At 36.4% G+C, this 144,179-nt stretch overlaps 7 protein-coding genes, 4 non-coding genes and 1 pseudogene across 16 annotated transcripts in view; 4 read left to right on the top strand and 8 right to left on the bottom strand.

Moving 5' to 3' along the window:
* LOC122023420 (serine/threonine-protein kinase EDR1-like) overlaps positions 1-10,122 on the bottom strand; it is a 41,993-nt gene extending 31,871 nt beyond the window's left edge. For 3 of the 5 annotated variants that reach the window (XR_006123119.1, XM_042581513.1, XM_042581516.1), the window contains exon 1: positions 9,856-10,122. The gene's annotated coding sequence lies outside the window, so the exon portion shown is untranslated. The remainder of the gene's footprint in view (positions 1-9,855) is intronic. The other 2 variants (XM_042581515.1, XM_042581514.1) reach the window with 2 other exon arrangements.
* A 2,350-nt stretch (positions 10,123-12,472) lies between these two features.
* On the top strand, positions 12,473-16,790 carry LOC122023575 (tyrosine-protein phosphatase non-receptor type 23-like). The gene is made up of 3 exons (XM_042581749.1): positions 12,473-12,842; positions 13,486-13,761; positions 15,462-16,790. The coding sequence occupies exons 1-3, from the start codon at positions 12,699-12,701 to the stop codon at positions 16,584-16,586; spliced, it is 1,545 nt and encodes a 514-aa protein (XP_042437683.1). The 5' UTR covers positions 12,473-12,698; the 3' UTR covers positions 16,587-16,790.
* Positions 16,791-21,114: 4,324 nt separating this feature from the next.
* On the bottom strand, positions 21,115-21,894 carry LOC122025616 (60S acidic ribosomal protein P2B-like). The gene is made up of 3 exons (XM_042584452.1): positions 21,734-21,894; positions 21,424-21,653; positions 21,115-21,293 (listed from the first exon to the last, which is right to left on the bottom strand). Exons 1-3 carry the CDS (start codon positions 21,819-21,821, stop codon positions 21,267-21,269), a joined length of 345 nt encoding a protein of 114 aa, XP_042440386.1. The 5' UTR covers positions 21,822-21,894; the 3' UTR covers positions 21,115-21,266.
* Positions 21,895-29,348: 7,454 nt separating this feature from the next.
* LOC122023329 lies at positions 29,349-29,987 on the top strand. The gene has a single exon (XM_042581383.1). It carries the CDS (start codon positions 29,349-29,351, stop codon positions 29,985-29,987), a length of 639 nt encoding a protein of 212 aa, XP_042437317.1.
* Positions 29,988-39,711: 9,724 nt separating this feature from the next.
* LOC122023328 (protein JINGUBANG-like) lies at positions 39,712-41,079 on the bottom strand. The gene has a single exon (XM_042581381.1). It carries the CDS (start codon positions 41,077-41,079, stop codon positions 39,712-39,714), a length of 1,368 nt encoding a protein of 455 aa, XP_042437315.1.
* Positions 41,080-43,369: 2,290 nt separating this feature from the next.
* LOC122023568 (probable vacuolar amino acid transporter YPQ1) lies at positions 43,370-53,773 on the top strand. 2 transcript variants are annotated; one of them, XM_042581732.1, is made up of 12 exons: positions 43,370-43,684; positions 43,834-43,876; positions 43,968-43,994; positions 44,063-44,161; positions 44,421-44,503; positions 44,580-44,739; positions 52,840-52,914; positions 53,025-53,129; positions 53,221-53,241; positions 53,308-53,366; positions 53,455-53,545; positions 53,639-53,773. In XM_042581732.1, exons 1-12 carry the CDS (start codon positions 43,455-43,457, stop codon positions 53,714-53,716), a joined length of 1,071 nt encoding a protein of 356 aa, XP_042437666.1. In that variant the 5' UTR covers positions 43,370-43,454; the 3' UTR covers positions 53,717-53,773. The 2 variants fall into 2 exon arrangements, with proteins under 2 accessions (XP_042437666.1, XP_042437667.1); XM_042581733.1 differs by lacking the exon at positions 53,221-53,241.
* A 118-nt stretch (positions 53,774-53,891) lies between these two features.
* Positions 53,892-61,519, bottom strand: LOC122023567 (probable ethylene response sensor 1). Its single transcript, XM_042581731.1, has 6 exons — positions 61,292-61,519; positions 59,892-60,837; positions 54,974-55,342; positions 54,642-54,908; positions 54,403-54,530; positions 53,892-54,282 (listed from the first exon to the last, which is right to left on the bottom strand). Exons 2-6 carry the CDS (start codon positions 60,795-60,797, stop codon positions 54,147-54,149), a joined length of 1,806 nt encoding a protein of 601 aa, XP_042437665.1. The 5' UTR covers positions 60,798-60,837; positions 61,292-61,519; the 3' UTR covers positions 53,892-54,146.
* Positions 61,520-62,432: 913 nt separating this feature from the next.
* TRNAP-CGG lies at positions 62,433-62,504 on the bottom strand. The gene has a single exon. It is a non-coding gene; the product is annotated as a tRNA-Pro (tRNA).
* A 626-nt stretch (positions 62,505-63,130) lies between these two features.
* LOC122025928 lies at positions 63,131-63,305 on the bottom strand (annotated as a pseudogene).
* A 28,078-nt stretch (positions 63,306-91,383) lies between these two features.
* On the top strand, positions 91,384-91,455 carry TRNAP-UGG. The gene has a single exon. It is a non-coding gene; the product is annotated as a tRNA-Pro (tRNA).
* A 27,204-nt stretch (positions 91,456-118,659) lies between these two features.
* TRNAP-UGG lies at positions 118,660-118,731 on the bottom strand. The gene has a single exon. It is a non-coding gene; the product is annotated as a tRNA-Pro (tRNA).
* Positions 118,732-122,268: 3,537 nt separating this feature from the next.
* Positions 122,269-122,340, bottom strand: TRNAP-UGG. The gene has a single exon. It is a non-coding gene; the product is annotated as a tRNA-Pro (tRNA).
* Positions 122,341-144,179: the final 21,839 nt, after the last annotated feature.

Below are 144,179 nucleotides of genomic sequence, written 5' to 3'. Positions count from 1 at the left end.
AGCACCTACAAAAACAGGTCCAACCTTTGCAACGTGGGATGCAAAGAATTCCATGGTAATGGCTTGGTTGGTCAATTCTATGGAGGAAAACATTAGTGCCAACTACATGTGCTACCTCACTGCCAACGAGTTTTAGGACAATATTTGTAAGATGTATTCTAATCTTGGCAACAAGTCACAAGTTAATGAGTTGCAATTGCATCTTGGAGAGATTCGATAAGGGGGAGATAGTGTTATGAGATACTTCAACATCCTGAAAGGCCTATGGCAGGACTTAGATATGTTTATTGATGATTATGAATGGAAAAGTATTGAAGATTACATTCAATATCGGAAGATGGTGGAGAATAACAAGATTTATAAATTTTTGGTAGGATTGAATATTGAATTTGATGAAGGGGTAGAATAATTGGCAAACAAGCCCTTCCATCCATTGGAGGGGTATTTTCTGAACTACGGTGCAAGGAAAGTTGTCAAAATGTCATGCTGGGCAAAAAGGGGATTGGTGGATCCCTTGAAAGCTCAGCATTAACGGTTGTTGATGCTAACATTGCTCGGTCAAACGGTAATCAGTGGAAAACTGAAGGAAAACTTCAAGTTTGGTGTGATTACTGTAATAAACCACACCATACTCGAAATACTTGCCGGAAACTTCATGGGAAACCAGTAAATTTGAAAGGCATCAAACCTGGTAACAAAAACAACTCTAGGACTCCTTTAGCAAATGAAGTCGAGGCCAGTTTCTTCACAAAGAGTAGGTGGATCAACTCTTGAAGCTGCTTAAGTCTAATCCGACATCTGGTATTCCTAGTGGTTCTCTTGCACAATCAGGTAATATTTCTAAAGCCCTATCCAGCACCTTAAATTCCACACCTTAGAACATTGACTCGGGTGCATCAGATCATATGACAAATCTACCCGATTTATTTGAATCTTATTTTCCTTGCTCTGGCCATAGAAAAGTTAGAATTGCATATGAGAGTTTTTCACCTATTGCAGGGACAGGTTCAGTCAAAATTTCAGAAAAAATTGAATTGAATTTCATTCTTCATGTTCCTAAACTTTCTTCCAATCTTTTATCTGTTAGTAAGTTATCGAAAGATTTTAATTGTCGTGTCGTATTCTTTGACTCCCACTGTGAATTTTTGAACCAAAATTCTGGGATGATGATTGGCAGTGCTAGGATGTTAGAAGGTCTTTACTATTTTGATGACAACTCTTCCTGCGATAAACAAGCTCATGACTTAAGTGGTTGTTCTAATTCTACCTCTATTTGTGAAAAAATTATGCTTTGGCAATTTATTTAAGAAGTTGGATTGCAATTCCTTTAATTGTGATGTTTGTCATTTATCAAAAAGTCATTGAGTTTCATATAAGTCAAGGCCTTAACGTGCATCAAGACCATTTTATTTGATTCACAATGATATTTGGGGTCCCTCAAAAATTACAACTTCAACCGGAAAAAATGGTTTGTTACTTTTGTTGACGATCATACTCAACTTTGTTGGATTTATTTGATGAGTGAAAAATCTGAAATTGAAAAGTTATTCAAAGATTTCCACACTATGGTAAAAAATCAGTTTCAAACCAAAATAAACATTCTTCAAAGGTACTGAATACTTTAACGAATGTTTGGGGGTGTTTTTAAAAGGGAAAGGCATTGAACACCAATCCACTTGTTGTGTTACTTCTCAACAAAATGAACTAGCTAGAAGAAAAACCGACATTTACTTGAAGTTGCCCGAGCATTAATGTTTTCTATGCATGTTCCAAAGTATTTATGAGGATGCAATTCTAACAGCAAGTTATCTTATTAATAGAATGACAACACGCATCTTAAATTATATAACACCTTTGCAGAGTCTGAAAAATATTTTTCCTGAAAATAAAATCATTTCTGATTTGCAATTAAAGGTATTTCATTGTGCTGTTTTTGTCCATATACCAAATCAATTGTGTTCAAAGCTTGATCTAAGGGTTGATAAGTAGATTTTTCTTGGCTATGCTCCTAATAAAAAAGGATACAAATGTTTGAATCCAAAGACAAAAAAAATTTAGTTAGTATGGATGTCATTTTTTTGGGGGAAAAAGAACCCTTCTTTAAACAAAATGATCTTCCGAGGGAGATAGAAAAGAGTGAAGATCAATTTTGGCATACATCTGTACCTATGCCGAATGTGTTTTTTCCATAATTCAACCAAAATTCTGAAATAAACCAACAGACACGAGTTTTAACTAATGAAAATAAAGAAAACCCTAGTTTATTGGTGTCAAGTGTAGATGATTTTCGGAAGGGGGGGAAAATACTACCAGAGCTTCCTAATCCTTTGCCTGAGTTTCATGTTTTTAGCAGGAACATTTTCATCAAAAGGGTGATGATCATACAACTATCCCTTGGCAAGTTCAATCATCACTTCCGGAGTCGAGCCAATTAGACACTCAAAATTCTATAAGAAATTCTCCTGTTCCAGCAACCATGCTTCCTATTGATAATAATATACATATTGCCATTAGGAAAGGTGTTCGAACTTGTACTAATCATCCTATTGCTAAATATGTGTCGTATCATAAGCTTTCCAACAATTATAGGGCCTTTACCTCAAATATTACTCACCTGTTTGTGCCAAGAAACATCCAAGAAACTCTAGATCACCAGGATTGGAAGTTAGGAGTTCTAGAAGAGATGAATGCTCTTCAAAGAAATGATACTTGGGAGGTTGTTGACTTACCCGTTGGAAAGAAAATAGTGGGCTGCAAATGAGTGTTTACCATTAAGTGCAAAGTTGATGGTAGTATAGAAAGGTACAAAGCTAGACTTGTAGCTAAGGGATTTACATAGACATATGGAATTAATTATCAAACTTTTGCGTCAGTTGCAAAAATAACTTCAATCTGAGTTCTGATCTCTCTGGTAGTACATTTTGATTGGTTTTTATACCAATTAGATGTGAAGAATGTCTTCCTAAATGGAGACTTAGATGAGGAAGTGTTCATGGAGTTGCCACCGAGATTCAAGGAAACATATGGCAGAAATAAAGTATGTTTCTTAAAGAAATCTCTTTATGAAGTATGAACTTAAGCAATCACCAAGAGCTTGGTTTGAGCGATTTAGGAAAACTGTTAAAAGTCAGGGGTATTGCCAAAGTGAAGCAGATCACACCATGTTTTTCAAATGCTCTAAAGGAGGGAAGATTACCATCCTGATCATCTACTTGGATGACATAATCTTAATTGGAGATGATCATGTTGAACTTAAAAGATTGAAAGAAGTGCTTGCCAATGAATTTGAGATCAAGGAACTAGGAGTATTGAAATACTTCCTTGGTATGGAGTTCGCACGATCCAAAGAGGGTATATTTGTTACACAAAGGAAATATGTTCTAGACCTTCTCAAGGAAACATGTCTACTAGGTTGCATGGAAGATGAGACACCCATGGAGTCTACTATTGAGCTCCAACCAGCCAAACCTGAAGAAGTTTGTGGAAGAGATTGGTACCAACGACTAGTTGGGAGGCTTATCTACCTTTCGCATACTTGCCCTGATATAGCTTTTGCAGTTAGCATTGTAAGTCAGTTTATGCACTCTCTAGTCCAACACACTTCGATGCAGCCTACAGAATTTTAAGATATTTAAAGGGAACTCCAAGAAAAGGTCCATTGTTTAGAAAACATGGACATCTTCAAGTCGAAGCTTACACCGATGCAGATTGGGCTGGAAGTGTCACTGATAGAAGATCAACTCCAGTTATTGTACATTTGTTGGGGGTAATTTGGTTACATGGCATAACAAGAAGCAACCTATGGTGGCTAGAAGTAGTGTTGAAGCTAAGTTTCGAGCTCTTGCTCTTGGTGTTTGTGAGACAATATGGATCAAGAGATTATTGGAAGAATTGAGAGTCTTATATTCATTGCCTATGAGAGTATATTGTGACAATAAAGCAGCCATCTCCATTGCACACAATCCAGTTCTTTATGACGGAACAAAGCATGTTGAGATTAATAAGCACTTCATCAAGGAAAAACCGGATAATGGTCTGATTTGTATGCCCTACATTCCAACTACCGAACAAGTTGTAGATATCCTCACTAAAGGATTGTCATAGAAATAATTCGAGTATTTGATTGGCAAGCTGACTATGGAAGATATCTTCAAACCAACTTGAGGGGGAGTGTTAGAAAGTGTTGAAAATAAAATAAATCTGTCAAGATATTGGCATGATCTTAGGAACATTCAAACTGTACAAATCTGTAGTTTTTAGGAAATTTAATTAATTGTAATTAGCTATTCCTTTTTTAGTTCCTTTGTATATCTTTAAATACAGGGCATGTAAACTGATTTGAAATTGAATAAATTGATACAACGATCTTTTAAATAGTAGGAGAGAAGAATTAAAACTAGAAGAAGAAGAAGAAGAAAACAAGAGTATTAAAACAAAAAGGAAAAAAAAAAAAAGAGAGAGAGAGAAAGGCAAAGACGAAGTCACGAAAGAATAGAGAAAAGAAATAGAAGAGAGAATGGCGTTTTTTTTTTTTTTGCTTTGGTGGCTCAAAGGAGAAGAATAAAAAGGAAAAGAAAGACGATAGGAGAGCAAGGCATGGAAAGGAGGAGGAGAAAGAAGGCACCGCGAGGAGGAGCTTCAACGAGTGGCTTGTGGCGGCCGTAAAATCTCTATTGCTTGTTAGAAATAAAGGACGAAGCTATGAGAAGGGGAAGGCCTGTTGTTGTTGCTTCGCACCACATGGATGCTTGTGGTGGGGGAGTTGTCACAATGGAGGATTTGGCTAATGGAAGAAGTTGGAAGTAAAGAAAACAAGAATAAAAAGGGAATCAATAAGAGAACAGCAAGGGAGGAGGTGACAGCGGATTTTTTTTTAAAAAAAGGAAAGTACGTAAGAAAGAGAAGAAAAACATAATGAGAGAGAGAGAGAGAGAGAATTAAAATAACGTCGGAAGAAGGCAGAAAGGAGGTGGTGGCATTGAAGCAGATAAAACTCTTCAAAAAGGCTGAAGAAATTTAAGGAGAAAGAATAAGAGTAAAGAGAAACATGGCTCTTATACCATGTTGATTGTTGAAGAAATGAGGTCAAAGTTGATAAAGGATGCTAAAACTTTAGTTCTTATTATTTAAGTAGATATATTTATCAATCTATTTCTACATTAAAATGAGAATCATAGAAGAAGATGAAGTGGTCCCTGATCATGATAACGTGGCTTGTACGCTCATGACATTTAATTCTTTTTATTAATCATACAAGAGGAAATGAATCATGGGAAATTTGATCAGCAATAAAAAAACAAGCTTTTCAAAATAAAACAATTAGATATAGTTCAAAGTTTTTTATTTTTTGTATCAACTTTTATATATTAATTTATACAGAATGTAAAAAAAATAAGCTGTACTTTAAAGTTTTCCCAAAACAAATTATAATTTGAATGTATCAAATATATTTTCATTTTGTATAAATAGTTCAGTTAATACTTTATATTCTTTTTTAACTTTTTAGAATAAGTGTTGTTTTCAGAACCCATGAGACAGTGCAATAAGACCAAAAAGAGACGTACTGGTATTGATTCATTCATATCTAGTTTTTGCTTCCGGCTTGTACAAATACAAACTAATGGGTGGTCTACAGTAATAATAAGATAAACAATTCATTAGATTATCTTTTATCTTCTTTTTAACATCATTGTTGAATGATATAAGTTGGTTTATTGGTAACAACTGGATAGAACGCCTAGCATTAGTCAGATATTAAACAATTATTGATTTCTTTTTATAAAACTTGTTCTTTCTTTAACGTGGAACTCTTAACTGCAGGGATTTCCTATCAACCCATATTAAGTATTCCTTCACTTATTTTCTCATCGTTGAAATTATGTTCCAAATATTCAATTTTAATGTTACTTAATTGAAACATTAGGTTCTAAAATTTCTCTTCGAGATTCAAGATTCAAGTTTATATTATTCACATTCTCATTAGTTATGCAATGTATCGAAAAATATTATACACCAAGGACGCTTATCTAGAACACAACTAGTAAGTTTATTTAGTATCAATAAGATAAAAGCTTAGAATGGGTCATTCATGTGAACTTATATATTGTATTTACTTGGACTAAAGAAGGGTAGAAAAGAAAAGAAAATTCATTAATTTCTCTTGCTTATTAAGAAGGAAATAAAGAGTAAAAAGAATCTAATTCTGACCAATTCCACTATTTTATTTCCACCCAAATTGAGTGACAGTGGAAGGAAACAAAACCTAATCAATAAACGTAAATAAATTATCAATATTATTTCTTGATTTTGATTCCATCCAAATAAACAAGAATGAATAGTGGAAATAAAATATAACATCCTTCTTGTGTTTTTTTCTTCACTTTAACTATTTCATTCATCTCATACTTATTGTCTTCCTAGAGAACACATAATTAGTTACAAGAAAAACAATTGTTATAATAGCTTTAACACTAATAATTACATTATTATGCGTGTCCTTTTTATCACATTTACATAATTAGTAGATATTATTTTTCTCTCAAAATCTGACAAACTAAGGGTGTGTTTGGTTTACGCATTTTTCATTTTCATTTTTTGGAAAATGTACATTTTCTATAAAATAGAAAATGACTTTTAGACATTCTCTATTTTTCTAGAAAATGTTATCTATTTTTTTAGAAAACAGACATGAAAAATGCAAACCAAACACCATTTTTCAAAAACGCGCGTTTTTCAGAAAATGAAAAATGGAAAACGCACAAACCAAACACACCCTAATTGTTTAAAAACTGATATTTTTTCTAAATCATTGAAAAAATTAAAACTCATTTTTCTCTACATTTCTATATTAACAGCCTTGTAAAATATATAAGATATATAGTTGTCCTTTCAAGTATAAACCAAAATTAATTTCAAATTTTTGTTTATAATGTTCTCTAATCAATATTCCTATGATATAACTCATCAACTTAAACCCTTTAGAATTAGAACATTATATAATCTTTAGTCTGCAAATTGGTATTTAGAAGGTTTCAAAAAGCATATAAAGGTATTATGCAGTGGACCCACTGCAAATATCTGGTATGTGGGGGCATATGTGATTATATTTAAAAATATTTGTGTTAATAAAATTGATTAACACACATTAACACATTTAATTAAGTTTATTGACAGAACCAAATCATATATGATAAAAAAAATTGTTGATCATACAATTCAAAGCACATAAACATATAATCAATATTAATGAACAATGATAATAGATCCAAATAAGGTCGTATTTTTTAATTGCTCATGCAGACCCATACATCATATGCTGACATAAGTCACTTGTATACAATCCGCTTTGAGATTTGCCTAGGCAACCATATATATGGTCTAAGCAAGGACATTTTAAAACCATGGCTACCAATACTTAAGGTTCAAATGGTTATGCAAACCTGCATAGCCTAACTCAAAATATATAGTATTAATTAGCATTGATGAATATTAACATGTGATACAAATTGGCATATGTTTGACTGTGTCATCCTAGATATATTTTTTTCCACCAATTTTATATGAGCAGAAGATGAGAATTGCAGAGATGAGGATGTTAAGATGGTTATGTGAACATACGATGATGGACAAAATAAAAAATGAGAGAAAGTCAGAGTTGTATCTGTTGAGGGAAAACTCCAAGAGACACGTTTAAAATGGTATGGATATGTACTTAGACTGTCAATAAATGCTCTAGTTAGGCGTGAAACTATGACAAATACACACATCAGTGAGGAAAAGGAAACCAAAAAAGACTTGATTAGCAACAATAAAACAAGATAAAATTTATTTAAGTATAGATAATGATATAGTAGGAGATAGAACCCAATGACGTAAAAGGATCCATATAGCCGATCCCACTTAGTGGGATAAAACTTGGTTGTTGGTTGGTTCACATCTTCCATTTCCTTGAATATTGAATCTAAATAACTATTTGAGAATTTTTTACTAGGAAGATTGAATTTTGAAACTTAAAAGTGTAAGATTATGTTATGTTCTAGGTCATACTTTGTCAAACTTACAGAATAAGTTATATATGTAATCAATTATGGGGCAATTAGACTATTTTACTTATAGTTTTATTCTACTTTACCATCAATGTTTTATGAATCTTAGGTTACAGTTATATGATAGTTTTAAATTTTGTATTATATCTGAATTGTTGTTATCGTGCAACATACCACCTCTATCGAGTTTATTCCTTGTATCGAGCTATGTGTTGTCTTATTGCAACATATTGTGAGACAGGAAATAATGTAATGTTACCCTTATGTCTCAAGCATGACAAATTGTCAGAATGATACATCTCACCCATATCACCGCACAAGATTTAGATTTATTACTTAACATTGTTGGTGTAAAGTTATGAACAACTCTATGATTCCTACATTTTATCTTAACTCACAATTAGTAAGGATAATTTCCCTTTTCATTAATTACTTTATCATCAAAAAAAAAAATGATCTTCATCTTATAAACAAATAAAATTACCTAAATCTTAACTTTTGATGGCGATAGGAGATGGTGGGGCAGCCTACTGCCTCAGCAGTTGAATATTTTTACTATTTATTCATTATTCTTTATAATATTTACTTTTAAAAAATATTAATTAAAAATTATATATATATATATAATGGGTAATTTTATTAGATTTTAATTTAAGTATATTTAAATTATCTCAATCATAGCTATCAGTTGATTAAAATTATTAACCTAAAGTTATTTAATTAAACTTTAACTTACAACTTACCCGCATACCCTATTTCAGTAGGGCGACGAGTCCGACGCATCACCGAGACCGTGCGACGAGTTTGGACTCGTTGTCGAGACTGCGCGACGTGTCTGGGCCCGGGAGACGCGTCTGGGCCGTTGCTAGGCACAAGCAACACCTCTAGGCCTGTCACAGGGCTTGGGTGACACGTCTGAGCTCGTTGTCGGGGCATGGGTGACACCTCTGGGCTCATCGCCATGCTACGACGGCACATCTGGGCTTATCGTCGGGCTCGGACGACGCATCCGAACTCGTCATCGGGCTTGGGCGACGGGGTTGAGCCCATCGCCAAGCTCGGGCGACACTTCTGGTCCGTCGCCAAGCTCATATGATACTTCTAGCTTGTCGCCGGGCTTGCCGCCATTTAGAACACTGCTTTTTTCCTTGCTTTAGCAATCCAATATATATCATTTTCCTCATTCTTAGTCACCGGAAATAGTAGCACAATATAATAGCAGATGGACTTCTCACAAAATTATATCCTGTGATATGAAGTAGTATGTTCACATATTTGGTTGAGGACCACTTGCAATGGGGCACTGGTTTAATTGAGTTAATTCAAAGGTTAATAATAAATAAGCTTGCTCATAAACACAATTTTAGCAAATTGATCTGATTGTTTTATTGTTCCATCGAAGCAATTAGAGATCGAGCCTAAAAATATATATGAGGTTTAGCTTATACATTGAACCGAATTTGAACCAACGCCTGTAGCTTGTTTGGAACCATAGAATTTTGTAAATGGTAATCGATTTCTAAATTCTTGTCTGTCAGATTCATGTGTTTGGGCAACAAAAAAAATGTATCTTGTCTGTGTTTAATATTTTTCGTTGCAAATCACGAATCCAAGGGTTTCTATGTTGGTCATGCATCACTAGGATACATGGAATCGGCCAAATCCCGTCTTCTCTACATGACTACATCGGTTCCATCGAAACAACAAAAATCCGGAAGAATAAAATGCTCGCAACGCAAATCCGCAGGGCAATCAACACCAACAGAACCATGAAATTCAAAATAAAACAAAGGAGATGCGAATGCTCTACCTACACGATCCAACTGCTGTACACTCTGATCTGATTGACGAAGGACCGGAAAAGGATCCTTACCCGCCGCGCGACCCTCCACCGGGCGCTGCTTCCTGCCGCTCGACCGCGGACGCCGCCCAACGCCGTTCCTCGATCTCTCCAATTCCGATTTCCTTCCTCACTCGGACACGAAAGCCGAGATCACGATAGAACAGTGTCGAGTCGGCCCTTCTCCTTTCCTACGCGAACTGTTGACCCTCCAGATTTTAAATCCATTGACCTAAACTCCACAAGCCCACACGCCTTTATAAGCCGAAGCCCATCTTCTAGCTCTTTCTTAGTAAAAAGAAAACGATTTCCAATTTCTGATTTTTTTCTATTTTTGTAAAATTTATATGTTTAACCGTAAATAGAAATTTGTTTTATAGAATATAATTGAAAAAGATTCATCAATTTTGGCTTTTTTATTTAATTAATTGTAATAAAATAACTATCAACCAAATTGATAGAAATAATATAAATATAAAATTAAATTTCACTTTTTTTATTTAATTAAGCATAATATAATAAATTTCTATTTGATAAATTTGCAAAGCAAAATTTAATTTTTTTAAAATTTAAAATTTTTAAGGTTTATACTTCTTCCGGATTTTTTTTTATAAAAATGATAGCATTTCAGTAACTAATATAGTCTTCTCTGTCTACTTTAAAAGCAAAAAAGAAAAATTTTAAAAAAAACATGGAGAATGAAAAAAAAAACAAACCTATAAATTTACTGAACAGGTGGATTTTTAAATTTGTAAGACACTGCAATATGATGCCAGTGATTATGGGATATTAACTGAATTTAAATTGCACTGAATTAAATTCAATTTATAGAATATAATTGAAAAAGATTCATCAATTTTGGCTTTTTTATTTAATTAATTATAATAAAATAACTATCAACCAAATTGATAGAAATAATATAAATATAAAATTAAATTTCACTTTTTTATTTAATTAAACATAATATAATAAATATCTATTTGATAAATTTGCAAAGCAAAATTTAATTTTTTAAATTTTAAAATTTTTAAGGTTTATATTTCTTCCGGATTTTTTTTTTTATAAAAATGATAGAATTTCAGTAACTAATATAGTTTTCTCTGTCTACTTTAAAAGCAAAAAGAAGAATTAAAAAAAACATGGAGAATGAAAAAAAAAAAACCTAAAAGAGAGTTGAGGAGAAATAGACTACCACCATTACTCGGGGTGAATAAAAAATCGAATAAATTTACTGAACAGGTGGATTTTTAAATTTGGTTCAATTTATTTAGAATTTTTATTTTTTAAAATAAATGATTAATTCAGTTTGAATTCAGATTTTAATTTTTATTTATTCGATTAAACTAAATACATTGAATAAATTAAATTTTTAGATTAATATAAAATTTTTAGACCTTATTTTTAACAAAAATCAAATTTATTAAATAAAATTGTCTAATTATAAAATTTTTGTTAATTTAATTTTTTTTTTCTAAATTAACAGATATTTTATTAGTTCAAATTATTTTTTATTTTAAAAAATTCAGTTGGATTATTGAAAAAACAGTTCAATTTAATTAAGCTAATTCAATTCAATTTTAATTAAATACTCACTTCTAATCATCATGAGCTTTTGATCATGCTGTAACGATTAACTTTTAGCTCTATCAAACCATAATTGTAAGCCCTTAGCTAAGTTGTTACCACGAGTTCTCAATTTGGGTCGCGACTATAGTTTATAGGATCATGGTCCTTTGCATGATCGATTTAGGATCGATGCGGATATGTGAAATTAGATCTTTAGGGTTTAGGATTTTGGAAAAAAAAAATTACAAGATAATACCAATTTAAAGGTTAATAAAGCAATTCTAATAAAAAAAAGAGCTATGATATTCATCTAGAAAATTCTTACGGATAGACACATAAATGATGTATTACGGTAAAATATTTAGATTGTCATTCATGTATTCACGATTTGAATTCCAATTACGATATATTTATAGAAATTTACTGATCACTATATATATTGTCTGATTTATCTTAATGATCGATGGATATTTCAAAAGATACAAAAATGATCAGATTCAACCAATCACGTCCATAAGTTTGCAACCGTTACAGTCCCGATCAATCCAGATAATCAGAAGGAAAAAAACAATCTCCTTTAAGGATAAGAGCTCAGTGGGAAAACTCCTATTAATTTTAAATAAAAAAATAGTTAAAAAAATCAATTCATGGATTAAGAATTTATTGTTTTCTCTAAGAACAAGAAATACAAAGAGTCATATATTTGTGTGAAAAAAATATAAAAATTAATATCAGTAGATATGTATAAATTATTTTCTGAATTTATTTAATAGATGAATATTAATATTAAAAAAATAGAAGGGATATTCGAGTCGATCCATTTATGACTTGTCTTAGTTTGCGTCGGCTCGACATGGTATGAAATGGCTAAGCCATGTTTTGGGTTGAGCTTAATCTAATTTGTCAGTCGGTTGAATGTGACTCGATCCGCATGACAAGCTCGGCCTACAAATTTTAAAATATAAAACATACTAAATAAATTTAGTGTGAAATTGAAGATCACATATTGTAGGCTCAAAGCTCGAGCCGAGCTCAAGGCTCGAGCCAAGCTCAGGCTCACGGCTTCACGCCTTCTTCTTCCTTGACAGCTCCTATAAACCTACCACCGCCTGTCGCTTCAGCTCCGCCTCTTCACGGTCTCCGTCTGCTGTCTCGCATCAACCCACGCCGTCGCCGTCGGTCTCTTGTAATCTTACCGTCGCCTGAGGAAAGCAACCGCCTTTCTCAAACTTACCATCTCCGTTCCCATGGCGTCGGGTGGATCCTCCGAGAGGGCAACTGCCTCGAGCTCCAGATCGTTTGATTTCGGCTCCGACGATATCCTTCTCTCCTACGACGATGCCTCAGCTCAGGAACCATCAAAAGGAAGGCGATCGGATCCACCCGGGAAGGTTAACCTTGTTTTTGTTTCTTCCTTTTGTTTGATTTCACGTCTCGTTGGATTTTCGGGTTGAGTATTTTGAGTCTCTAAATGGATAGGGGTTCTTGTTGACATGAAGTTTGGATTTTTATGTAGATTTAGTGCCTTCATGCATTCAGTTCTGAGGAAGAAAAATTAGGGTATTGTTTTTTTCCATTCAAGTTTGATCTGGTTTCAGTCTGATGATTTGCTGTTGGGTATTACCTTTGTTTGGTACCCTGCATCTTGTAATAATTTCGCTACGTACAGTCTGAAGATATTGCCTCCATATCTTAGTAACCATTCTAGGTTGTCTGATTGAGATGGTAATCCTACTATTTAGCTTGGGCATGAATAATAGATATCTCAAACTCAAACAATGAAAGTGAAAAGTGAACCCATAGTTTCTGGTAAGATGAATGCATTAATAAGGCAAAAGATTCAGTCTTTCTATTGTTTCTCTATTCGTTCCGGTAATGCTTAGATGCTATCCTCTATGTTTGATTTATTTTGATGGCTTGTCTTGTTATGTTTGATTCTTGTTATGGTCCATCAAGTGACAAAAGAAGTCATCACACCTAACTATTCTTCCCACTCCTTGATCTTTCTTTGTATTCATTATCTTCATTGAACAGGATCTCCATGACAACAGAATGGGGAAATCGTTGGTTAGAGTCTATGAGCGAGAAGATTATTCCATGGAGGGTGTATTATCTTCTGTCGAGAAGTGCATGAAGAAATATGTTGATAATCTACATCGATCTCTTGATGGTGTAAGTGGTCGTTTGACGCAGTTGGAGTTAGTTTGCTTCAAACTTGAAAGGACTGTTGGGGAACTGCATGCAGATTTCATTCAAAATCAGGGTGAAAAAGATATGAAGTTCAAATCTTTCGAGAAGCATCTTCAAGAAGTAAGTTTGTGCTAATATTCATGAATTGAGATTATGAACTATTCATGTCACTGGTCTTTCGAGTAGCATCTTCAGATTTTTATTTTTCGAATTACTAGTCTTCTTATGCCTCTCTTTAATGTCATTTTCAATTGGTGGAACTAAAGTGTGTATTGCTGATAGAACATCTCTATTCTCTGACATATATTCTCACTTCATTCTCTGTTGAGGCTTGCTCAACTGAATTGTCCACTAATTGCAACATTTTGGTTTAATGCTTCAAATCATACACTAACTATGAGGTATGCTGTTGGTCCATACAAGTTTTTCATTAAGATTCCATTTATAAATTTTCTTAAATTGTCCTATTTGATCACTGTAAGTTTGTAGAATTGATTGGAACAATTGCATTTTCTATAAAATTGTATGTATATTTTAATTTTCTCCTCTTTCTTTTCCCTTGTCCTCTCTCTCTCTCTCTCTTTTCTTCCTTCCCTTCACATTGTTGCCACGGCCCAATCAGAGGCAACTCTACCAGGTGAAGCTTGAAGATTGTGGTCGCAGCATAGCTCCTTTTTTTTTTGTCCTTTTCCTTCTCTCTTCTTCCTCTCCTTTTTCTTCTTCTTTTGATCCTTCTATAATTGTTTCTATAACAGTCCTGCCCACCTCGAAGCTTAGTGATGCAGGCAATGGTGGAGGAGGATAAAGAAAGAAAGAAGGAAAAAAGAAAATAACAGGAGCTCTACCTCCATCTGTGCCATTATTTTGTCATCGTCTTATAGTTGGAGCTTTGCCTTAGGGAGCATTACCTCCGTAGTAGTACCTTCCAGCCTAATGTGATGGCAACAACAGGCAAAAGATGGGGAGGAGGAAAAAAAAATACAAAGGGAAAAGGGAAGAGGAAAAAAGGAAACTTTTGAAGATGGTAAATGACTTTAATTTAAAAGTGTCAATTGGGTGCTTCAATGAATTTTTGTTACCCTCTTGTTACTAAAAATATCCTTAAAAGAAGATAAATAGATTGTGATTTTGTCGTCTTTTCTCATAAATATAAGAAGATAAGTAGACTGATTTTATTGTCACTGACCTTTGTTGCTTTTGTCTGGTACAAAGTTCGGAAATAGAGGAATGGGATGGATACAAATAGGTTGCCTTTTCTCATAAACATCAGTAGGGTTGTTTTACTGATAATATGATTAGTTAGGACAAGTATAAAATGGCAATAGCACTCAGTCTGTGCTCCATAAACCATCAAAAAGGTTTAAATAGATGCTTCATTGGAGCAAAAGGTGAATTCGTCATCTTTGCGGCTCCTCCAAGGCGGTCCCATAGTCTCTAGAGGGGGGTAAATCGTGGAGGGCATTTGCCCGAGCACAACGGCCCTTTGCATGGTCAAGCATTTTAAATAAATGCTTCATGGCAGATAACTTGATGGCCAAAATGCAGAATTTGTCATATGAGATGTCTTAATTTTCTTTGTACAATAGCAAGTGATTATGATGGATATGCATTTATTCTCCTTTGATTATCTTGTAACTCATCATCCATCCATGCTGTTAATGCTGTGATGACAATGATGTTTGATTTTCTGCACCTGTTTTATCCATTTTTTTAATGCTTAGTATAGAACTCTGCAGTACGTGCAGTGCTCATTGTTCTTCCTTCTGCTCCATTTCTGTAGGAGTGAGCAGTTCTGATTTGTTTTGAGCTTGTTTTATCAGGTACATAGATCTGTTCAAATTCTTAGAGACAAGCAAGAACTTGCTGAAACTCAAAAGGAACTAGCCAAGCTTCAGTTAGCGCAAAAAGATTCTGCAGATGCTATTACACAAGCTGTTTCAGAGCCAAATAGCGTAAAAGAGAAACCGGACACTGCCAACCAACAGTTGGTGCTTGCTCTACCTCGTCAAATTGCTCCCACAGTTATTCCGGTTGGTACTTCTCAGCAAGTTCAACTGTACAAAGAACTGCCTTTGTCTCAGCAAGCACCTGTTCCATCTAACATTCAACAAGACCACACTATAACAAACCAAGCTGGCAATTACTATATTCAGCAGTCAACATTGCCGCGAGACCAACATAGCCAATCTGCACGACATGAGCTGCACTACATCCATTCAAGACCTCAGCTTCAGGATAGACCAATCCAGGCAATGCCACAACAACAACCGTCGGTAAACCGGAATCAGCATCTGCAATTTCCACAATACCAGCAGCAACTGCCACCACAGCACAATCAGCAATTGCCGCAACAACCTGCTTCACAGGCTCAAATCAGATCTCAACCACCACCGGTGTATGCCCCATATCAATCTCCATCTCCCGTGGCTTCTGGTCCTGAAACCTTTCTTAGCAGCATGCCTATGCAGGGTCCTAATCCAACAATTACACAGGCTGGAGGGATTCGTTCTGAAGCTTTTCCATATCGTTATGGAGGAACAAACATGTCAGTGCTACCGCCTCACTTGCAAAATAACATGCAGCCCCCAGTCAGCCAGGGTTCCTTCGCACCGCAGCCAGGCAATGGTGGCTACAGCAGCACTGCATCGCCACCACCATATTCCATGCAAGGCTACAATGCTGCTGCCTACAGCTATCCACCAAGCAACCTTCCGGCTGCCAGGAACCAGCAAATACCTCCTCTAGCTCATCACTATGATTCTCAACCCATTCGCAATCACCCTTACGGAGAGATGATTGAGAAAGCTGTTAGTATGGGGTTTGACAGGAATCAGGTTACAAATGTTGTCCAGAGGATGGGCGAGAGTGGTCAACCAGTGGATTTTAATTCTCTGCTCAATAGATTGAATGGACATGCTGGTGGACCATCCACTCGAGCATGGTGAAACTCAACTCGGTGCATACAGGGCAGTCTTTAGATTCCTCCCCTGTACAATATGCAACAATGTAGACTGATACACATACTGTTTTGTATTCATGATGTTTGGATCTGTCTTAAAGTTGGCTTAGACGAATTGCTCTCAAGGAAGAACTTATCCCTTGTTTGAATAAGAATAAGTGGTGATACAATAAAACAAAAATCTGAGTCATGTTGGTTCGGGTCATTTGAATCGATATAAAGTTTCGTCAAGTTTTTATTATAAAATTTATTTCTTTAAAGAGACGTATCTGCCTTGAAGCTCTTTCATATGGCTATCCTTCAAGTTTGTACTACAACTATTTTGTCTCTCTGTATGAGGAACTACATAAAACTACAATATACTTTCATGTAACTGCAGGTCTGCCTTGTTTCACAGAAAAGGTTGCACACTATGACAAAGCTTCCGAAAAGAGAGCTGGATTTGAAATGATCATGGCGGGAAGAAGTCGCCATTGGTGCTTGTTTCTACCAAATGCTTACCTAGTCACCGAGTACTGAGACAGTCCTGAGTTGATGCTGAGTGCAGCTGAGTCGAGAATAGAGCCAATGATACAACGGTCGTGATTGCCTCTAAACACTGGTGGATGGAGATCTAGTCTCCTTATATAGAAGCATCTCCCCTTTCAGAGTGTTAAATAGCCGATTAGAGAGTCTGTTCTCATATATTTGTTCTAATATAAACTAATCAACTAGGCTTGAAACTTTCAATATGGACTAAAGTCTCCATACTATATGAAGTTATTTCCATCCACCTCTTAATTTTCATTCACAATTCTAACATGAACTTAGTAAACTTTCTTTGAATTGATTTGCAGGAAAGTGGGGACTTCACTGGAGATTCTGATGACTTTGGTATGAAAGCAATTGTCTGAAAAATTATATCTGTTCGTTCAGAATCAGAGACGAGCCAATAGATCCGAACTGACGGAGAACAAGTTGCGGCTGATGAAATGCCTGGCAACCACCTCATTGAAGCCTATTCACTACTGAGCCAACGCTCTCCCAATCATTTCATATGTTATTCAGAACTACACACAGGGACCGATCCATAACCAGATAGGGAGGATTAGCAATTAGAGTTGGGGGGTTTCAAACTTATGTTACGTTTGGTTAGGTGTAATGTAATCTAGCTTGTAATGTAATCAAATTTGTAATGTAACGTAATGTAATCTTTAAAGACGAAAGTAATGAAATTTATGAAACCATTTGTTCTAAAATTAATGATTTTGGCTTTCAAATTTTATACCTAGATACTCCAGCATATCAGTAGAATTCTATCTAATTTATTTTCATATTCGAATTTAAAAATTTTCATACCCAATTATTTAATTGGATTACTACATTTTGTAATCCAGATTACATTACATTACAAGTTTAAAAGTGAAACAAACAAAATAATCTACCTTATAATGTAATCAGGATTACATTACAAGGCAGATTACACCCTACCAAACGCCGCCTTAATGTTAAAACTAATGTCTTATCTGTTAAAGGCGAAAGTAATGAAATTTATGAAACCATTTGTTCTAAAATTAATGATTTTGGCTTTCAAATTTTATACCTAGATACTCCAGCATATCAGTAGAATTCTATCTAATTTATTTTCATATTCGAATTTAAAAATTTTCATACCCAATTATTTAATTGGATTAAAAAAAATTCTCTAGCTCCGATCATACTATGCTATGATATGTTGTTAAGGCTTCAAATGCTCTTTCTATTATTATTTTTTTTAATTGAAATGGGATATTTATACATATTTAATTATTTGAACAGACTAATTACTGATTCAGTTATAAAAAAGAATTTTATCAATAGTCAGAATAAATCAAAAATACTCATGATAGTTCGCTACCCGTTAGAGATTAAAAAAAAATTATAATTTCCCACAGCCGAGCGAGTCTGGCGGAGCGGTGGCCGGAATTAGTCGGCTCGCTAGCGTTGTCCTCGTCGGTGTTTGTCATGACGGAGTTGATCAGCTCAGAGATGAAGCAGCGGCTGGGCATGTCATCGTGGCCGGAGTTCCTCCTGCCGGCGTCGGAGAAGGGGCTCGAGGCCATGCTCTCAATCTCAATTTACAGGAAGCTCTGGTTCCCTCGCTTCCTTTACAGAGACTTCCTAGACAACTTAATCTAAATTATTATATAAAAAATATTATTATTTTATTAAATTCATCAAAATTAGTTGAATTGATCAGCTATTTATGGCTACTATTTAAAATAATTATTATTTTTGACTAAATTAGAATAATTTTATTTTATATCATAGAAAATTTAAAAATAAGTTTACGATTGTATGAGGATGCCTTTCCCTAAGCTTTATCCACTAATCTTATTTAAATATTAAAAAAATATAATCTAGGCACAAACATTATTACGATAATTAGGAATTAATTATCGTGGATTTTGATTCAGGCAATGTTCAAGAATTCAAAGAAGAAGGTGGAATTGCTAGAAGCAATGGTGGTCAGTCAAAGGGAGGATGATAAGCCCCCTTCTTTGCCTAAGGTTGGCTCTATATACTATCAATTTTTTCACTCTCTAAATTTCAGAATCGAACCAGCCACAAATTTTATTGGAGGGTTTTAGACGAGTCCAGCTAACTCACTTGTTTAATGTTTGAAATATTTACATTTTAAAATGAGCTTGTTTATTTATTTGTTTTGATAGTTTATTTATTTATTTATAAGTTTGATAAAAAAAACTATTGATAAATATAATTCACAAATTAATTTATAATTTACCTACTAAACAAAATGGGTTCAAACGTATTTATTTACTTCAATAAGTTATTAATTTAATTGACCTTAGAGTACTTTTTTTGATTTGTTGCAGCGTGTACTAGTGTTGTATGGGGAGAATGACAACATATTCCACCTCAAACTTGCCCACGACATGAAAGAGTATGTTTTAGGACACACACACTCTGCGTGTAATTTACCTTTTTGCCACCAATGTTTTAGGACAAACACTATGCGTCGCCCTTTTTGCATACATATCGTAATGCTTGCGCTTACAAAAGTAGGAAACATGGAGAATCGATTGTCGTGAAGACCATCGAAAAAGCAGGGCATCTCCTTCAGTTGGAGAGGCCTTTTGTGTTCAACAAGCACCTCAAAGAGCTTCTAGGGGTTGCGCATGCTCAGGAGTCTAGTGACATCTGATCAAGCATTAATCCAAATGTTCATTTGCTACTCACTACGATAGGAGTCAATCGACAAAGCCATATCTATCTGTCAGCATTGTGGGTTATTACCTCTACATATAAGATGTGTTTGGAAACATATGATTCAGTGCTTTGGCAATAGGATTGATTATGTAAGCAATACCAAGTATGAGGGGGTAAATCTAGGCTCTAAGATCGCTAAACAACAATGTACAAAGAATGTTAATAACTAAAGACATTGGGTAAAAACCCTAAACAACAATCAACAAGATTGTTAAAACATCTATCTTAAGTCGCTTCCATCACTCGACTTGGCCAAGAGGCCCCCCACAGCTCATTGCTTCCTTCACTCACCTACCCTATCTAATATTGTGCTACTCACTTGCCTCGCTCACAAAAGCCATTGACTATCACTTACCCATGAAACACCAAGCTTTCCACGTTCCTTTAGGATTCAAATCTAGATCCTCTTATTACTCCTCTGAGTACTTTACTTAACCACTGCACCACACGCCTGGAGGCACATTCTAATTCGACGAGTAAGTGGACACAATTAGCCTTAGAAGAGATGGATTGGCATTAGAGATCAAAAGACCTAATACAATCACAGCCTGACTCGTAATAGAAAATTATGCTCAACAAAAGCAAACATGACATTAGAAGTTCATGAATAAGATGAGTCAACCATAGTCCAGGGTAACACTACAGACTACGGAGAAGAAGGAAGGGAAAGTGATCAAGTAAACTTATAGAGTTTGCTCAGTTTTGCTGTCGACAACAAAAGAGTAGATCCATTTACCTCAACACGACCAATCTCTGATAGAAGAGCAAGTTCTTGCAAAAGATAATTCGTGGCATCCTTAATGAACTGATATCTATCATTCTATAAGATCACCAAATATCAGACTTAAATACTTCAATCGCGATCTACATTCAAAAAGCCATCCACTTAATTTAGATGTTGTCTACATCTAAACCATGCCATACTAGTTGGTCTTTCCAATTGTTGTAGTGCAAATTATCTCTACCCAATAGAAGAAACTACTCGCATTGATGCTCAAGCCAAACATGTGGTTGCAACCCAGCTTAAATATCAACTCTATCGTTTTTTTTCCATTTGTCTACATGGCTTTCACTTTTTATAACAAAATACACTTTCTTATTCTGATCCTAGCAAGTTAATAAACCTAATATTGAGATATTGTGCAACATTCCTTGAATCATGTATTCAATTGATAAACTAAACACTGTTATTTCACCATAAACTCCTCATAAAAAAGTATAACAGACATCTAAAAGAAGAAAGTAGAAAAAGCAATCACACGAAATGAAATCCAAACAACCATTAACAGTTGATTCAAAGAGAACAGAACTGAGAGCAAACTAGTTTGACTTTCATTGTCTAACTTCAAAAGCAAAACAATAAATGAACTCAAAATAACTGACATAGAACAAGGATAGAACACTATAACCTTGTCATTTAATCGAACAAGCTAAAGCCCATATCCTGCAATGAAAAGGACCAAAACGAAGTCAATAACCATAATGATTGAAAAAAAAGGTTTTTCCCAGCATTAAACCAAGAAAAAACCCAAATTCATGTTGGTGATGTAAATTATCAAGAAGGAGAGGCTCACATCGTCAGATTCCTCTTTCTCTTCCACCTTCTCTTCCTTCTTAGGTTCCTCCGCCGCAGGAGCAGCTCCCGCGCCACCTCCAGAGGCGGCAACCGCGACGGCGGCCACTGCGCCGCCGGTAGGAACAGAGGCGAACTTCTCCCGCCCGGCGGCGATCAACTCCGTGATGTCCTTGCCCTTGACTTCCGCGAGGAAATGGTTGATCCTCTTATCGTCCGATTCCGCTCCGACTGAAAACCAGAAACACGGATCAAGATCAACTAAACCAAGACAAATAAGAGAGCGATTAGGAGACCAAATAAAGTTGGACCTGAGTCGAGGATGGATCTGATATCACCGGCGGAGGGATTGGAGTTTCCGCCGAGGACGGCGAGGAGATAAGCTGCCACCACCTTCATTTCTGCTTCGAGGTTACCGACGCCGCCGCAACCGTGGTGAGGCCTCAGGAGTTTGGGTGTGTAGAAGCGAGAAAGGAAAAGGCTTTGTGTGAATATATATAGACCGAGCGAACTGCAAACCCTAGAATTGCGTCATCTGTGACCGCGGAATAGTTTTCACTAAAGATGCTCCAACCTGAGCTGAGTTATGACCCGATTCACCGCATCAAATGCAGGCCCTGCTTGACTCGAAAAAGGAAGCCGATGGATTGTTAAATGAAAATAGAAGCCCATCCACTGCCGGGGCTAATCCTCTCGTCCAGAGAAAATGAATTACTTGTAATTATGATTAGATTATAATTATGATTTGATAGTAATATAAATTATAATTAGTTGTGATCTTTTTTTTTTTTTATTCACTATTCTCCTAGGTTATAATTTAACCCAAAACACCTCAACCCGAACCCGAACCCGACCAACCCGATCAACCCGAACCCGACCCATATAACCCGAAAATCCGATTCAAAACGACTTTTTTGGGCTATTTTCCCTATAATTCTTCACTTTTATCTCAATATTCCATCATTATCATACAAACATGATATTAATATACATAAAAACATCTAAATTTTTAAAATAAAAGTTCATTTTTGACACCCCTAATAGTGGACAAGTGGTCAGGCAGTCTGACACCGATTGAGGGGTCTTTTGTTCGGCCACCCACCCTAACTCAAACTATAACCTGAGGGACAATGAACCCAGGAAGAGATCACAACTAATTACAGTCATATCGTGACCACGATCCAGTTGCAATTACAAGTGGTCCAATCTGTGTTCCACTTTTTTTGTAGACTAAGAGATCTGGGCTCCATCCACTTGCACTTATTGTAGCATCATCCATATTCATTGCAACCCACATGAGTTGGCATAGTTGGTAATTATATGGATACTCCAATAGATTTTAGGATCAATTTTAAGTGAGTATAAAATGAATCCAGATTCTCTAATCCGTAATTTCTGATCCCTTTCATAATTTACACATTGAATCATAGTTGAAATCCGGGCAAAATTGATTGCGATGTCCCCTGGGTTTACCTTCACATCTAAGTTATGGTCTAGCCAGGTGGTCGAAGGCCGCTAGTTATGGGCGGATTGTATGGTGTTGAGAAGGGAGCAGCCCGCTCATCGTCGGCGACCTCCGGTCGTATGACTCGACTCAAAACTATAACCTAGATAGAAAAGTGAACCCAAGAGAGATCGCAGTCAATTTTAGCCGGATTCCGATCACGATCCGACGTGCAAATTATTGAAAGAACCAAGAAGGGACTAGGGATTATTGACCAGAGGATCTGGTCTGGTACAAAATATCTTGTTGGATGTCTAACCTCCCCCATACAAAGAATTATTATGCTAGAACAAAATATTCCTCGTAATTTATCTACATGTATCTAATCAGAAGGCCAACGATACTAGGCCGCTTGGTTGAGTATTTTTCACATTTTGCTCCAATTTATATTCATTGTGGCATTGGGGTTACCGTGTAGTAGTTAGGTCTTCTAAGTGGTTAATCAGGGTTTAGGGGATCTAATATTAGAATCAGAATGTGGTGTACTGCAATGATTTTCCTCTAGTGGGATTACAACCCTAAGAGCATTGGCTATTTGGATTAGCTTTCGTGAGCGCTTCCCAATTTATCCTAGTGGTTGTTGGAAAATTTATGTGGGGCTCCAAGATTAATCGGTTCAAAGAGCTGAATATCTAAATTACCAAAAATAAAATCTATATTTATTACGACGGCCACATAACTCGTATGCTCCGACTCATAATTATAGTCAAGGAACCAATAGAGATGTACCAATAAAGTAAAAGATGATTTCATTCACCCCGAGCATTCCTCATTATCGGTCTCATATGAAGGGAAGTAAATCACATATTGAGCGACTTCCTAGGTAGGAGGATATTTAATCCTCATAGGAATGAACCATGCGGGAATTGACCATTGGCCGATAAAATAATTTTATCAACCGAATATCAACTCGACTATATCAAGAAGACTCAACAAAAATATATCAATTATAGTTTAAAAAGGTGATTACGCTCATCCTAAGCACCATTCATAGCCTGTCTCTAGGTTATATGAAGAGAAATAAATTACGGGGTTAGTTTTTACCCTACTTGTTGGAGTGTATACTAAAAGCCTAGCTTTTGTATAAACATTTATAAGAATCACATTAGTCAAGTGTCTACATTTATATATACCAAATGTAGATGTTCTTAATCTTTTTAGTTAATACAGGCACATAACAACAATCGTCTAACTCTAGTACAAGCCTAGAGGGCAGAGATAGAAAGTAAGTCCCTACAGCAACAGCAGCAACCCGTGCTCCATTGCCTACTCGTAGGTCCACCTCGCCCTTTGTCAATGCCCTGCTATTTCTCAGCGCCTGCACATCAGTACAAATGTGAGAAGCACATCTAGTATCTAATACCCATGATGTAGAAATAGATAGATTGACTTCTATAACATATATACCTGAAGTGGAAGTCTCACTTCGCTTCTTCTTAAGATCCTCCAAGTATATCTTGCAGTTCCTCTTCCAGTGCCCGGTCTGACCGCAGTGGAAGCAGGTAGCATCCTTGGCAACCCCTCCTTTAGGCTTCAGTGCCTTGCCTTTGCCCTTGACTTGGGACTTTCCCTTGCCTTTGGGCTTGCCCTTGCCTTATGTTTCTGAACCATCAGAACAATGTTGGGCTTAGCCTTCTTAAGATTTAGCTCAGCAGTTCTCAACATGCTAAGCAGCTCGGGCAGTGGCTTGTCAATCTCGTTCATATTGTAGTTTATAACGAATTGACTGTAGCTATCCGGCAAGGATTGCAAGATCAGGTCAGTAGCCAGCTCTTGGCAAAGAGGGAACCCCAACCTTTTTAGGTTCTCAATGTACCCAATCATTTTGAGTACATATGGGCCTACAGGGGCCCCGTCTGACATCTTGCACTGAAACAGTGCCCTTGAGATCTCAAATCTCTCATGCCTCGCTTGACCTTGATACAGTTGACGAAGATGTTCAACCATATCGTAAGCGCTCATTAACTCATGTTGCTTCTGAAGCTCAGAGTTCATGGTCGCGAGCATTAGACATGACACATCTAATGCGTCATCTTGATGCTTCTTGTAAGCATCTTTGTCAGCTCGCGGGGCATTGGCAGGAGGAGCCTCCGGAATAGGCTGCTCCAGAACGTACAGTTTACATTCTTGGTGTACCAGTTCAGGAAGTTTGCTCCGTTGAGCTTGTCCTTCTCAAGGACAGATCGCAGAGAGAAGGTGTTCGTATTCGACGTCATGGTAATCTACAACAGAAATAAAAGCAGAAATAAATACCATATTCTAAATCATTTAATTAGGCCTTTAAGTAAATGATGCTCCCACTGAATTCTATAATTCATGTGGGACAAGATCCATATCATACTAACCCTTGAGTTGGCTTTGGCTAATATGCCCAAGACTTAGTATGATCGGTAGGTAACGATTACCAATTACATCTCTATGCAACTCTTGTTTATAGGATAAAATCCGCATTTATATTAAAACTCGAGTTAGCTTTGGCTAATAAGCCCGAGAATCAATATAAACGTGATTTTGTCCTACCTTTCCAACCATTGGAAGAATGCCTATAGTTGTACTCGATCCAACCGAGTAAACTAGGAATACTCAATCTAATTGAGTTTGTATTCACACATGCGTTGATAGGCAGGACCAAGATTGTCCCTCCGTACCCTACCAAGATAGTATGTGTTGCTCTGCTTTGGCAGATTCAACAATAGCATGCGATCGAGGTAGTGGTAGGTATCACGGCATGGTAGGCATTAGAGTTGACGTAATTTAGATCTAATTTAAACGTCGATGTGTATCAAATACACGATAGATCTAATCTATTCGATAGAGTGCATCTTGTACACGATGTAGATCTAATATAATCGTAAGGGTGCATCTTGTGCACGATTTAGATCTAATATAATCGTAAGGCACTAATTAATTACTAAATTATGCATCACATACACAAAATCAATTAATTAAACAATTTTTTGTGATTTAGTCATGGCCCTACTACGATCTTCTCAAGCCAATGAGAAGATCGGATGGTCAACCTAGGGTCAACAGCTTCTTAAGCGCTTTCCTTTTGACCACCTTGTGTTGCTCGCGCCCTCCTTGTAACTCCGTCTCGAGTGGACCTTCCACCGCTCCAATTTTGTACATTACAATTTTTGAAACTCGAGTTACATTCGAGTCTAAATCTAATTTACAACAAGAATATATAAAAGAGAGGCACGACGCGCAGGTCGCGAATGATATACAACACACGCAAACACAAATGACGGCGCGCAGGCCATATTATGAATTACAACACATTTCCAAATCTAATTTGGGTCGTTTGGGCCATGACAATCATAAAATTAATATATAATTCAAAATTATATATTTCTGTAATTTTTCATAATTTTACAGATTTTATGAGTAAATTTTTCCCGGCGGTCCCGATTAGCGATTTCGGGCGCAATCGCGGAGCAAATCCCCTTGCGGGGTTAGGGGCAGTACCCCTACCCGCGATCTAACCATCGCGAGTTGCTCCTAAGCGATCCAAGAGCGCCTTATCCCGCTGTCCCAAAAAGATTTGGGTCGAAACGATGCCATTTCGGGAAAAACTTCTCGGTAGTCGAAGCCTACAAGTGTATAAACACTTGTACTTCGCTTCTACGAGAAAAATTACTCTTAAAACTATAAAACCCATAAATTTACAGAAATGTACAGAAGCTTTAATTTTTTATAAAAATCAAATTAAACTCGTACAAGCTTCGCACGTGGCTCTGATACCACTGTTGGATTTTTCGGTTTTCGCGTCGCGAAAACCTCGAATCACCCTAGCCAACGGATCTCGTGCGAAGAAAAATTTGAAAACATACGAGTACGAGTTACAAAACTTCTAGATCTACATGATGAAGATCTTTACCCTTGTTGCGTGCCCTTTTGCGTATCTCGCTCGTCCTCGGTACGTCGGATCTCGAAGTTGTCAATGTAGACAACTCTCTACACGTATCCACACGAACACACTAGGTGGAGGTGACCAAAAACCAAGGTGTGCTAGCACCTATGTGGTTCGGCCAAGGAAGGAGGAGAGGGAGAGCTTGAGAGGAAGAAGATGTAAAATTCCACACTTGAATGAATAATCAAAATCAATTCACACCCCATTCAAAATGTGGCCAGCCACCTTTCTCATGTGTAACTCCCCTCATTAATGCATTAAGTTGTCATCAAGGAGAGAATGTAACCTCCATGAGGTGGCACTCACTAGTAACTCCCATGAGGTGGCAACCATGATGATGTGGAGTAACATCATTAGTCCACATCAATGCCGACTCACCAATGAGGTGGCATAAAGACAAGTCAAACTAGACTTTTAATCTTCCTCTCAAGTCAAGTCAAACTTGACCAAATCTCTTCCATGGTTGATATAATCTAACCATTTGATTCAAGCCAATTTAATATATAATGAATCTAATTCATTAAATTAAATTGATTCAATGAGTCATAATCTAAATTAGACTCATTGAACACATGAATCAACTTGAGTCCAACTCAAGTTAGCCCAATTAGGATTACTCTTAATCCAATTTGATTCATCAAATGAATCTAATCCTCTTGGTTCATCATATGAACCTAATCTCCATCTAATTGCCCTTAGTGTGTGACCCTATAGGTTCTTGTAACGTTGGCAATGCCCTAAACCCATTTAGGAGCATAAGTAATGAGCGGTATCTAGCAACACATCATTACTACCCAAGTTACAAGAATGTCGAGATCCGACATCACCTTGTGACTACTAATTGTGACTCCTCACAAAATATGACAAGTGTCCTTCTATCCTAGACATCTCGATTGATCAATGTGAGGCATAGACCGTGTCATCATCTGACCAATCTAAATCTTGAACTCCAAGTAGACTCACTAAATCAAATGAGCTCAATATCCTATATTGACTCATTTGGGCATGGTCATGCACTTCGTGGTCTCACTCTATCAAGAATACTGATGTCTCTCCCGTCATATAGGAGGGATAGATCCCATCTATATCACTCACATCCCTCTGCATAATTTGATATATACCCAGTAATCGTCTTTATAGTCCACCCAGTTACGGGTGACGTTTGACGAAACCAAAGTACATAACTCCTTATGTAGGGATATATGGTGACTTCAGGTCTAAGGACTAGTAGTCATACTAATAGCCACATGAGAAAGTATATGACACTCATATAACGATCCATGATACTTTCTCATGGCGGGTCATTCAGTATACATTCTCTAATGTATACCCATGTGTCAACTTGATATCTCTATATCCATGACTTGTGAGATCAAGTCATCGAGTTGACCTACATGCTAGTCTTATTGCATTAACATTGTCCCTGAATGTTAATACTCGACTAGGAATGATTAAGAGTAGTGTTCCCTATATCATCTCACTATCGGTTCAATTAACCGATTGATATAGGTGAGAACTATCTACTCAAGGACATTATTATACTTAGTTTATTTGGCACCAATACAAGTAAGTATAATAACCAAAATCCAAATGTCTTTATTTATATAGAATATGATACAATAAGTCCAAAAATACAATCATCAAATGATTGGCTCTAGGGCTCTAGCTAACACGAACATCACTAGTAATTCAAGCATCACAAGCATTCGAGAATGCCTTGCATGATAATCAAATCCTCGTTGCATGGGTTACTTGCTTTTTGCTTACCATCGCATCATTCTTGGGGGCACGCATGATGTTTTTTTAATCGAGGTATTCAACTCTTTGAACTAATTAATTCTGGAGATGATCGACTTTGTCCAACCTCATGAAATTTTTTCATCAGTCACTAGGTAAATTTAAAAGCGCTCATGCTCACGAAATCTCATCTAAGCGGTCAACTTTCTTAAGTGCACGACAACACAATTGGAATTCAAATCTTAGATGTCTGATTAACCACTTAAAGGTCTAATCGCTATATCATAACTCGAGGGCATGTATGACGTATTTTTTTTTTATAATTCAAGTATCTAGCTTTTCGAATCGATTAATTCAGGAGATGATCGTCTAATCTCATAAAAAAAATTTATCGATCATCAGGATAAATCGAAAAATATTAATGAAAAATATTAATGGAGAGATATGATGCATTTTATATCTAGATGTCAATAACATAAGTCGGGAATTTCAAAGACAGACAATATTAATCAAAGGTTGTGCGTTCATCGCGGATGCAGAACCCATATGCTCCTACCCACAATTCTCTGTGGAGGAACTAATAAAACCGTATCAAGATCCCCATTTAGCAAAGTTAACTCACCATAGATAGTTTTCTCAATCTCCTTATCGAAATCTAACTGATCTCCGATCCTCTCGCTCCATCTCTCGTAAAAAATAGTAGAAGAAGACATGGAAGAAGAAGAAGAAGGAAGACGACAGGCAAAAGAGGAGAGGGAGAAGAAGATGCTCCATGGAATACGCCACTTTCAGAGATCTTGAAGGAGATCACTTCGCCTTCGGATCCCATTTCGATTCCCCCAAGAGCATCTCCGCCGCCCCTCGCCCTCTCCCGGCTCTGTCCCCATGCAATGGCAGCTGCGGCGGCGACGACGACGGTGAGGAGGAGGAGGAGGTGTACATCGACGCGGACTTCCAGTTCGACCTCCTGCTCACCGATCTAGAGGACGACGGCCGGCTCATCCCCGCCGACAAGATCTTCTTCCAGGGCCGCATCCGCCCGCTCTACCCTTCCTTCGACGACGACGACGAAGACGACGACGCAGCGTCGAACGAAGAAGAGGTCAATGGAAGTCCGGTCGAGGCGGACGGAGCTCTGCGGCAGGGCTTCAAGGGGATTCCGCCGGAGAGCTACTGCATTCGGCCTCCGAGGTCAGAGAAGCTGGTCCACGGCCAGCACAAGAAATGGCCCTCCATGGGCTTCCTGCACCGGTGGCAGCTCGGCGACTTGATCTTCAAGCGGCACCGTAACGATCGGAAGGAGAAGCAGGAGCTGGCGGCGGTGGCGGCGGCTCCTCATGAGGCGGTGAAGAAGGCGGGGAAGAAGAAGAAGGCGGTGGACAAGACGAAAGACAAGAAGAGGAGGCCATAGCAATTTGCCATTGCATTAATCAAGACTTCTAAATCTTATTAATTATTAAGTTTAAGAAAAAAAAAGAAAGATTGATGATGATGATTATTATGAGTTGAATTTTTAGAGTTTAGCTTTGTTTGTTTATGTTTATTTTACTTATTGAGGTTATTCGAACTTGTTCATTAAAAATCTGATGGAGTTTGAGCGGCTCAAGTAAATTTACTAATGTTTAAGTTTATTTATTTTATATTATTCATTTATTATATTTGATGCGATGATAAAGAGAGGTCCACCTTGGGAAAGGTCGTCGCCACAAGGGGGCAAAGTCAAGGCGGTCAACACCCCTATCACTGGCCGGGCGGGCGAGTGATTTGCCCGACCGAAATATGAAAGACTCGATCTGACATCATCACTAGTTCGACCACCAGCTGAGCTAAGACGCTCAAGACAGGAATGAACATCAAAGTGTCTGCAGATGCAGACCGAGCGGCTACCCCGCTACATTAATACTCAGATTAGTGAAGTAGAGTCACGATCGAGCAAACCACACGCGGACAACACTACTACTGCCGAGCGGCTATCCCGCTCGGTCAAGATACATGTACAGCAACTAGACAGTGGAAGTATTGGCCGAACGACTACCCCGTTCGGTAAAGTAGTCGATCCATCAACTAGACAACGGAGACTCCAACCGAGCGACCATCTTGCTCGGCCCCGCAATGAGCGACACTGGGACAAGGAACTTTCATCCGAGCGGCCACTCCGTTCGGCTGAGCAACAGGCAGCAGGATATCCTTCGACATCCTTTTGAGAGTTAGTGTTGTCGACGGGTGGCGGGGTCAAACAAAAGATCGTACGATGGAAGTTTTCACTGTCACTTCAAAGATATGCTCGGCTCATTAAGGTACTGCGTCAGGGACACTTTACTGACATGTTTCTTCAGAGAAAGCTTGAGATTGCGTGCCTGCTTTAAGAAGCGTGCATACACGCTATAGGAGCCCTATATAAAGGGGGTCCAAACATCGATGGAGGTATGCTTTTCTCACGATTTCTACAGTTGCACTACAGTTTCCCTTGCTTCTCACTTCGCCGAAGATTGACTTGAACGTTGGAGGGTCATCGTCAGGGATCCCTTCCCTAACTCGGCACTGACACTGCTTGTGTTAATGACGGAAGCAAAGTCCCTCAAAGGTCAGCAAGAGCGCCACGTCCTCAATATCCACCTCCTCAATTTTCGGACAAGATGAATATTATTATAATAAAAAAAATGATTATATTCATCCTAAATTTTCTTTACCATCTTTCTAATCGTCCCTAGATGATCAAAATTTCAATCGCTAATTCGTTCAAGTATGCATGGCTCCGACGAGCATGTGCCTCTAGCTTACTCAATTGGAGTGGATTTGATCCCCGACCTACGCTGAGTTCATGTGATTTTACATGAAATTCCTTTCATAAACTAAATATTCGTGTTCGATCGATTGTCAAGCTTTTACTTTGACTTTGTCATGAAATTGTCAGAAAGACAAACAAAATTTAACACAATTCAACAAACAACAGCTTCAACTTAAGACCTTTAATTAGAAATTGACCGTCTAATTCCCACAATGGCACGTTCCTTTGATTAGCTGACCGTGTACCATAACGAATTTTTATTAGTCAACACCAACTAAGGGAGGTCAAAAATATTAAAATTTCTTAGAATCTTTCATCATGACAAAAGATGAATACGATTCATCAACATCCTCATCAACCTATTCTAAAGCCAACTAATATAGAGGAAGTAAATCATGAATAACTATTAACCTGACTAGCACATAACCCTATGTTTGGGAAGAGGTGAGTAAAAGGGAGGGAAGGGTAAACATGAGGAAAAAGAATTTTTATACTTGTTTCGGAGAGAGTGAGTCATGGAGGGGAAGGAGAGAGAAGGGTAAAGCTTCCCCTTGCATGCTCGGGAATCAGCGAAATTTCTTACACCCTAATTTGGGGTGTAAGGAAGGGGAAGAAGAAATTATTCTAATTTTATTTTTTTTTATTTTTTCACATGCAGATTTATTAAAAAAATAAGAGGATATTTTTTGTAAATTTGTATATTTAACCATCATTTCCATCCCTTTCCTTTCAAATGAACTTTCCCTCCCTTCCAAATAAGGGTAAGATAGATATATTACTTTCCCTTCCTTCCCCTCCCTTCCCCTTCCATTAATGAACTTTGCCTCACTCCATCCAAACAGAGGCTAAGAGAGATATTTATCTCGATTTTATCAAAATTTAAACCCTAAATTTTATAGTAGAAATATCTCACTAATCACTGGACTATTCCGAAAGAACTTTTTAAAATCTTTCACTAAGAGGTGACAATTGGATAGGATCGTTTTCTACTTAAGATCATTCGTGACCCGATTTGATTCGCCCTCGTGCCTAGCATTGACTTGAACTTCAATCGATCTATACCAAACTTAAATCGGATGAATTAAAATATATGATTTAGAATTTAGGATTTTTAACACCCCTTATAAAAAGTCATTGACTTCAACTTCACATGAGCCATTAGAATCGTCCACCTCCTTTCCTCCCCTTTTCTATATAAACACCACCCCCATCCTACCTTTCTCATCTCCCTCCTTCCTTATTCGCCTAGCCATTATGTCAAACTTTACTGACATGTTGATCGGGGAGCTAGAGAAGCTACGCAAGAATAAGGGTGAGGTGGTTCTCTCAGAGAAGGTGAGACCGAGGGCAGAGATCGACAAACAGAAGGAGCTCTCCCTCGATTGCTCGGCCGAGCTAACTCGGGCCTCGGCTACCAACAGTTCCTCCAAGGATCGGTCCGGTTCGATTTGGTTCTTGAACTTTGCAGTGTAAATATAGACGGGCATGGTATTGTATGGTACAGATTTTATAGTGATTTTCTCCAAATATTTTTGCTATTAATTAAGCGATACGATTTAATAATCTTTGGTGCAGTTAATGTTTGAATATGTTTAAATACGACTAAAACAGCTTAACAACGTCGTTGGGCTCCAACGACGTCCTCATCACGTAGCTTATAATCGTGCTTCATCTCTTTGATATTATTTTATAATTTCATATATTTTTATTTATTTATTTACTTTCTCGACGATATTACTTGTAGCCGTGTCAACCGTTAAAAGCGATCTAGATCACTCATTTAATTGAAACTTGTTTAAAATTAACTAATTATATAACAGTAGATTGTATGGGTAGGAATACAATCAAAATTTAATATCAGAAATTCATTAAAAAAAAAATTATGAATTTAAAAGCGGAAGATATATATCTCTATTAGTATATAATTTTTTTATAGAACTTAAAGAATAAATCTATGCGACTTTAAATCTAATATGAATAATCTCATATTATTAGAAATACTTAAATTTTTTTGTCCTAATAAACAGTAAATTATTTTGGAGGACTTACATCAAAAGGAGCAAAAGTCTAGAGCTGCAAAGATGTCTTTAAAAGAGCCCATAGTATTACTCGACCATCCTACTATGAAGGAAACAACTTCACATATTGGAAGAGTTGCATGGAGAACTACCTTATGATTGGAATCGTAACTAGTTCTTTGTGACCGAGGGCTTCATTGTGCCAACTTCGGAAGATGGAAAAAAATTCTAGAATCCTCTCAATGGTCTGCTTCACAAAAGTAAAAGTCACAAGCAAATGCTAAGGCTATCGTAACCATTTAAGGTGGACTGAGTTCAGAGTAACTAAACAAAGTTGGTCAATTCAAGAGTGTCAAGGAATTGTGAAACAAGCTCATTGAGTTAGTGAAGGCACTAAGGACTCAAGAATTGCAATAAAGGCCCTTCTAATAAACCAAATGCAGAATTTTATAATGAAGAAAGGAGAAACTGTAAGCCAACTACATGAGAGGTTCAATGAACTTCTAAATAGTCTCCATTTGATTGAGAAAGTGTGGAGAATTGACACCTTATCATGTAAGCACTTAAGTCCCTCCCAAGAAACTCACTATGATCATCAATAGTTGATGTCTATAAAGTTTTAAGGGACTTGTCAATTGTTAAGCTAGATGAATTATTTTGTGAACTAGAATTGCATCAACAAGCTAATATAAGTCATAAGGAGAAAGGTATATGTTAGGACACTTAAGAGATAGAGGGGATGAATACTTTCTTTCGCTTCTTCTTATTGACGTTTGCAACAGAAGACTTGAAGTAATGCTAACATCTTCGTTTTACTTGGTTTCCATCTTCTTGAGGTGACTAATCTAAGTATCCACACTATACACATACTCCACTATGAATACACTCATTCTCAAAAATAATCTGCAGGCAGAGAAGCCTCACACAAGCTCAAATACTAGAAATGTAATAAGAAATGCAAACTATATTACAAAAGAAATCGAAAATGATTACGACAAGGAACCTTGCTTTGCTTACTCTTTTCTTGCTTTGATTTAGCCTCTTATTGACTAAGCAATGCAGTAACACTTCACTTTGAATCGTCTAAGAATTGGCGACGAATACCCTAGATGAACTTCCCTTTATATCGAAGTTGTTTGAACCATTTTTTCCTCCAAATCGATTCGCTTTTTTTCCCAATCGATTGTCACGTCATTATTCAGCCATTCAACCTATAAAATGACTTTTTTTTTAATATCAAATTGATTGGAGAGTCATACAATAGGGACAATAGTAAGTCGACCTCGGAGTTTTGTGTTTACTTTAGGAAGTAAAGTCATAACTATGGAGGAGTGTTAAAGCATTGGTTTTTTTTTTAGACTCCACTATGGAAGCTAAGAATATGGCAGCCTCTGAGGCAGCCATAGAAGTTATATGACTCAGAAACTTCATGATGGACTTAGACATGATTTCTGGTTTGCCCAAAAATTATTACAATTTATTGTAATAATAGTGATGCAGTCGCAAACTCGAAGAAACCATAAGTCCATAACACAAGTAAACACAATAGAGAGCAAGTACCACCCAATACGAGACATCGTATAACGAGAAAAAGTTGTTGTCGCCTATATTGCATCAAATGTTAACCTGGATCTTTTCACTAAGGCCCTTAAGGCAAGAGCTTTTGATGGACATATTGAAGGGTTAGAAATCAGATGTATGACAGGGTATATGGCAGTATAGTCTTTTAGTATAAGTGAAAGATTGTTGGAATGTATACTAAAAGCCTAGCTTTTGTATATACATTTATTTAAAAATAAAGAATCACATTAGTCAAATGTCTACATACTAAATGTAGTTGTTCAATTAATTTATATTATAGATAACATGATGTGTGGTGTCACACACATAAGATCATGTTATCAGTTCCTTATAAATTATAAACAGTAGCTCACAACTAAGATGGATAGGAACAAACCATTGGAATAAGTCGTAGTGTAATTAGATATTAGTTTATCTTGACTAATAGATTACACTAGTACACTCTGAGTGTATTGAGCAAGACCATTTAAGGTAAATTCCTTTTATACTGACTTAATAAAAGAATAAGACCTTAGTTATTATGGAAGTGTGTGCTTTTAATCCTAATATAATAACAAGCACATATATTTAGTATTTATTTCTTTGACTTATCAAAGGGTGAGATTTAGCTCGATATATCAAAAGGCCCGATAAGTTGGGAAATGATATTACTTATAGTGTGTGTTATTGATTATAGAAGGAAATTGTGTCCTAGTAATCTAGGTTGAAAATGTCCCCAAGATGAGCTCATAAGGATTGTCATGTTAAACCCTGCAGGTGGACTTAGTCCGACACGACAATAAGGTTGAGTGGTACTACTCTTGGACTAAGATATTAATTAAAGTGAGTTGTCAGTAATTTAATTAATTAGTGGACATCTGACATCTTAAACACATGGAGATTAACACACTCATGATAAGAATGAGCCCAAAATATAATTTGGGATTGGTGCGATAGTTCAATAATAATTCTTTAGTGGAATGAATTATTATTGATGAAATTAAGTTGGGTGTTCGGGGCGAACACGGGAAGCTTAATTTCATCAGGAGACCAAAACCAATTCCTCCTCTCGATCCCTATCGTAGCCTCTTATATATAGAGAATTATACCCACCTATACCCACTTCCTTACCCAACCTAAAGGGGTCGGCCAAGCAAGCTTGGAGTCCAAGCTTAGGCCGGCCAAGACCAATAGGATGAGACAAGTAGATGGCTGGCCAATGCTTGGAGCACAAGCATAAGTGGCCGACCCTAATCAAATTAAAAGGGTTTTAATTTTTAAAATTTTTCTTATGTGGATTCCATGGTTTTAAAAGAGAGTTTAAAATTTAAATCTTTCCTTTTTATAGCTTTTCTACAAAAGATTAAAAAAAGATATAATATCTTTCTTTATTTGTAGATTGAAAGGAAGATTTTATTTTTGAGAAAACTTTCCTTTTTTTAACTATGTTCATGATTTAAAAAAGAGTTTTAAAATTATAAATTTTTTCCTTTTATAAGTTTCTACAAAGGATTAAGAAAAGATTTGATATCTTTCCTTACTTGCAGATTGAAAGGAGATTTTAATTTTAGAGATAACTTTCCTTTTTGTAAATCATCCACATGTTTAAAAGAAAGATTTTAATTTATAAAAATTCCTTTTATAACCAACCATGAAGGAAAAAATTAATAGAGAAATTTTTATTTAAAATTTCCGGAAATAAATTAGGAAGTTTTAATTCTTGTGTTGTTAAAACTTTCCTTGTTTGGAGCTTTAAGGTGGCCGACCATATGATTTAAGAAAAGGAATTTGATTTTAATTAATTAAAATTTTCTTTTCATGACTGATCCTGTCTGAGAAGCTGAACACGACGGAGATTCGGAAGAAAGAAAACCCACCGCGATGATGAAGAATGATGTCCGCAGAATGCCGATCCGAGAAATCCAAAGCGGATCGGGAAAGATGGAGTTACCGAGAGTCCTCCTCGCACGAAGACCCGATGACGAAGAAGAAATCCCAATCTGTAGAGGAAAAACCCAGATCCGAAGCTTCCAAGACTTCCTGCGCACAAGAGATCAACCAACACTATTGTCAGTGACCTAAGACCGGGGTGAGAATCCCTAGCTAGGCCCTCCGACGCTCAAGTCAGTGATCTCTCTTGGTGTGGAAGAAAGAAGAAGATGATGAACAGTAGCCAGAAATCAAGATTATGAATGTGTGCAATGATGTGAGCTTGTGAACTCCATCTTTCCCGATCCGCTTTGGATTTCTCAGATCGGTATTCTGCGGACATCATTCTTCATCATCGTGGTGGGTTTTCTTTCTTCCGGATCTCCGTCGTGTTCAGCTTCTCAGACAGGATCAATGGCAAAGATAATAAGGAAGATTTTATTTAATTTTTCCTTATTTCCCAAGACCAAGGATTATAAAAGAGGGGGTAGAGGTGTCTTTATGGCTAACAACTCTATTCTATTTTCCTCCCTCTCTTCCTTAGTGGTGGCCGGCCCTAGAGCTTCTTCTTCTCCTCTTCTCTTCTTCTTTAGTGGCCGGTTTCATCCCTCTCTTGGAGCTCTTGTTGGTGGCCGGTTCTAACTAGGAGAAGAAGGAGAGATAGGAGACTTTGTTTCTTGCATCCCTTGGAGCTTGGTGGTGGTGGCCGAACCTCTACTTCCTTGGAGGAGTCTTGGTGACCGAAACTTGGTGAGGAAGAAGAAGGGCTTGGGTGGTTCTCATCTCGGTAGATCGTTGCCCACACAACGTCCGAGATAAGAAGAGGAATACGGTAGAAGATCAAGAGGTCGTTGCATACAAAGAAAGGTATAACTAGTAATTATTTTTCGCATCATGCTAGTTTTTTCTTTGTATGAATTCTAAACATTAGAGGCATATGATTCTAGAGTTTCGAATTTGTGATTCGAGTTTGTGTTTTTTTTTTTTTTTTTTCAAATTTGTGATTCAATTGTTCATTTTGGTTAAACCTAGTGTTATATAAGGAAATTAAATATTAGATTTCTTTAAAATGCTTTATCTAGGCGATGGTGGATGATCTCATACCCAAGAAGGACTAGTGTCTCGCCATGCAGTCCTAGAAGCCGATTTTGGAAATTAATATTTAATTGAATTTATAACATAGGTGGATTTGGATCAATAATGTTAAGCATCGTTTACGATCCAAATCTAAACCATTAAGAACAGTTAAGTTAAATTTGGAATCAATAATGTTAAGTTCCGTTTGCGATTCTTAATTTAATTTCTAAAGAACACAATATGTTGTTTAGGAAAGGTTCGACACTTGTACAAAATTTTTGTATAGTGGAACCGGTACGATCTTCTTAGGACCAACCAACAACGAGAACCTATTGGGTCATACACAAAGAACAAGTTGATTTGGAGATGAGTTCATATGATCGATTATTGGATTAAATCTAATCCGAATTAGACTCATTGAGTGAGACTCAATTAAATCCAATTATTGGATTGAGTCTAATTCGAATTAGATTCATGGAACCAATTTGGATTAATATGGTTCAATGAATTAGACTCATTAGGTGATGGTTCCAAGAGTTAGACTCATTGGGTGAACTTGAATTCAACTAGAAAGATAAATGGTCAATTTTGAACCATTGGATTGAATGATTAATTTTGAACCATTAGATTGGAAGACTAAAGGGTAAAACCCTTTAGTATTCATGAGATGAATATATATGATTTATGAAATTTTACTTAGGACACATTATTTTTGAGGAGTTAAAATTACTTGTAACATTGGGTTATCCATCAAGATATACCTGTACCTCCTAATTTATCCTAATAGTTGATGAGAAATTTCTGTAAACCTAGGTTAGTCATCTCAAAGATTGGTTAGATAGCAAGAGTTAAATACTTGGATTAAAAAAAAAAGTGAGTCATTCTAGTCTTCCGGACCGCAATAACAAAGCCCTAGTAAATTACCAACACAATCAAGGTTTGAAACTAAAGACCAATAAGGAATTTAGCATCGCATTCGAAAATTGGGCCATGTGGGCTACTGGGCCACTAACTGTTCATATTTTCTGATTTACCTAATGGGAGTACCAAGGGGAATGCCATCCATCTCAAAATTAATCAGATACCTAGGCTATCGAAAAATTATAATTAGTGAGTCATTCTAAGGGGATGAGTCCATAAGAAGAGTCATTCTAAAATGGATAAATCGATAATTCAAAAGAAATGTTATTCATATTATATTGATGTCCTACTGGTTTGTCGTCGACTTGTTGAGCTGATTGATCCAATTCTAATATGTTGGATCAATATCATGAGAACTTCCAACAACAAAACTTAGTGTTGATATTAAAATTTGGAAAACTCTAGAGAATTAATTTCAAATTGTAAACTAGCTAGTATTTATATTCACTACGAATGTTAGACTTACTTGAAAATCATATCAATTATGATAGCAAATCATCGAACTATTAACCTAGTTTTTATTATAATTCAAGTATTTGACTCTTCGGACTATTAATCCTAAAAAATGGGGAGGGAGCGAAACAACAAAGATGAAAAATATATTATATAAAAGGGGGAAAACAAGACATTACAAAGAGATTTGTAAAAATCAAAGTCCTAAAAAAAAATATATAATTTGTGGTGTTCTTTGGGTTGAAACAGGCATAAAGGAGGTCAAAATTGAAGGTAGTTGACCCGTGATCTAATGGTGTAGCGTTGACTGTCCTCAATATGAAAGCGTTGACCCAAGGAGATTGACTGATGGATGGAAAAGACAGGAGCTTTAGGATCTCAAGATGTCGTCAGTGGTGGCCCACCGCATCGTCCATGTCGGTCGGCACGTTCATTGGGCCCCTCAGCAGCGCCTCCGGCGGCTGCTCCGACACTCGCCACACCTTGACTGACTTGTCCAGACTCCCGCTGTACACGATCCAACTTCCCGCGCCGGCACCGCCTTCCTCTCGCTCTTCCTCCGCCACCATGGCGAGGCACTTCACCGGTCCCGTGTGGCCGCTCAGCACCGAGAGGCAGCTGTGCACGGCGCCGTCCCGCCGCCACACGCAGATGTTTTTGTCGGCGGAGCCGCTGACCAGGAGGCCCCCGGCCGCGACGAGGCAGAGCACCGCCATCTTGTGGCCACGGAGCACCCCTCCGTGCGCCAGCTTGACCTCGCCTTCCCAGAAGTTGACGAGCCCGTCGGAGGAACCGCAGTAGACGACGGGCGCGGAGGAGCTGACGGCGACGGCCGTGACGGCGCACTCCTGCTTCAGCAGGGTCTGCACCGGCGTGTGCTTTGTGGCCTTGGTCATCAGCTCGCGGCGCCACACCTTGACGGTGCCGTCGGCGGAGCCGGTGAAGACGAGGCCCCCGAAGGCGGCGACGATGGAGTTGACGGCGTCGTCGTGGGCGATGACGGACTCGAGGCAGCGGGAGTCGGCGATGCGCCAGACCTTGAAGGTCTTGTCCCAGGAGGCGGAGTAGAGGAGGCCGTGGTCCTCGTTGAGGCTGAGGCAGGAGATGGCGTCGGAGTGGCGGATCCACAGGGCGCTGCGGTGGCGGCGGACCTCGACGTAGTTGGACGGCTTGAGGGAGCTGCGGAGGACGTCCTTGAGGCGAGGGAGATTGCCGATGCGCTTGTGGACGGTGGGGTTCTTGGGGGAGACGCGCCACACCCGGATCTTGCCGTCCTGGTGGCCGGTGAAGATGCGGTCGGCGGCGACGACGATGGCCTTCACGAGGCCGCTGCTGGACTTGAAGCCGGCGAAGTCCTTCTGGCTCTTCCATACGCGGATGTTCTTGCTGTCGGATCCGGTATAGAGGACGTCGCCGACGGCGGCGAGGGAGTAGATGTGGCCTTCCTCGCGGACGAGGGAGGCGAGGAGGCCGGTGGCGGAGGCGGAAGAGACGGCGTCGCAGGGGAAGGGGGTGGAGGACTGGTGCCAGGGGGACATGACGAACGGGGAGTTCTCGCCGGAGGTGGCCAAGGGGTAGTCAGAATAAAAGCCGGAGCTGGCGGTGGTGGAGCTGGAGTGGCGGACGAAGCCATCGACGTCGTCGGCGGAGGCGGCGGCGGAGTGGTGGTGCATCAGCGGATCGGAGTGCTGCACGGTGCCGTAGGGGAGGCTGTGGCTACTGCTGCTGTCGCCGTCGTCCATCATCGCGCGATCCATCGATGCGATATGGAGATGTCCCAAGGATTAAGGAAGGAGTTGGATTTGAAGGAGGAGGAGCGGCGCAGGGAGGGAGGAGAGCTGGTGGCGTATGCTTTTCCGGTGGCGGCGAACGCGCACGGCCTCATGCTCCCCGCGTTTCCCTCTTCTTTTCTCCTCCTATTTTCTTTTTATATATATATATATATCCATTAAATTTTATTAAAAATAATAATTAATTAAAATATATATTAAAAAAATAAACTCAAAACTTTAACAATTGAGAATATTTCAATAATTTTTTATAATGTTATATGGCATGTTAAAATTCTAAAAAAAACCTCATTCAAAGCAATTGAAGAGCATCATTATAACCACCTTCACATACCGAGAAGTTGGGAAGTTGGAAAGTCAGGGAGTCGGAGTGCTCAAATTGATTCGAGCTGTCAAATAGACTGATTGACTCGGTGGTTGGATAAACTTGGCTAATCGGATTGACTATTGACACGACTCATGGAGTCTATGTTGACTAAGTCTGAGGTCATCTCCTACTTAGACCTTAGACTCCCGGTTGATCTAGTCAAGGGCCTTGGCTAGATCAATAACTCGGTAGATCCTTCTTTATCACCGTTATAATGAAAATAATCCAAATATTCTAAATTTGTTAAGTTTCTTATTTTTTTTTCCTTTTAATCCACTTTTATAGATAATAATTGGGTAGTCTATTGAAAATGACTTCAATCCGCTAGATATAATTCCAATTAGTTATTTTTTGTTGTTTATAAAAAAAACTAACGACTATGAAAATTTCATATTCGTGTCGAATTAATATTTTTGCACTCTTGAATTTTTAGCTCTCGATTGCCATAGAGAAGCCTTCTCGCTCGAACGTTTTGAATGGATGGTTTGAAATTAGTTGCTCCAAGTTTAGGAAAAGGATTACGATAACTATTTTAAGAAGGGGATTTAATTATCTTATTTTTCGAATTCTTTGTCGAGCAATCAAATAAACAAAAAAGGAACCCACAACACATCAACAAACTTTTAAAGGAAATTAGAAATTCTTACATGCCTTTGCCCTAGTACTAGGCCACACTAGCAATTCAAATTTAAAGGATTGAAAGAGAAACAATGCTCGATAAAGATTAGAAGAGAAGAAACACTAAGTGGAAAGGCGAAACTTTAGAGTAAAAAAAATAGGGACAAGATAACAAACAAAGAGAAAGTCATGACATTATGTATTCATTAAGTGATCCGACTTAATGAAAGTGTGATTCATTATTGATCGTGACTAACAACTTATTCGAGGCAAGGACCACTAAAAAGGAACAAAGATTACTAATCATCTCTTTTCCTTTTGAGTTGCTTTTGTAGTTCACTAGAACTTTTATTCTTCCTTTCCTTATTCTCTTACCAGTTAATTTTTCTTGTTATATTTAAACTTATTGATGCAAGATCAACCCAGGAGGACCTAGTTTTTAATGGATCATAACTTTTGATTCAGATATCATATCTATATTTTATTTATATTGACATGTAGATTTTTTAGAGGTCAACATTTGTTACCAAGTGAAACTCATAACTGTCAAGTTTTAGATCTGAAAAATATATTTTAGTATTTTTTTAGGAGGACCCGAACATATTTTTTTTATTTATGTTTTTATAGTATTTAGATTATTTTTGACAGTTTTGTATATGTCAAGAATTGCCTATAAAAATATATGTTTAGCTGTTTAAAGAATTATCTTTATTTTTAATAGTTTTTTTTCTTAATAAAACCTAGAGAACAGGATTTCTTTTTATTTTATTTCTTTTCTTTCCTTCTCAAATTCTCTTTCTATTTAGTGTAAAATAATTGCTATTATATCCGACGTCACTTATTTATTTACTTATCCATAGCCTCTTCAAAAAAAATTTAAATTAAAAATCCTATTATTTTCTTATAAATTATTAGATTAAATGTTTATTTATTACATGAAAATTATATATATTTACTAGTGTTTAAATTTATTTATTTTATATACATTTTCAAATTTTATATAGTCCAACACTAAACACCTAATTTATTTATTTAAGACTCCACTTTCATTTAATTCGAGTTTATTTATAAAATTGAACACTAAATTTGTTTACAGGTTGGATATCCCTTGCCCAAGAGATTCACCCGACGATCAGGTTCATTGTATCTAGCCCCCACAGAACCTGGAACGAACCGCTGTCCAGATACTCTCTCCTCCGACCGTCCGTACATGTCGACGACCAATCATTGTACCCGGCGAATCTATCCTTTTCCCTGCTCGATTCTCCGCATATTCTCCATCAATATTCCTCTCTTTGCACTCCTCAACAAACAGAGACAAACAGAGAGAGAGAGAGCAAGAAAGAGAGAGATATCCATGGAGCTCCGGTCATCCTCCTCCTCCTCCTCCTGCTTGGCGTGCGTGGGGTGGATCGAGAGGTACTTTAGCGACTGCGTGTGCAGCCGGAGCAGCGAGGCGTCGTTCGCGCTGGGGATTGCCAGCCTCCTCTGCTGGGGAGTCGCCGAGATCCCGCAAATCGTCTCCAACTTCCTCAACAAGTCCGGCCATGGCGTATCCCTCACCTTCCTCCTCGCTTGGGTCGCAGGGTAGACATAATATGTATTTTATGTTTTATGATTATCGAGCGTACTTAAATTACTATTTTCATAGTCGTTTATAATCTCATTAATATAATATAATGTCATTATCAATTGGAATCAATTTATGATTATCATCACAATCCCTTTGCTCGTAGGGATGTCTTCAACTTGGTAGGGTGCCTTCTCGAGCCGGTCACGGTGGGCATCTTCTTCGACTTTCGATTCAGTGAATTTGTATATCTGAAAACTAACTTAGGGTTTTATTTTGTTCTCGCATGGGTTCGATCAGTTGCCTACACAATTTTACACTGCGGTGGTAAGTGATGTGTGTTGCTGTTGCAGTTAACTTAATTAGGTTTTTTCAATCGATTTCATGGTGTGCAGTTGTACACAGCCACGACGGCTGTGCTGGTGCTGCAGGTGCTTTACTATGATCACTGGCCAAGGTGGAGGAAGAGCACTGGCTTAGGAGCTCAAGCAAAGGTCAGTAATTAATGAGTAATACGAAGAAGATAATGATCTTGTGCGTGTGCGCGCCTCCATAGTGTTGCAAATCTAGAGCTTGATTTGCACTAGAATCAATTGACTTATGTATGAGCATGACTTATGTGCACTGAATGTCGAACCGAGGCAAGATTGCCTATATGATCCAACTTATGTTTTTCTCAATGGGATAATAATAATCACTAAATTGTCACATTTTTATTATTCTTAAGAAGATTATTGACTTAACTTGCTATAGGTTGAGGACAAGAGCTGTGAAGGTTTGAATACAAAGCATACACAACCAATACCAACTACTGTTCTTGGAGACTTACACTACATGTAATTAAGAGTTGTTTTTCTAGCCAAAAACTAATAACTACTTGCAAAATTTGCTTAGTTATAACATCTATTGTAGGTCGGCGAGGTCTTTGGCAAGCAGCGGGACACCGCCATGTAAGTCGTCATACCTTGGACAAGCTCGGAGTGGACCGTCGACATTAGGGTACATCACATCCTCTGATTCTGATGGAGATGGATCGCCAAAGCATCAATCTCGCTGTAGGATCTTTGGCTCGGTAAGTATTTCCTTCCTAGATACCTTTGTGACTTGTACTCTTTCTTTTGTGTGTTCACTCTTCCAACAACATTCGATTTAGATCCTTCAATTACACTTTTATTGATTGTGACCTAAGGTTCAAATTAGATTAAGGCTTATCTTTTCCATAAATCAATCTTAGAAAGAGTTTTATAATAGACTGAGCGAGCATGGGAAGCCTATCTATATCGTTGTTGATGACAATCTATGCGTCCTCACAACACCTTTTAGAGAAGAAGACAATTAATATCGACTATACCTTACGATAATTTTATTGGTGGATTTGGAGTTTAGAGTCATAACTGTTGAAAAATTGGTTTGGTGACTTTTAGGGATAAGACGGTTATTTCGCGAGTAGATCGTCGTAAATCAATTTCTCGAGTGAATGAGAAATTAATGGTTAATGGAGGGTTGCTCCGGTATGATCGAAAAAAAAATTTGATTCGTATACAAGTTGGATTCATAGATAAACGCTAACTCGAATATGTGGAACTATTGAGGGATATAAAATTATAATTAATTTCATTGATTAATTTATTGATTCATTAAAAGATTAATCATTATGATATTAATTAATTGATTAATATTTACAATAAATTAAGTAAATAGTTACTCATATTAATCAATTAAATTAATCATAATGAAAAGATTTAATGAAAATGTTTAAGTGAAAAGGTTTAAGGGAAAAGACACATCCTATGTCCTTTCACCTCTTGAAAAAAACCTTTAACCTCTTGAGAGTAATCCTTCACCTCTGGAAAACAAACCTCATTCCTTCCACTCAAATCACTTAATTCTAACTCAATTCTCAAGTTGTGAATTTTTCTCTTGGGTTATATTCTCTCTCTCCTCTCTTAAGAGTTTCAAGGCTTCGAAAGTTCGAAAGGGCTCGAAATTTGGAGTGCTCCTATTTCGAGACGCAAGTCGTTGTATCTTGGGAGACGATTGCCAATAAACCGTAAGCACCTGAGCAAGACAATATCGTCTTAAGGAAAGAAGGCCTAGCCTTCATCTCGACCTTAATACTCTTATCCTTAGGGATGAGTTTACCCAAAGGGGTTGTATCTATTTCCGAAGGGATGATTTGATGACCGATAAGATTAAGTCAGTAGCGACGATACCAAGAAAGGTATGTCTCTTGCTCGAATGGGTACTTCGATAACCTAAAGGGGATGTCGAGAGTATAAATGGGACAAGGTCCATATCACCATACTGAGTTCCACTGGTTAGAGTCATTGACTCATCGTCGATATGACTAATCGGGCTCAACTGTTGGATCTCAACATTGAAGATCAATATACCTATATTTTTTCTTAGATGAATAATATCCAACAATCTTAAGACAATATTGGCAATTATGGCGACTGTAGGTTCCACTCCTACTGGAGAAAAATTGGAGATTCTCCGTAATCGTCTTCAAGCAATGACAGTAAAAGATACTGTATTACTTGAAGAAAATGTATCTCTTAATGTTACTATCAAAAGATGTCCTAGCACATCTAAAAGTAAACCTTAAGCGATGGGAGAATTACTCACAAGAAAGAATAGAATTTTCCTATGTGAGAACCATGCCTAAAATGATGGACAACAAAATTATACAATGGGTATAATGATGGTCAAGACTTTGTGGGGGTCATTTGACTAAAGTCACGAAGTTGAGGATAGTGAGTTTATACTATCCAAAAAGAGGACTAATGAAGGTCTTCAGATAGAAGATCAAGCCCACTTAGTAAAAAGCTAGACTTGAGTCTAACTCAATAAGACCTAAGTGGAGGTCAAAAATAGATGAGTTAGATGGATTGCATTACATGTGTTACAAATAGCTAAGAATTAAGTCAAGTGTCTTACGAAGAATAAATGCAATCATGGTCATCACTCCAATCAAACGACTATAGCTATGGCTCGATGAGATTGGAAGACCAAGGGATGTATACTTCTAGAGTCGAGTATCTCTCGAAGAGTAATACAATCTTGGTCATCACTCTAATCAAACGACCGCGGCTTTGGCTCAATGAGATTGGAAGACCAAGGATGTATACTTCTTGAGTCAAATATCTCTCAAAGAGTAATACAATCTTGGTCAACACTCCAATCAAACGACTGCAGCTTTGGCTTGATAAGATTGGAAGATCAAGGGATGTATGCTTCCTGAGTTGAGTATCTCTCTAAGAGTAATACTATCCTGATCAACACTCCAATTAGATGATCATAGCTCTAGCTGAGTGAAATTGGAAGACCAAGTGATGCATACTTTCTAGATTGAGCACTTTTTGACAACAAGTGTAATCGTGATCATCATCCTGATTAGACAACCATAGTTTTAACTCGGTGAAATCAGAAAATTAGAGTCATGAAGACTTGCTTTTAAGCAATATTGAGACCCTTGAAGTGTTTTATAAAACACTAGAAATATTGTTAGAAAAATCAACTAAGCAAGATCATCATCCATGGTGATTGAGGGAGAGAATGCAGGATATTGCTTAAGGAATATTTCTCAAGCTAAGGAAGAGCAGCATTCCAATAATTGACTATATCACATTCACCTCAATTCAACAATGGTGGCGTAAACATTGAGAAGATAATAAAAGCTATGTTGATAAGTTTTAAGTTTATCCTGAAAGTTATGGAGGAAATTGTCCTCTCGGTAAACCACAAGTCCCAGAGATAGAAATGAAAATTTTCTATATGACATTGAAAGGTCACGAACCTTCTAATGAGCCCTATAAATGTGGCGGCTAACTACTGTGCCAATATATATGATACATTATAATATCTAAGAAATTATGAGAAGGGCGCTAGTGTTAAATGGTAAGTTTTGAAATGACTTAATATCATTAAAGCAGTAGATCTCTAGTGGTAAAATCTCCATTGAATATGGAGAATTGTGTGGATCCGTTAAGCTTACTAAGAGATCAATTATACTGTATGTCTAGGGAAATGAGTCTAAAACTCAACATTAAAATTGAGTAGTTGTAATCCAACCATGTTGACTGGAGATCCCAAGATTATGGTTCAAAATGGGACAACTAAGCTACAAGATTCGAGGCACCTAGGAGTAATTACTCCAACTCATTCCTGGAGACAAAAGGTACAACCTATGAAATGAGTAAAGGATGAACAAAAGTTTTTAATGATTCCTATATTATACCATAAATCATATAATAGGGTATTGCAGGATACTCTTAATAGGAGGTTACTTATATAAGTGTCAAGACGGGCCACTTCAATAAAATACTTACGAATCCCAAGCTTTGTACATGGCTAAAACGAACACGATAGAGAACTAGTAAAAGCCTAGGGGCTATTATGTGGATATAATTGTCTTGGTTTACACTAACGTCTGAACAATTCAAGATATAGTTCATTGGCCAGCTAAGTAATTCTGATCGTATTCCACTACGGAAGGTTTAAACCCACAAACTACCTTTCCTGATGCAATAGTCTTCCGATGAAACTCTTGTTTAAGATTTGAAATTTATCCATAATTTTCATTCATGTGGCGAATTGTTGGAAAATTGGTTTGGTGACCTTTAGGGATAAGACGACTACTTCACGAGTAGACCGTCGTAAACCAATTTCTCGAGTGAATGAGAAATTAATGATTAATGAAGGGTTGCTCCGGTATGATCGGATGAAAATTTGATTCGTATACAAGTTGGATTCATGGATGAACGCTAACTTGAGTATGTGGAACTATTAAGGGGTATGAAATTATAATTAATTTTATTGATTAATTGTGATATTAATTAATTGATTAATTAATATTTACAATACATTAAATAAATAATTAATCATATTAATCAATTAAATTAATCATAAAGAAAATATTTAATGAAAAGGTTTAAGAGAAAAGACACATCACATATCCTTTAAACTCTTAGAAGAAACTTTTCAGTTCTTGAGAGTAACCCTTCATCCCTATAAAACAAATCTTATTTCTTCCACTCAAATCACTTAATTCTAACTCAATTCTCAAGTTATGAATTCTCCTCTTTAGTTCTATTCTCTCGCTCCTCTCTTAAGAGTTACAAGGCTTTGAAAGTTCGTTAGGGCTCAAAATTTTGAGTGCTCCTATTTTGAGACGCAAGTCATTGTATTTTGGGAGACGATTGTTAATAAACCGTAAGCACCTGGGTGGGACAATATCGTCTTAAGTAAAGAAGGTCTAACCTTCACCTCGACCTTAATACTCTTATTCTTAGGGATGAGTTTACCCAAAGGGTTGTACTGATATCCGAAGGGATGATTCGACGACCGACAAGATTAGGTCGGTAGCGACGATACCAAGGAAAGTATGTCTCTTATCCGAAAGGGTACTACGATAATCGAAATGGGATGTCGAGAGTATAAATGGAATAAGGTCCACATCGTCATACCGAGCTCTATCGATTAGAGTCATTGACTCATCGTTGAGACAACTAACCGGACCCAACTATTGGATCTCAATGTCGAAGATCAATATACCCATAGTTTTTTCTTAGACAAATAATATCCAACAATAACCATAATAAAAAGCATGGTAAAGAGAGATTAATTCTCGTGTTGTAGTAGTTGTTTCTACAATTTCTTACATTTTATAAGTCAAAATTTGAAAAATAAATAAATAATAAGAAATAAAAATAAATTATTCAATTATGAAAAAAATTGAAAATAAAAGCCGGCAACAAGGTAGAATCTAAGGTCGTGTTTAGCTTAAGTTTTCATATATAACCTGGAAATATACAACCTCACCATAATCGTCCTTACTCTTCTACCGTCATTGTAGCCACCTACAAAAGACATCTAGTGTAGGACCAAATACGTTAGGGGATGAATAGTATTTTTTGAAAATTACGAATTAAAATAAGTTATGCAGCAAAATAAAGAAAATAGAAAATAATATTAACATAGATAGTTTTACTTGGTTCAGAATCTATAACAACTCTTACTCCAAAGTCTACAATCATCGATCACTTTCGTTGGACAATCACTATTAGTTCGAATAATTAGTTATAAATATTGAGTACAAGAACTGAAATTAATTGTTACCGACAAATAGAAAAGAAATTTGAATCACTTGTTCTTTGAATTTAAGAGCAGCATTTCGGTGTCGTCGGAGCATTTTCAGAGCAACACGCAAGAATGAAACTTGTAGTAGTTGATGTCCTGAAGCTGCTAGTCAAAGGCTCTTATATACGCCCATTCCAGGCGCCTGTAAACCCTTAGGGCGCTTGGACCGTTGCTGACGTGGCGATTTCTCATCGAAACTTTATTCGTGAAGTTTATCCACTTCTCGGCGCCTGGACCCCTTCAGGGTGCCTAGACCGTTGACTTGGGTTCAGCCAATCATGACGCTCCAACTCAGATTCGGGATAACTTTTCTGGTCCGAGCGCCTGGGTGCTTGCGGCCTACCCGGGTGAGGCCCGGATTCCTTCCGAGTGTCTAGACTTCCTCTTTTCAGCCTTTGAATTCCTGTAAAAAGAAGTTAATCTAGGCAAATAACAATATATTTATCTTGCAAAATAGAGTTAACACAATATTAATAAGATAGGAGTAGTAATTAGATCTTGTCTCCTCGAGACTAGGATCTAGTCAATGTCTCAACTTAAGTTTCCCAAATGGAGCTAAGTTGTACCGACGTTGTAACGACTCGGCCCTTTTGGCCTCTTGGGCGGCCCTTGTGGCGGCCCTTATGTCGTCGGCCCATTTGGCGACCTCTCATGTCGTCGACCGATGACCCTTTGGTCGTGCCGTTACTCACTAGGACTTTCCACCCCTGGCAGTGGATTTTTGCCTCCCCCAGGATTCGAACTCTAAACCTCTAGGCTTAAGTATTAGAGTTTATGAATCCTGGTAACCAAGTGAGATTAATGTAACGACCCGGCCCTTTGGCGACCTTTGTGGCGGCCCAACTGGCGGCCCTTATGTCATCGGCCCATTTGGCGACCTCTCATGTTGTCGACCGACGATCCTTTGGCCGTGCCGTTACTCACTAGGACTTTCCACCCCTGGCTAGTGGATTTTTGCCTCTCCCAGGATTCGAACTCTAGACCTCGAGGCTTAAGTACTAGAGTTTATGAATCATGGTAGCCAAGTGAGTTCATCTCACTTGGTTACCAGGATTCATAAACTCTAATACTTAAGCTTGGAGGTTTAGACTTCGAATCCTGGGGGAGGCAAAAATCCACTGTCAGAGGTGGAAAGTCCTAGTGAGTAACGACACGGCCAAAGGGTCGTCGGTCGACGATATGAGAGGTCGCCAAATGGGCCGACGGCATAAGAGCCGCCCAAGAGGCCGGGTCGTTACAATAAAAAGGCGACCTCACTTGGTTACCAGGATTCATAAACTCTAATACTTAAGCCTGGAGGTTTAGAGTTCGAATCCTGGGGGAGGCAAAAATCCACTGACCAGGGGTGGAAAGTCCTAGTGAGTAACGACACGGCCAAGGGTCGTCGGTCGACGACATTAGAGGTCTCCAAATGGGCCGACGACATAAGGACCGACAGTCGACGACATGAGAGGTCGCCAAATGGGCCGCCAAATGGGCCAAGAGGGCCGGGTCGTTACAGACGTCTACAGTTCCCTCAACCGGGAACGCGTCTTCACTGGATCTCTCCTCCAGTTGCTTACCTCTTACTTACCAACTGCAGTCGCTTGACTTATCTTTTGACCTACCAGGTCTTCCCACCAGTTGTCAGGTTCGTAGACCCAACTGAACTTCGACCGGTTATCATGTCTCACGGACCCAACCGGACTTGCTGCCAAATATTGGGCCCCGTGGATCTATCTGGACTTCCCACCAGCTATCGGTCCCGCGAACCTAGCTGGATTTCAGCTTGGTGTCAGATTCTCCAGATCCGTCAACTCCTGCTCCTTGATAAAATAATTAGACAAACAACACATTCTAACTTTAATCCCCTTGTTATTCATCAAAACCTGAGTTAGATCATTAGTACAAATTGCACCAACATCTAGGCCTCTTCGAGGAAGGGCTAAGCTTGACCTAAAGTGAAAGGGTCCAAACCCATTAAGCGAATTGTTCCTTTGTAGTTCACCATAATCCGATTCGACGATGGTGGCAACGAAAGAGGAGACCGAGACTAGGGGATGAAGGCGAGCCTCTACTGTAACATATCTAAGTAGTCGTGGGCAATGAAGAGAGAATCCAGATTAGGAATGGACATCCGAGTACGGGACTTGTTAGTGTCGATGGTGATGACGTCCAAGCTGGCATCAGAGTGATCGAAGAGTTTCCAGAGCTTCCTTCCATCAGGAATCGAGGGTTGTGCAGCAATGGGAAAGAGGGAGAAGCTTGAGATTGCGATGAGAGGCCCAAGAGGACGCCTCTAAGACAGGCGACAGAGCGCTTGCTATCCACGGAGCTTTCTGAAGAAGAGTGGACTGGGCGAGTGACCATAACACGAAGGTATTTTTGTCCGAAAGGGCAAAAATCGAAAGATAATTTTGGAAAAAAAATTTGTTAACTTCGAAATCACGTAAAACCTCACACTAGATAATCACATTCTAGATTATATTTCTCATTTACTAACGTGACGGACATACTCCATTAATTGGGAGTCACTCATTATTTGAACCAAATAAAATTAAATAACATAACAAATAACCTTCAACTAAACCATCTTAATTGGGAATAAAATGAATTTAGCTACGAATGTTAGTACAAGAGAGCTAAAAAAAAATAGAGAATTATAGTCAAGCTATAAGAAAACAAATTCTAACATGAGAAATATTTTATTTTGTCTTTCAAATATTGAGTAAAACAGAAAAACAAAACTCCTAAACCCCAAAACCATAAAACTAAGGAATGAATGATGGAAGAAGGAAATCCAAAATCAAACCTACCACTCTGATATTGATGTCGAAAATTAAAAATAATGTTAACTCAAAATTTATTTGATACATGAGATCCCAATTCTTTTTTTTTAAAAAAAAAATTAATAACACAACTTATTCTTTATAAAATAATATTTTTCAAGAAATACTACTATATTCCATAATTTATAAAATATTTAACCTAATTTTTAAGGATATATAAAGCTTTATCTAAATATATTCCTTGCTGACTATTATTATTTCAGGTTGGTTATGGAACTTTCATGGCTGCTTCACTCACTTTGCCATTTCATACTAAAGCATCAACAGAAGGCCTACAGGCACAACTTTTCCGGGTTCCATTATTGATGATTCATACAAATACACAGACAAAATCAAAACTTTCTTATATATCATAATTTGATGATTGCTCTTATTTTCTCAATTGTAGAAAGTAGTCACAGTTCCATCACAAGGAAACCCTTATGGACAGCTCTTAGGGTGGGTCATGGCTGCCATTTATATGGGAGGCCGTTTGCCTCAAATATATCTGAATGTGAGAATCAGTACCCTATTCGATAAGTTGATACTTCAAAAAAAAAAAATTGTATATATGCATGTATTTGATGAACAATATTATCAAACAGATAAAGCGAGGGAGTGTCGAGGTATGATCTCAATCCTTCAGTTTTGAGAATTGATGGCCAAACTTTTGATGCTGTCTATGTTTCTAGGGTTTAAATCCTTTGATGTTCTTGTTTGCACTCATTGCGAATGCAACTTATGTTGGAAGGTTTTATCTCCCTCTCACTATCTCTCTATCTATTTGCATGAAAAAAAATGTTGTTTTACATGTTTGGGATTTATGATCTTGGGTGCAGCATACTTTTGAGGAGCATAGAGTGGGAAAAGATCAAGGGAAACACACCGTGGTTACTCGATGCGGTCGTCTGCGTGTTGCTCGATCTATTTGTAAACTTCTTCTCTTCTCTGCTTGTGGTCTTCCATGATTACTGTGATTCTTCAAATTTAGTACTGAATGTATCTTGACCTGATTCTTGTCAGATCATCCTGCAATTTGCCTACTATAAGTCCGTGCGGAAGGGCGAAAGCGATGAAGAAATCAAGCAAACCCTTGTTTAAAATATGGATGTAGTGTGTAACAAACCTGAAGCATACGATCACTGCAGAAGAATGCCAATTATTTTCAATAATGTGACATGAAGTTGATTGTAGTTAGATTTACTAGTTTAGCATTGCGATACAAGATTACAGAATATGATAGGTTTGCCTGAAGAGATGCCCAAACAACAATATATGATAGTCTACCTGTTAGAAAAGATCACTACTTGACGATATAATTCTACATCACAAAGGTTTGATAAACAACAAAGTGGACGGAAATACGTTACATGAAGTATCAGATGTTTGCTGCGACCACGAAAATCTTGACATTAACTTTAATCACAGAAATCATGCACTTCTTTGGTTAGTGCATCTTTACAGGAAATTGTTCCTTCCCATGGGTGAAGGTAGGTTTCGAGCTGAAGGGATTTACATCTTCATGAATTTGTCATGAAACGAGTGCAGTTTGTTTCAGGTTACTACTTTGATCACAAATCCCGAGTTTGACGATGAATGTAACGGTGCAACCTTTCCCTATACCTTCACTTTCCAGCCAGATCTGTCCTTCCATGAGGCTCACAAACCTGATTATGAAATTAGAAAATGTATCAAAAGGTACACAAAAAGAAGTATCAAACACCAGAATTAACAAGAATGAGAAACCGTGCTAATTTCAGCAGAGTATTTCATGGTAGTAATACCACCTCTTGCTAATAGCAAGGCCAAGTCCGTTGCCGCTGTAGGCTTTGTTTCCGACATTCTGATGGCGTGCAAATTTGGTAAACAGCTGCGGTAAGTCTTGAGGATTAATTCCACAACCAGTATCCTTGACCTGCATCGCAGCATCGTATTAAGGTAAAAGATTACTTAGCTAGATTGAAATATCAGCATGTGAGTACTCTAAGCCATTATGAGTTGACTTGTGAGACAAATGTCAATGTACCTGCACTTGCAGATAGAAATGCCCATCACTAACAGCTGGAGAAAATTCAGGAGCTCGAGGATCTCTGAATGAATCTGGTCTGGCAACAGTTGCTTGGATTGATATATGGCCCTCCTTTGTAAACTTAACCGCATTGCCAGCAACATTAAGTATTGTTTGCAGGAGCCGTTTTTCATCACCAACAGCATACAAGGGCAAGTCTGATGCCAATGTCACGAAAATGGAGAGTTTCTTCACAGCGGCTATTGGTTTTATCAAATTAGTGACCTGCAATTTAATTGATATGAATAGGTAATTCGAGTAAACGTTAATAGCTATAAAACAGAACCGACCTCTTTGAAAACTGCATGAAGGTTGAAAAGTGCAATCTCTAACTCAAAGCTCCCGTCCTCGAGCTTAGAAAGATCCAAAACATCGTTTATAAGTGTAGCTAGAAGATTGCTACTTTTTAGAACAGTTTCTACCATTAGTCGTTGTTCTGGAGTTAGCTCAGTTTCCAGAAGCAGAGATGAAAGAGCAATTATTGCATGCATGGGAGTTCGCATTTCATGGTTCATGACAGCTAGAAAATCATTGCGAGCACGGATGGCCATTTCAGCCTCCCTGCGAGCTGAATCTAGAGCAACATTTTGTTCCATAAGAAGGTCACGTGCCCGCATTGATTCTTCTAAGATGGCAGCATGTGAAAGTGCAACAGCTACCTGGACGAAATCAAACCCAAAAAGAAAATTCAGAACAATACAAACAACTATCATTCGACATCATAGAACTGATAAAGCTCGTAGAACAAAACTCCCATTAAAAAGGGCAGCCCAGTGCACGAAGCTCCCGCCATGCGAGGTCCCGGGGAAGGATCCATTGTACGCAGCCTTACCCTGCTTTTTGCAAGAGGCTGTTTCCAGGATTCGAACCCGTGACTTTTTGGTCACATGGCAACAACATTACCGTTGCGCCAAGGCTCCCCTTCAATTGTTATAAAACTCCCATTATCCAAGAAATTACATACTAATTGTTATAAACTCCTGAGAACAATTTAAATGACTCATGTTTAGCCTACAGCACCTTTCAATATCCAACAGATATATTTCATGGATTAAGGATATTCAAAGTTTGCGAATGGAAGAATAGAGATGGTCCATCATTGAGTTGAAAACTGTAGCTATTCATTGAAAACACAGTTGTTAGGTGTGAATAGAAAGAAGCAGGTAATCCATAACAATAAACTTTGGTATATTGAAAAGTAAATCAGAAATGATGTTTATATATGAAGATTACAAGATAATGCTATAGAAGCAAAGAGAGTTATGTTTTTAAAATAAATTCAAATGATCAAATCAAAAGAAACTCTTAATATAACAAAACTCTTAATATATGAAGATTACAAGTTAATCCATAAACATCTAGCCTAGTTTACCTGTTTTCTCATATATAACAAAACTCTTAAAAAGTTTCAAATTAGTCTATAAAAAATGTATTAAAATCTAGCCTCCATTTGTCTAACCCCTACTAAAAACATGACATGACATCCATATGACATTTTGCCGTATCACATCAAAGTTCACATGCAACGTGGATAAAGACTTATTGAGACCCTAATTAAAATGCAAAACTTGAAATTGTAATTGGATCTCCACCCAAACACTCAAATGTTCATCCAATCTAGATGATGATGAGATAAAGAATAAGGATATGGCAAATTCCATCTCAATCCAACACAATATAAAAATATGGATGAAAGATGATGAGATAAAGAATCTAGCATTGAACAACTACAGGAAAATAAGATGAAAATGATGAAAATAATTGTTTCAATCTATCTACTTTGGCATTACATTAACTAGAGGCAAAGAAGAGGTGAGAAGAAAACTTGAGATGAAGATTACGATTGATTCAGCTCTATCACCTTTTCTGGAAATCTATAGTAAATTTTTGTCATATCTAGTTCTCCTTTTAGGAAGAATCCACATAAGGGAGTTATAAAGGCTCTCTCCTAACTTGCATCAAAACTGGTAAATGCATTGTCCAGAAGCCTAATGCACAGCCTCTATTCCTTTTCTTTGAGTTGCAAGAACAACATCTGAAGCCTACAAACTTGAGCATTATCTATTATGTTCAGATGTGAAGTGACCCCTTTTTAGTTTTTACAGAACCAGTGTAATTTGTGGTCTTCAGCCTTCACAATTAATCTTGCAATTTTGTGGGATGGATCCTTTCCAGGTGGATTGTGCTCAACAGATTTAAGTAATTCAGGTCACTTTGTCAGGTGTTTTCTTCAAAACTTCGATGCTTTTGGAAGAGGGATATTTCTAAGGATGTATCGTCACTGCTAAGCCAGTGATTAAGCCTCAAGAATGGATTCTCTGATTTAACTAAATTCAACTTCTCCAGGCTAACAAATATTCAGAGCATGAGCTTCCATTTTGTAATCATGCTGGGAACAACTGTGATGAATAGTTATTTTTACTCCATAATGAGCCAGTCCAACTACAAAAGCATAAAATTCAAGATGTCAAAACCTACAGCCTTGCTTCCAGAGCTCTTTTCCTTGAGTGCTTCTCCAATGAAGATCACCAACTTCAGCTTCTTTCATTATTTCCTAAAATAGATCATAGTGTGTAGATTATGCTCCTGTAGCTTCTTACCACACTGACTTGGAGGAGTTTTTTTTCCTGGAGGGAGAAGAAAAAAGTAGCAGTAGGGGCAGCAAGGAGGAGACTCTGAAGATCTCTAAACATGATATCAACTTCAAGTTTTTTCTGTCACTGCTTCTGTGGTCATCATTTACATATTCTCGGTCAGTTAAAGTGATGCCTCAACTTTAGCTACATGCAGCTTCTAGAAAGGGATTGATTGCCTAAGGAAGAGGGAGGAGGCAATGTATAAGTGTGGGTTTCATTGTAGGATATTTAAGGTTTATTTACAAAAGTGAAAGCCTGTGGTGAAAGGGTCATTGTGCCATCCAATCAAAATCATGTCCTCCTAACAGGATTGAGAAGAAATCCTAATCCTAGAAAAGATCCACTCTAGCCTCTAATGTCAAGTTGGGAAGAAAATTATTATATTAAATTCATATGAGAATTATTCGTAATGGTGGGTCTTGATTTTATGGATACCTGAACCAATTTGACCCAACATAAAGGTTTATATATATATATATCATGCACACCCTTAGGTGAGCGACTCTGGACAACATCGACATGGGCGATCTGATGCGGTGTTATGGCAAATCTCATCCCTTTTCTCTCATCTGCATGCAACAAAATAAAACTCTCTCTTTTCTCTCATTTAATTGCATGCAACAACCACTGTGATGTCGTTAAAAACAACACTAAGGTGGTGTTGGTTTTATGCTATTTTTTAAAAACAACACCAAGGTATTTTTTAAAAAACAGCACCAGCCAATGTGCCTAGGTGTTGGCTTTTAAAAATCAACACAAGGTGTTGCTGATAAAAATAACACCACCTTGATGGTGTTTTTTAAAACAGCACCACAGCGGTGGCTGGTGTAATTAAGTTGTGGTGCTGGTTTTTAAAAATCAGTACCACAGTGATTGTTGCATGCAATTAAAGGAGAAGAAAGAATTTTATTTTAATTTAATAGAAAAGAGAGAAAAGTTGCTGCATGCAGATGAGAGAGGAAAGAGATGAGATTTGTCACAACGCTGCCTTAGATCGCCCACGTCGAATGTCGCCCATGGTTGCTCACCTAAGGGTGTGCAGGATATCATTTCTCTGTGTGTGTGTGTGGGTGGGTAGGGATGATACCCTACATACCTTATACCACACACTTTGTGCACACCTTAAAAAGAAATTTTGGTTTGAAAATTTGTGTGTTTAATACTATAACTCAACCCCTAAACCCTAAAGGCAAAATTCTAAATTGCATACCTGCAAGCTTAAAAAAAATAAACAAAAAAAAAGAACGTTGTCGCGGACCAAGTTCGCAGCGTACGGTCTATAGGGTAAAGTGTTTGTGTGTGTGTATATATATAAACCACCTAAGTAATGGATTGTTTTGCTACAACATGTCATCTTTTCTAAACTTAATATGTATATTTAGTAAATAATAACCTGATATTAATGCTCTCAAAGATGTAACTCTAAGCAACATGCTGATTGATATTCCTACCTCCTACCTTTTTATTTTCCAAACTCAAATCACTAACTCATTTAGCCAAACTTGTATAGTCACTAATTCAACAATTGAATGCTCATTTAACTAATTATGTTTAACCTAGCACAAAAACCAAAAAATTAACCTGACCAAATTTGATGCAACTTGGATCCAATTGCATCTGGCATACTCGACTCTGGCATCAATTATGGATAAGTTTTCTTGAACATAACAGCTATTCCACTCTATCAATCTTCAATCTTGCCTATTAAACCATATATATAAGACTTAAATATCTCCTAATGGTTTGATAATGAGCCAGACTTGACCTGCGTTCACCTCTTAGTAACAAGTGACATGGACCAAAATATTAAAACCATGGAAAGCATTATATATATCAAATTGCTTTGCATGGAGTCAGATACGACACAAACTTCCCTATTTCCTATAAATAAGGAGACAACTTGAGATTGGGAAACAAAAGGGTAGAAAATATATTATAGGAGAAGAATTATGAAATATTTTTCATCGACTATTTCTTTGGAGGGGAAAAGAGAACTTGAATTTTTAAAACTGTTTATTAGAAACATAACAATAGCATTAATCAAAAATAGATTTAAAAGGAAAAAAACATTTTTCACTTTTAAAATTTAGACTTAAACTCCATTGCATGTGAAAGTGAGTTTTCCAATCAAATCAAAGGGAAACAATATTCCCTCCCTCCCTCGTTGTCACTAAAGGACACAAAGTAAAATGTCATTGAGGAAATATTTCTATCACTTTCTTTATTTCCTTTTCTTCCCTTGGAAGAACCACACTATAAATGTATTGCCAATAAATTGTTTTCATTAATAGATTGTAATCCTCATAAACAAGTTGCCAAACCCCAATTAGAACAAAAGTTGCATTCAACCATAGTAAAATTTTATGGATTGAAGTGAGGTGCTTATGTCCAAAAATGAGAAAATACATTTAAATCAGTATCCATTTCACGTGAAGAGTAAAGTTCTTAAGAAAAAAAAAACCTCCCTAATTTTACCTTGTTTTCATTTTAAGAAAAAGACCACCCAAAGGAATACCCCTGTACTCAAAAGATGAAAGGCAACTGATAGTAACTGCGACAAAGTTTTGGTTACCTGATCAGCAACCACCTCAACAAGCTCCAGTTCGTGTACATGCCATTTTCTTGCACTGTCTGAAGGGAGCATTAGAACCATAATAGCATAACTTCTTGCAGAAAGCTCATGCCAATCATTAATTTGGAAATTTGACAGATGTAAAAGTGGTACTCGGACAGCAACAACTTCCGGTGGCACATATCTCCCGGTCAACAGCCTTATCCTTGCCAATGGGGATGTATGTGGAATTCTTATTGCCCGGTTGCTACTAAATACTTGATTGACAATGGGAAGGTTAATGGAAACAACAGACCCAAGTGGCATTTGGTGGTGCAAAGTGTGTGAAAGCTGAAGATTATGGCCACTCCTTGACGGCATCCACAGTGCACATTCTGCAAGATCCAAAGTCCTACCTAGTTCCACAAGTGTCGTCTTCAATATTGTATGCCTGTCAAGTGTGCTTCTTATTTCATGAGTAAGCATCCTAACATGTCTCCCTGTTTCTTCTTGTGTCCGTATGATGCCCATCTCTCTATCAAGTTCCTCAGCCTTATTCTTTAGAAACAACTCCCTTGTCTTCACACTTAACAAGTCCGGAATTATGTGAACGAGCATCAAAGCTGTTGCACATGATACAGCAGCCGTCGAGATTTTCGCAACAGTCATTACAATTGCGACAGTTCGCGTGTGCATGTTGAAAGTCCATAGATTTATCAAATGTGTTGCTCCACAAAGAACAATAAAGGCACCAAACTGTATCAACACCCATCTGTACGGGAAGAAGGAAGACTTCTTCACAAAATAAATGAGCTCGAGAGGAATGGAGAAATAGGCAAGGGCTATAAAGAAATCTGATATATACTGGTACTTCACTAGAAGCTCGTCAACAGGCCACTGTGTCTCAATGCAGTCACAACCCTCCATCTCAGGGCAACTGCAGGAACCAGAGAACTACTACTACATTCTGCAACCGCAAAAAGAAAAAAAAAATGGAAAACATTGGTAAGGTGTATCATGCAAAGGCTAGATCCTAATTTCAAAGTGAAAGGTAGCAAATTTCTTCATAATTATTGTGTTCAAATAGTAAGACATGCTAGACAGCAAGGAATCAAATCTAAAGCCGAAGGGAAAACTATGGTACAGAAACAGAAGCAATCAACTCTGGGAAGCTTAGAAGCAACAAAATAGGCACTTTTTTCAGTGGAAAACATTTCAAAGACAAATTAAAGAAAGAAATCATCAAATAGAACAATCAAACAAATCAAACCCTAATGCTGAGGCAAAAGAACACCTAACCCAAGACACTTATCAATCGCCGGCGTCGAACCAAACCAAACGCGTAATACAGAAAACGGACAGCTGAAATAGTGAAGCGGAGCGCGAATAAGCAAAGGGCAGAAGCAAAAGAGGAGATTGACCTGGAACAACCTCTCAGTAGCAAATGAGTCGACCAGCTGCCGTATTCCGATCAGAATCGATTGGGGGGCGAAACGAAGCTGGAAGTTTCAGTGAGATTTCGAGGATGTAGAGAAGGCTAGAGAGATCCGAAGAAGAAATCTTTCCTGATTTTGATTCTTCTTCGCTCTTCCGCCGGCAGCTTCGTTGCCTCTTCTGCCAAGTCAGTTGGCGAGTCTTCTTCGGCCGTCATTTAACGAGACGATTGATTGGAGATGGCACCGGCTACGCTACGTAGCGCCGCAAATGCATCAGATTCACACCGTCAGATTGTATCGACACGAATCTTGAAACAGCCATCCTCGACAACAGGCGTCCATTGGTTTGAACGATTAAGAAAGCTCAATTTTTCACAAAATGATTTTGGGCAAAAATTAAAAGGAGGTATCATCTATCAAAATTTTATCTTAAAATACTTTTATTTTATTATTATAGTACTTTTATTTTTATCAAATTGAACTAATTTATTTTAAAATATATATATAATAAGTATTCCGTAATTATTATAATAATATTAAAATAAAAAAATTAAAATAAAAAATATTATCGAATGTTGTTTTGAGTTTTTTTTAAACACCCTTGATAAGAGAAAATTAAATAAAAGGAAAAACAAACTTAAGGGACGGTATCAGAATCAAACTCTCTACCTTTTAAATTTAGAAGCATCTTTTGGGATAATATAAAATAAAAATTAATTTTATCAAAGTATTGAAAGTTAAATAAAGGTACATGATTGCTAAATAATAAAAAAAAATTAAAAGGGTGAACAGAAGATTAGCTAAATCAAATTAACAGTCCAAACTTCGAAATCAAAAGTTAATTTTACCCTTTTAAATTTAGATTTTTTTAAAAATAATATGAAATAAATTATTTAAAATAATTTTATAAACTAATTGAAAGTTAAATAAAGGCAAGATCATTAAATAATAAAAAAATAAAACTGTGAGGTAGAAGGTAGGTTAAAAATAAAATTGAATTAATTTTTATGATTTTGAATTTAGGCGAACCTTTTAAATTAATATAAAATAAATTATTTAAAATAATTTTATAAATTATTGAAAGTTAAATAAAGGGAACATTGATAAATAAGAAAAAATTTAAAAAGAGGTGTTGCGAGAATCGAACTCACGACCTCTCGCACCCGAAGCGAGAATCATACCACTAGACCAAACACCCAGATATTAAATATAGTTATGGAGACTATTTTACTAGTAAATAGTCTATCCAAAGGCAATTTTAAGAAAAATACGATGGCATAATTGCACAAAGCGGAGTTTGATTTAAATAGAGTTGTCTACCATCTTTATCCAGATTCCAGGGGTAAGTAGAAGTCTATTAAATTAAATTAATTGACCAAAATTAGAAGTTAATTTTAATTTAGAATAACCTTTTAAAATAATATAAAATAAATTATTTAAAATGATTTTATAAACTAATTGGAAGTTAAATGAAGAGGGATGTTAAATCAATAAAAAAAAAAACTCAAAAGGTGGGTGAGCAAAAGGTCGATTAAAAAAAATTAACAGACAAAAATTAAAATTTAATTTTTATTAGAAGAACTTTTTGAAATAATATAAAATAAATTATTTAAAATAATTTTATAAACTAATTGAAAGTTAAATAAAGGGGGCAAGATAGTTAAAAAAAAAAAACAGAGGAGTTCGAGTTGTTGGGAGAATCATACCACTAGATCAAACACCCAATATTTAATATATATTAGTCATCACAGACACGTGTTATGTGTGTAATATAATATATGAATACACGTAAATTAGTGTTCCAGACTCATAAATTAGATTTGGAAAGGGTACATCAAATCCATACAGTAGTGCAACGCAAGGATAACACTCGAGAACCCCAACAGTAAGTTACTGTAACTGACTCTTTCTCATAAAAAAATAATTTAATTTTTTATATCAGATATTCAACTGATAAGAACAGATACTATACTTGATCTTAAATAAAAAATTGAGAAATATATGCTTTTAATATTACCAACTCAAGATATTTATAATTTTTTTTTCACTCATGGTACTACCAATCCTAAAATATAGACATTAACGCCAATTTTATTTTGGGGTTTATTTAAATTAGTTTGTCAATGATCCAACATTAGTTAGTATACAAGAATAAGTTGACACAAGTGGAGTTTGATTTAAAGAATGTAAATCAAAAAAGTTGTCTACCATCTTCCTTGGGGGTGTGAAAGTCGGTCAACCGAATTAATCGATCAATCTTAAAAGTTAATTTGTACTATTTTGAATTTATAAGAACCTTTTAAAATAATATGAAATAAATTATTTAAAATAATTTGATAAACTAATTGAAAATTAAATAAAAGGCACAACATCGATAAATAATAATAAAAAACTCAAAAGGGCATGACCTGCACACAAAGTGAGAATCATACCATTAAATCAAGCATCCAGATACTTAATATACTACATAGGATTAACTAGTAACAAAAGATTTATTCAAAGTCTCAATTTTACAAAAATATGATGGCGCAAAGTAGAGTTTGATTTTTTAAAAAAATATCTACCATCTTCATTAAGGGTGATAGATGGCAAAAGGTTGATTAAATTAAATTAACCAATCGAATCGAATGAATTTAAAAGTTTGATTTGGTTAATTCATTTTTTTTTTAAATATTGATTATTTCAATCAAATCGGTCCGTCTCGATTTAAAAAAAAAATTCTAAATTTGATTGAACATATCAAACTGAATAGATTATTTAATAATCAATCGTTCACCTCAATTGTTAATCATCAATTAATTAATAATGGAAAAAATAATTATTTTAATTTTTGATTAAATTAATTGGTATTTTACAAGTTTATTTTGTTCTATTTTTATTAGAAAATTCAATTAGTTTGGTTAGATAGATAACAAAAATTGATTTGTTAAAGTTTAATTTAAATGGCTAAGTGGATTCGGTTATTAACTAATTGTTCATCTCTATCTTCATTACTCATTAATGATCTATTTGTTGGTAATGGGGATGTGAAATTGGCTAGGATGTGCACATTACCCATATTTAATTGGGGCAAATTATCATATCCCCTGGTGGATTTCAGCATCAAGTCATTTATTAAAAAAAAAACAACAAAAAAAAAAAAGAAAAGCAAGAGAGAAATACAAAAAGAGAAAATAAGAGAAAAGAACACCTAAAAGGTTATAGGATTTGATTTGTGGATCTGTCGACGAGGTTCGTTGTGATTTTCTTGACGATAAATACGAAAATAGTTCTTTGTCTTCTGGATGTCGCTTTGCTTTGGGAGACCAATATAAGTTTTTATTGTTTTTATAAATTCTTATTTCATGGTTCAGAATCTAACTATGGCATCCAATATAAAATTTTAAATGCATGAAACAAATTATGAAATGCATTGATGCGACGATAGGAGAAGACCCATTTGACACGAGATTAACTGTTAGGGTAGAGGTCAAAGTTAAGATGATCAATATCCAAATGTCAAAGAGTTGAATGGATGATAAATGCAACGACGGGTCGGGACAGGTAGGGCCCGATCGGCGGGGGACTTGTCCGAGCGGACAATCCTTCCTACTCGGGAGAATACCATAGGCAGGCGCTCAGGTCATATTATCGAGACAATGAGGGAGACTGGATCATTTTGGCCGAACAGAGGAATGCATGTTACTACACAAACTGCACGGAATGTCAACCGAAGCTGACAGAGCGAAGGACTCCCGACCGAGTGGCTACCCGCTTGGACAAGCAGTGGGACTTGACCGTGGGCAGAGCGCAGTCCTGGTTGAGCGGGTGACCCGCTCGTCCAAGCAACAGGACAGTGGTCCTCGTGACATCTTTTCATAAAACATAGTGAAGGACGTAACCCCGAACATATTGGAGAATGTGGCCACGAACGTATTAGAGGATGTGGCCACGATCATATCGGAGAACGTGCTCATGAGGAGCGTGTACGTCGCCCACCAGGACTCTATATAAAGGGGGTCCATCATCGGCGGAGGTACGCTTAATTTACTTTTTGAGCATAATTCTACTATTGCTTTGCTTTTGCTCCACATTCCGGTGACTGACTTGAGTGTCGGAGGGCCAACGCTGAGGACCCCTTCTCTGGTTCGGCACTGACGCCATCTGTTTTGCAGAACGGAGCAAGGTCTACGCCCGGTGAGCAAAGCCGCCACCTCCCAGCTTTCCACTCGTCCTCTTTCGGACAAGATCATTTTGGCGCCATCTGTGGGAACGTAGCCTGCATCTGAAACGAGGAGATGGATGACTGCCATTATGTGGCGTCGGCCACTCGGAGCAGACGGGCCTGAAGTTGCTCTGCCAGCCGCCTGAGACGCTGATGTTGGTCGGATGCAAGACTTCTGAGCCTCCGGTAGAGATGGAGGCGGTATAAAGGAAACTGGTGCATCGCAGATGGTTCCCTGTGGCAGCCTGGACAAGGAAGACGTCTGATCAGACAACAGGTATGTATGAAGAGCGGCCGCCATTTGGGCAGTAGGTGTCGAGGTTTCACCCCGCTCGGATGGAAGGCGTGGGCTAGCTCTGGTTGGGGTTCGCATCGTAGAAGAAACGGATCGGGAGACAACCTCTGCGCGACGGCTTTTTCAGCTTTTCAGTGGCTCCCCGGAAGAAGCCAATTTTGAGGCCTCACCGACTAGAATCACCGAAAAGCTGTCTTAGTGGAGGATTCGCTGCGCCAACCGCTGCACTGTCAGCCGCCCGCCTAGCTACTCCTTCGCTCCCTTGAGCTGGTGCTCCCGCGCTCTCTTCGAGTGAATCTTCTTGCGAGCCGACTAGTTGCAAGCCACGACCCTCTAACTCGGCTACGACCGTGACATTTATCTCCACATCCGCAAGCTTGCATTTGCCGGCCAGACACGGGTGCAACATGATTTGAGCTGCAAAAGAAAGAGAAAAATCAGTTAGATTCAAAGACTGAGAGGAGAAAGAGCATACCTAGACTAGTCGGGAGTCTCGTGCAGATCGGACTCAAGCTGAACACGTAGAGGACACCCTCCAACAACAACTTGTGGATGCGGTATTTCTGACCGGCCAAGCTCGAAGCTACATGGAGGAAGTTCGATCAGCTCTTGTATTTCTTGAGTTCTGGTGGGTTCGACACTTCTAGTTGTCAGTTGGTCAGAAAGTCCGACCGCTCGGGAAAGCGAACGAAGAAGAAGTAGTCCTTCCAATACCCGTTGGAGGATGACATCTTATCAAAAAAGACTAGGCCCACTCAGGCTTGGAAGAGGAAAATCCCTGGCTTGGACAATTTGGGATAATAGAAATAGTGGAAGAGCCGAGGAGTAAGAGGAATGCCATGCAGGCAGAACAGGATGACGACCTTGCACAGCAGGCGAAAAGAGTTCGACATTAATTGATGAAGAGTAATACAAAAATATTTGCAAACAGTAAAAAAGAAAGAGTGGATCGAGAACCGCAGACCGGTGGTAAATTGGTCCCTAAAGAAGCATAAAAAAACCCGGTGGCGGCTCGTTCGGATTGTCGAAAGCCGACGGAAGACTGATTTGGTAATCAGATGGAATTTCAAAAGCGGCTCTCAAACACTTAGTGTCGCCGCCGTCGAACCTGGACTCGGTGGAAGTGTACCACAACCCAGGGACGATGGCGGGGATTGTGAGGAGCTTGCCATTGGAAACAAAATATCCAACGAGGAACAACGAAAAAGCTCGATTGAAAGAGAGGACGCTAAGAACAACGAAACGATTCGAGTAAGGGAGAGGAAGCTTACAAAAAAGGTCATCAGAGAGGAAGAGGGAGCAAAGCGTCGTCGGGAAGCTCGAAGACGACGACACACGAAGTGAAGACAATGGTGACACACGCGATGCTTATAAACCTCGCGGTCGATCGATAACAGTCATCCGATCCAGAGTTACAAAAACCTAGAAGAAGATCCAACCATTGAATTCGAAAGGCCGCCTGTCACATCTGTTGGATCGAAAAGAATTTAGATATCTCCACAATAGCATGATATTGTCCACTTTGGGCCTAGACCCTCATGACTTTGCTCTTGGACTCTCCCCAAAAGGCATCATGCCAATGGAGATATCTTTCTCTTATAAACCCATGATCTTTTCCATGTGTTTTCAATGTGGGACTATGTTTACAACCTTGCAACCCCAACAATCCCCCCTCAAACAAAGGACCACGGGCTTTCCACGTCCGATCCTCGACTCACCAGGTCTTCCTGCCCCTCGGTCTACCCGACCTACTAGGACTTCCTTGCCTAGTCGTAACTAGGACTTCCTGCCCCTCGGTCCACCCGACCTACTAGGACTTCATTGCCTAGCCGCAACTAGGACTTCCTGCCTAGTGTCTCGTCATCTTGATCCGAACATAGGAACCCCCACTTTCTTTGTTCGAGGTCAATATTGTACTCACATGGTTCAATCAGACCATAACTCTTGTGCACAGTCGGTGGTTAAACCTTCTGGCAGTCCAGGCTCTGATACCACTTGTTGGATCGTGAGATTTCGATAGAGGGGGGGGGGTGAATATCGATTCGAAAAACAACGTTGAAAAGAGTTAAGCGCAACGGAATTTAAAAGAACAGACACAGTAATTTTTACTTCGTTCGGAGCCTGTGACGACTCCTACTCTAAGGCCCGTACTCCGTGAGTACTTTCGTTGGGCAATCACTATCAATTCGAATGATGATTACAAAATAATTAAGTACAAGAATTGACAGAATTAAAATACCGACAAGAGAAGAAGAAATAAAGAAGGCGCTTTGTCGGAATAGCCTCGCGGCGTCACAGGAGCGTCGAGCAGCAGAGCAAGCAGTAGATTCTCAGTTGATCGTTGTGTCTCCAGCTCTGCCTCCGCCCCATCTTTTATATGAAGCTCGGGGCGCCCTGGATCCCTTCCGGGCGCCCTGGTGAGACGTGGCAAGTCCAACCAGCGAGCTCCAAGTGGCGACGCGCGATCAGGATAATTTTTGCCTCCAGGGCGCCCGGATCCCCTCCGGGCGCCCGGACCACCTTTTCCAGCGAACAACTTTCCTGCAAAACAAGGTTAGTCCGAGACAAATAGATCCTGCAAAATAAAGTATTAGCACAGTTTTTGAGTTTAGTATAAGAAGTATGACTTAGATTCTGTCTTTCCGAGACCGGAATCTAGTCACGATCTCGACTTAGATATCCGAAATGGATCTAAGCCGGATCGACGCCGAATGCTCCCTTCCCGGGAACGCGTCCTCACAGTCACTCCCTTCCAGTGACTTACCTTTACTTACCTGCCAGATGTCCGGTCAGCCCTTCGACCCGTCTGGACTTCTCGCCAGCTATCCGGTCAACCCGTCGACCTAGCTGGACTTCTTACCAAGCGTCCGGTCAGCCCGTCGACCCGCTTGGACTTCTCGCCAGCTATCCGGTCAGCCCGTCGACCTAGCTGGACTTCGTGCCAGACATCCAGTCAACCCGTTGACCTGTCTGTACTTAGCATGCACACTCGATCAGAGTGTTAGATCACGACACACCTAACTTAACCTGATTTGTCATTCATCAAAACCTGAGTTAGACCGTTAGTGCTAACCGCACCAACAGATTCTTCTTCACTTGATGCTTCCTCTTCACTTGAAGCTTCCTCTTGACCTGAAGCTTCCTTATCATCTTCAAAAGCCATAAATGTCATGTGTCGGGTGACATGACATAACTCATCTTCATCCAATGAATTAATGCTTGGGGTCTCCCATGTAGCTTGGGCCACCATGGCCTCCTCCTTCTTCTCCTTCTTTTTCTCCTTTTCTTCTTTCTTTTTCAATTCTGGGTAATTTGACTTGATGTTCTCTTTATTGTTGCATTTATAACAAATGACATGACATTAGTATTGCAATTGAAACTTGTAGTAGAGTTACCTTTTGAGGGTTGAAACATGTACTTAACATCCTTCCTTTTGAACCTTCTTGTTTTTCCCATCATCTTTTTGACATAGTGAACTACTTCACTAGCCAATATTTCTTCTTCCCTATCAGATGATTCTTGCTCGGACTCGGATGATGAGGATTCTTCCTTCTTTTCTTTCTTCTTCTTTTTATCCTTCTTTTCTACAATAAGAGCTATACTTTTCTCTTTTGAAGATACGTTAGTTTGTTCATGAAGTTCAAATTCACAAAATAATTCATCAATCTTAACTAAGAAAACATCTCTAGAAACTTTATATGCATCAACCATTGATGCCCATAAATTATTTCTAGGAAAGGCTTGAAGGACATACCTTACTAGATCCTGGTTGTCAATTTTCTCATCTATTACATGAAGTCATTTACTATGTCTTTGAATCTATTGTGCATTTGGTTAACAGTTTCATTTGTCTTCATGGTGAAGGTTTAAAGTTGACCCACCAAGAGATCCCTCTTGGCTCTCCTTGATTCACTCAATCCTTCATTTAACTCAATAAGCTTTTCCCAAAGCTTTTTGGCATAGTTGAAAGGACCAACCTTGCTTAATTGTTCCTTGGAGAGCCCACATTGTAAGGTTGTTATGGCTTGAGCCTTCTTTGAAATCTCTTTCGTCCAATCCTTGGTTGGAATAGGTCCTCTAAGTGGATCCAATGGTTTTTCAAACCCATCTATAATGCTAAAATAATTTTCAATATCATTCATTAAGTAATACTTCATTCTATCTTTCTAATATGTGAAATCGTTATCATCGAAAAGGTGATCGAGCGGTGCTATATCCCTCTTGAAATGTCATCTTAATGCTTTGGTTGACGGTGAGCTCTTCCAAGGCAAACCTCACTCTGATACCAATTGTTAGGACCTTTGTGTCCGACTAGTGGGGCGGGGTAAATAGCTTCTCTTCGATTTCTACCTACAACTTGTTAGTGGAAACAAAAACAATGGAAATGCTAGAATAAAATTACAAGAATGCAATGCTAACTCTTTAATTTACTCGGTCTCCACCTCCTTGAGGTGGCTAATCTAAGAACACATGATCAAGCTTCTACTATGATCTTCTCCTTCTTGAAGTAAATACGAAGGTGGAGAAACCTTTACAAGATGATCTTTTCCTCTTACAAGATGAAGGATTGAGTTTGGGAGGAAGAAATTGAAAGTATGAAAGCTTGGAGATCACTTTGAGAGCTTAAGAATGTTTTAGTATAAACAAGTTGTATTCTCTCCAAGCTCCAAAATTTCCTTTATACTTTTTCATAGTCATCAGTCGATTAGAGTTTATATCATTTGACTGATGAGCTTCAACGGTACTTAAGGATTTGTAGGATTTTCAGCCATCAACAATTTAATAGCCACATACCAGTTAACTAGTATTAACCATCAATTGACTGATATGGATCACAGAATGTTTGCCAACATTCTGATTTTCTCTGTCAAGACTTCTACCCTCCACTCGACCAGTACTTCTTTGCCCAATCCACTCGACCAAGATATTTTTTTACCCAATCCACTCAACCAGGATTTTCTGTTCAATCTACTCGACCAGAACTTCTTTACCTAAACTCAATTAGGACATTCTTACACATTTAGTCAAGCTCATTAAATAACAATTAGCCTTGATTTTAAACTTTTACCAATATCAAAACCAGATTCAATTATCTGCACGAACATTTTTATTACATGAGGAAGACATTAATAGTTTTTATTCAATTAAAGCATGCAGGTTATTCTTGGCTTATAAAATATTCTAATATTGTGTCCTTTAATAAAGAGATGTGGAGTTGGATATATAAGCTAAAAGCGCATGAGAAAGTGAAATTTCTTTTTTGGCTAACTTGCCATGATGCTGTCCCAATGTTCAAAGTTCTGCATAATGGATGTTGAAAGTTTTTTGCATTGTATTTGTGACTATACGTCAAAAAAATTATGGATTGCTCTTGGTATTAACTGTGATAGCTTTATCATACAACAAAATGTAGTTGCTTGGCTGAGAGATAGTTCTGTGGAACTGGATCGATCATCCTAGGCTCGATGTTACCTAACTTGATTAATCATTTTTTGTTGAGAGATAATTCGCATGGTCACATTTCTTTTCATGGCTGGTGTGTAGTGGGCTTGGAGGGTCCAAAACATTGTTTGTATTGATAAGGAAATATGCCATTTACATTATCCATAACTTTGTTACCATTCTTCAAACTTGCCACTTAGATAGTAGAAGCAGGGCTGGCCCTAGAGGAGGGCAGCACTGGGCGATGACTCTGGACCTATGATTTGAGAGGGTCCAAATTTTTTTTTTTTAATATTATGTATTATAGGCATGTAATTGGGGCCTTGAATAGTTAGACCCAAATTTATATTTCAGAATTTTTTGATATTATCTTTTACTTTTATCTTTTTAGGCATGTAATTGGGACCTTGAGTAATTGAGATCCAAATTTATTTTGAATTTTTTTTTTCCATCCCGGACCTCCTATCTAGAAGGACCAGAGCTGAGTAGAAGTGATATTATACGGGAGCAGTTGGTGCATTGACATTCTCTTGACATTGAGCACATGATTCTTAAGGTGGATGGTAGCTGTCAAGGCAAATCGGGTATAGCAGATTGGAGTAAGACTGGATGAAGATTTTTCATTCTCTCCTATAAGGCATCTCGATCTTCTTGTCGCAAATGCTTCTAGAATTGCTTTTCTAATCATGTAACTTTTATTTATTTTTTCTTTCTTATAGTTAATCTAAAAAAAATTACTTCCACTTATCAGGGTAGTTTTTTTTTTTTAAAAAAATCATAAGTTCATAACCACATTCGATTATATTTTTTTATTGTAAAAATATTTTTATTTTAATATTATTATAATAATTACTGAATAGTTATTATAACATAGGAAAATAAATTAATTCAATTTGATAAAAAAAATAAAATACAAAAAAAAATAATTTGTATTATAATAATAAATTAAAAGTTTTTTTTAGATAAAAAAATTGATAGATAATATTTTATTTTATTTTTAGAAAGACCTCATTTTAATTTTTGCCCAAAATCATTTTTTGTGAAAAATTGAGCTTTCTTAATCATTCCAACCAATCGTTGCCTATTTCAATCACATGGAAACTTCCAGTTCCGTTGCTTCGTTTCGTCCCCCAAGCGATAGGAGACAAGATCTCTTGGACCATTTTTTGTGGTCCAAGGGATGTGCCACTTGTATTTGTGGTCGGATCATGGTCGCGATCTAACCGTAAATAGTTGTGATTCCTTCCTGGGTTCACCATCCCCATCAGGTTATAGTTTTTGTTCGGAGCGGGCGGCCGGAGGCTGCCCGGAGGACACCCTCACTCGGCGCCTAGTAACCTGACCACTTATCCACCACCGGAGGCTTCCGGGTGGCCTCCGGCCTCCCGCTCCGACCAAAAACTATAAACTGATGGGGACGATGAACCCAGGAAGACATCACAACAATTTGTGGCCAAATAACGACCACGCGCGATCCGACCACAAATACGAGTCACACATCCCCTGGACCACAAAAAAGTGGTCCAGGAGATCTGTGCTCAAGCGATAGATACCCACCTACTGCTGCTACTTCCTTTCGCCGGAATCCGCCGAAGCCATGAAGCACTCCTCCTCCAGTGTCGACGCCAAGCATGTCTTCATCTCCGCAACTGACCGCCAGCGCTTCGCCCTTCAGCGCCGCGAGGAGGCTGTCGCGAGCAGCGCCGCGCTTCCCTCGAGCTACTCCAGCATAACGATAACGAAGCCCCCCAAACCGAAGACCAGTTTGTTGGACGTGTACAGTTTCTGCACATGTTGAAAGAATGGGCAAGTGATATTCACTCTTCTCCTTATAAGACATCCAAGCAAATCAAAGGTAAAGATATTTATTCACAGAAACAAGGTGATCCTGTCCGAAAGTCGAAGAGAAGTAAAACTGAAGATGTGGTGCTCACACTGATCTCTTGTGGACTTCGCACGGACCTGCAACACAGACTACGTCAGTGCCGAGTCAGGAAAGGGGTCCCCGGCACGTTGACCCTGCGACGTTCAAGTCAATCATCGGTGATGAAGTGGAAAGCGAGGACAAGAGGCCAAACACGTGTAAAGCGGGAGCTAAGGCAAACCCTAAGGTAACATTTAAAGCTCATTCTTGCAATTCTAGTAGGATGCATGCTAGTAGTCTTATTGCCATTGTCAATAATGATAAGCATGTTAACACTAGAAATCGATACATGTGCTTAGGAGCCAAGCATGTTAGCTTAGATAAGAACAATTCTAGAAATGCTAACCCTAGAATTAACTCATCTAAGGCTAAGGAAAATCTAGATAGAAATCTCAAATCATCTAGACACATGCCTAGGAATACCTCAAAGAAAAATGATAAATCAAAACTTGAGGTATTAGAGAAAGAAAATCAAGTCTTGAGGTCAAGACTTGACTCTCTAGAAAAGACTCTTAAGGATTTGACTCTAGGGTCTAGGGGTCAAAACCCCAAGTCCAAGGACAAGAACAAAACTGTAGTGCAAATAGTGAATATCACATACCTCCGCTGATGCTTGGACCCCCCCTTTATATAGAGCTCCGGTAGCGCGCATGCACGCTTCCTAAGGCGAGCATACTTCTCCAAACTTTTCCTGAAAAGACTTGTCAGTAAAGTATCTCTGACACAGTACCTTAACATGCCGAGCATATCTCTGAAATCACAGTGAAGGCTTCCGTCGTACGATCTTTTGGTAGTCCATGTCCGGTGTCGGTAGCACAAACTCCCAAAAAGATATCACTGGATATCATCAGGAGTGTGCTGCTAGGCCGAGCGGGTTGGCCGCTCGATCGAAATTCCACTGCCCCTGATGCCTCGTCTGGCCGGCCAGACCTTCATTGTTCCTCAGTGTGTGTCTACTCGATCGAATGTTCACTTTGTTATTGCCGAAGCCTGATACCAGACCGAGAGGGGTAGCCGCTCGGCCGAAGCCTGTTGCCAGGCCAAGCGGGATAGCCGCTCGACCGAAGTTGAACTCTGCACGCATCCAACTCTGCTGTCTAGCCGAGCGGGGTAGCCGCTCGGCTCTGCTTCTGCACATTGTCTCCCTTGAGCATCGGTTGTTTGATTACTCCATGTGTCGAAGGCGACGGTGGATCGGAGCCTTCTCCCCCGGTCGGCTGATGTCATCTACGTGTTGACCACCTTGACTTTGATCTCCTTTGACCTCCACCGTGATATCGGGGTCGGGCCCTTCATCATCACCACATCAAAGGGATTTGATTTGTGAAATCGTCGAGAAGCATTTGTCACTGTAACTTTTTCACAAACGGCAAGAGGCAACTTCCTTCATCCGCTATTTTCTTCGTCCAACTCTCCAAGATATGCTCCAACGCAAAGTATGGGATTTAGTATTTATTTCCATTCTATATTCAACAATGGTATCAAAACCCTGCACTAAGGAAAATCATGAAGTTATCACGTTTTCCACACATCGCAAGGTGCTGAACAACACTGCGAGATTCGTGGTCGGAGTGTAGCCTTGGGAGGTCGGCGACAAAGTCGGAAGTCTACAATCGTGTTGCTCGCTGCCATAGGTGCTGTGCAGAGCCGCGTTGGGAAATTGCAACAGTGTGTCATTTCCACCGGGCTCGCCTAGAAGGAGAACACTAGCGACAGTGTTCCGAGGTCGACGACGGCGTTTCAGAGCCAGTGACGCGCTTGTGGTTGGCGACGCACCCATGACTATGCGTGCGAGCATTGACGACCACATAGGATGGTTGGTAATGACAATAATGGAAATAATCTCTAATTGATTTCAATCAATTGAGATTTATTATATTTGATACACAATTAGACCGACATGAATCAAATAGGAAAAAAACTATTTTCAAGTCTATTATATTTCTATGTTTATAATTATTATGATTGTTTGCCTTATTTAATGTTTCCATTATTGTTTTGGATAATTTGTATAAATAAGCCTATTAGCTTTAGTAATAAGATTATAAAAAAGCTTTATATTATTTCTTTCCTTTACCTATTGATTTCTACATGGTATCAGAGCCATGATCTTTTTCCTTATCTTCCCTCAAAATTTAGCTTCTTCCTTCTTTAATTCCTCTTCCAACACCTCAATTCCAGCACCAAATTTCTACAGCATTAGTCAGCAACAACGTGAACATCTTGGAGCACAACAGCAACTTGGAGTAATCCAAAGATCAGCGTGCTCCAACAACATCTTACAGTCTCATCGCCAACGTCCTTTCTTGCCAGTTTTGTGTGGCAACCTCGGGAACTTCAACAACTATAGTAATAATTTTTTTTCTTCTACTAGTTCATTTTTCGATTCTCTGCATTGAAAGATAAAAAAATTGGATTTTGGTTGACGTATCTGTTCACTTTCATGTTTTGTTCTTTAGATTTCTATTCGGTTGGATTAAAAAAACCAAAAAAAAAAAAGTGAGAGGAAAATAAAACTCAGAAAAAAAAGTGAGAAAAAAAAATGAGAAAAAAAAGTGAGAGGAAAAAAAAACAGAGAGAAAAAAAACTCTTCTCTCGAGTCTACTGAAACCTCTTCATCATCACAAAATACCTCTTTTTCAATTCCTATAGTTTCTTCTTTCTCTGTTAAACTTGACCACCATAATTATTTACTATAAAAATTATAATTTCTTCGTCAAGAATCTTTTGAGTTCCAATAAAGACTCTAAAGAAGTTGATCCCTAGTGAAAATTATCCTTCTTAGTCAATTCTATCAAAGGCTAAGCTACTTTACAATAATTTTTATACAAATTTCTGGTAGTAATCTTTCAAACACAAAAAAACCTCTTACTCCTTTGACATTATTTGGAATCGACCAATCCAAAATACATTGAATTTTAGAAGGATCAATTGAACACCTTGTCTGGAAATGATATCACCTAAATATTCCACTGTTGTGGTGCCAAAACTATATTTCTTGGAGTTAGCCACAAACTAATTCTTAAGAAGAACTTCCAACACCATTGAAAGATGAGACAAATGTGTTGACCAATCAGAACTATACACTAAAATATCATCAAAGAAAATCAGTTCAAACTTACAAAGGAACGATCTAAATAAATCATTTATTACTGTTTGAAAGGTTGCAGGGGCATTAGTGAGCTCAAAAGACATAACTAAGAACTCATAATATATATTGTGAGTGTGAAATATTGTCTTATGAATGTCTTCCTCCTTTACTATGATGATATCCCGATTTCAAGTCAATTTTTGAAAAAAATAAAATCATAGCTCCAAATAACTCATCAATCGATTCATCTACCACAAGGATAGGGTGCTTATTTAGAATTATGATGTCCCCGGGGCAATGGTGCCGTGGTAGGATATCCAGGTTGTCTCCCAGATATCCACGGTTTGAACCCCAGCTACGTCGTATTTGCAGGAATTTTTCCTCCAAATGGGGGGCGTAATCAAAGGATGCTGGGCTTTTGGGCTGGCCGCCGCGTGAGCTTCCCGATTTACTCTGGTGACCGGTGGGAAACTTCCGTGGGACTGGGCCGGTCACCCCAGAGATAGTCAATGAGATTAACTGGGATTATCATTTTTTTATTTAGAATTATGACCCTATTTAATGCTCTATAATCAACACATTCTCCATGATCAATCTTTTCTTTTTACCAATAAAATAGGATTAGAGAAAAAATTTATATAGTCAACACAATATCAATCCTCATTAATTTGCCTCCTAACTTGATGATTTTATTGTTATTTGTAATTTGTACTCTTTGAATTCATACTCAATAATCCCATAAATTTATACTCCAACTCCTCTTCTGCTGACTGCCTCAAGACCCACTATCTCTCCATCTAAATTTTATCTTTCATTTTCTTCTAACACTAATAACTTCAATTGTTTCTCAATACATTGGTGAAGTGGGTGGATTTTTTCACCACATTTGAAGCATAATCCCTTTGTCCTTTGTTCCATTAATTTTGGGTAAGAAATGGAATGAATTCCTCTAAAGTTTTCCATGAACCCTCACTTATCTTCTCCTTTTCGTGTTATAGAGGCTAGGGATAAAGAAGGATTTATATTTGATGCAGAATCTACGTTACTAGCTTCCTTAAAGTCACGAATCTGGTTGGAACCCTATCTTGATGTTGTACTGGTTCTTCCCATTTGAAAAGATTGACCCAATTTCTTTTGAATTGAATTAGACCTTATATATAGTTGAAAACTGCACAGACCTACCCTGGCCGAAATTGCTCCACACATATCCAATTTATTTTAATGCTGCCAATTCTTCAAAAGGATTTTCATGTCTATGCCTTCCATAACGAGCAATGAGAACACATTTAATTTTTTCCTAAGTTAGATTAACTTTGGTATCCTTAAGAAGATTAAACTAATGAATGGTGGAGTCTTCCATACTTATATGTTTGATCATAATTTCATCTGAAGTATTTTGGACTTTGAAATAAATTTCAGCCTTAGTAATCCATGCCACTAGATCCCAACCATTAAACATTGATAATTCTACTTTCTTTACATATGTCCTGTACCCCTCCAATTGATCACTTGGATGTTCTTGAGGCTCAGATTGAGATGACTTATCAGCAGAACTAGATGCCCCCTTCAATGGTGTTGTTTCAACCCTTGTTTCTAACTGCTCACCAATCTCTTGTAAAAGAGAACCATGTTGTTTTACTTCAGACATCAATTGTTGCATAATACCTCTGATTTCCTCCATACTGTTAGGATCGATGGACGCGGCTAGAGAGGGGGGTGTGAATAGCCGCCCCAAATTCTTCGCGTTTCTTCCTACGATTAGGGTTAGCGCAGCGGAAATGAAACCGTAGAAACGAAAAGGAAAAAGACAAACCTCAAACTCGATGGATGTAACGAGGTTCGGAGGTGATACTCCTACTCCTCGGCGTGTCCGTAAGGTGGACGAGCCCTATCAATCCGTCGGTGGATGAGTCCCCGGAGAATCGACTAATAAATACTCCTTGTGGGTGGAGAAACCTCGCCACAATAGCTTGCAACAGCAATATGGAAATACAAAGAAGAGCAAGAACAAAATACACAATGAATGTACAAATACTCGCTTGCCTTCTCGTCGACTGAAGTCCCGGATGAAGCACCAACTTCACGGATGAATGCCAACAAGCAACTCAGTCAAAGAAGCTCACCCGAAGCTTCGAAGCTCAGCAAAGCTCAAGAGCACAGCTTTCAGAAGAACAGCAGCTCAGTTCAGAGGAGGAAGAAGAAGAAAGAAGTAGTAGCCCTCGATCTCCTTTTATAACCTCTGAGCCAACCTGCGAACCTGCAAGCAAAAAGACCAGAACACAGAAGCCCGAAATAACCTAGCCGTTGAGTCACAACGGCTAGGCCTGGACCGATCAGGCTCCACCCTGATCGGTCCAGGGTTCTTCTGATCGGTCATGGAGACCGATCAGACTCTATTCTGATCGGTCCCCAGACTGATCAGAATGCTTTCACAGAGAGTTGCCCAACTCTCTGTGCGTACCCTGATCGGTCCCGGGGACCGATCAGGCTTCCTGCTGATCGGTCCCCAGACCGATCAGTAAGCTCACAGAGGCATACTGATCGCTTTCTGATCGGTCTCCAGACCGATCCAGGTCTTGGTTTTTGCCCAAACCAAGTCCAAACTAATATTCGGTTAACCTTGACCTCTTGGTACATCATGCTTAGCATCCGGTCACTCCCTTGACCTGCTAAGACTCCCCACCAAGTGTCCGGTCAATCCCTTTGACCCACTTGGACTTTTCTCTTCGTGTCAAGTATCCGGTCACTCCCTTGACCTACTTGACCTTCTCAATACCAGATGTCCGATCACCCTTGATCCATCTGGATTTTCCCTTGCCCGGCTTCACTCACCAGGACTTTCACCTAGCTTCACTCACTAGGATTTTCACCTGGCTTCACTCACCAGGACTTTCACAACTGCCTGGCTTCACTCACCAGGACTTTCCCACTGCCTGGCTTCACTCACCAGGACTTTCCCACTGCCTGGCTTCACTCACCAGGACTTTCCCACTGCCTGGCTTCACTCACCAGGACTTTCCCACTGCCTGGCTTCACTCACCAGGACTTATCCGTCTGCCTGGCTTCACTCACCAGGACTTTCCATATCCGGTCCAGAGAACGGGCTACCGAGCCCTCTCTGACCACAGTTCGGAGAACGAGCTACCGAGCCCTCTCCGACTTCCATCCGGTCCAGAGAATGAGCTCCCGAGCCCTCTCTGACCACAGTCCGGAGAACGAGCTACCGAGCCCTCTCCGACTTCCCATGTGCCAAGCTTCCATACTTGGACTTCTCCGTGCCAAGTCTCCATACTTGGACTTTTCCCGTGCCAAGCTCCCTGCTTGGACTTTTCACCATGCCAAACTCCCTGCTTGGACTTTTCCCATGCCAAGCTCCTTGCTTGGACTTTTCCGAGTCAGGTCAACTCACCTCGGGTCAACCAGGTCAACCTTGACCACGGGTTGCACCCACAATCTTCCAAGCTTGTATCCTTGTAAAACATCAAGATACAACTTTTCTGTTCACGTCAAACATTGTCAAACATAACTCGTCAAACATCAAAACACAACTCGAGTCAAGTCAACTCGAGTCTGGTCAACCAGGTCAACCTTGACCTAAGGTTGCACCAACACATACTTCTTGTGTTGTCACCCTCCCTTCCAAGACATTAACCCTATTTGACATCTTTGGCATTCCTTCTAAGCATAGGTTGGACCAATGTTAGAGTCCCAAAACCAGAATAAAGAAATACATAGAATTATTAGGGTTAACATAAATAGTACAACAAGAACACTCAGATCTAATAGAGAAACTCTCTCCGTCAGTCAAAAACAATACTCTCTTTTGACAATGATTCTTAGACTCCTTCCCCATTAACTTCTCACCAACTTATAACCACTCACATACTCTAAAACATGAAAACAGAACAGGCGCAGGGGTATTACTGACTCTACAATATAAACTGCCTATTATATATTAATGTAGGTCTGCTCCTTTTGTGTTTTAGATCTCCTGGAATATATAATCCATGATGTTTTGGGCTTTTTCCCCCCATGATCTAGATTATCCAGCATATTTCCCCCATAACCCAAGTTCACATCTGGAACTGGGTTTCTGTCAGCAATACTAGAATGTGATTCGACCAATTGACTGCTTGCTATGTAAAAATTCAGAATGACAGTTGAAAGACTTGTTTCCTCCTCCACAACATTTAATGTCACCTCTCGTCAAAATTCCACCATCTCCAACCCTAGTGAAATGTCATACGACAGTCAAATCCTCATTATAGGACACAAACTCAATGGGAATTATTCACTACTAGAAAAAATATTTTTTGAGACACAACAAAATATGTCTTAAATTGTAAATTTGGTGTCTCAAAATGTTTTTGAGACAGTGATGAGACGGTAATGTAGCCGTCCTCAAAACAAGCGTCTCAAAAAACTATTGAGACAGTTGTTCAATTGTCTCAAAAATATTTAAGACAGTTATTTTTTTGTCTCAAATGTTATGTCTTATCCTGTGAAAAAACTAGAGACACTAAATTGAGATGGTAATTTACTGTCTCAAATAGAAGTGAAGCCAGTATATTACTCTCCCTAATGTTTTGATTTGTTGATGCACCATTTGTGACAAAAATTAATAATCTTAAAAGAACATTCACTATACAAATTAATCTAGATCAGATTTATTGAATTGTCATTTCAAAACAAAAGGAAAAACTCTCTTTATAAATTAAAAGTGACATACATAATATAAAATTCAAATATTTTTTAACTTACAAGCTAGTCAGTACATAAGTTCCATGCCAACATTCATCCAATAATAGAAATATCTACATATTCATCATTAATTTGAAAAGAAAAAAACTACTATTCCCATGAAAGTTACACAAGAGAAAGTCTAAAGAACTGTTGGACCCCGTGGTAGTTTTGATGTGATCAACCAAGTTGGTTAGGTCCTGCTGTGTTTAATCCCTGTGTCTGAGTGTGCAGGAGTTTAGGAACACAGGAAGTCGAGCGGAAGACACAGCTAGCGAGAAGGACGACACGGGAAGGGAGCCGACGGGCTCGGTGAGTCCGAAGGACGAGAGAGCTGCGGAAAAGTACTCCGGTGGGCGTGAAGAGCGTGCGCGGCGTTCGAGGGACGTTAAGCCGGGACGGAAGACTGCTCGAGGAGAAGGCCGGGAATTGAGTTCGGGTGAGCCCTATTCCGGTTGGCCGCAATCACCCAAAAGAACGGAGCGTCGGAAGCTGGAAAAACCAAGCTGGAAACTGTGCTGCCAGCTTGGAGGCACCTCCAGCCGGCTTGGAGGCGCCTCCATCATGAAGGCGCCTTCAACCCTGTTGAAGGCGCCTTCAACAGGTCAAATTTGACCGTTTATGCTCCGGATAAAGTTTTATCCGCTGATCGAGCTGGAGGCGCCTTGGACCCTCGGGATAGACTTTCCAGGAGCTATATAAAGGCCCCTGGAGCTAGGAATTCAAAAACAACTTAAGCAATCAATCTGTAAGCAATTCCTAAGCAACTAGTGAGCTTCAAAAGTGTAAAAGGCTTCTCCGCCTTCAGAGAAGGAGATTTTTCTTACTGCGCTCTTTTCTACTGTCCTGGATTAACAACCTCCTTGGTTGTAACCAGGTTAAATCCCTGAGTCTTTTCTGTTCCTATTTCTTTTTCTGTTTCATTAATTTAGTTGTTGTTATTTTTATTGCTGATTTAATTCTGAGTTGAAATCCGAGGAGGGTAGTTTTTATTTTCTTGTTTTCAGCAATTCACCCCCCTCTTGCCAGTCTCCGCTGAACCAACAAGTGGTATCAGAGCCTGATCACCTCAGAAGGACTAACCGCCAACTGAAGCACTACGATCAAGACGATGGCCGGAGCGAACATCCATCCCCCGAAGTTCGACGGAGACTTCGCCACATGGAAGCGCAAAATGGAGGTATTTTTTAAAACCGAATTTGACATTCTGTTAATAATGAAATATGACTATGCAGTTCCAAAAGATAAGGAGGAAAATACCTGGACGAAAAAGGAGCAAGCAGATTTCATCGCCAACGGAAAGGCTGAGTTCCACCTACTCAGCGTTCTATCGTCGCAGGAGGTAAATCGAATCGGAAGCTACGACTCAGCAAAAGATCTCTGGGAAAAATTCCTGGAGCTTCACGAAGGTACTTCCGAAGCGAAGCTAGCGAAGCGCGACATCCTCCGGAACCAGTTAACGAACCTCCGGATGAACCAAGGCGAGAAGGTAGCGCAACTCCAAGCGAGAATGAAGGAGCTGATAACGCAACTAACGAACCTTGGAGAAGAGGTAACCAACCGGGATTCTATCCGATACGCGCTCAATGCCTTCCCGAGAACTCCAGAGTGGACCTCCTTAGTAGATGCGTACTACATCTCTAAGGACCTCGAGGTAAGTACGTTAGAACAGTTATTTTCGACATTTGAACTTCACGAATCTTGAGTTTCAGAGCCAATGGAGTAGAGAAGACCAGTCAGAACATAGCTCTAAAGGCAAAAGTAAACGGTTCTGACTCCGAAGCCTTAGTCGACGAATCCCAAGCGGCACAACTGGTAAGACGCTTCAATAAGTTTTTCAGTTCTAATAAATTTAAATCGCAGAGGCATCATCGAAAGAAGAGAACGGTTCGTTGCTACAATTGCAACGAAGAAGGGCACATCAAGGAGGACTGCCCAAAATTGAAGAGAAAGGAGAAAGAAAAGGAAAAGCCAAAATACAAGAAACCAGAAACCTCCAAGCACAAGAATCTGAAGGCTACTTGGTCAGATTCGTCAACCTCTGAGTCGGACATCGAAGAATTCTCAGGGTTAGCGCTATTGGCGAACCATCAACCGGAAGAAGACTCAAGCTTAGAGATGAGCATCGATGAAGGGGGAGGAACATCAGAAGAAGAAAACAGCAGTGAAGGGGGAGCGTCACCAGATCAGGTAAGTAAGGTACGCAATCTAACCCCGTCTCAGTCATTTCGATTTATTAAATCGCTTTGTAAAGACTTATTCGAAGTAGAAAAAGAAAATAAAGAATTCAAAATGAAATTAGCAAAAGCATGTCCACTTGAAATGTATGATAGTGTAAAATCAGAAAATGATAAATTAAAATTAGAAATTAAAAAATTGAAATCTGCTGCATACTTAAATCAATTTCCAACTTCAAAATTAAGAATTTATGGTAAATTAAATTGGTATATAAGGAAGCATCAATGTCAACTTAGGAAAATACCAAGAAACAATATACCCCTAGATTTCTGAATAATCCTGTAGGAAGGAACCTCTATTGGGTTCCAAAATCTGTGCTTAATTAATTTTTCAAAAATTTAAAAGCTTTCAGAGAAGAAAATTAAACAGTAAATTTCTTTATAAAAGCTTTGTCAAGGAAGTGGTTGTTGCTCCAATAACCAAGAAGGCCTAGTGCCTCGCCACGACCTGGAAGCTGAAATATTGAAATAAAATGTTTAATTAACTTTCTGAAAAAGTATTAAACAAAAATTAAATAATGCTTTGAAAGTTTATCAAATATTTGACTTAGAAAATTCCTTAAAAATTTTTTTTTCTAACTTAGAAATTATTTTTTCTTAAAAAAATTTTTTCCCAGAAAAATCCTAAATAACTTCATTTGACTTAGAAATTTGTTTTATAAAAAGTTCATTCTTGTTTATAATTTTTTTTTACTTAGAAATTTTTTTTCAAAGCTTTAATTTTACTTGAATATATTTTACTTAAGACCCCATTTTTGCTGTGATCAAAGGGGGAGAGAAAAATACATGTCTAGGGGGAGTTAGAAAAATTTAAAATTTTAAAAATTTTAAAAATTTCTGTTATTTTTAAAAAGTGTTGCAATTTTACTAATTGCAAAAATTATGATTAACTTGTTAGTTTAGTAATTTCTTCTTTAAAATTACTCTTTATGTCTATTTTTAACCCTAACTTGAACTTGGGTTGATGCACATCAAAAAGAGGGAGATTGTTGGACCCCGTGGTAGTTTTGATGTGATCAACCAAGTTGGTTAGGTTTTGCTGTGTTTAATCCCTGTGTCTGAGTGTGCAGGAGCTTAGTAACACAGGAAGTCGAGCGGAAGACGCAGCTAGCGAGAAGGACGACACGGGAAGGGAGCCGACGGGCTCGGTGTGTCCGAAGGACGAGAGAGCTGCGGAAGAGTACTCCGGTGGGCGTGAAGAGCGTGCGCGGCGTTCGAGGGACGTTAAGCCGGGACGGAAGGCTGCTCGAGGAGAAGGCCGAGAATTGGGCTCGGGTGAGCCCTATTCCGGTTGGCTGCAATCACCCAAAAGAACGGAGCATCGGAAGCTGGAAAAACCAAGCTGGAAACTGTGCTGCCAGCTTGGAGGCGCCTCCAGTAGGCTTGGAGGCGCCTCCATCATGAAGGCGCCTTCGACCCTGTTGAAGGCGCCTTCAACAGGTCAAATTTGACCGTTTATGCTGTGGATAAAGTTTTATCCGCTGACCGAGCTGGAGGTGCCTTGAACCTTGTTGGAGGCGCCTTGGACCCTCGGGATAGACTTTCTAGGAGCTATATAAAGGCCCCTGGAGCTAGGAATTCAAAAACAACTTAAACAATCAATCTGTAAGCAATTCCTAAGCAACTAGTGAGCTTCAAAAGTGTAAAAGGCTTCTCCGCCTTAAGAGAAGGAGATTTTTCTTACTGCGCTCTTTTCTACTGTCCTGGATTAACAATCTCCTTGGTTGTAACCAGCTTAAATCCCTGAGTCTTTTCTGTTCCTATTTCTTTTTCTGTTTCATTAATTTAGTTGCTGTTATTTTTATTGCTGATTTAATTCTGAGTTAAAATCCGAGGAGGGTAGTTTTTATTTTCTTGTTTTCAACAATTCACCCCCCTCTTGCCGGTCTCCGCTGAACCAACAAGAACAACTCCTCATGATCTGGAGATAACTTCTATAATCCTTCTTCATCATAATCCTGAACATAAAAAAGCTCTTATTAGAGATCATAAAGATGATTTATAATATATACTGTTCAATAAATAAAACTTTTCACTAAGAAATCTCATTATCTAACAAGTAATTCTCTTTCTTGCAACTATGTATATAAATAAAACAAATAACCCAAGCAATCTAATCGAGCATTTATAGTTTCAACATCTTGCAGAGGCTACAACAAGTTTGCATGAAGTAATCTAGTCCTAGAATGCACAAGCATAATCTAAACTTAAGATGGGAGGAAGAAAAGGAAAATATGAAGCATGATAGAAGTATGCACGATTGCTCATATTTCATTTTAGAAAACACCAAACAAGCTTTAAAAGTTGAAAAATTAACACTAATTTCTAATATTATATGTATTACATGTCAACCATCTAATATAAGTTGAAATGAGTTTTTTTTAATCTTTACAATTAAGAAGACAAAAAGAGCTGCCTGAAAACGTGTGATACTACTAGATGTTAAGGTTGTACATGCACAAAAAGAACGATGGAAGAATAGAATGAAGTAATATGAATAATTTTAGATATTTGTACTTGTTGGTTATCCAATCCTTGTACATGTAAAATAGTATTATATGCAGTCTAAATAAAAAATAATGTATATATCACAGAGCTATCAAAATTCATCAAAAAAATTAGTTATTTAAATAAAGTCAAGATACCTTTTGATTACTAAAGTCACTGGATTCCATGCGAAGATCAGTCAATGGGGATTCATGATTCTCTAACTTCAAAACTGTCGGTATTCCATGCCTACAAACGAAATTGTAAAAAAATTAAATTTGCATCATGATATCAAAGGATTGACCACCTATCTTCAATTGTAACGCAAAAAATCATCACTAGATCTAAAACCTTATGAATAGATAATGGGAGTGTATGAGTGAATCTTGTAAAAGTATGTTTGCTTTGTTTCATATAGAGTTAATAGTAATCTTAAAATTGTTGGGTTCTTAAAAGTAATCATATTGACCTTGTATTGAACATCTTAATTTCAATTGGATGGGAAACCCAAAATAGAAGCAAAACTCGAACAACACGCTAAAACTGGTCAAATTTTGGAGTGTTGTGATAAAGTTCTTATCACTCTCGGCATCACCATCAGACAATTTCCTCTTTTTGACTTGTAATTTATCATGATTAAAATTAGGCTAATTTCTCCACTACATCCAGAAATTTTTTCAACCAGCGCCGTGACAAAATACTACTAAAATCAAATCAAAGGCAATAAGAGATATACCATGTAAATTGATTTACCGATGTGACCTGATCGGGCAGATCACAGGGCAAGCACGCAAGGTGAGAAGAAGAAGAAGAAGGCGGAAGCGGCGACGGAAGCGGCGGCGGCAGAGCGACGGAAGCGGCGGCGGCGGCGGCGGCGGCGATAGCGATGGCGGTGGAGGCGACGAAAATGGCGGCGACAGTGGTGGGGGCAAAAGCAGCGACAATGACAGCGACGAAGTGATTTAGGGCTCAGGTGTGTGAGAAAAGAAGTTGAGAAGAGAAGAGAAGAGAAATTAGAAAACAACGTTAATAAAAATTTAGAACTTATAATTAGTTTATAAATAAAATCAATTTTCTAAAATATACTGATTTAAATATATAATATAATAAAAAAATATTTTAATTTTTTAGAAAATCTAAAAAATTCTATATAATCATATAAATTTATTTTCGTATTAACTATTAATTATATTATTTTTATTTCCCTAAATAATTTAATTAGATTAAATTTATACAAATTTAGAACTTATAACTTAGTTTTGATAAATAAAATCAATTTTCTAAAATATACTGATTAAATACATAATATAATAAAATATAATAAAAATTCATTTTTAATTTTTAAAAAATCTAAAAAATTCTATACAATCATATAAATTTATTTTCATATTAACTATTAATTTTATTATTTTTATTTTCCTAATAAATTTAATTAAATTAAATTTATATAAATTTAGAACTTATAACTTAGTTTTGATAAATAAAATTAATTTCTAAAATATACTGATTTATATATATAATATAATAAATTATAATAAAATTCATTTTAAATTTTTAAAAAATTTAAAAAATTTATATAATCATATAAATTTATTTTCATATTAACTATTAATTATATTATTTTTATTTTCCTAAATAAATTTAATTAAATTAAATTTTAATTAGTTTTAATTAATATCATCCCCTCTCTCTCTCTCTATATATATATTAATAAATTTATTATTTATTATTATTATTATGTTATTTAGTGTTTTAGGCATATCCTCGTAATTCTTAAATTATCAATATGTTTTATTATATCATTAAGTAATAAATTAAATATTTAATATGTTTTATTTTCATAATTCATAAATTAGCTATAGTACTTAAACACAAATTATAAATTAAAAATTTTCATTAAGTTAAATTTGAAAATATATTTTTATATGTTATTATTGTATAATAATTATATAATGTATATATATAAATCCGAGTTGCCACCGTTCCGTGAAATGATATTAGATCTAGAACAGTAGAGTTTGTGACAGTTATCGCGACCATTCCAACGAACCATAATCAAGATAATTTGAGATAAATATTTTTTTTACCGTCTTATTTGAATGTCTTATATAATTATATTTTCAACCGTCTTTATTAAGTGTCTTATTTAGTTGAATTTGAGATACAATCTTAAATATTATCTTAAATTTAATGTCTCCATGTAAAATTTTGAGACATCTATTATTACTGTCTTAATTACTCAGTATTTGAGATGAATTTTGTCACTGTCTTAAGATATTTGTCTCGAAAGCCTAGTTTTCTAGTAGTGATTATCTCAAATGATTCCAATTAGTGATGAATTCATATGTGGCAAAGAAAAAGGGCAGCTCGGTGAACGAATCTCCAGTCAATGCAAGGTCTCAGGGAAGGGTTGGACTTTGACCACATTAGGTCAATTGTACACAACCTTACCTTGCATACCATTGCGCCAAGGAATGGATGATTATATAGTAGCCCCTTACAACTCGAGATTTAGAAGTTGGAAATCAGAAATCAGTATATACTTATGCCATAATTAATTAATTCTATGAACAACAGGATAATTTGGTTGTTGTTGTTGTTGTTATAACAACGGGATGGAGAAAATTTTCTTATGTGGGATAACAGTGAGGAAGATTTATTCAAATAAGGAGAATAGCTTAGAGTTATTTGAAATAAAAAGTATTTTATATGATTTACAGCAAGGAAATTTTGCCGCGAGCCAATATTTTAACATTCTCGTATGCTATTGGTAGCAAGTTGATATGTACAAAGAGCATTCATGGATTGCCATGGAGACAGACTCAAATATAGGCAAATTATTGGAAATAAAGGAGTGTCCAAATTTATATTAGGGCTCAACAAAAACACTACTGAAGTTCGAGAAAGAATTTAGGGGGCAGTGCATATTGGAAGGTTAATTATCATAAATAAGTATAAGCAAGTAAAATTTCTTTTGCTTTATATGGCTTAAGTTTTCATTAATGATTGGCACTCTAGGATTTGAAAGAAAGATTATATTTGGTTTAGTACTTATTGATTATCTTTAAGGCTGAATTTACTTGGATCAATATCCAAAGATAGCAAGGGGAGGGAAAGTAACGCAAAATGGTATATTTTGTTTCATGTGCAATCCTTTTACTCTTCCTCCCCCCAATTAATCCTAGCCTAAATGAATCATATTGTTAATAATGTTATCATTAATTTTAATTTGATTTATGAGCTATTATGAAAAGAAACATGAATGAAAGTTGCGATTGAATCTTGTTTACTGTGTCCTTCTCTATTTGTATATGCAATTTAACACCAAATTGTTGTTGGTTTAACTGTTTGTTTATAGTGAACAGTTGCAATAGCTTATCTACCTATCAAGTTGCTGCTCATACTGACATTCACTGAAATATTCACCTGGAATTCACTTTCGAGAAGGTGAACACAGAAATGTATGAAAAGATTTAGAGAGTGATGGTTTAGCGTACCTACAGACCCTCTTCTTCTTAATGGAATGGAGAAGAAGAAATGAACATGTAGTCAACAACCAGTGTCCTAGTGTAAGTAATGCCTCGAAGAATCCAAGTGTCCTAGGTTTCTAGAGCTCTATTGCAGCCCCAACCAAACAACTTTAGCACTTTGCTACTTGTTTCTTTCCCTATCTAGGTAAATAGAATCACTACTTCGTAGATGAAGATGTTTGGCAACTTTCTTTGAATTAGACTCCGCTTTGCGCCATTGTATTCTTTTTAAAACTTAGAACTTTGAATAAGCCTTTTGCTACTTGTTTTTTCCTTAGGTAAATAGAACCACTACTTTCTGATGAATAGATGAACATGGCACATAACTTTCTTTGGATTAAAGTCCACTTTGTGTCATTGTATTCTTTGAAAAATTAGAACTTTGAATAAGTTTTTCTTTACTTGTTATTTTTCTTGTCTATAGTAAATAGAATCACTCATGAATAGATGAAAATAGGGGTAAGCAATCAGTTAATAACCGAACCGATTGAACAATTTAAATTGAAATCGAATAAATCAATTTTTTTATTTAATCGAATCGACCAAACTTTCTAACAAAAATTGAACAAATTGAATTGATAAAATATTAACTAATTCGATCAAAAATTAAAATAAATTAATTTTTAATGATCAATTGATTGATGATTAACAATCGAGTTGAATGATCGATTATTAAGCAAACTATTCAGTTTATTTTGCTTAATCAAATTTAGACTTTTTTTTAATCAATACCGAACCGATTTGATTGAAATAATTGATATTTTAAAGAAAAAGAACTTTTGAATTAATCGAACTAAAATGTTAACTTCGATCAATTCAGTTGGTTAATTCGATTTAACTGATCTTTTGCTCATCCCTTAAAGAAGATGGTAAATATTTTTTAAAAAAACAAACTTTGCTTTGCGCTATCATATTCTTTGTAAAATTTAGACTTTGAATAAGTCTTTTTTTTACTAGTTAATCTTACATAAGTATATTAAGCATTTGTGTATTTGGTCTAGTAGTATGATTCTCACTTTGGGTGCAAGAGATCGTACCCCTTTTGAGTTTTTTATTATTATTTAACAATCTTGTTCTCTTTATTTAACTTTCAATTAGTTTATAAAATTATGTTAAGTAATTTATTTCATATTATTTTAAAAGGTTAACTTTTAACCCTTTTGAGTTTTTTATTATTATTTAACAATCTTGTTCTCTTTATTTAACTTTCAATTAGTTTATAAAATTATGTTAAGTAATTTATTTCATATTATTTTAAAAGGTTAACTTTTAACTTTGATCGGGTAATTCGGTTTATTGAATTTTACATATCCTAGATGGAAAAGGTAAGCAACTTTCTTTAAATCAAACTCCACTTTAAGTCATCATATTCTTTCTAAAATTGTCTTTGAATATATTTTTTACTACTAGTTAATCCTATGTAAGTATATTAAGCATATGAGTGTTTGGTATAGTGGTATATTAAGCATTTGGGTGCAAAAGTTAGTGCCCATTTTGAGTTTTTTTATTATTATTGAACAATCTTATTCCTTTTATTTAATTTTCAATTAGTTTATAAGATTATTTTAATTAATTTATTTCATATTATTTTAAAAGGTTCTTCTAAATTTAAAATAGTAAAAATTAACTTTTAAATTCAATCAGTTAGTTTAATTTAACTAAATTTTACACACTCCTAAATGACGATGGTAGATGATTTTCTTTAAATCAAATTCCACTTTGTACCATCATATTTGTCCTAAAATTGGCTGTGAATAGGATTGTTACTATTAGTTAAATATTCATATACATATTAGATATTTGGGTGTGAGAGGTCATGAGTTTGATTCTTACAATACCCTTTTTGAGTTTTTTTTTTTTATTTAATGATCTTGCTCCCCTTTTGAGTTTTTTTTTTATTTAATGATCCTGACCTTTTTATTTAGCTTTCAATTAGTTTATAAAATTATTTTAAATAATTTATTTTATATTATTTTAAAAGTTTCTTCTAAATTTAAAATACTAAAAATTAACTTCTAACTTCCATCCGAGTTAATTTGATTTAACCGATATTTTGCTCAGCTCCATGGTAGTTCTTTAAGTCAACCTTATATACTAATTAACCCTATATAAATTTGTTAACCATTCGGGTGTTTGGTCTAGTGGTATGATTCTCGCTTTGGGTGCGAGAGGTCGCGAGTTCGATTCTCGCAACACCCCTTTTTATTTTGTTTTCATCCCACCTTTGGAATTTTTTTTTTTGTATTTTTTAACATCTTGCCCACTTTATTTAATTTCCAATTAGTTTATAAAATTATTTTAAATAATTTATTCCATATTATTTCAAAAGGTTCTTCTAAATTTTAAATAGTAAAAATTAAATTTTAATTTTGGTCCATTAATTTAGTTTAATCGACCTTTTGTTTACCCTGCTGAAGATGGTAAACAACTTTTATTAAACCAAATACGACTTTGTGCAATTGCGCCATTATATCTTTCTTAAAATTGCCTTTGGATAGGTGTTTTGCTACTAATTAATCCTCCATAAATATATAAGGCATTTGGTTGTTTGGTCTAATGGTAGAATTTTTGCTTCAGGTGTGAGAGGTTGTAAGTTTGATTCTCGTACCACCATTTTTGAGTTTTTTTTATTATTTAATGATCCTATTCCATTTATTTAACTTTAAATAGTTTATAAAATTATTTTAAAATTTTGTTTTAGATTATTTCAAAGGGTTCTTCTAAATTTAAAATTTTAATTTCGATCAATTTAGTAGGTTAATTCAATTTAATTGACCTTTTGCACAATAGATTTGTTTTTTTTATTATTCAACGATCATGCCCCCTTTATTTAGCTTTCAATTAGTTTATAAAATTATTTTAAATAATTTATTTTATATTATTTTAAAATTTCTTTTTAAATTTAAAATAATAAAAATTAACTTTAACTTTGGTATTTTAATTTAATTTACTAATCTTTTGCTCACTCCTTTTGATTTTTTTTTATTATTTAATGATCATACCCCCTTGGGTGTAGCCAAGATCTTAACTTAAGTTAGAAATCACTATATCATTTTCAATATAACATAAAAAGTTAATTATAAATCACAAGTTTCTCCATAAAATCATCAAATCTAAATAAATATTTGTCAAAAGTTCAATCGTTAATAATGACATTGTATGCATAAACAAAAAAAATACAATTTATACAAAAAAAAAATGTAACTTCAATCAAATACTACTGTAATTGCAACCTTTAATTTTTTAAGAGATCAAACTTATCAATTATGTATTGTATATCAATCTCAAGAACTATCTCTTTCTCAATATATTAAATCATTGCACTGTTCAAATATTCTTGCTCAATTTTGTTGCGAAGTGGTATCTTGAGAAGTTTCATCCCTAAAAATGCTCGCTCTGTTATTGTCGTTGAAACCAGAAGAGTTAAAACTTAATACATCAACCTGTGAATAACAAAATAAATCATTGACTTCTTTGTTAAATCAACCTGTCAATAACAAAATAAATCATTGACTTCTTTATTTCAACCAACAGTTGACATAATTTAGGAAGAGAATCGACATCTTTATATCTCAAGTCCTCAAATACATCAAGTTTCTAATGATTCAGTCTTCAAATGTTTCATGTCATCTAATCATTAGGATAAAATTTCTTAATTAAAAAATAAATTGCACTTTCAAAATGATTTGAAACCATCACTTCGATTCAAGACTTAACATAGAGTAAGATGCTCTGTTGATTTCTCAGTAAATCTTGTATTTAACTCCATCAACTGTTTGTCAATCACAATATTAAATATATGAAAATGATAGTATTCCTCCACTGTAAAATGTTTTTTCTGCTGACAAGAACTCTTAGCACTTTCAATATAAAGATCATTCAAATTAAGCTTTATAATGCCATGAGTATCACAAAAATTATTCACACTCTACATAAAATCATCTCATTCATCATCTCGCATTTTTCTAGAAAAGTAATTTTGTAGTAGCAACTAAACTCATTGCATTCAAAATATCTTGATTTTTTTGTTGCAATGCTTGGCACAACATATTAGATGTTTCCAAAACTCTATGCATCAACAATAACATAAACACAATCAAATGTTATCATCCCTTAAGCAAACCTTTAGTATAGAAGTGTACAAATTGTACCAAATAATTCAATAACTTGGATAACAAAAGTGTAATGTGAACTCCAATGAGTAGATGCGGGTCGTTGCAAAGTACTAGCTTGATTAACACTAGTACCAGTCCCAAGTTCTCCAGATGTTATCAAATCAATGATTTCATCTCCTCGAATTAATTTCAATTGAGAATGTCACTTTGAAGAACAAGCCACAAAATTGACAATTGAATCAATTTAGAAAAAAAAAACTAATCATACATCTGATACCTCTTTAGCTGTTGCAATTAAAGTAAATTATAGTCGGTGAGCAAAATAATGAATATAATATGCAAACGGTCAATCTTTGGTAAATAATACTTGTAATTCATTCCATTCTCCCTACATATTGCTAGTATCATCGTATCCTTGACCTCACATATTTTCAATCAAAAGCTTATATTGTATCAAGATGTTACATACATGTGTTTTCAAGGTCAATGAATTAGCGTCATCAACGCCAACAACTTCAAAAAAAACTCTCTAACAAACCCATCACAATCTATGTATCGTAAAACAATAGTCATTTTGTGATCTATGAGATTTATCAATAGCTTCATCAACAAGAATACAAAATTTAGCATCCCCCACTTCATCACAGATTTTAATTCACACAAGATCAACAATAATTTTTAATATCTTATGTCGAATTGACGCCTTGACGGTGATATATACTTGGCATTTTTAGTAGTTTTATCTTAATATCATTTTTTTTTTTGCAATTCTCCTTAAAATTTGACCAATTCAATAAAAATTTCCATGATTATGAGAATCCACCGTCTCTTCATGTCCTCTAAATCCACACCCTTGCAATGCTAGCCACCTCACAACTCTAATTGATGTCCTTAGAAGCAATGTGTTTTGCTTTATAATCTTTTTGGATTATATATTCATCCTTCTATCAATATGTTGAGTTATATTTTTCATGCCCTCCCATTTTTGCATAGTAGTACCATGTAGTGAATTACAACCCCCTTCATATCTTTTCAATGGACATGTTTTGTAATTCGCTCTTTTTCCATTCTTGAATCCTTCACTTATAAATTTTTTATGATGTGATGAAGGAATATAAAAAATAATATGGAAAACAAAATGCACTTTTCTTTTCTTTAGGAACTCGAGCCATGAAAACTTTATGAACCAAGAAGACTGAAAATGCGCTTTTGATCCGTAAAATCAACAAGTGGATATTCATAAATGAATTGATATAGTTCCATACCAACATATTCTCTCCAAACCTCATCTTGTTTATCACATGGATATTCCCAAATTATAATTCGTTTCCCAAGGTTTCACTCATAATATGTATTATTTCCTTCTAATGGATCAAAAGCAATTTCATTGTCAAGTTTGAGTTTTTTGGTTTCCAATGTTAATCTTATGTGAATGTTGATCTTGAACTTGACAAAGGAGGATTATTTGGAGCATTTGAATTTTTTGATAATTCCTCACTGTTTTTTTGAATGAAATAATCTGTGATGCTTCTTTTTGACATTTTGATTCACCTTTGAATAAAAAATTCCTAACTCGTCATTGATTTCACATATAAACATAATATTAATGATAAAGAAATCGAGAAGGATTTAATAAAAGATACATTTATAAATTCTAAATTATGATTTATGGAGCAATGTTTACTACTAGAATAAATTAAAGTTTCAAATCTTACAAATGCAAATTGTAAACAAGCAACCAAAATATGCAATACCAATTATCAAATACCATAGTTAACAATAAAAACAAGTAAATGAGTGCATTCAAAGAATCAACTCACAGAATGACTATGATAAAATTAGTGTAGGTTATAAAGATGAGTGGAGATTAATCAACGCACATAGTGAACAATTGAATATGTGAACGATTGATTTTTTTTTTTTTACAAAGATGTAGCTTTTTGTACTTTCTATCATTCTGTTTTATGGAGAAGATAATTGTGATAGGGTTTGAGTAGGAGAAAAAAATTAGGTGGCCTTTGGTACTATTTTAGACCATATATAAATGTGTATAAAAAAAACTTGTAGGTCTTTGTTGGGCTTGAGCCCAGCCAATCCCATACTTACTATATGCATCTAGTCCCCTTTATTTAACTTTCAATAGTTTATAAAATTATTTTAAATAATTTATTTTATATTATTTCAAAAGATTCTTCTAAATTCAAAATAGTAAAAATTAACTTCTAATTTTGATCGATTTGATAGGTTAATTCGATTTAACCGACTTTCTGCTCACCCTTTTGAGTTTTTTTTATTATTTAACGATCCTGCCCCCTTTATTTAACTCTCAATTAGTTTATAAAATTATTTTAAATAATTTATTTCATATTATTTCAAAATCTCTTTTCTGAATTTAAAATAGTAAAAATTAACTTTTAGCTTTGATGAGTTTAATTTGATTTAATCGATTTTTTACTCATCCTAGATGAACTAAATAAAGATTATAGATAATTTTGTATAAATCAAACCCTGCTTTCCGACATCATATTCTTTGTAAAATTTAGACTTTGATTAAGTCTTTAGCTAGTAGGTAATTCTTTATAACCATATTAAGTATCCAAATATTTCATCTAGTGGTATGATTTTCACTTTTGTAGTAAAAAGGTGATTATGCTCACCCCAAGTGCCTCTCACAACTCATATCCAGGTTATATGAAGTGAGGTAAATGATGAGGTCAACTAATAGCAAACCACCATGTGGATAGGGGTAAATAGTGTTGGATTCTAAAGCATGAAACAAGAATATTTAAAAACTGTAAAAACTTTCAGTGATCGTCCTGAAGCGAAGCAACCTCCAGAAGATGAAGAACTATTTTCGTGCTTGTCGGCGAGAAGATCACAATGAACCTCCTCGACAGATCCACAAACCAAATCCCGCAGCCTTTCGAATGTTCTTCTTCTCTTTTATTTTCTTTTTATGTATTTCTCTCTTTCTTCTCTCTTCTTTTTTTTTGGATAAATGACTTGGATACTTATATAATGGGAATCCGCCAGGGGTAGTATGGTAATTTACCTCAATTAAATGTAGGCAATGTGTGTATCATGAGCAACCCCACGTTTACACGTTCTCATTTCCAACATCTCTCACTCATCCTAATCAAGTCACCAAGGATAATTAGTCACAAAGATTAAATAGATTTAAGTCACAAAGACTATACAATAATCAAGCACAAAGACTATACAAGAATCAAGTCACAAAGACTATACAAGAATATCCATTTTATACATGAGAAAAATAGCTCATGCAGCAACAAACATACTGAGTGATTGATGCTAGGAAGATTGTTACACCTTACAAAGCTACTCCCCAAGCAATCAATGCTAATAAAGTTATTACACTTAGCCACTCTTCCAAATGAATCAAAGACATCCATATCTTGCATTTACCCCCAAATTAAATCATTTATATCAATATGAATATTTTTAATTCCTCATAATAACAATTATGTCTAGAGCATGTTCCATATCTCCAATTAATATAATTTCTAACCCCTCATAATAACAATTATGTCTAGCATGTTCCATATCTCCAATTAATACAATTATTCATAATCGCATTTTATGTACTCAACAAAAAATATAATTGGTCGACTAGTGAATAAATATTAAAGATGTAAATCTATCTTAATTCTTCCCTTTTAGCTACAATATATTCATTATAATTAGTCATTTTCCTAGTTATATTCCATAGACCGCATCATCTATAGTCATAGGATACATGCTAAAGTAGCAGATACTGATTAGAACTTCAAGTAAACAGCTAAATAGTCACTTAAGGTAAAATTAAAATTAACTTATAATCTCAAAGGTCTCACATAGTAGAGAAGTAGGGATCAATTATCTTACTATCCTTATTATCACAATAGCACATGTGGTATGAATCACATACTACGATGTTATTCTCTTTACTAAAAAAAGAGCGTATATTTTTCTCAAATTTAACATCGTATAGATTTTGAACTAGATATACCTAATGTCTAATCCTGAATTCAACATATGAATTTAAATCTAGCCTCCAACAGGTTTAGCAAATGGTGGATTCATTTACTTCAATCATTATTAACAAATAAATGATCTCATCTTGACATAATTATTAAGGCGACCTTAACTTATGGATATATCTTTGTTCATAGATACATAAGTTATTCCATAAGTAACAGTCTTATCTCTATTTTTTACTTAACAAACAGAGATGATTATCTATGTGGGTGGACCAATCTTAACCTACCAATATACTTACTGAGACTTTATCTAAATGTAACAAAGATATTTACACTGAACAAATCATGATATTTCATATATCTAATTGTCTTTACAAAGTGTTACATTTTACGAAGTCTCAAAGACTTCACATATTTTTTAAATAACTCTTTAGTCAATGACTTAGTAAAAGGATCTGTAAGCATAACACGTGTAGGGATATACTCAAGAATTATCCTTTTTTGTCAATAGTATCCCTTATAAGATTATACTTAATTTCTATATGCTTGCCTTTGCTATGATATTTAGGATCCTTGGAAAAAGCTATAGCAGCTTGACTATCACAATACATTGTAATAGGACTCCTACTATCCACAATAATCTTCAGATGTTTCAGGAACCTTCTCAACCAGACAGCTTCTTACATAGTCGTTGCATAAGCCACATACTCAGCTTCCATTATCAACAGCACTACACAAGCCTGTTTCTTGTTGTTCCATAATACGCCACCACTATTCAACAAGAAGGTATAGCCATATATGAATTTTCTGTCAGTAAGGTCTTCTACCCAATTTGCATCTGTATAACCCTTCAAGCTCATATTTGATCCTTGAAAATATAGACAATAATATATTTTCCCTTTGAGATATTTAAATATTCTCTTCACCACTTTCAATGTCTCGATCTTGAGTTTGACTGGAAATGACTAACTAAGACAACAACATAGTTGATATCAGGATGAGTATACAACATAGTGTACATCAAACTACCAATGACACTAACATATAGTTTTTTCTTCATTTTGGCTATATCTTCAGGAGTTTTGGGATATATACTTTTACTCAGAACAGTAGCTCTCACTACAGGTGTTTGTTCAATATTGCAATCTGACATATTGAAATATTGTAGCATCTTAGCGATATAAGTCTCTTTAGATAAACTTAAAAGTCTTTTTAATAGATCTCTAATGATCTTTACTTCTAAAATGTACTCAGCTTCTCTCATAACTATTATGTATGAAAGCCATAATTTGACTTATATCACGAACTTCATGTCATTTCCATCTATTAGAATATCATCAACATATAATGATAAGATGACTAACTTTCCTTCTCATTTCTTAGGTAAACACAATGATCCTTATTGATCATTTCAAAATCATAAGATAAAATGACTTTATTAAATCTTATGTTTCATTATTTTGACGCTTCCTTTAGCCCAGTCTACATACTTTATTCTCTTAGCCTTTATGTGGCAAAAGGCGATTCGCTCACCCCCAGCGCCCTAGCTTTATCATATAGATTTCCTCGTCAAGATTACCATTAAAGAAAGTCATTTTTACATTCATCTGATATAATTTCAAATCATAATATTCTGCTATAGCTAAGATGACACATATTGACACAAACTTCACAACAAGGAATTAAAAATGTCTCTTCAAAATTAATACCCTCCATTTGGGTATATCTTTCTGCAACAGTCGAGTTTTGTATCGATTAATTGATCCATCTACTTTCCTTTTAATTTTAAGAATACATTTATTCCCAATAGCCCTTTAGCCCGAAGGAAGATCTACTAAATCCCAAACTTAATTTTTTCTCATAGACTCCATTTCCTTCATGTCTAGTCTTCACATTCATCGGACCGCAAATATTCGAATAAATTAATAATAATGGTGATTCAGCTCTCATAGCCTTACCAAATGGTTTCATATTTGCTTTTCTAGCAAGACAATGCTCATATATAGACAAGTTAATTTTAGCATGAACACTTAATAGACCCTCTTTAGCTAATTTATTCACTCATCTTATCCAATATGTTCTAGTCTAACATGCCAAACTTCATCATTAATATCACCATTACTAGTAAGAACAATGTTTGAAAAATAACTATTAATTTCATAATTAATATCTGATTCTACATCAAGAACCATGAAATCATTTGTTACATAACCACATCCAATTAACACAGAGTTAATTTGAAGTTCAACACATTAACTGAAAAAGTTTATACAATAACCCAAATCAAGAAGACTAGTAACGAAAATCAGATTCCGCCGAATCTTAGGAACATAAAGGACATCATGTAGAAACAAGGTACGCCCACCATATATATTGAGTTTGCAAGTGCCAACTCCTCAAACTTCAATCCTTACATTGTTTCCCACATATATCTATTTGTTGCCAGCTTGTACCTGACGATATTTCATATATGTAGATCGATCACGAGCTACATGGTTCGTTGCTCATGAATCTATAATCCACAAAGGATAAGAATAAGCTAATAATACTAAACTAACAACATAATACTCATGGAAAGAAGTTAAACATGGATCTACCTTTTTTGGTCAGTACAATCTCAAGTAAAGCGGCCCTTCTTGCCACAATTATAGAAAGTTAGGTTTCTTTCCATACTTCTTTCCTTTCTTCTTGATTGGGCACTACCCAGTAGTAGCACCAGCTTCTTTTCACTTTCCTTTTCCTTTCTTAAACCATCTTTTCTTATTCTTGGATCCAGAACCTTTAGCTACAAAAGCTTGACCAGATATCCTTGCAAATTCTATTATCTCTGCCTCCAGTTCAACATAGCGCGAGACATTAGTGAAAGTCTTGATACTTTTACTGTGAGTCAGATTCTATTTCATCGTTTCCTAAAAAATAGTAAGGGAACATATAACTGTCTGAACCTGTTGTTCATCAGTTAACTCATGACTAGCAATCTTTAGCTCCCAAATCATATTTGTCAATTCCCTTAAATGTTAGGCCATGGTAACATTCGGATGCTTTTTGTAGCTGTCAAACTTTATTGTCAGTTAACGAAACTTGTTTAAATTAACTCTATTGTACTTCTCTCTAAGGACTACCCAGACAGCATCAGCTGATGGAAATGACTCATACTCATAGACCAGGTTATCTATCATTGAATTAATCAATATACCCTTAATAGTAGAGTCATTTTTCTTCCATACCTTATAGGCATCAAGATCATGTTTATGTTGTCTCGTAGAACCATCTGTAGGTTCTTCCATAAATTGATGAATAGTCTCTAGAACTTCTTGTTTCTCAAGAATATATTGTATATTAAGGTGTCAGATTTTGTAGTTATCCCCATTAAGTTTCTCTCCCTTGTTGAGTTCAGCTATGATGCTTTTAGTTGTTATTATCTAATATAAATAAACACATTATTTAGTATTCAGTATAATTCATATGCATGTAATTTATGATTGACTTAATGTTAATTTTGTTGGTCCCTTGGCGGCCGGCTAGAGGGGGTGAATATCCTAAAATAAAAAATAAAACATTTCTTGTCTTTTCAAGCTAAATTAAGAAACACTTGCAAAAAAGAAACTTAATTAAAGAAAGAAAGAGGTAGATCGTTTACTTGGTTACAACTTAGGTGGTTGTTAATCTAAGGCAAGTAAAGCTCAATAAAAATCTCCTTCCGACGGAGAAGCCTCTTACAGCAGTTGAAGCACTCAAATACAAAGCTAAACAAAAAGTAAAAAGTTTACAAGTGTTCTTCTCTATCTTTTTCAGTGTTATTTAGCTTCTAGGATCAGGATTGTATTTATAACTCTGATCAGGGCACCTGGAAGAGTTCCAGGTACCTGGATGTGGATATAATTTTATCCTCGTCGCAATAGATCACGTCATGTCGCGATATGATAGAATTTCTGGTTCAGGTGCCCGGAAGGGTTCCGGGCGCCCGGACTCAAAATTTAGTGTTATTTAGCTTTTGGGATCAGGGCTATTTTTATAGCCCTGATCGGGGCACTTGGAAGAGTTCCAAGCGCTTGGATGTGGATAAAATTTTATCCTCGTCGCAATGGATCACGCCATGTTGCGATATAATAGAATTTCTAGTCCAGGTGCCCGTAAAGGTTCCGGGAGCCCGAACCCAAAAGTCAACATCCTATTGACTCTTTGGTCCGAGTCTTCTTCTCTGGTTCCGCTCGCTTGGGCTATTTCGGTCATCTGAAATAGGGCCCACCCGAACCTATCTTCCGGCCTTCGAGCAACCTTCCGCTCCGACTTCTCGTGCCTCGAAAACACTGCGCGCCTCCTTCTTTTCCGCCAGCGTACTCTTCCGTAGCACCTCATCCCTCAGACGCACCGAGCCCATCGACTCTCTCCCGTGTCGTCCTTCTCACTAGCTACGTCTTTTGCTCAACTTCCTGTGCTCCTAAGTTCCTACACACTTAGACATAGGGCATCAAAATATAACAGGACCTAACTTGACTTGGTTGATCACATTAAAATTATCATGGGGTACTTACAATCTCCCTTTTTTGATGTGAGCAACCCAAGTTAAGTTAAGGTAAATGTACCATAAGTAATAGTAAGGTAATTTTATTTTGCAAGTACAAAATGTACAAAAAATATTAAATTAAATAAATTACTCTCCCCTAGACTAAATCTTACTTCTCTTTCCCTTTGATCACATTAAAAATAGAGAATTTCCATGTACATAACTTGAAATACATGCAAAATAGAATCTAAGGGTTGAAAAAAACCCGACTAATATCCAAAAAATAAACTTTTAAATATTGGATAAAGACATTTTAAGCAAAAATAAATTCATTTAAGTATAAATACATATTTTCCACAAAGAATAATTAAAAATAGTTATTAACCTTGAAAAATAGTGAAATATTTTTTGAGAATGTATAATAGTAAGTAATTTTCCAAAAAAATTTTTTTTTTAGAGAATTGAATTTTCAAAAGTTTTTCATGTTATAAATTTATATTTAGATAAATAATTCATAGAAAGTTCATCAACTGTCAAAGAAATTCAGGAAAATTTTCGTACATAAAGAAAAAGATAAAGTTTCACATAAAAAAAATAAATTTTGTAAAAGAAACACCGCAAGATATTTTTTAAAAATAGAAGAATATGAATTTTGTTAAAAATTCATAGAAAAATAATACAACGGTCTAAGAAAATTTTAAAAAAAAATTTATAGATGAGTAATGGAATTTACCTTCTCGAAAAAAAATTAATTTTAATTAATTTCTAACAGAAATTATGCATAACAATTTATTTGATTATGAAATCAAATTTAAAAATAAAACATACATAATGATTTTTCAATTCAAGCATGATTTTGGAACCCAATATACGTTCCTTCCAACTGGGTTAATCAAAAATTTCTTAGGGATATATTTTATTGATAATTTTTTTATTTAGCCCTTATGATATCTAAAGTGTCAGTTTAGTCCTTGATAATTTCTAAAAATTGAATAAATAAAAGTGGAACATGTAGAATTTTTCAAATTTTGTATTTATTTCTTTAAATTTTTTTTTTCTATTTTTAGTTTGTCGAAATCGTCTAATCAACAAGACATTGCTAGAGTTCCTTTTAATTCATTATTTTCTTTTAATAATTTTTTATTTTCTAATTTACAAGAATTTTTTGATAACATTTTTATAAATTTAAACAATTTAGGAAGAGGTAGAGATCGTACTTGACTTACATTGTCGATCTCAGAAATTGATGCCCCCCTGTAGAGCTGTTTTCTTCTGATGCTCCTCCTCCGTCAATGCTGCTTTCTTCTGAAAACTCTCCTCCTTTATTGATGCTCATCTGGGATGATCTTTCTATGTCTTCAGGTAGGTATTCAGCTATAAGAGTTGTCCTGACAATTTCATCGGTTTCAGATTCTTCTGATGACGACTCAGTATCCATCGAGGAGTTAGATTCGACTTCTTTTGGTTCTTTGTAGAGCTTTAAGAACTTTTTCCAAAGTTCTTTTGAACTCTTGTATTTGTCGAATCTGTTAAGATCCAGGGCAGGCAGAACGCTCAGAAGGTGGAACTCATCCTTACCATTTGCCATTAAGTTATTGCGCTGCTTCTCAGTCCCTCGATGTTTCTCAAGTTCTTTTCCTTCTTCGCTTTTGGACATATCAAAACCATACTTAATTATTAGTAAAATATTGAAATTAGTTTTAAAATATACCTCCATTCAACGTCTCCAAAATGCGAACTCCCCCTCGAACACTGTTAGGTAGATACTAGTCCCGGCTATTTCTTGTACTTCGATCGGCGGTTAGTCCTCTTGAAGTGTTCTCGCTCTGATACCAATTGTTGATCCCTTGGCGGCCATTTAGAAGGGGGTGAATAGCCTAAAATAAAAAATAAAATTTTTCTCATCTTTTCAAGCTAAATTAAGAAACACTTGCATAAAAAGAAACTTAATTAAAGAAAGAAAGAGGCAGACCATGTACTTGATTATAACCTAGGTGATTGTTAATCCAAGGTAATTAAAACTCATTAAAAATCTCCTTTCGACGGAGAAGCTTCTTACAGCAGTTAAAGCACTCGAATACAAAACTAAATAAAAAGTAGAAAGTTTACAAGTGTTCTTCTCTATCTTTTTCAGTGTTATTTAACTTCTGGGATCAGGACTGTATTTATAGCCCTGATCGAGGTGCCTGGAAGGGTTCCAGGTGTCTAGACGTGGATAGAATTTTATCCTCATCGCAATGGATCATGTCATGTCGCGATATGATAGAATTTCTGGTTTGGGTCTTCCGCTTTGGTTCCGCTCGCTTGGGTGATTTCGGCCATCTGAAATAAAGTTCACCCGAACCCAACTTCTGACCTTCAAACAACCTTCTGCTCTGTCTTCTTGTCCCTCAGAAACGTCGCGCGCCTCTTTCTTGTCTGCCAGTGTACTCTTCTGCAGCACCTCATCCCTCAGACGCATCGAGCCCATCAACTCTCTTCCGCGTTGTCCTTCTTGCTAGTTATATCTTTGACTCAACTTTATGTGCTCCTAAGTTCCTGCATACTTAGACACAGGGCATCAAAACATAACAGGACCTAACTTGACTTAGTTGATCACATCAAAATTACCACGGGGTACTTACAAATTTAAGTTGATGTACAAAATCAAGTGGTAACTACGTTTCCACTCATCATTCGTATAACCAATCAAATCAACATTGATCAATCCTATTATACACATCTCAATAAATGAACTAATCATTGAATGAATAAATCATTAAAGTAAACATGGACTAATCATGAAATAGACTAATCATTAAATTGAATTTGTTAATACATAACATAACATTTTATAAAATAACTCTATTCATACATAACGATAGAAATTATTACACGACTAAAACACTAAATAGACTAATACTATTTGTACATAACGATAGTAACAATATCAGAACTCTAATAAACTATATAGGCCAACACCACTCCACTAAGACAAACACTAGTGCAGTGTCAACTCAATCCCTTTCAACCTAGACTCATTTGGGGAAATCTCAAGTAGACAAACTTTAGTATTTTCAATTTGGTCTATAATCAAACCTTTTTCAGAATCCTCCTCAAATTCTTCAGGATCTTCCTCTGGATACTCAGATTTTTCAAGATCCTCCTTTGGATAGTCATGGTGAAGTAGCTCCATACACAATTCTACATATGAGATGCGCCCTTCAAAGTGCCCCCATATACGGTGTACTACCACCTTTGAATACCCTGATAATGATAGAATCAAAGCCCATATCCTATAATAATCCATGACTAGAAACTCTTCCTGTTCAAGTTCTAGAACAATTGATTAAGCCGTCGAATATGTCATTTGACTCCATAAACGGGGTCTTACTTGATTTCCTAAATCTCTTCCCGTAGCTCATTCTGTCGCACATCATGACGAGTCATCATGCATATCAGCCGTGGCATATGGAATTGAAAAATAATAATGTCAGTACAAAACTGACAACCCAGTAACAATATTAGTTTATTTCAATTCACACATATGCATAGAAAAATATACAAAATCCATAAGTGAATAAGAAAAATTAATTTCTTTATTTGAGGAGCTCCAATGGATTGACAAACTAGACCGATCGATTGGGGAACCAAATCTAAAACTTTATCCATTGTCCTCATTAGAATTAATCTAATTGGACAAAGATCTTCTATACCTATATTCTGTTATTATTTAAATGTAAACTCATTTAATCAAATCAACCCAAATTAATTCGGATTTGGATCAAATTGATTTGGTTAAACCAATTAATGGTTTAAATCCGACCGAGGCCTAATTGAACCAAAATGATTTGATTAAATCGTCCAATGATTTAAATAAAATCTAGATCTAATTAGACTAAGACCAGTTCAAACCAATTGAACCAGACCAATTCATTACAAAATTTGACCTTAAATAAAAGCTTTAATCGATTAAATTCAGTTTTGATTGATTACAGTTTACGTACCTTTTTTAAATTTTATTTTCTAAAATCAAACATAGTCCGCTACATTAACGGTCTCCTACTGCCAGCTCCATGGATATGAAGGGAGATATATGTAGGTACATAAGAATCAGGTACATGGTGGGGTAAACCCCAAGTCGTCAGTTCCTGAAAATTGACCCCTGACCATTGTACCAGAGATGTCATGTGCCCACAGTCTATGCTACATCCTTTGGACATTATTTTCTAAAATCAAACTATGCACACTTCAAGCCTAGGCCCACGTCTTCTGCTACACTGCACTTCTTGTGCCCTACATAGTGGGTGAAATTTACGGCCACAACTGCCAGCCATCGGCCTTTCAGCGTAGTCGTCCGTGCTCTCCAACCACAGAAGTCGATCGCTAGAAGCGCTTATGACAGTCCGATGACTGAGAGAACCCAGCGCAACGTGGCTTTTCAGTCACGAGGTCGCTGACGCTCCTCTGCCACGACACAGTTGCCAGCAACAAGAACATAGGACAGCGTCAGCCATGGCTCGCAATATGGTCTTTAGCCTAGGGATGGTGGCAGATTGCAACAACTTCGCAGTCCTTAAAGGCACGTTTGGTTCTTTGATGAATTCATCACAGAGATTTTCATGCACTTTACAAAAGAGAATTTCTTTTTATATTAATTGTAAGAACGAACAAAAGTTTCCAAAATTTAAGTTATCGCATTGTGATTGAAAATATCCAAACATGCATGATCCTGTCCGAAAGCGAGCGAGTAGAAAGTTGAGAGATGGCGGCTTCACTGATCGGGTATTATAGACTTTTCTCTGCTATGCAAAACAGATGACGTCAGTGTCAGGCAAAGGAAGGAGTCCCGGCGTTGGTCCTCCGACGCTCAAGTCAGTAACCAGAATGTAGAGCAGAAGCAAATTAAAGCAGCAGTTGAATTATGCGCAAAAAGTAAATCACGCGTACCTCTATCGGTGATGTCCTGGTGGGCGGTGTACACGCTCCTCGTGGGCACATTCTCTAATATGTTCATGGTCACGTCCTCCAACACATTTGTGGCCGTGTTCTCCAACATGTTCAGGGTCACGCCCTTCACTATGTTCTATGGAAGGATGCCATGAGGACCACTGTCCTATTACTTGGCCAAGCAGGTGACCCGCTCGGCCAAGACTGCACTCTATCCACGGTTAGGTCTCGTTGTTTGGCCGAGCAGGTAACCGCTCATCCGGGAGTCCTCCGCTCTGTTAGCTTCAGTTGACATTCCATGTGGTCTGTGTAGTAATCTGCATTCCTCCATTTGGCCAAAATGATCCAGTCTCCCTCGACGTCTCAATAATATGACCTGAGCACATGCCTATGGTATTCTCCCGAGTCGAAAGGATTGTCCACTCAGACAAGTACCCCGCCAATCAGGCCCTACCTATCCCGACCGACCATTGCATTTATCATCCGTTCGGTTCTTTAACACTTGGGCGTTAACCATCTTGACTTTGACCTCCACCCTAGCGGTTGACCCCGTGCCAGGTGGGTCTTCTCCTATTGCCGCGTCACAATCCTCCCCTTCAAATCTAGTCGAAAGAGGTTGCAAGTCCGACTGACTAGACAAGATGTATCTTCGTCGACTCTAAGACCTAATCGACCCATATGATCAAGGCACTGATCGGCGCCCATGTCCACGCCGCTCGGCCCCAACTCTCGTAGTAGAATGTGCTTCAGTCGTTTGACTGTATGATAATCGCTCATCTGTGCCCAATCGAGATGACGGGCGATTATACTTGGCGACAATTTTCTTTTCCTTGCTTCTCACGCTTCTTGGCCGAGTGCCCTGACGTCATCCAAATTTCTTAAAGACCGTGCAAATCTCTGTTTATTATGGCCAAGCACGCGACCATACCTTTTAATTAAGTCTCATCAATGTTGTCCGGTGACTGAGCGCCACGTGTCCCCTTTCTGCCGCAGCACGTTTGATGTGACAGGTGGATATCCGCTGATGATGTTGTTGGGGTTGCAAGGTTGCAAACATAGTCCCACATTGAAAACACATGGAAAAGATCATGGGTTTATAAGAGAAAGATATCTCCATTGGCATGAGGCCTTTGGGGAGAGCCCAAGAGCAAAGCTATGAGGGTCTAGGCCCAAAGTGGACAATATCATGCTATTGTGGAGATATCTAAATTCTTTTCGATCCAACAAGTGGTATCAGAGCAGATACCGCTCTGATTTGGTGCAACCACCAGTCAGGCAAAGAGGAGTGTTTTTTAAAGAAAAATTAGATATCGTTCGTTTTTAAAATAAAACTATTTTTTCCCTCCAAAACTGTTTTTGAAAAACACATCATCATCTTTTCACCGTTGCTTAGTATTGATAAAATATTACATTTTCAAAATTTTGGAATAATATTTTTTTATTTTTCGAAATTAGTGCAATATTATATTCTTTCTCCAGCATTGCTAATCCAAGACAAAGTCTTGGGATTTTTTGTTTGTTTCTCTTGTCAGGAAATTATGACTCTTCTAGAAGGACGGAACCCCTGCGAACCACCACCATACGATCATGAAGACTTCAACTACTGGAAGCGATTAATGGAATACTTCTTAGGAAGCGTAGACATCGATTATATGCTAATTTTGAGGAAACCTTCTCAAAACTCGAAACTGAACAAAAAGGTAAGTAACATTATTTGTAATGTTTTATCTAACAATATTTTATGTAGATTAGAAAAGTACAAGAATGCATATGAGCTGTGGACCCAGTTGATCAAGCTTCACGAGACGCCGATGGAGCTAGAAGATCAAGTTAAAGTCAACTATGGACTCGAGTCAAATCCAACGGAGAAGCCTACTGAATTAGGAGTTGCGCTCAAGGTTAGTAATATTTACCAAAATACCCTTGCTAATAGTAGTTTAAATAATCAGCATGATGATAAGTATGAAATTAGTTCAAGTATGGTGCATGATAATCTAGATTTAAATGATTTAAATTCAAAATCACAAAATAATCTAGATTCTGATCAAGTCAATCAAGACTCTGATCAATTTGGCATCAACCTTGATTTGGTCAAACAGAACAATGACCAAATCAATTCAAATAATTTAATTAATCCAGAAAATTTAAAATTAGGTGAGCATTTAAACATAAATAAGTCAAACATTAAAATAAATTTAAAAAATGAGAAAATGGATAAAATCAATAAATACCTTGATAAAATATTTAATAATCAAGATAAAATCAGTCTAGAAAATGCTATCCAAAACCAAGATAATTTAATTAATAAAATATTAAACTTTAAAGATAAAAGTAATCTAATAAATTCAATTAACCATATCAATTTAAAAGGCAAAGAAAATATAAGGATAAAATCAAACACTTTGATAAAATCAAAATGGAATTTAACAAACTTAAAATTAAATGTTAAAGATAACATATTAAACAAAAATCTAGAAAATTCTAAATTAACAATTAATAACACAAGCTAAAAGATAAACCTTTAAAGAAATATAATTCAAACAGTTTAGTTAATTCAAATTAAAAAATAAATAAAAACTTAAACTTTAAAAATAAGCTATTAAAGAAAGATAATTCAATTAACCCATTAAAATTGAAATTGAAAGAAAATTCAAATATTAAATACACTCTCTTAAAGAAAGATAATTTGACCAATTTAATTAATTCAAAACTTAAATTTAAATTACAAATTAAACATTAAAACTTAACTAAAACCACCTCTAATTATACAAAAATCTTAAATTAAAGACCAATAATTCAGGGGAGGCTCCAGAATAGCTGGCACCTCCAAAATTAATCTATCCGACAAGGGTAAAATAAGAGTAGACTATCTGGCAGGGTAGTTAGGAATAGATTAAACAGGGACAAAAGTTTAACTTGACAAGTAGTACTGGTGAAGTTTTGGATGATAGTACGTTGGGGAAGCTTGGGCATCGCATGTCTAGAAAGATATGACTTTGATCTGGTGCATTTGGCCAAGTGGAACTGACCGAAGCTACCCCTTACGGATCCTAACTAGGTAGACCAAGGTTTAGTACTAAGCTCCGTGGATAGGACTATTCAGAAAACCTCGAAAGGTTGGTGACTTCTAATGACGTCCAAGTGACTCACCAAGCTTAGAAGTTTATCCGAAGAATGCCTATTTGTTGAGACCAAAGCTAAACCTGAATCTAACACAAGTTAAACCAAACTCTGTAATTAAATCTAATTCATCTCACAAAATTATAGTATTTCCTGATTGATAATCTACATCGTGTGAGATGAATAAGGATTAAATTAAATAATTTTCAAATTAAATTAAAATTAAATTTTGAATTTCAAATTAAAATTAAATTTTGAATTTCAAATTAAAATTAAATTTCGAATTAATTAAAAAATAAATTTCGAATTAAAACTAAATTATTTTTTAAAAATTAAATTATTATTTTAAGAAAATTATATTAAAAATTAAATTAACTTTAAAAATTATTTTAAGAATTAAATTAACATTAATTTTTTTTAAAAAAAAACATTATTTTAAAAATTAAATTAACTTTAAAAATTATTTTAAAATTAAATTAACTTTAAAAAATATTTTAATTAAATTAACTTTAAAAATTATTTTAAAATTAAATTAACTTTAAAAATTATTTTAATTAAATTAAATTTAAAAATTATTTAAAATTAAATTAACTTTAAAAATTATTTTAAAATTAAATTAACTTTAAAAATTATTTTAAAATTAAATTAACTTTAAAAATTATTTTAATTAAATTAACTTTAAAAATTATTTTAATTAAATTAACTTTAAAAATTAGTTTAAAATTAAATTAACTTTTATTTTAAAAATTAAATTAACTTTAAAAATTATTTTAAAAATTAAATTAACTATAAAAATTATTTTAAAATTAAATTAACTATAAAAAATTATTTTAAAAATTATCTTAACTTTAAAAAATTATTTTAAAACTAAATTAGTTTTTTTTAAAAAAAATTATTTTAAAATTAAATTAACTTTTAGAAAATTATTTTAAAACTTAAATTAACTTTTAAAAATTATTTTAAAAATTAAATTAACTTTAAAAATTATTTTAAAATTAAATTAACTTTAAAAATTATTTTAAAATTAAATTAACTTTAAAAATTATTTTAAAATTTAACTTTAAAAATTATTTTAAACTTAAAAATTATTATAAAAATTTAACTTTAAAAATTTTATATTTAACTTTAAAAATTTTTATATTTAACTTAAAAATTAACTTTAAAAATTTTATTCTAAACTTAAAAATTATTTTAAAATTATTTTCAAAATTCTTTAAAAACTATTTTAAAAACTCTTTTTTATTCTAATAAAATTATTTTAAAACATTTTATATTTTAAAAGTCGAAACTTACTTTGAAAATTTGATCTTAAAATTTGTAACTTATAACCCTATGTTTGGAAATTAGAATATCTAAACTTAGCGTTCCTAAACGTAAGCTTGAAAATTAGCTTTTAAATAATTTCTCTTAAAGTTTACAAAGTCAATTAATTTTGCAGATATTATCTTTCAAAATTACTCAAAATGTACTAAATACTAAGTTATGTTGCTAAATTAGCTATTTTCAAAACTTAGTTATTTTACAAAAGTTAAGAAACAAAAGCTAAATTACTATTTAAACTCCCCCAAGTTATCTTGACATTTTTTTTTTTTTGCAAATTTTACTTTGTCTGAATTCCAAAATTACTTGACTTACATCCTTATTTGATGAATGCCAAAGGGGGAGGGACATGTGGTTAAGTTAGAGAAACAAAATGTCAAATTTAAAAACTAACTTAAACCTTAAAAATCATGCTGGTTTATTTTACTAGCATATTTTTCACTAACTTAACCAGGTTGTCATTCCATCAAAAAGGGAGAGATTGTTGGTGCGGTTAGCACTAACGATCTAACTCAGGTTTTGATGAATGACAAATCAGGTTAAGTTAGGTGTGTCGTGATCTAACACTCTGATCGAGTGTGCAGGCTAAGTCCAGACAGGTCAACGGGTTGACCAGATGTCTGGCATGAAGTCCAGTTAGGTCGACGGGCTGACCGGATAGCTGGCGAGAAGTCCAAGCGGGTCGACGAGCTGACCGGACGCTTGGCGAGAAGTCCAGCTAGGTCGACGGGTTGACCGAATAGCTGGCGAGAAGTTCAGACGGGTCGAAGGGCTGACCGGACGTCTGGCAGGTAAGTAAAGGTAAGTCACTGGAAGGGAGTGACTGTGAGGACGTGTTCCCGGGAAGGGAAGATTAGGCGTCGATCCGGCTTAGATCCATTTCGGATATCTAAGTCGAGATCGTGACTAGATTCCGGTCTCGGAAAGACAGAATCTAAGTCATACTTCTTATACTGAACTCATAAACTGTGCTAACACTTTATTTTGTAGGATCTATTTGTCTAGGACTAACCTTATTTTGCAGGAAAGCTGTTCGCTGAAAAAGGTGGTCCGGGCGCCCGGGAGGCACCCGGGCGCCCTGGAGGCAAAAATTATCCTGATCGCGCGTCGCCACATGGAGCTCGCTGGTTGGACTTGCCACGTCTCACCAGGGCGCCCGGAAGGGATCCAGGGTGCCCCGAGCTTCATATAAAAGATGGGGGGAAGGCAGAGCTGGAGACACAACGATCAACTGAGAATCTACTGCTTGCTCTGCTGCTCTACGCTCCTGCGACGTCGCGAGGCTATTCCGACAAAGCGCCTTCTTTATTTCTTCTTCTCTTGTCGGTATTTTAATTCTGTCAATTCTTGTACTTAATTATTTTGTAATCATCATTCGAATTGATAGTGATTGCCCAACGAAAGTACTCACGGAGTACGGGCCTTCGAGTAGGAGTCGTCACAGGCTCCGAACGAAGTAAAAATTACTGTGTCTGTTCTTTTAAATTCCGCTGCGCTTAACTCTTTTCAACGCTATTTTTCGAATCGATATTCACCCCCCCTCTATCGAACTCTCACGATCCAACAGAATCAAGTGATGAAACGTCATCTAGTGACGATGAGGTAAAAGAATCTCCTAAAATAGAACTTCTTTATAAAACTATTGCTTATCTAAAGAATGCCTTAGTTAAGTCACAATTTCGAGTTAAGGATTTAAAAATAGAACTTAAGTCTATTAGCAATGATACATGTATATCTAGTGAGTCAAGTATATTTAAGGAAGAAAATGATAACTTAAAAAATCAAGTGATTGAATTAAGAACATGCTTAGAAAAGTTCACCAATGGGCCAAAATATCTTGATATGATTCTTAGTAACCAAAGAGTCGTCTATAATAAGGTCGAATTAGGATATAGACCTAAGACCAAAGTGTAAGTCTTGTGCGGCCGACTAGAGGGGGTGAATAGCCTTGCAATCAAATTTATATTTTCTTTTGCTTTTGACTTTAGCAAAGACAAACACACATTAGTTAATAAGAATTAATGACATAAAAAGTAAGAGAAGAAGTCGAGTTTATTTAGTTTGCAACCGAGAATGTTGCTAATCAAAGAAAGTTAAAGCTCCAGTAGTAAGTTCTCCCTTTATGAAGGTAGAGAAGCTCTTACAGAATTGAGAGTACAGAAGTTCAAAATAAGAATGAATACAAAGTGTGTTGTACAAAAATGAAAAAGTCCAAGGTTCTATTTATAGCCCACTAGTCAAAACTAGGCGTTTGCTGATGTGGCGTGGTCCGAATGCCCGGACCCTCTCCGGGCGCCCCAGCGAGACGACTTCTATCTCCACACAATGGCTACGCAATGGTAATAAGATAGAATTTTTCATCTCTGGGCGTCTGGTCCATGTCCGGGCGCCCAGACTGGTGCTAACGTGGACCCAAAAGTTGATCCGCAATGTCGAGGCACCCTGGTGGTCTGGACGCCCAAATCAGTCAACCTTGTGTTGACTGGTCTGGTGCCTTTTCCGATCGTTTGGGTGATTTCGGCCATTCGGAATTGGGTTCACCCGAACCCATCTTCTGGCCTTTTCCTCGAGCAATCTTCCTTTCCAGCTTCTCATCCCTCGAAAACGTCGTGTGCTTCCTTCTAATCCACCAGCGTACTCATCCGCAGCACCTAGTCCCTCGGACACACCAAACCCATCGACTCTTTTCTGCACCATCTTTCTCGCTAGCTGCGTCTTTCTCTCGACTTCTTGTGCTCCTAAGTTCCTACACACTTAGACACAAGGATCAAACACAATAAAACTTAACTTGACTTGGTTGATCACATCAAAACTACCACGGCGTACTTACAATTTCTTCCTTTTTGATGTGAGCAACCTAAGTTAAGTGAGGGTAAAGAAAATAAAAAATAGTAATATAACAGGTAAATAATTTTCAATTTAATAAACATGCTATGTATTGCAAAAAAAATATATACCTCCCCTATACTTAATCAATAATTTCTCCCATTTAATCACACTAAAAATAGGGGTATTCTTTAAAAATAAATTTAAAATAAATTTTAAGGGATACAAAAATAGTGACTAACATTCAAAAAAATTATGAAATTTAAATTTTGAAAATCTGAATTTTTATGATTTATAAACCAATTTTGAAAGAAATCATTTTAAAATAATTTTTATTTGATAAAAATTTCTGAAATTTTTTGTAACGGTTAACAGACATATTCAAAACAGTGATAAAATTTTCACAAAAATAAAATTAATATAGGCAGTAAAAAATGATTTTCTATTTAAAGAGGAATATTTTAAAAAGTATTCAAAAATAGTTTCTAAGCTCTAAAAATCATAAAAAAATTTCTGAAACGGTAAAATAGCAAGTATTTTTGTTAAAAAAAATAAATTTTTTAAAATTAAATATTCAAGAATTTTTAATATTAAAATTAGCATTTTGATAAAAAAAATTCATAGAAAATTTAATAACTGTCAAAAAATTTTGACAAAATTTTTTTTATAGAGAACATGATGTTTTATTACAGAAAAATAAAATTTTAAAAAATAACTCTGTGAAATAATTTTAAACTAAAAGATATGAATTTTATTTAAAAATTTATAAAAAAATAATATATCAGTCAAAAATTTTCTTACATATTGATAATAAAATCATTATCCATGGAAAAAATTAAGAATTAATTTCAAACAGAATGCATACAAAACAATTTATGAGAAAAAATTTGATAAATTTAAATATGAAAAAAAATAAAAAAAATTAAAATTAAAACATGCATAAGGATTTTAATTTAAGCATGATTTTGAAATCCAATACAAGTTCTTTCCTATTGGATTAATCAAATATTTTGTAGGAATATATTTTTGTGATAATTTTCTAATTTGACCCTTGTGATATTTGTAATATCAATTAAGCTTTCGATGATATTTGAAATTTCTTTCTGGAGCAAGTAAAAAATTTGAGCATGAATTATCTTTTTCTAGTATTTTTATTTTATCTTTTAATTTTGTATTTTCATCTATTAATTTCTGAAAATTTTCTTTTAGACATACATATTCCTTCTTTGAATTTACATATTTTGTTCTCTTTTTATATAAGGATCTACTCAGTATTTGTACAATTTTATATAATTGCTCTGGAGGAAGCTTACTTACCTGACTTACCATATATTCGTCGATAGACGCTCCCCCTTCATTGTTGCTTTCTTCTGCAATATCTCCCTCTTCATCGATGCTCATCTCCGAGATGCTTTCATTGTCTTTGGGTAGGTACTTGACAAGTAGTGCTATTCCGGTAATCTCCTCGGATCCGGATTCTTCTGAAGATGAATCGGTATCCATAACAGAATCAGATTCTTCTTACGTTGATTGTTCATAGAGCACCAAGAACTTTTCTTAGAGTTCTTTTGCATAGTGGTAGTGTCAATTTTGTCGAGTTCCTGAGTAGGAAGAACACTCAAAAGGTGGAACTCAGCCTTACCATTTGCTATGAATTTGTCATGCTGCTTCTGAGTCTCAAGATACTTCTCGAGGTCTTTTCCATCTTTGCTTTTGGGGACTTCAAAACCAAATTTCATAGAAAGCATTATATCAAACTTAGTTCAAAAAAAAATACCTCCATTATTCATTTCCAGAATGCAAACTCCCCCTCGAACGTTGGTGGATACATGCTAGCTCTGACCATCTTGTTGCTTCAGTTAGTGGTTAGTCCTTTTGAGGAGTCCTCACTCTGATATCAATTGTAGGTCTTGAGTGGCCAGCTAGAGGAGGTTAAATAGTTCTACAATCAAATTTATACTTCCTTTTTCTTTCAACTTTAACAAAGACAAACACACATTAGTTAATAAGAACTAATAATATAAAAAGTAAGAGAAGACTTTGAGTTTACTTGGTTTGCAATCGGGAAGGTTGCTAATCCAAGGAAGTTAAAGCTCTACTAGAAAGTTCTCTTTTTACGAAGGCAGAGAAGCCTCTTACAGAGTTGAGAGTACAGAAGTTCGAAACAAGAAAGAATACAAAGTGTGTTGTACAAAATGAAGAAGATTAGGGCTCTATTTATACCTCACTGATAAACACAAATCGTGTGCTGATGTGGCACGGTTCGAGCGCCCGAACCCTCTCCGGGCACCCCCAGCTTTGGGTGTTCCCAGCAAGGCAACCTCTATCTCCACGTAACGGCTAAACAATGGCAACAAGATATACTTTTTCATCTCCGGGCGCTTGGACCATGCCCGGGTGCCCGGACCAGTGATGATGTGGACCCAAAAGCTGATCCACATTATTAAGGCACCCTTCGGACACCCTGGTGGTTCAGGCCCCCGGACCACCTTGTCCGAGCGCCCAGACGGTCCGAAGGCTCGGGCGGTCCAGGCGCCCATACCACCTTCTCTAGTCGCTTGGGTGATTTATGTCATTCAGAATTAGGCTCACCTGAACCCATCTTTCGGCCTTCTCCTTGAGCAATCTTCCACCGCGGCTTCTTGTCCCTCTGAAATGTCGGGCGATCCCTTCTCGTCTACTAACGTACTCTTCCGCATCACCTCGTCCCTCAGACACACCGAGCCCATGGACTCTTTTCTATGTCATCCTTCTTGCTAGCTGCGTATTTCGCTCTACTTCTTGTGCTCTTAAGTTCCTGCACACTTAGACACAAGGATCAAATACAACAGAATCTAACTTAACTTGGTTGATTATATCAAAATTATCACTGTGTACTTACACAAAGAAGTTGCATATATTTCTCTTATAGGAAGAAATGATACACCTAAGAAGTCAATCCTTAAGGGCAAGGTAAAATAAGCTTGGATATCTAATAAATATTTGAATTATATTACCAGATCAAGTGCATGGGTACTGTTATTTAGGTAGAAGAGACGAAGGATTCAGGTATGTGGATTATGGATAGCGGTTGCTCAAGACATATGACCAATGATGTGAGCAAATTCTCCACAATCAACTACATAAAGAAGGAATGGTATCATTTGAAAATAGTGGGAAGCTCAAGATTATAGGTAGAGGTACAATTGAGGTATCATCTACAATCATCATTCATAAAGTCCTATTGGTTAAGCATATGAAATTTAATTTGCTTAGTGTTAGCCAATTATGTGATGCTAGATATAATGTAGAGTTTCACTCTAATAAATGCTTGGTTAAACGCAATAGCTTAGAAAATTTTGTGTTAGAAGGATATATGAAAACAAACCTCTATTATGTTGATCTTTCCTATGCTTCTAACATTTCATTAAGTGTAGAATATCAAAAGAAGAAGAAGTGTGGCTATGGCATAGAAAACTTGGACACATCAACATGATGAAGAGCATAGCCAAGGTAGCCAAAATAAAGTTAGTAAAGGGACTACTAAAGGTCAAGTACGTTAAAGACAAGATATGTGATGCATGCCAAGAGTGCAAGCAATTTACTTTCAACCAATACCTTCTTGAACTTTCAACTTAAGTTAGCAGCAATAGCAAATATAAATTAAACAATAATAAACTAAAGAAAAGAGGCACCAGAATTTACTTGGTTACAACCTAGGTGGTTGTTAATCCAAGCCAAATGAAAGCTCTTAAGAATCTCCTTCGGTGAAGGCGGAGAAGTCTCTTACACTCGTTAACAGCTCAGACTACTGCTAGGAAATAAATACAGAAGTTGTTATCTATTTCCTAGGTCTAGGGGTTCTTTTATAGCCCCTGAAAAACCTTATCCGTAGGCTGAAGGTGCCTTCCATAGGGCTGGAAGGCGTCTTAGGCAAAGAATAAAACTTTATCCTTTCCGCTAACGACCAGATTGCTTGGTCGATTTAATCAGAGGAGAATATAACACGGAGGATTAACTAGCATAAAAAATCTATTCAAAGCCAATTTTAGAAAATATAATGGCACGAAGTTTGGGGTAGGAATGTTTAATAAGAGGTTTGTGAGAGCATCCAAAGCGAGAATCATATCACTAGACCAAACACCAAGATGGTTAATAAGTTTACAAAAGATTAACTAGTATCAAAAAGCCTAAGAATATGATGGCATCAAGCTGAGTTTGATTTAAAGAAAGTTGCATACTATCTTGGGTGAGTAAAAGGTTGATTAAATTAAATTAACTATTAAAAGTAATATTTACTTTATAAACTAATTAAAAATTAAGCGAGAGTCATAACACTAGACCAAACACCCATATGGTTAATAAGTTTATAAAAGATTAACTAGTATCAAAAAGCCTAAGAAGATAGGATGACACAAAGCGGAGTTTGATTTAAAGAAAGTTGCATACCATCTTGGGTGAGTAAAAGGTCGATTAAATCAAATTAACCGTTAAAAGTAATATTACTATTTTGAATTTAGAAGATTTTTTTTGATATAATATCAAATAAATTATTTAAAATAATATTACAAACTAATTGAAAATTAAATAAAAGGATCGAATTGTTCAATAATAAAAAAATTTAAAAGGGGTGTTGCGAGAATCGAACTCGCGACCTCTCGCACCCAAAGCGAGAATCATACCACTAGACCAAACACCCAGATTGGTTAAAAATTTATAAATGATTAACTAGTATTAAAAAGCCTAAGAAGATAGGATGGCATGGATGTAATCGAGTCGAGCCGGGCCGAACTCTTGAATGTTTGAGTTTGACTCATTTATAAACGAGCCGAGCTCGAGCTTTATTTAACGAATATATTCATGGCTCACGAGCTTATTCGAGCGTTTATCGAACTTAAACGAACTTAATAAATATAAATTATAAATTTGAATATTCATTAAAAACTAAATTATATATTTAGAGAAAATTATAATATTTTTATTAAAATTTATAATTTTATTCCAATAAATAAATTTAATATATATGTTTATATGTTTCATAAGTAAAGTATAAAATCTATAAATTAATATCAAAACTATTATTATTTTTATTTAAAAGTTGATTCGTGAGCTTAACGAACATGTTCACGAGCTAACGAGCAGAATATTGTGAAGCTTGAACTTGGTTTGTTTATCTTAACGAGTCTCATTAAAAGAGCTCAAACAAGCTTTTATCGAATCGAGTCTCGAATAACTCATGACCGGTTTAGTTCATTTACATCATTTGGATGGCACAAAGTAGAGTTTGATTTAAAAAAAAGTAGGATTAGTCACCTCAAGGAGGTGGAGACCAAGTAAATTAAGGAGTTAGCATTGCATTCTTGTTATTTTATTCTAGTATTTCCATTGTTTTTGTTTCCACTAACAATTTGTAGGTAGAAATCGAAGAGAAGCTATTTACCCCCCGCCCCACTAGTCGGACACAAAGATCCTAACAATTGGTATCAGAGTAAGGTTTGTCTTGGAAGAACTCGCCGTCAACCAAAGCATCAAGATGGCATTTCAAGAGAGATATAGTACCGCTCGATCACCTTTTCAATGATAACGATTTCACATATTAGAAAGATAGAATTGTTAGGGTCGAAATGTAGCTAGAGGGGAGGGGGGTGAATAGCTCGTCGTGCTCATTGTTGCATGTTTTTTGGTGATGATAGGCAGCGGAAAATACAAGAAACAAAAAATACAACGTTAACACGAAGGATTTACTTGGTATCCACCTCAAGAAGAGGTGACTAATCCAAGGATCAACACACGACACACACTCTCCACTATGAAAACACTCCTTTATAGTAATTATTGAAGGCAGAGAAACTTGTACAGGACTCACACTTAAAAATACACAAGAAGAACAAAATACAAGCTGATACAATAGTAAACCTTACAAGATTTACACGGTAGAAAACTTAGCTTGCCTTTCTTCTTGCGTGTTGTTGCCTCTTGAATCTTGGAAGTGCACCAACACTTGTTTCCAAGAGCCTCCAAGAACTGGCTGTGAGCTATGGAGAAGATGCTGTGTAGATCGGAGAAGAATCGAGCGAAGACATGCTGAAGAAGACGCTCGCAATGACTTTATTCAGCGCCAACGGTCGGATCCCAATCAATTAAATTGCTCTCAATCAATTGGGGAGGCCTTGGACCGATCGATCGATCCAGAGCACCTCTGTGCTATCTGGAAATCGCCTGAATCGATTGCCCGATCGATTCAAGGCTTCTCGCGATTTTTCAGCCTCCCAATCGATCACCCGATCGATTGGAGGCTCCCAATCGATCGGTTGATCGATTGGGAGGGCTTCTGTGCGATTAGCGACAACTTCTCAATCGATCCACTGATCGATTGGGAGGAAGCTTTGTTGCGGCACCTATCAAATCGATCAACCGATCGATTGGACATGATTCAATCGATCAACCGATCGATTGAATCAGCTTGATTTTCCCTAATCAAGTCCCAAGCCCCTAAAACTCAACATCTGGTTAACTTTGACATGTTGGGACATCATGCCTAGCATCCGGTCACTCTCAACCTTCTAAGACTTCCTCACCAAGTGTCCAGTCAATCTCTTTGCCCCACTTGGACTTTTCTCCTTGTGTCAAGTATCCGGTCAACCCTTTGACCTACTTGGACTTCTCAATACCAGGTGTCCGGTCAACTTTGGATGATGCATACCCTATAGGATTATGAGCTTTACTACTATAAAGTCAAATTTTTGTGTGATAATGTGAGAACAATCAGTTTGACTAAAAATTTGGTGTATCACTCTAAGACAAATCACATTGAGGTAAAACATTACTTCATTAAAGATCATGTGACAATAGGAGACATTGAACTCAATTATGTTGAATCTAAATTTAACCTTGCCGATATCTTTACCAAACCTCTACCCGAAGCGGAGTTTACCTCACTTAGAACTTAGTATGTGCTTTGTAGAATAGTGGGAATAGTCTTGCATGATCCAATAGTATAAATTTTGGACTATACCTCAATATATCTCACAAGAAGACATAAAAAACTTTGATTTTTGTATTTCTCCAATTAGCCATCATGTGAGATGTTAGGAAGATGCACTTGTTGGTTCGGGTCGGCCGGCTGGAGAGGGTTGAGTTGCCTGAAACACTTAAACCAATACCTTCTCGAACTTTAACTCAGGTTAGCAGCAATAGCAAATATAAATTAAACAATAATAAACTAAAGAAAAGAGGCACCAAAATTTACTTGGTTACATCCTAGGTGGTTATTAATCCAAGCCAAATGAAAGCTCTTAAGAATCTCCTTCGGTGAAGGCAGAGAAGCCTCTTACACTCGTTAACAACTCAGACTATTGCTAGGAAATCAATACAGAAATTGTTATCTTTTTCCTAGGTCCAGGGGTCCTTTTATAGCCCCTGAAAAACCTTATCCGCAGGCTGAAGGCGCCTTCCATTGGGCTAGAAGGCACCTCCAGCAAGGCAAAGAATAAAATTTTATCCTATCCGCCAACAACCAGATTGGTTGGTCGATTTAATCAGAGGAGAATATAACACGGAGGATTAACTAGTATAAAAAATCTATTCAAAGCCAATTTTAGAAGAATATAATGACACGAAGTTTGGGGTAGGAATGTTTAATTAGAGGTTTGCGAGAGCATCCAAAGTGAGAATCATATCACTAGACCAAACACCAAGATGGTTAATAAGTTTACAAAAGATTAACCAGTATCAAAAAACATAAGAATATGATGGCATCAAGCTGAGTTTGATTTAAAGAAAGTTGCATACTATCTTGGGTGATTAAAAGGGCGATTAAATTAAATTAACTATTAAAAGTAATATTTACTATTTTAAATTTATAGGTTTCTTTTGAAATAATATGAAATAAATTATTTAAAATAAAATTTCAAACTAATTAAAAATTAAGCGAGAGTCATAACACTAGACCAAACAGCCATATGGTTAATAAGTTTATAAAAGATTAACTAGTATCAAAAAGCCTAAGAAGATAGGATGACACAAAGCGGAGTTTGATTTAAAGAAAGTTGCATACCATCTTGGGTGAGTAAAAGGTCGATTAAATCAAATTAACCGTTAAAATTAATATTTACTATTTTAAATTTAGAAGATTTTTTTTGAAATAATATGCAATAAATTATTTAAAATAATTTTACAAACTAATTGAAAATTAAATAAAAGGATCGAATTGTTCAATAATAAAAAAAATTTAAACGGGGTGTTGCGAGAATCGAACTCGCGACCTCTCGCACCCAAAGCGAGAATCATACCACTAGACCAAACACCCAGATTGGTTAAAAATTTATAAATGATTAACTAGTATTAAAAAGCCTAAGAAGATAGGATGGCATGGGTGTAATCGAGCCGAGCCGGGCCGAACTCTTGAATGTTTGAGTTTGACTCATTTATAAACGAGCCGAGCTCGAGCTTTATTTAACGAATATATTCATGGCTCACGAGCTTATTCGAGCGTTTATCGAACTTAAACGAACTTAATAAATATAAATTATAAATTTGAATATTCATTAAAAACTAAATTATATATTTAGAGAAAATTATAATATTTTTAATAAAATTTATAATTTTATTCCAATAAATAAATTTAATATATATGTTTATATGTTTCATAAGTAAAGTATAAAATCTATACATTAATATCAAAACAATTATTTTTTTATTTAAAAGTTGATTTGTGAGCTTAATGAACATGTTCACGAGCTAACGAGCAGAATATTGTGAAACTTGAACTTGGTTTGTTTATCTTAACGAGTCTCATTAAAAGAGCTCAAACAATCTTTTATCGAATCGAGTCTCGAATAGCTCATGAGTGGTTTGGTTCATTTACACCATTTGGATGGCACAAAGTAGAGTTTGATTTAAAAAAAGTTGGATTTGTCACCTCAAGGAGGTGGAGACCGAGTAAATTAAGGAGTTAGCATTGCATTCTTGTTATTTTATTCGAGTATTTCCATTGTTTTTGTTTCCACTAACAAGTTGTAGGTAGAAATCGAAGAGAAGCTATTTACCCCCCACCCCACTAGTCGGACACAAAGGTCCTAACAATTGGTATCAGAGTAAGGTTTACCTTGGAAGAACTCACCGTCAACCAAAGCATCAAGACGGCATTTCAAGAGGGATATAGCACTGCTCGATCACCTTTTCATTGATAATGATTTCACATATTAGAAAGATAGAATTGTTAGGGTCGAAATGTAGCTAGGGGGGTGAATAACTTATCGTTGCTTGTTTCTTGGTGATGATAGGCAGCGAAAAATACAAGAAACAAAACTACAACGCTAACACGAAGGATTTACTTGGTATCCACCTCAAGAAGAGGTGACTAATCTAAGGATCCACACACGACACATACTCTCCACTATGAAAATACTCTTTTATGATAACTACCGAAGGCGGAGAAGCCTGTACAGGACTTACACACAAAAATACACAAGAAGAACAAAATACAAGCTGATACAATAGTAAATCTTACAAGATTTAAACGGTAGAAACCCTAGCTTGCCTTTCTTCTTGCTTGTTGTTGCCTCTTGAACCTTGGAAGTGCACCGACACTTATTTCCAAGAGCCTCCAAGAACTGGCTATGAGCTGTGGAGAAGATGCTGTGTGAATCAGAGAAGAATCGGGCGAAGACGTGCTGAAGAAGACGCTCGCAACGGCTTTATTCAGCGCCAACGGTCGGATCCCAATCGATTGAATTTCTCTCAATCGATTGGGGAGGCTTTGGATCGATCGGTCGATCGATCTAGAGCACCTCTATGCTCTCTGGAAATCGCCTGAATCGATTGTCCGATCGATTCAAGGCTTCTCGCGATTTTTCAGCCTCCCAATCGATCACCTGATCGATTGGAGGCTCCCAATCGATAGGTTGATCAATTGGGAGGGCTTCTGTGAGGTCGGCGACAACTTCCCAATCGATCCAATAATTGATTGGGAGGAAGCTTTATCGCGGCACCTATCCAATTGATCAACCGATCGATTGGACAAGATTCAATAGATCAGTTGATCGATTGAATCAGCTTGATTTGCCCTAATCAAGTCCCAAGCCCCTAAAACCCAACATCTAGTCAACCATGACCTGTTGGGACATCATGCCTAGCGTCCAGTCACCCTCGACATGCTAGGACTTCCTCACCAAGTGTCCAGTCAATCCCTTTGACCCACTTGGACTTTTCTCCTTGTGCCAAGTATCCGGTTAACCCTTTGACCTACTTGGACTTCTCAATACCAGGTGTCCGGTCAACCTTGACCCACCTGGATTTCCACATGCCCGGCTTCACTCAACAGGACTTCCCTTCTTCCTTGCTCCACTCACTAGGACTTCCCATCTGTCTGTCTTCACTTACCAAGACTTTCTATCTGTCTGGCTTCACTCACCAGGACTTTCACCTAACTTCACTCACTAGGATTTTCATACTGCCAAGCTTCACTCACTAGGTCTTTCACTTGGCTTCACTCACTAGGATTTTCCAACTGCCTAACTTCACTCACCAAGAGTTCTCCTCTGCTTAGCTTCACTCACTAGGTCTTTCACCTGGCTTCACTCACTAGGATTTTCAAACTGTCTGGATTCACTCACCAGGACTTTCACATACTGCCTGGCTTCACATCTAACTGGTCAACCTTGACCAGAGGAGAATTGTACTAATAATCTCCCCAAATGAACGATTGCACCTGTAATCTCCATGTATTATAAGTCTCCATGTATTGTCAAACATTAAAACTCAAACATCAAGACTCAAGCTTGAGCCACCTCAAGCTTAGTCAACCAGGTCAACCTTGACCTAGGGAATATTGCACCAACAATCTCCCCCTTTTTGATGTTTGACAATACCTTCAAGTTAGGATAATCCTATAGCCTCAACTTCATTTCATGCCAAGGCATGAATGAGGGTTTCCTTCATTCTCCCCCTTTCCTAGAGGGCAAACTCCCTCTTTAGGTAATGAAGGCCTAACTTAAACCCTACATTCTCCCCCTATTGGCACACATCAAAAAGAACTCTCCCCCTGAAGAGTTACTCACTGTTGTTCACAACTTCACTCGTTGGACACAACACTACAACGAAGGTCCCATACCCTTCACTGTATTCAACGCTCACCCTTAAGCATTAACCAATCCAATCAATGAAGGTCTCATACCCTTCATTGTATTAAATGCTCACCCTGGAGCATTATTCCATGTTATGATGCTCATCCTAGAGCATCCATAACCCCACAATGAAGATACTCACTCTCCATTGTTCTTCAATGCTCAACCTTGAGCATTATTTTTCAAAATGAAGGTTTAACCACCTTCAATGGTGTCGAAAAATAAATTTTCATGTCCTTAAAGAGTAACTCCCCCTAAAGACATGCACGTAACTTCTGTCATTGCACCAACAATGACTTGGAATCCCCAAATCTTTAGGAAACCCAAATTTAGAAGTTTTGAGGTTAAAAAAACCAATAATGAAACTAAACCTCAACCTAAACTTCTACTTAGTCTTCCTTAACCAATCCATCCTTGTTTTTATCATGAAAACTCCCCCTAAATGTATACAAATGTATTTTGAGGGGTTAGGAATGGTTACCTAGACTAAAAATGATCTGAAATGCTGAAATTAAGCTTTCCCAGCTGAAATCGGCACTTTAATCGATCAATGGATCGATTGAAGCAGTGTGGATCGATCCACTGAGTTTCTGTTCGCGATAACCACCTACTTAATCGATCGCCCAATCGATTGAGGCACTTCAATCGATCGGGTGATCGATTGAATGCTTGATTTTTTGAAGTTTGATTTCAGTGAACTTCAGAAACTACCCAAAAATTCTACAAAATACTAAAAATTATGAAAATTCGTGTAGACATTACTTAGGGTATACACTATCAAGGAAAAATAGTTTTCTATGAAAATACTTCCTATTTTCAAAGATTGACATAAACTTAAAAACTTGTAAAAACTTTAGTGTTTTCTTCAAGTTTGTGTCTAACTTTTCAATGATGATTACTATCAAAAGATAGTCTTCACCAAGGTTTTCCAAAGTGTATTTAAAAATATTTTCAAAACTAATATCCAACCATGTTATTTGGGCTCAATGCACATGACTTGTATATTAGCTTTCCCAATGATTGGAATACACATAACTATGTGTTTTGATAAACATAAAACTCAAAGAATGGACTAAATCAACATCTTGAGTTTTGTTCATCATCCTAACATCTCACTTGTATCTAATGTACACTAAAACACATACAAGTCACCTTATAGGTCTTTGTGAGATGTAAAGTTTGGTTTTGCCCTAAACTAGGGATCATGCATATCTATCTAGGTATTTTGGGATTATAAACATCCACCTAGGATGTTACTTGTTAGTAAATGTCATTATCCTTAATTGCAAAGAATTAAAAATAATGTATGTTGTGTTATGACATACATCAAAATAAATAATTTTCAAAAGAAAACTTGCTATAACTACATGATGTATGTATGATATGACATGATATTTTTGTTTGTTTTTCATAATAAGCATGAATGCTAAACATGATATCATGGCATGTGATGGGCAAACAAGGCATGGTAGTTTAGCTTAAACAGAATACCTAGATTATCTATCTAAGTGTCCTTAAATCCTTAGTTAAACCTAAGAATAATCCTAAATTGCCCATATTCTCTTAAGAAAATGCCCAAACCCAACTTGACATTTCTTTTACCCTTAATTTATTGTGCCAATTAAAATTACACATAATTCCTCAAGGTTTGGCACATTTTTACTCTTTCAAAGAGTAAGCATTTTAAATTAAGGCCTAGCTTGCCCTTAACTTTCTAAGAAAATATCAAAATCCCAACTTGACATTTTTTATCCTTTTCTAAATGTGTCAATTTAAATTATGTCCAATTCCTCAAATTCTTGACATATTTTACTCTTCCAAAGAGTAAACAAATTTAAAATAAAGCTTAAATTTGCCTTTAATTCCTTAAGAAAATGTCAAAATCCCAACTTGGCATTTCTTGTGCTCTTCTTATTTGTGTCAATCAAAATTAAATTTAATTCCTTAAAGCTTGGCACATTTTACTCTTCCAAAGAGTAATCAAATAATCTTTTTCATTTTCAAAGGTTAATAAAAACCTTGAAAATGCTCTTTGAGTGTCAACTTCATCAAAGTTGGATTAACTATCCTTCCAATTTGAGTTGACACTCTCTAACCCATCTAGGGGATAGAGAAAATACTCCTAGGAACCCAAAACCTATTAGTACTCCTTGGATGTTCTAGGTACTCTCTAGGGATAACTTCCCTGGATACCTTTCTAATGACCTTGTTTGGCTTCTTAAAAACCTTGGTCGCATTTTCTAGATCAATTCTAGGGATAGTCTCCCTCGTGACCATCTTAGTGACTTTCTTAGACTTCTTAGAAGTCTTAGTCACATTCGTTGCAAAGATACTCCTAGAGATGACTTCCCTTGTATCCTTGACTTGACCTCTAGACCTAGGGTTAGTTCCATAGCTATATGGAACCCTATGATAAGAAGGCACATCCTTCTTGGTTTTAGGTTTGTATCCTAAACCCCTATGGCCAATGGATAGCTTATGTGCTCCTAGACCTATTTTATGCTCTTTTTACCCTTTTTGGATATTTTTCATCCTTATTAGGGTCTTTTCAATTTTATCAAGCATTGACCTCAAGACTTGATTTTCTTCCCATAAATCCCTAGATTTTGATTTTTCATTGTGTCCTTGAGCATTTTTATTTTTAGGCTTATAACTAAAATCCTTAGAGTTCTTGTCTAAATTTTTATCTACCTTCCTAACCTTAGGTGTGATAGTTTTAGCATGAAGAGCTATATGTTTTTCCTTAATGCTATAATGCTTTCTATTTTTATGGTAAATAACATTAAAATGAAATAAACTTGAACTAGCATGCTTTTTACCATTTGTCAAATGAATAGGTTCAATAAATGATACATTGGGTTTTACCTTGGAAGCTCCCCCTTGACTCGTGCTTCCTCCCTTGACTTTGACTGCTTTCTTCCCCTTTGGACATTGGCTCCGATAATGTCCTTTTTGATGACACAAGAAGCACACAATGTGTTTCTTGCTCTTCTTTGTTGTGGGGATAGTCTCTTTGGGCTTCTCCTTGCCATTAGGTGCCACTTGACCCTTCTTCTAGGCCAATTTAGGGCACTTACTCTTGTAGTTCCCATGTTCCCTACACTCAAAACATATAATATGATTTTTATTTTTAATTGAAATATTTTTACCTTCGCATGTAGGGATGGCACTTGATCCTCCATTTGATGTCTCTTGATTTTTGGAGGATGCATCATCTTCTTCTCCATTTGACCCGGATGTAGAAGCTTCTCCTTCTTCTTGATCCGGTGTCAACGAAGGTCGCTCCCCCTCAATCCTAGAGATGGAGGCTTCTTCATCTTCATCTTGTATATGGGACAAGAAGTATGTTCCCTCCTTGCCATTTTTATTGCATTCATTTGAAGATGAGGCTTCTTGGACTTCTTCTTCGGAAGTTGAGCATCTCTCAACTTTGGAGTCCTCTTGCTCTTGATCTTTGATCCACTAAATCACCCTCTTTGGATTCTTCTTGATTTGGTACAGTGGAGGGGATCTCTTGAACTTTTGCCAATTTGCTCCAAAGCTCCTTGGCATCCTCGAATTCTCCAATTTGAGCCAAAATATTACTTGGCAATAACTTGACCAATAACTTGGTCACTTTATCATTTGCCTCGCTCCTTTGAACTTGCTCTTGGCTCCATTTGCTCTTCTTGAGGATCTTGCCTTTTGAATTTCTTGGAGCTTCGAAGCCTTGCATTAGAGCAAACCATTGCTCTATCTCCACCATCAAGAAATTTTCGAATCTTGATTTCCAAAGATCGAAGCTTGTTGAAGTGAATGGTGAAGGCACCCTTGTGTCGAATCCGAATCCATCTCCGAATTCCATTTGAAGTTGAACTCTTGATAAAATCTTTGGCTTGATGGAATTTGCTTCAACTTCTTTACCCTTTACCCTTTACCCTTGTTTCCCCTTCCAGTGATGATTTGGATGAAGAGCGACCTCACTCTGATACCACTTGTTAGGGGATGAATTGTTCGTTGTGCTCGTCGTTGCTTGTTTCTTGGTGATGATAGGCAGCGAAAATACAAGAAACAAAAATACAACGCTAACACGAAGGATTTACTTGGTATCCACCTCAAGAAGAGGTGACTAATCCAAGGATCCATACACGACACGCACTCTCCGCTATGAAAACACTCCTTTATGGTAACTACCGAAGGTGGAGAAGCCTGTATAGGACTCACACACAAAAATACACAAGAAGAACAAAATACAAGCTGATACAATAATAAACCTTACAAGATTTACACGGTAGAAACCCTAGCTTACCTTTCTTCTTGCATGTTGTTGCCTCTTAAACCTTGGAAGTGCACCAACACTTGTTTCCAAGAGCCTCCAAGAACTGGCTATGAGTTGTGGAGAAGATGCTATGTAGATCGGAGAAGAATCGAGCGAAGACGTGTTGAAGAAGACGCTCGCAATGGCTTTATTCAGCGCCAACGGTAGGATCCTAATAGATTAAATTGCTCTCAATCGATTGGGGAGGCTTTGGATCGATCGGTCGATTGATCCAGAGCGCCTATGTGCTCTCTAGAAATTGTCTGAATCGATTGCCTGATCGATTCAAGGCTTCTCGTGATTTTTCAGCCTCCCAATTGATCACCCGATCGATTGGAGGATCCCAATCGATCGGTTGATCGATTGGGAGAACTTCTATGCAATCGACGACAACTTCCCAATCAATCCACTGATCGATTGGGAGGAAGCTTTGTCGCGACACCTATCCAATCGATCAATCGATCGATTGGACATGATTCAATCGATCGGTTGATCGATTGAATCAGCTTGATTTGCCCTAATCAAGTCCCAAGCCCCTAAAACCTGACATCTGGTCAACCATGACCTGTTAGGACATCATGCCTAGCATCCGGTCACCCTCGACCTGCTAGGACTTCCTCACCAAGTGTCCAGTCAATCCCTTTGACCCACTTGGACTTTTCTCCTTGTTCCAAGTATCAGGTCAACCCTTTGATCTACTTGGACTTCTCAATACCAGGTGTCCGGTCAACCTTGACCCACCTAGATTTCCACGTGCCTGGCTTCACTCACCAGGACTTCCCTTCTACCTAGCTTCACTCACTAGGACTTTCCATCTGCCTGACTTCACTCACCAGGACTTTCCATCTACCTAGCTTCACTCACAAGGACTTTCACCTAGCTTCACTCACTAGGATTTTCATACTGCCTAGATTCACTCACTAGGTCTTTCACTTGGCTTCACTCACTAGGATTTTCCAACTGTCTGGCTTCACTCACCAAGACTTCTCCTCTACCTAGCTTCACTCACTAGGTTTTTCACCTGGCTTCACTCACTAGGATTTTCAAACTGCCTGGCTTCACTCACTAGAACTTTCACATTCTGCGTGGCTTCACTCACCAGGACTTTCCAGTCAAGTATCCGGTCAATCTTGACCTACCTGACTCTTCTTCACATCTAACTGGTCAACCTTGACCAGAGGAGAATTGTACCAACAATCTCTAAAATGAACGATTGCACCTGCAATCTCCATGTATTATCAGTCTCCATGTATTGTCAAACATCGAAACCCAAACATCAAGACTCAAGCTTGAGTCATCTCAATCTTAGTCAACTAGGTCAACCTTTACCTAGGGAATATTGCACCAATAAGAATGGAGTATTACTTAATGAATGATATTGAAAATTATTTTAGCATTATAGATGGGTTCGAAAAACCATTAGATCTAATTGGAGGATCTATTCCAACCAAGGATTAGACGAAAGAGATTTCAAAGAAGGCTCAAGCCATAACAACCTTACAATGTGGACTCTCCAAGGAACAATTAAGCAAGGTTGGTCCTTTCAACTATGCCAAAAAGCTTTGGGAAAAGCTTATTGAGTTAAATGAAGGATTGAGTGAATAAAGGAGAGCCAAGAGGGATTTCTTGGTGGGCCAACTTTAAACCTTCACCATGAAGACAAATGAAACTGTTAACAAAATGCATAGTAGTTTCATAGAGATAGTAAATGACTTCATGTAATAGATGAGAAAATTGATAACCAGGATCTAGTAAGGTATATCCTTCAAGCCTTTCCTAGAAAAAATTTATGGGTATCAATGGTTGATGCATATAAAGTTTCTAGAGATGTTTCCTTAGTTAAGATTGATGAATTATTTGCCAAATTTGAACTTCATGAATAAACTAACGTGTCTTCAAAAGAGAAAAGTATAGCTCTTATTCAAGAAAAGAAGGATAAGAAGAAGAAGAAAGAAAAGAAGGAAGAATCCTCATCATCCGAGTCTGAGCAAGAATCATCGGATAGGGATGAAGAAATATTGGCTAGTGAAGTAGTTCACTATGTCAAAAAGATGATGGGAAAAATAAGAAGGTTCAAAAGGAAGGATGTTAAGAACATGTTTCAACCCTCAAAAGGTAACTCTACTAAAAGTTTCAATTGCAATACTAATGTCATGTCATTTGTTATAAATGCAATAAGAAAGGGCACATCAAGTCAAATTGCCCAGAATTGAAAAAGAAAGAAGAAAAGGAGAAAAATAAGGAGAAGAAGGAGGAGGCCATGGTGGCCCAAGCTACATGGGAGACCCCAAGCATTAATTCATCGGATGAAAATGAGTTATGTCATGTCACCCAACACATGGCATTTATGACTTTTGAAGATGATAAGGAAGCTTCAGGTCAAGAGGAAGCTTCAAGTGAAGAGGAAACATCAAGTGAATAAGAATCAAGTGATGAAACGTCATCTAATGACGATGAGGTAAAAGAATCTCCTAAAATAGAACTTCTTTATAAAACTATTGCTTATCTAAAGAATGCTTTAGTTAAGTCACAATTTCGAGTTAAGGGTTTAAAATTAGAACTTAAGTCTATTAGGAATGATACATGTATATCTAGTGAGTCAAGTATATTTATGGAAGAAAATGATAACTTAAAAAATCAAGTGATTGAATTAAGAACATGCTTAGAAAAGTTCACCAATGGATCAAAATATCTTGATATGATTCTTAGTAACCAAAGAGTTATCTATAACGAGGTCGAATTAGGATATAGACCTAAGACCAAAGTGTAGGTCCTGTGCGGTCGGCTAGAGGAGGTGAATAGCCTTGCAATCAAATTTATACTTTCTTTTACTTTTGACTTTAGCAAAGACAAACACACATTAGTTAATAAGAATTAATGACATAAAAGGTAAGAGAAGAAGCCGAGTTTACTTAGTTTGCAACCGAGAATGTTGCTAATCCAAGAAAGTTAAAACTCCAGTAGTAAGCTCTCCCTTTATGAAGGCGGAGAAGCTCTTACAGAGTTGAGAGTATAGAAGTGTTGGTTGCTACTCGGAAAACCTAATGATTCCACTGTACAAAAATTTTGTACAAAGGTCTGAACCTTTTCCTAGCTACCATGTGTTCTTTTAAATTAAACTTGGATCGCCTGCGGAACTTAACACGTTTGATCCAAAGTTTAATCTATTTGTTCTTTTAGGTTTTGACTTGGATCTCCTGCGGAACTTAACACGTTTGATCCAAATCACCTAAGTTATTAATTCCATTAAATATTAATTTCCATAATTGGTTCCTAGTACTGACGTGGCGAGGCGCATGGCCTTCTTGGATATGGGAGCAACCACCACCGACTAGACAAAACTTTTTAAGGAAAGTTAATATTTAATTTCCTAAAATAACTTTAGGTTAACCAAAAAGAACAATCAAATCACAAGGAAAAGAAAAACAAAGAACACAATATCGAAAACAAGTTTGAAATACTAGAATTGTATGCCTCTTGTATTTGGTATTTATTTCCAAAAATAACTAGTATGATGCGGAAAAGAAAAATACTAGTTATACCTTTTAGAAAAACCTCCTGATCTTCTACCGTATTCCTCTTCTAACCTCGGACGTTGTGTGGGAAACGATCTTCCAAGATGAGAAACCACCAAAGCACCTTCTTCTCCTCCTTGCTAGGTTCGACCAAATCAAAAGCTTCACCAAGGATGAAGAAAAAACACCAACCAAACTCCAAGGGATGAAAGCTTTCTCTCCTTCTTCTTCTTCTTCTTCTTCTTCTTCTTCTTCTTCTCCAAGTAGTATCCGGCCACCACAAGAGCTCCAAGCAAGAGAGGGTTTCGGCCACCACAAAGAGGAAGAGATGGAGAGAAGATGGCCGACCACAACACCAAGGAAAAGAGGGAGAGAATAATAAAAGTTGTGTCTCATGAAGGCACCCCAACCCCTTCTTTTATATTCCTTGGCTTTGACAAATAAGGAAATTTAATTACAATAAAATTTCCTTAACTTTCCTTGACAACAATTAATTAAGAAAAATTAAATAAAATTTCCTAATTAATTGTATGTGGTCGGCCACCTCATGGAGAGCAAACAAGTCAATTTTAATCAACAATTAAAAATTCCTTATTTGCCTTCAGAAATTTTAAAAAATAAAATTTTCTTTTAAAATCCCTTCATGGTTGATAAAAAGAAATTTCTATAATTTTAATTTTTCAACATGTGAATAATTTTCAAAGAGAAAAAATAAAATATCTTTCCTATCTACAAATAAGGAAAGAGATCTAATCTCTTTTCTTAATCTTTTGTAAAAGAGATATTTTAATTTTAATTCTCTTCAATAAATTATATCTTCCACATAAGAAAAATCTAAAATTAAAATTCTTTTAAATTTAATGGGGGCCGGCCACCTAAACTTGGGTTCAAGCTAGGGCCGGCCACCCATGAATCAAGGCTTGACCGGCCCTAGCTTGATCCACAAGCTAGCTTGGCCGGCCCCCTTCTCATGGGTATGAAGGTGAGTATAGGTGGGTATAGTACTCTATAAATAAGAGGCTACGATAGGGACCGAGAGGAGGAATTGGTTTTGGTCTCCCGATAAAATTAAGCATCCCGTGTTCGCCCCGAACACACAACTTAATTTTATCAATAATAATTCATTCCACTAGAGAACTATTATTGAACTACCGCACCAATCCCAATTACATTTTTGGGCTCCTTCTTATTATGAGTGTGTTAGTCTCCCTGTGTTTAAGATGTCGAATGTCCACTAATTAAGTGAGTTACTGACAACTCATTTAATTAATATCTTAATCCAAGAATAGTACCACTCAACCTTATCGTCATGTCGGACTAAGTCCACCTGCAGGGTTTAACATGACAATCCTTATGAGCTCATCTTGGGGACATTATCAACCTAGATTACTAGGACACAGTTTCCTTCTATAATCAACAACACACACTATAAGTGATATCATTTCCCAACTTATCGGGCTTATTGATTTATCGAACTAAATCTCACCCATTGATAAATTAAAGAAATAAATATCAAATATATGTGCTTGTTATTATATTAGGATTAAGAGCACACACTTCCATAATAACTGAGGTATTTGTTTCTTTATAAAATCAGTATAAAAGAAACAACCTCAAATGATCCTACTCAATACACTCTAAGTGTACTAGTGTAATTATATAGTTAAGATAAACTAATTCCTAATTACACTACGACCTTCCAATGGTTTGTTCCTTTCCATTTTGGTCGTGAGCTGCTGTTTATAATTTATAAGGTACTGATAACATCATCTTCTGTATATGACACCACATACTATGTTATCTACAATATAAATTAATTGAACAACTACAAACAAATGTATCTGACCAAATGTGATTCTTTATTCAAAATAAATGTTTACAAAAGCTTAGGCTTTCAGTATACACTCTAACAAGAAGTTCAAAACAAGAAAGAATACAAAGTGCGTTGTACAAAAATGAAAAAGACCAAGACTCTATTTGTAGCCCACTAGTCAAAACTAGCCGTTTGCTGATGTGGCGCACTGCGAATGCCCGGACCCTCTCCGGGCGCCCCCAACGAGACAACTTTTATCTCCACACAACGGCTACGCAATGGTAATAAGATAGACTTTTTCATCTCTGGGCGCCTGGACCATGTCTGGGCACCCGGACTGGTGCTGATGTGGACCCAAAAGATGATCTGCAGCATCGAGGTGCCCTTGGGTACCCTGGTGGTCTGGGCGCCCAAATTAGTCAGCCTTGTGTTAACTGATCTGGTGCCTTTTTCGGCCGCTTGGGTGATTTCGGCCATTCGGAATTGGGTTCACCCGAACCCATTTTTCGACCTTTTCCTCGAGCAATCTTCCTCTCCAGCTTCTCATTCCTCAAAAATGTCGCGCGCTCCCTTCTAATCCACCGGCGTACTCATTCGCAGCACCTAGCCCCTCGGACGCACCAAAGCCATTGACTTTTTTCTGCACCATCCTTCTCGCTAGCTGCGTCTTTCGCTCGACTTCTTGTGCTTCTAAGTTCCTACACACTTAGACACAAGGATCAAACACAATAGAATCTAACTTGACTTGGTTGATCACATCAAAACTACCACAACATAGTTACAATCTCTCTCTTTTTGATGTGAGCCACCTAAGTTAAGTTAGGGTAAAAGAAAATAAAAAAAATAGTAATATAACATGTAAATAATTTTCAATTTAATAAACATGTTATGTAATGCAAAAATATATATACCTCTCCCTACACTTAATCAATAATTTCTCCTCTTTAATCACATTAAAAATAGGGGTATTCTTTAAAAATAAATTTAAAATAAATTTTAAGGGATACAAAAATAGTGACTAACATTCAAAAAAATTATGAAATTTAAATTTTGACAATCTAAATTTTTACGATTTATAAACCAGTTTTTAAAGAAATCATTTAAAAATAATTTTTATTTGTTAAAAATTTATGAAATTTTTGTAATGGTTAACAGACATATTCAAAATAGTGATAAAATTTTCACAAAAAAATAAAATTAATATAGGTAGTAAAAAATTATTTTCTATTGAAAGAGGTATATTTTAAAAGGTATTCAAAAATAGTTTCTAAGCTCTAAAAATCATACAAAAAATTCTGAAATGGTAAAATAGCAAGTATTTATTTAAAATATATTTTTTTTAAATTAAATATTCAAGATTTTTTTAATATTAAAATTAGTATTTTGATAAAAAAAATTCATAGAAAATTTAATAATTGTCAAAAAAATTTGACAATTTTTTTTTATAGAGAACATGATGTTTTATTACAGAAAAATAAAATTTTAAAAAATAACTTTGTAAAATAATTTTAAATTAAAAGATATGAATTTTATTTAAAAATTTATAAAATAATAATATATCAGTAAAAAATTTTCAAAAATTTTCTTACATATAGATAATAAAATCATTTTCCATGGAAAAAAAATTAAGAATGAATTTCAAATAGAATGCATACAAAATAATTTATGAGAAAAAAATTGATAAATTTAAAAATGAAAAAAAAATATAGCAAATTAAAATTAAAACATGCATAAGGATTTTAATCTAAGCATGATTTTGAAATCTAATATAAGTTCCTTCCTACTGGATTAATCAAATATTTTCTAGGAATATATTTTTGTGATAATTTTTAAATTTGGCCCTTGTGATATTTGAAATACCAATTAAGCTTTCAATGATATTTGAAATTTCTTTCTGGAGCAAGTAAAAAATTTGAGCATGAATTATCTTTTTCTAGTATTTCTATTTTATCTTTTAATTTTGTATTTTCATTTATTAATTTATGAAATTCTTATTTTAGGCATACATATTTCTTCTTTGACTTTACATATTTTATTCTCTTTTTATATAAGGATCTAGTTAGTATTTGTACAATTTTATATAATTGCTCTAGAGGAAGCTTACTTACCTGACTTACCATATATTCGTTGGTAGACGCTCCCCCTTCATTGCCACTTTCTTCTGCAATATCTCCCCCTTCATCGATGCTTATCTTCGAGATACTTTCATCGTCTTTGGGTAGGTACTTGACAAGTAGTGCTATTCCGGTAATCTCCTCGTATCCGGATTCTTCTGAAGATGAATCGGTATCCATAACAGAATTAGATTCTTCTTCCGTTGATTGTTCATAGATCTCCAAGAACTTTTCCTAGAGTTCTTTTGCATAGTGGTAGTGCTAATTTTGTCGAGTTCTTGAGTAGGAAGAACACTCAAAAGGTGGAACTCAGCCTTACCATTTGCTATGAATTTGTCGTGCTGCTTCTGAGTCTAAAGATGCTCCACGAGATCTTTTCCATCTTTGCTTTTGGGGACTTCAAAACCAAATTTCATAGAAAGCATTATATCAAACTTAGTTCAAAAAAATACCTCCATTATTCGTTTCCAGAATGCAAACTCCCCCTCTAACGTTGGTGGATACATGCTAGCTCTGACTATCTCGTTGCTTCAGTTAGTGGTTAGTCCTTTTGAGGAGTCCTCACTCTGATATCAATTGTAGGTCTTGTGTGGCCAGCAAGAGGAGGTTGAATAGTCCTACAATCAAATTTATACTTTCCTTTTCTTTCAACTTTAACAAAGACAAACACACACTAGTTAATAAGAACTAATAATATAAAAAGTAAGAGAAGACTCTAAGTTACTTGGTTTGCAATTGGGAAGGTTGTTAATCCAAGGAAATTAAAGCTCTACTAATAAATTCTCCTTTTACGTAGGTGGAGAAGCCTCTTACAGAGTTGAGAGTACAGAAGTTCGAAGCAAGAAATAATACAAAGTGTGTTGTACTAAATGAAGAAGATCATAGCACTATTTATACCTCACTGGTCAAAACTAATCGTTTGCTGATGTGGCACGGTTCGAGCGCTCGAACCCTCTCCCGGAGCCCGAACCCTCTCTGGGCGCCCCCAGCTTTAGGTGTCCTCAGCAAGGCAACCTTTATCTCCACGTAACGGCTAAACAATGGCAACAAGATAGACTTTTTCATCTCCGAGCGCTTGGACCATGTCCGGGTGCCCGGACCAGTGATGATGTGGACCCAAAAGTTGATCCATAGTATCGAGGTACCCTTCGAACACCCTAGTGGTTCGGGCCCCCGGACGACCTTGTCCGGGCGCCCAGACGGTCTGAAGGCTCGGACGGTCTAGGCGCCCAGACCACCTTCTCCAGTCGCTTGGGTGATTTAGGTCATTCAAAATTAGGCTCACCTGAACTCATCTTTCAGCCTTCTCTTAAAGCAATCTTCCACTCTGGGTTCTTGTCCCTCGAAAACGTCGGGCGCTCCCTTCTCATCCGCTAATGTACTCTTCCATAGCACCTCGTCTCTCAGACGCACCGAGCCCGTGGACTCTTTTCTATGTCATCCTTCTTGCTAGCTATGTATTTCGCTCTACTTCTTGTATTCTTAAGTTCCTGCACACTTAGACACAATGATCAAATACAACAAGATCTAACTTAACTTGGTTGATCATATCAAAATATCACTAGGTACTTACACAAAGAAGTTGCATATTTCTCTTATAGGAAGAAATGATACACCTAAGAAGTCAATCCTTAAGGGCAAGGTAAAATAAGCTTGGATATCTAAGAAATATTTGCATGATATTACCGGATCAAGTGCATGGGTACTGTTATTTAGGTAGAAGAGACAAAGGATTCAGGTATGTGGATTATGGATAGTGGTTATTCAAGACATATGACCAATGATGTGAGCAAATTCTCCACAATCAACTACATAAAAAAAGGAATGGTATCATTTGAAAATAGTGGGAAGATCAAGATTATAGGTAGAGGTACAATTGAGGTATCATCTACAATCATCATTCATAAAGTCCTATTGGTTAAGAATATAAAATTTAATTTGCTTAGTGTTAGCCAATTATGTGATGCTAGATATAATGTAGAGTTTCACTCTAATAAATGCTTGGTTAAACGCAATAGCTTAGAAAATTTTGTGTTAGAAGGATATATGAAAACAAACCTCTATTATGTTTATCTTTCCTATGCTTCTAACATTTCATTAAGTGTAGAATATCAAAAGAAGAAGAAGCGTGGCTATGGCATAGAAAACTTGGACACATCAACATGAAGAGCATGGCCAAGGTAGCCAAAATGAAGTTAGTAAAGGGACTACTAAAGGTCAAGTACGTTAAAGACAAGATATGTGATGCATGCCAAGTGGGCAAGCAATCTAGGTCATCACATAAAGGTAAAACTCTAACTAGTACTTTATTACCATTAGAATTATTATTGCATTTAGACCATTTTGATTGTCATAGTACTCCTTCATTGATACGTAACAAATATTACTTAGTGATTGTTGATAATTTTTCTAGATATATTTGGGTCTACTTCATGAAACATAAGGACGAAACTCTAGGAATAATCATAAGATTTAGTAAAAGGGTGGAAAAAGAAAAGAATCTCAAAATTAATCGGATCCGGAGTGATCACGGTGGAGAATTTGAGAATTCCAACTTTTCTAAGTTTTGTTTAGAAAATGGGTATAATATGAGTTTTCTTATCCAAGGACACCCCAACAAAATGGGATAGTAGAATGGAAAAATCGAACTCTACAAGAAGCGGCTAGGACTATGCTTAATGCTTACTTTTTACCTAGCTATTTGTGGACAAAAGCGGTTAATACCGTTTGCTATATTCAAAATAGAGTCTTAATCCATAGGTTTTAAGGAAAAATACCTTTTGAATTATGGAATGGTACAATTCCTACAAATCACTATTTTAAAGTTTTTGGTTGCAAGGTCTATATCCTCAATACCAAAGATAACTTAGAAAAATTTGAGTCTAAGTCAGATGAGGGAATCCTAGTTGGATATTCATCTACTAGTAGAGGATATAGAGTATATAACAAAAGGACTCAAATAATTGAGGAATAATCTAATGTTGAATTTGATGAATCTACTAGCACTTACCCAAGAAATCCTCCATTGATAAGTATATCAATGAAGGAAATCAAGACATTACTCAATGGATCCAAAATTTAAAATTAGGGGGCAATGATCAAGGCGGAGGAAGAGAAAATTTGGATGATGAAAGAAGAGATGTAAACAATAATTACTATGAATGTGATAAACCCACGATTTCTAGGACCTTAAGGCCTCACCAAGATCATCCTATTGACCAAGTGGTTGGAGATGTTACACAAGAAGTAAGGACTATATCCTACTTTAGATATTATACTAGTCAAATTACTCTAATATCCTAATTTGAACCAAAATCAGTTGATGAAGCCTTAATTGATACGGATTGTATCCTTGCAATGCAAGAAGAGTTGAATCAATTTGAGAGAAGTAAAATATGAGAGTTAGTTTAAAGATCCAATGTAGTACAATTGTTACAACAAAATAGATTTTTAGAAACAAATTAGATGATCGAATCATTAGAAATAAGGCTAGGTTAGTGGCTAGGGGTTCAATCAAGTTTAGGGACTTGATTATGATGAAACTTATACTCTGGTAGTTCGGTTAGAATCCATCCAGATCTTATTAGGATATGTCACTCACATGAAATTTAAATTTCATCAAATGGATATGAAATTGACATTCCTTAATGGGTTTATTAAGAAAGAAGTTTATGTAGAACAACCATCTAGATTTGAAAATGTATATTGCCCAAATTATGTTTATAAATTTAAGAAAACTTTATATAGGTTAAAACAAGCTCTCCAAGCTTGGTATGAAAGACTCTCATCTTTCTTAATCTCTAAGGGCTTTGGAAAAGGAATAATTGATCCAACTTTATTTCTAAAGTCTAAGGATAAAGACATTTTTTTTGCCCAAGTTTATGTTGATGACATCATTTTTGGTTCAACGAATAATGAGCTTCTTCATGAATTTATCAAACACATGGAGAATGAGTTTGAAATGAGTCTAGTTGGAGAATTGAGCTTCTTTTTAGGATTGCAAGTCAAACAAACTAGTGAAGGAACACATGTCTACCAAACCATATATGCTAAGGAAATCATCAAGAAATTTGGTTTGGAAAAAGCTAAAGAGGTCTCTACCCATAGGGAACTAATTCTAAGATAGATAGTGATTTAGAATGAAAATTAGTAGACTCAAAGTAATTTAGGAGTATGATTGGTAGTTTCTTATATCTAATCGCTAGTAGATTAGATATATTATTTGTGGTAGGTATGTGTGCAAGATATCAATCTTGTACCAAAGAGTCTCACTTAGTAGTGGTAAAGAAGATCTTGAGATATGCCAAGTGTACTCTAAATGTAGGTCTTTGGTACCCTAGGACTCAAAATTTTAATTTGATTAGGTACACCGATTCTGATTATGCGAGTTGCAAATTCGATAGGAAGAGTACTAGTGGTAGATGTCAATTTCTTGGATCCTTCCTAGTAAGTTGGAGTAGAAAAAAATAACCTTGTGTTGCCTTGTCCACAACTGAGGCCGAGTATGTGACCATGGGTGGTTGTATGACTCAACTGCTTTGGATTATACATACCCTAGAGGATTATGAGCTCCACTACTATAAAGTGAAAGTTTTGTGTGATAATGTGAGAACAATCAGTTTGACTAAAAATTTAGTGCATCACTCTAAGACAAATCACATTGAGGTAAAACATTACTTCATTAAAGATCATGTGGCAAGAGGAGACATTGAACTCAATTATGTTGAATCTAAATTTAACCTTGCCGATATTTTTACCAAACCTCTACCCGAAGCGGAGTTTACCTCACTTAGAACTTAGTATGTGCTTTGTAGAATAGTGGGAATAGCCTTGCATGATCCAATAGTATAAATTTTGGACTATACCTCAATATATCTCACAAGAAGACTTAAAAAACTTTGAATTTTGTATTTCTCCAATTAACCATCATGTGAGTGTTGGTTAGTCCTAGGAAAATCATACCGGTTCCACTGTACAAAAATTTTGTACAAGTGTCGAACCTTTCCTTAAATAATACATTGTGTTCTTTAGAAGTTAAATTAGGAATCGCAGACGGAACTTAACATCATTGATTCCAAATTTAACTTATCTGTTCTTAATGGTTTAGATTTGAATCGCAAGCGGAACTTAACACTATTGATTCAAATCCACCTATGTTATTAATTCCATTAAATATTAATTTCCAAAATTGGCTTCCAGGACTGCATAGCGAGGCACATGACCTTCTTGGATATGGGAGCAACCACCATCGCCTAGATAAAGCCTTTTAAGGAAAGCTAATATTTAATTTCCTTAAATAACTCTAGGTTTAACCAAAAAGAACAATCGAATCACAAATTTGAAAAATAAAAGAAAAGAAACACAACTTCGAAACAAATCCGAAAACTCTAGAATCATATGCCTTTTGTGTTTGGTATTTCCAAAAATAACTATACAAAGAAAACTAGTATGATGCGGAAAACAATTACTAGTTATACCTTCCTTTGTATGCAACGACCTCTTGATCTTCTACCGTATTCCTCTTCTTATCCCGGACGTTGTGTGGGCAACGATCTACCGAGATGAGAATTCACCTAAGCCACCTTCTTCTCCAAGCAAGATTCGGCCACCACAATTCTCCAAGAGAAGTAGAGGTCCGGCCACCACCACCAAGCTCCAAGGGATGCAAGAAACAAAACCTCCTTTCTCTCCTTCTTCTCCTAGCTAGATCCGGCCACCATCAAGAGCTCCAAGAGGAAATAAAACCGGCCCCTAATGAAGAAGAGAAGAGGAGAGGGAAAACCTCTAGGGCCGGCCACACCAAGGAGAAAGAGAGAGGAAGAAAAGAATAGAGTTAGCCCCCATGAAGGCACCTCTACCCCCTCTTTTATAATCCTTGGTCTTGGCAAATAAGGAAAATTTAAATAAAAACTTCCTTATTACTTTGCCATGAAAAGGAATAATTTAATTAATTAAAATTAAAATCCTTTTCACAATTGTAATGGCCGGCCACTTTAATCCCAAAAACAATGAGAGTTTTAATTAACACAAGAATTAAAACTTCCTAATTTGTTTCCGAAAATTTATAAAAAATTTCTCCAATAATTTTTCCCTTCATGGTGGATTATAAAAAGGAATTTTTATAAATTAAAATCTTTCTTTTAAACATGTGGATAATTTTCAAAAAGGAAAGTTATCTCTAAAAATTAAAATCTCCTTTCAATTTACAAATAAGGAAAGATATCAAATCTTTTCTTAATCTTTTGTAGAAACTTATAAAAGAAATATTTAATTTTTAAACTCTCTTTTAAATCATGAACATGATTAAAAAAGGAAAGTTTTCTTAAAATTAAAATCCACCTTTCAATGTACAAATAAGGAAAGATTTCAAATCTTTTCTTAATCTTTCGTAGAAAGCTATAAAAGGAAAGATTTAAATTTTAAACCCTCTTTTAAAACCATGATATCCACATTAAGAAAAGAAAATAAAATCCCTTTTAATGTGATGTGGCCGGCCACACTAAGCTTGGGTTCAAGCTAGGGCCGGCCACAGCAACTCAACTCACCCTATTTACTTGGCCGGCCCAAGCTTGGGTTCCAAGCTTGGGTTCCAAGCTTGCTTGGTCGGCCCCAATAGGATGGGTATAAAGGTGGGTAAGAAATGGGTATGTGGTGGGTATAAATCTCTATACACAAGAGGCTACGATAGGGACCGAGAGGAGGAATTGGTTTTGGTCTCCCGATGAAATTTAGCTTCCCGTGTTCGCCCCGAACACACATCTTAACTTTATCAATAATAATTCAATACCACTAAAGAATTATTATTGAACTACCGCACCAATCCCAAATTACATTTTGTGCTCCTTCTTATTATGAGTGTGTTAATCTCCCTGTGTTTAAGATGTCGAATGTCCACTAATTAAATGAGTTACTGACAACTCACTTAATTAATATCTTAGTCCAAGAGTAGTACCACTCAACCTCATCGTCATGTTGGACTAAGTCCACCTGCAGGGTTTAACATGACAATCCTTATGAGCTCCTCTTGGGGACATTCTCAACCTAGATTACTAGGACAAAATTTTCTTCTATAATCAACAACACACACTATAAGTAATATCATTTCTCAACTTATCGGACTTATTGATTTATCGAGCTAAATCTCACCCATTGATAAGTCAAAGAAATAAAACTAAATATATGTGTTTGTTATTATATTAGGATTAAGAGCACACACTTCCATAATAACTAAGGTTTAGTTCTTTTATCAAGTCAGTATAAAAAGAACTTACTTAAAATGGTC

The sequence above is a fragment of the Zingiber officinale genome, chromosome 9B (genome assembly GCF_018446385.1).
Source record: "Zingiber officinale cultivar Zhangliang chromosome 9B, Zo_v1.1, whole genome shotgun sequence".
Classification (NCBI taxonomy): domain Eukaryota; kingdom Viridiplantae; phylum Streptophyta; class Magnoliopsida; order Zingiberales; family Zingiberaceae; genus Zingiber; species Zingiber officinale.
Note: the sequence above shows the minus strand (reverse complement) of the source record. Positions and strands in the feature narration are given on the sequence as shown.

Excerpts from the sequence above, each read along its gene's own strand:
- LOC122025616 (XM_042584452.1), bottom strand. The coding sequence starts at position 21,821 with ATGAAGGTGGTGGCAGCTTATCTCCTCGCCGTCCTCGGCGGAAACTCC. Across the intron at positions 21,654-21,733 it reads CAGATCCATCCTCGACTCAG|TCGGAGCGGAATCGGACGAT; the intron begins GTCCAACTTTAT and ends TCTGGTTTTCAG. Across the intron at positions 21,294-21,423 it reads AGAAAGAGGAATCTGACGAT|GATATGGGCTTTAGCTTGTT; the intron begins GTGAGCCTCTCC and ends TTTTCATTGCAG.
- LOC122023329 (XM_042581383.1), top strand. The coding sequence starts at position 29,349 with ATGGAATACGCCACTTTCAGAGATCTTGAAGGAGATCACTTCGCCTTC.
- LOC122023567 (XM_042581731.1), bottom strand. The coding sequence starts at position 60,797 with ATGGAGGGTTGTGACTGCATTGAGACACAGTGGCCTGTTGACGAGCTT. Across the intron at positions 54,531-54,641 it reads ATTTCTATCTGCAAGTGCAG|GTCAAGGATACTGGTTGTGG; the intron begins GTACATTGACAT and ends GCTGCGATGCAG. Across the intron at positions 54,283-54,402 it reads GGCCTTGCTATTAGCAAGAG|GTTTGTGAGCCTCATGGAAG; the intron begins GTGGTATTACTA and ends TTTCATAATCAG.
- LOC122023328 (XM_042581381.1), bottom strand. The coding sequence starts at position 41,079 with ATGGATCGCGCGATGATGGACGACGGCGACAGCAGCAGTAGCCACAGC.
- LOC122023575 (XM_042581749.1), top strand. The coding sequence starts at position 12,699 with ATGGCGTCGGGTGGATCCTCCGAGAGGGCAACTGCCTCGAGCTCCAGA. Across the intron at positions 12,843-13,485 it reads GATCGGATCCACCCGGGAAG|GATCTCCATGACAACAGAAT; the intron begins GTTAACCTTGTT and ends TTCATTGAACAG. Across the intron at positions 13,762-15,461 it reads TCGAGAAGCATCTTCAAGAA|GTACATAGATCTGTTCAAAT; the intron begins GTAAGTTTGTGC and ends TTGTTTTATCAG.
- LOC122023568 (XM_042581732.1), top strand. The coding sequence starts at position 43,455 with ATGGAGCTCCGGTCATCCTCCTCCTCCTCCTCCTGCTTGGCGTGCGTG. Across the intron at positions 43,685-43,833 it reads CTCCTCGCTTGGGTCGCAGG|GGATGTCTTCAACTTGGTAG; the intron begins GTAGACATAATA and ends CTTTGCTCGTAG. Across the intron at positions 52,915-53,024 it reads CATCAACAGAAGGCCTACAG|AAAGTAGTCACAGTTCCATC; the intron begins GCACAACTTTTC and ends TCTCAATTGTAG.